Source organism: Trachypithecus francoisi, unplaced genomic scaffold (assembly GCF_009764315.1).
Source record: "Trachypithecus francoisi isolate TF-2019V2 unplaced genomic scaffold, Tfra_2.0 Lachesis_group18, whole genome shotgun sequence".
Lineage (NCBI taxonomy): Eukaryota > Metazoa > Chordata > Mammalia > Primates > Cercopithecidae > Trachypithecus > Trachypithecus francoisi.
In genome coordinates, this window is record NW_022681463.1 from 33705744 (window position 1) to 33849922 (window position 144179).

Here is a 144179-nt window from a genome sequence, read left to right on the forward strand (position 1 = left end):
AATAATGGTTATCAGGAGCTGAGGAGAAGAAGAAATAAAATGTTTAATGACTACAGAGTTTCATTTTTGCCACATAAAGAAGTTCTGCCAATGGGTTGCAAAGTTTATATTATGCATATTTTAACACAATTAAATTCATAAAACAACAGAAAATATAAAATTGTGTCATCTTTACATTTACACTCAATTTCTAAGGATACCATGAGTTTGGCTTCATATTAGTTTTTTTCTGACATGTGGCAAACTCTCTTCTGAACATCTCATTGATAAAAAGTTATACATACTATTTAACATTTTGAAAAACAATTATTCAGTTTATAGCCTCCTTTGGTTGGTTACCACTTTATATACGACAAAATGCAATCGCTTTTACACAAAAGTAGACTAATTTAAAATATCCATTTTAATGATAGAAAATATAAATACTATTTTCTCTATGTATGTATCTAAATAACCTTAAAGAACACCTAATATCTTTGTGGTGTAATTATCACAAGCCACATAGGATTGTTAGATACATATCAATAATATACACAGAAACATTTCAAGAAAACAGAAAATATTGTGACTATAAAAAAATAGAATTGTACTAATAATTATTTAACAGAAAGTTACTCAGTTTTCCAAAATTAAAACAACCTTGCATTTCTAGGAAAACAAACTGATCCACATATGTTTCTTTTAAGAATATTTCTTGATACAGTTTTCTAAAATTTAGTTCAAATATTCCCATATATGTTTGTAGTATCATTGACAGTTTGCACTCTTTTCTTAAATTATTTTCCTCACCTATTTTGTAGGGAAGTTTATGAAAATTTTAGATAACTCTTTTTAGAATGTATGATTATGTCTATAAAGCACCTACCTGTCTTATCTTTTATTAATTAAAAATTGTAAACTTCCAGTTTCATTTATTTATGGTTATTATTGAACTGTTAGAACTAATTGAAAACTTCATTAAAGTTGCAGGACACAAAGTCAAAATTCAAAATTGGTAGTGTTTCTGTACACTAAAAACAAACTATTTAAAAGTAAATCAATACAACAATCTCATTTACAAAGCTAAAAAAATACTTAGGAATACATTAAGCCAAGGAGGTAAGATCTGAAAACCATAAAACATTGATGAAATAAATCGAAGACATAAGTAAATGGACTAATATGCGGTATTCATGGATGGAAGAAATGATATTGTTAAAAATGTCCATTCTACCCAAGGCAATCTATAGATTTATTTTTTCAATTTTTTTTAGACAAATATTCTAAATAATTATTTTCTTGAATTTTACTATCATATTTTTATCTTAATTTTAATATTAGTCATTTCTTTATCACTGTCTTTTCAATTGAATAAACATTTAAACATAGTTTTTCTTGACATTCACCACAGTTACCCTAAAAACTTACACTCTGTTCCTACATTCAATTACAAAAATATGAGGAAAATAGCAAACTATAATACATAAAAGGCAGAGTAAGAATTGTAATTTGTAAACATTTAATAAGAATATATACTATAAATATACCTTTGGAAGTTTCCTTGGTTAATATGAAAATGTATAGGTAAATTTTAAAAAATATTCATGTACATTTAAATTTTAAAAGAGAAAACTTTATCCCCTTCTCAAAAATTTAGAAGCAATGATTTGAACAGCAGATGAACCCAGCTGATGGTTATTTGATGTAGACCAAATTAGGTTTCTAAAGTTGTTTATTATTTTACCAGTACATTTACACTTTATGGCTTTCTTTTAATTTATCTTCTGATGCTACTTCTTTGGACTAAATATTTTTTTCTTTATATAAATACTTTTATAGTATTACCCTATTTTACTTAAGTCTCTAGCCATTTATAATTATTCTTCCGTTAAATCCCCATCACAGCCTACCATACAAAATAGATCATTAATTTTACTCATATTTCACCTAAATAGGTATACACAGATTAACGCATCACCAAATCATAAGATTGTACTGGTAGGTAGAGTATGTTATTCTCTGTAAAACTTTTATGGCTTACTTAAGGGCATGATAATTAATAGGTGGTCAATGCACCTTTGTATTTAGATACATTTTATCCTTTTAGTACTTAGCTGTTCAGTACTTATAGTATTGTGCTTATAAGTTAACAATACCAATTTGCCATAATTGGTAATAGAGCAGAGCTCATGTCAAATGTTCTTACCATAAAAAACAAAAACTTTTTAATACCCTTCACCTACTATCTTTAGAAAACTTTTAATAGAATTTTGAATTTTCATTTTATGTTTCTTAAAGACTATATCATAAGAGTAATTTTGTTCTGTGACAAGAACCTATTCACAACCACATTATCAAAGGTACCCTAAAAGTAATGATAACAATTAAAGACAAATACTTAAACATTCCAAAATATAGTATAAAAGTCTATTATGATAGTTGTTTAAACAAAAAGAAAGAAAAATAGTGATTGATTCATAAGCAACAAATTTAATCTCAGAAATACTGTCAAATAATTCTTATTCTTGTCATTTGCTTTGAATGTGAAATATTTTTACTACTGTTGGGTTTATCTGACCTTCTAAAGTACCCTACAGCAAACATAGGCACCATTATTATGTAAAGAATGCTGTGAAAGCAATAGACAATAAATCACACATCTTTATAGTAGAATTTCACAGTTTCTCATTCTCAAAATAAACCCTCTATCTCTGCAATAAAATAAGGTCATTTTACATCAGAAAAAAATGTACTTTTCAGAATTACTAAAAAACATAACCATGTCAAACAATGCAGCTTAGGCATATGCTGATATATTTTCCGTTCTTCAGCTCATGCTCTAGTAGAATCTTTAAAAAGCACTTGTATTTTATTAATAAGTAATGTGAGATTTGCTCTTTTATATGCATGTGACTAGATTAAAATTAATACAAATATATTGTGATCATTGATAAAACATGAAGAGGAAGTCATTGAAATATTTCTTGAGATAAATGATGTTCACTCAGTTATTATTTTATGTTTTCTCCTTTTCATTTGACTGAGAAAAAATTATTAGAAAACTTAATATCTACTGTTTCTTAAGAACAGAGTAAGAGAAGTGATATCAGCAAGATGAGGAGTGGGACGTGCCCAGCCCTTGTGCACCCACAGAAACACAAACTTGGCAACCATTTATGTACAAGGATTCCTTTGTGGGAACTCAATGGTTCAGATAAATGGTTGCTGAAACCCCAGTGGATCCCAAGACAGAGGAAAGTCATTTTGAGAAGACAGGTCCGCATCCCTGATCAACATCCAGGCTGCAGAATGGGAAGCAACCCTATTCCTCTGTCTTCTCTGCTTTAGCCCTCCTCAATCAGTCCCAATCTTCCATGCATCTGGGAGGAGCCACATCCATCTGTGTTTCCTGGGGCAGCCTACAGTTGTGCCTACAGTTAACCAGACAAAATAAAATCAGTGCTGGCAGCAGTTTGGGGAAAGGCAGCTCTTGTATGCTGTTTTGTAGGAATGTAAATTGGTACAGCCCTATAGAAAACAATATGGAGTTTCCTCAAGAAATTAAAAATAGAACCATCTGTGATTCAGCAATCTCATTTCTGAGTGTATGGCAAAAGAAAATAAAATCAGTATCTTGGAGAGATATCTGTGTTTCCTTGTTCATTGCAGTATTATTCACAATAGCCAAACTATGGACACAACCTAAATGTTTATCTACAGATGAAGAAATAGAATATGAGATATATATTTATATCAAATATTATTCAGCCTTAAAAAAAAAAGGCAGCTTGGTGTGGTAGCATGCAACTGTAGTACCAGCTAATCAGGAGGTAGAGGCAGGAGGACCACATGAGCCCAGGAGTTAGAGGAGGCTACAGTGAGCTATGACTGCACTTCTGCACTCTAGCCTGGATGACACAGTGAGAGCCCAACTCTCAAAAAATAAAAGGAAATATTGCCATTTGAGGTAATATAGATGAACTTTTAGTATAGTATGTTAATTGAAATAAGCCACCAGGCACATAAATTCAAACACTTCATGGTCTCACTGATACATGAAATCTAAACAGGTTGAACTCATAGAAGTAAAGACTGGAATGCTGGTTGCCACAGGCTGTAGGGAGGGAGAAATGGGCAGATGTTGATCAAGGGCTATAAAATTTCCATTTTGTCAGGTGAATAAGTCCTAGAAATCTAATTTATAGCAATGTGACTATAGTTAGCAATACTATATTGTATATTTGAAATTTGATAAGAGGGTAGACCTTCAGTGTTCTCACCATACACAAAAAAGTTAACTATGTGAGGTGATGGATATGTAAATTAGTTTGATTGCTGCACTTATTTTATACATATTATTGTATGTGTATATCAAAACATCAAGTTAAACATCTTAAATACATGTCAATTTTATCAATTTTACCTCAGTAAAGATGGAAAACACTTTTAAAAGAACAAAATATTTGAATTTTTGTGTTTATAAAGTTTCCAAAGCACTTTGGTTTTGTTTATTTGTTGACAATGACAAATTGACAGAAATAATCTCCATATATTTGCCAGATTAATGGCCCTAGATCATCACTTGATAACCGTAGTTGTTATGAATGGGTAGATTATTTGTTTGGGACCATGCTTATGTGGTTATATCTGTATAATTGCACTAATCACAATGATTGCTACCAATTAAAACATTAAATAAGAATGTATTCAATTTTCGTACAGGTTGAAAATTAAATGATCGAATATATAGCAACAACTATGTTTATAGACCATCTTTTATTAAGAGGACTCTCAAATATACTAAAGAATATTTACAATTCTATCTATAGATGCAATTCTATCTCAGCAACTGTTGAAAATCTTCAGAATTGTCTATACTATTAATTTTTACATTCCCTCTGTTCTTGTCCCTTGAGTTCATTACAATCTTTTAACCCTAAAACACAAATAAATAATGTTTATTAAAGTGATCCACAACTTCTACATTTCCAGTTTCTCAACCTCTTCTATTTTTTTCTCCACCTTGAAAAAATGTTCTTAAGTTGGACATAGTGGCTTACACCTGCAATCCCCATGCTTAGGGAGACCAAGGCAGGAAGATTGCTTGAGGCTGGGAGTTTGAAAACAGCCTGGGCAAAAAAGTGGGATGCGGTCTCTACAAAACAAAAATAATAATAATAATAATAATAATAATAATAATAAAAGGAAAAATTAGCTGGGTGTGGTGGTACACACCTGTAGTCCCAACTACTTAGGAGGCTGAGGTGGGAGGACCACTTGAGTTCAGGTGTTTGAAGTTACAGTGATTAAAGTTTGTACCGCTGCACTCCAGCCTGAGCAACAGAATGAGACCTTGTCTGTAGAAAAAAAAAAAGAAAAGAAAGAAAACAAAAGTTCATTGCTTGTCTTTAGGGCACCATGTCTGATCTCCATGTTAATTCATGCCCATTCCATCTCACTTCCCTTTACAGGGTATTCTTACTTTTCATGACCTTCAAATATTTCTTAGAATTCAAGGATCAATATTTGTATCTCTTCCATTATTTGTCCACATTAGCTTCGTAGGTGCTCTAATTTATAGGTTTAACTATGACTCCAATATGCGCTTTTAATCCAAACTTAAACTAAGAACTGCAGTGTGGATGTCTAATAGGTACCTCAAACATAATATGTTTAAATTCATACATTTGCTTCCTCTACTAATCTATTTCTTTCTGATTACTCATTCTCATTTTAATATCTGTAAATGGGAATTGAAACATATGTTTATTAATGGTCAATATTTAATACCAGTATTATGAACTCCCCTCCCTGGTCTCTCCCTCCCTCCTTCCCTCTGAAAATTAAAAGTGGAAAGAAGATAAGAGAAAAAAAGGATTGCTGGAAAAAGTGTAACGTTAATACTATTACAAATGATCACCTCAATGGAACTATTTCAGAAAATTTATGTCAAAAAATCCTGACTGCAGCTTAAACTTGCCAATGATGATGATGATGACTACAACTAAGGACAAGTAAGTGAAGAAAAACAACATCTACTAAACACCTACTATATGCCAGACATCTATTTAAGCATTGTAATACATTAGTTTATAGAATATTTGAAGCAGTTAAATGAGAAAGCTGGACACAATGAGACAATGTGTTTTTTCAAACCAGTTAGACTGTGCTAAAATACACAGGGTGAAATAAAATTAAGAAACAAAACACTATATACAGGAACTACCAACTCAAGTATTTTGCATTGTGGCTTTACATTTTGGCCAAAGAAGAAGTAGAGATTTTTTTCCCCCAGTGAAAGATTATTCCTTGAAACAGTCTTGGTTAAGTTTTGGTCTTTTGGGTATGATGATTTGTACTCTCTTCTAAAAGCAGAAAACCTACATTGTTAAAGGATACTTTTCACTTACCATTATTATTCCAAGTAGACTAATTATAATTAATCATTCAACAAAATTCCCATATATAGAAAGTTCATGAAAAATCTTTGCTAATATAAGGTCTGAAAATTATAAAAGGATTAATAGCCCCTCCTAGAATCTTTGCAGTTGAGGAGGGCAAAAGGAGCATTAGTTTGTCTTGAAAGCACACACACAGTAAATCTGTGAATATGAATTTTACATAATAGCTTATTCAGAGACTATGCCTACACTGTTCTTATTGGATTACCAAAATAGCTACCCAATTACCTACTATATCCTTGAAAATAAAGATTGATGCTTCATGTCTATACAATATTTCAGTGCTCAGTCTGTGTGACTACGTTAAGCAGGTAGCACATGATTAATTCTTTACAACAACAGGCTTGTATAATGAATAAAGTGCATAAGCAGCTTGTAAGTACCCTGATCCTCTAGCTCCAGCAGTGCATTTAAGGGTATTACACAGTGATTTTCATGGGAGTCTACAGTAGACATTCTGTTACCCACTTAGAAATATAGAATTTTTACTGAGGAAAAAACTCTACAAATAATCCATAATTTGTGTAAATGGACAGTACACAGACACTAGAAGAGAATGCTAGAAAGGACAATGACTCAAGTTAGAGAGAGCTCCAGACAAAGCTAACAAATATATGAAGTCCCAATTTAACTAATATAAAAGTATCCAGCACTTTATGGAAGATATGTGAGGTTACTATCCTTGTAGAAAAAATAGATAACTATTACGAAAGGCCTGCTTAAAGCAAATTACCCACAAGCTTTAGAGAAACTGAAGAGGCTTGAAACAGATAGAGGGCAACACCTATGCAGTGTGTGTGAAGCAAGAACAGTGTAATATGCAGACAAAAAGATAGCAGAACTTGGAAAAAGAAGGAATCATACTAGGCATATTTTCATCGTTTTACTGAAAATTAATTATGCAAGTTCAATAGAAATAAAGATCTGGAATTGGAAAACAAATCCTAATCAATAGTATTTCCAAGAATGTACATGAATATGGTAACATTGTAAATTGTAAATTTCCTATTTGAGCATTAATTTGGAAAAATGATTATGCATTAGGATGTAAATAAAATTATCTTTGATATTGATGGTTTACATAGAGCTAGATAGATGAAGATATGATTTGGCTGTGTCCCCACCCAAATCTCATCTTGAATTGTAGCTCCCATAATTCCCACATAATGTGGGAGGGACCTGGTAGGAGATAAGTGAATTCTTGGGGAGTTTCTGTGCTTATGGTAGTGAATAAGTCTTATGAGATCTGATAGTTTTATAAGGGGGAGCCCCTTTCACTTGGCTCCCATTCTTTTTTGTCTGCCACCATGTAAGATATACCTTTCACCCTCTGCCATGACTGTGAGACCTCCCCAGCCATATGGAACTGTGAGTCCATTAAACTTCTTTTTCTTTATAAATTGCCCAGTTTCAAGTATGTCTTTATCAGCAGCATGAACATGGACTAATACAGTAAATTGGTACCAGTAGAGTGGGGTGCTGCTGTGAAGATACCCAAAAATGTAGGAGCGATTTTGGAAATGGGTAACAGGCAGAGGGTGGAACAGTTTGGAGGGCTCAAAAGAAGACAGGAATATGTAGGAAAGTTTGGAACTTCCTAGAGACTTGTTGAATGGCATTGACCAAAATGGTGATAATGATATGGACAATGAAATTCAGGCTGAGGTGGTCTCACATGGAGATGAGAAACTTGTGAACTGGACTAAAGGTGACTCTTGCTATGTTTTAGCAAAGAGATTGGCAGCATTTCACCCCGGCCCTAAAGATTTATGGAACTTTGAACCTGAGGGAGATGATTTAGGGTGTCTGGCAGAATAAATTTTAAAGCAGCAAAGCATTCAAGAAGTGATTTGGATATTGCTAAAAGCATTCAGTTTTAAAAGTGAAACAGAATATGAAAGTTCAGAAAATTTGCAGCCTGATGATGCAATAGAAAATAAAAAACCATTTTCTGAGGAAATATTCAGGCCTGCTACAGAAATTTGTACAAGTAATGAGGAGCTAAATGTTAACTGCCAAGACAATGGTGAAATTGCCTTCAGGGCATGTCAGAGACCTTTGTGGCAGTCTCTCCCAACACAGGCCCAGAGGCTTAGAAGGAAAAATGGTTTGGTGGGTTGGGCCCAGGGCCGCCATGCAGCATGCAGCCTAGGGACTTGTTGCCTTGCATCCCAGCTGCTCTAGCCATGGCTAAAAGGGGCCAAGGTACAGCTCAGGCCATGGATTTAGAGGATGCAAGCCCCAAGGCTTGACAGCTTCTACATGGTGTTGAGCCTGGAGCTAAACAAAATCAATAATTCATATTTGGAAACCTCTGCTTAGAGTTCAGAGGACTTATGGAAATGTGTGGATGTCCAGGCAGAGGTATTACAGGGGCAGAGTCCTCATGGACAGAACCTCTGCTAGGGTAGTGCAGATGGGAAATTTGGGGATGAAGCTTCCTCACAGAGTCCCCACTAGGGCACTGTCTAATGGAGCTGTGAGAAGAGGGCCACTACCCTCCAGACACTAGAATGATAGATCAACTGACAGGTGGCACTGTGGAAAAGTGCCTGGAAAAGCTGCCCACATTCAATATCAGCCTATGAAAGCAGCCTGGAGGGGTGCTGTACCCTGCAAAGCCATAGGGGGAGAGCTATCCAAGACCACATAGGAATCCATGTCTTGCACCAGTGTGACGTAGGTGTGAAACATGGAGTCAAAGGAGATCATTTTGGACCTTTAAGATTTGACTCCCCTGCTGGATTTTACAGTTGCATGGGGCCTGTAGACCCTTTGTTTTGGCCAATTTCTCCCATTTGGAATGACTATATTTACTCAATGCCTATACCCCCATTGTATCTAGGAAGTAACTAACTTACTTTTGATAGAGGCTCATAGGTGGAAGGGACTTGCCTTGTCTCAGATGAGACTTTGGACTGTGGACTTTTGAGTAAATGCTGAAATGGGTTAAGACTGGTGAATTTTGGGCATGCATGATAGGTTTTGAAATGTGAGGACATGAGTTTTGGGAGGGGTTGGGGTGGAATAATGAGGTTTGGCTGTGTCCCCACCCAAATCTCATCTCAAACTGTAGCTCCCATAATTCTCACATGTCATGGGAGGGACCCTGTGGGAGATAATTGAATTACAGGAGCAGTTTCCCCCTTACTGTTCTCATGGTAGTGCATAAGTCACAGGAGACCTGACGGTTTTATAAGGGAAAGCTTCTTTCACTTGGCTCTCATTCTCTCTTGTCTGCTGCCATGTAAGACATGCCTTTCGCCTTCCCCCATGATTGTGAGGCCTCCCTAGCCACATGGAACTGTGAGTCCATTAAACTTCTTTTTCTTTATAAATTACCCAGTCTCAGGTATGTCTTTATCAGAAGCTTGAAAATGGACTAATACAGATAAAATTGATTCTCTTTGTACCTCATAATATTAACGTTTCATATTTTTATGGAACAACTATCAAAACTAAGAAACTATAGATCTTGTTTCTTTTTTATCAGTTTTTAAGCCAATATGCTTTCTATATTTCTGGGTACTATCTAGGATTACATTTTGAATTTGCTAGTCAAGATCTTTATACTCCTTCAATAAGTGATAGTTCTTTAGTTTGTTCTTAATTTTCATGATCTTGATATTTTTGAAGAGGATTGGTGAAGTTTCTTGTAAAATACTCCTCAATTTGAGTTTCTGTTACATTTACTTTGATAGAGGTCATGGAAATTGTTTGAGGAAAATACTTCAAAGCTAATGTGCCCTTCTTAGAGACCTTAGGAGAGGACCAGACATTGATATGTCCCATCACCAGTGATACTAACTTTTATATCTTGCTTAAGGTCGTGTCTGCCCAGTACTTCAATGTAAAATCATTATTTTCTTTTTTTATATATTCAACTAATATTTTAGAGGGGACACATTGAAGCTGTGAGATTATACTATTTTTAAAACTTAATTTTAGCATTCACCTCTTTATCTTGCCAGTAGAATTTATCATTGCGCCATTCTAATGGTTGTTTATGTTTCCCTCATTCCTCCTAGTTTTATTAATCAGAATTTTTCTGTAAAGAGGTCTTTTTTTCCATGTTTATTGATTCAATTATTTTAGTATGAACTCATTGATATTATTTATTTGGAGGGGCTATAATATATACTATCCTTATTTTTATTCCTGTTCAATATTTTAGTTTTGGACATTGAACATTCTTTCAGAAAATAAATGTGGAGATGGGGATAAGACACAGCTAGGAAGTGCTGCTCCCACTGAGAGCGACCAAATCATCTAGTAAACTACCATAATTTGGAAAGATCTTCAGTAGAAATGCCAAGAGTGCATGGAGGTGACACTGAAGCTGAAGCTGATCAGGGGGAAGGTGGGAACACTGCTTGGGGTACCTGAATACTAGGGCTAGTTTCCAGCCCCCAACAGCTCCTAGGAAGAGGCTGAGTGAGGTAAATGATGGATGGCTAACTTCCTATGGACGTCCAGGATTCTAGCCACTGGGGACTCTGTGTTCTCCATGGATGTGTGAGTTCCATGGTAAGCAGACAGAGGCAGGCCTTCAGAATGTGCAAAGCCCAGGAGTTTTTGTGTGCTGGGAAGCTCCGGCAGAATGTGGTCATAGACAACAATCCTCCAGATCTCCCTATTTCCTTCCAGTAGGCTCTGGCCACAGTTGACTTCTTCTGAGTCAGAAGACGTGTGGGTCAGTTTTCTTGTGGGACTGGGGCATGTCTGTTCTGCAAGCCCTACTGCCTGCTGGTCCCTCCAAGGGTCCATCCCTAGAGTGCCAAGGCTGGGATGCAAGGCTGCGCTGTTCAAGTTGTGGATGAACAGTACAGCCTTGCATCCCAGCCTTAGCACATTGCTCCATCTGAGTACTTTCCTGGTGACCAGGGAGCACATCAGATCCCTCAGTGAAGCCAGAGCCTGACCCTAAGCTGGGGTACATCCTGGCAACCCAAGGGCTGTGACTTACAGCTTAGGAGTACTAAGGATCTATGGCTTAGGAGCTAAGATCTATGGCCAGCACTCGTGGGCAGGTTGGGGGGAGGGGTAGAAGCCCCATTCTCAGAACACTAAAAGGGGTGAGACATGTGAGTTCCTGAGTAGGAGTGGGAGCAGAGTGTGTCTCCCTCCACAGGTGTGGTCTAGAAAGGATGTGGCCTATCTCTCTGTCACAGCCCATGTCCAAGGGGGACCCAAAGCCCAGAACACCTAACAAAAAAAGTGGGCATAGGACCGGATGGAGGGGCTATCTCTCTCCCCTTCACACTGGAGAGTATGCCTGCCAACTTGACTGAGTACAAAATAGCTTTGTGGCTGGGTATTGGCCTAGCTACCAGCCATTACTCTCCAGCAGCACATTAAAAAGTTAATACACCACAATCATGCAGGCTGTGTCACTGGAGTGCAAGGCTTGGTCAACATACACAAACTGATAAATGTGATTTGCCACATAAACAGAATTAAGAGCAAAAACCATATGATCATCTCAATAGTTGCAGAAAGATTCTTCAGTAAAATGCAACATTATTTCATCATGAAAGCCCTCAAGAGACTAGGCATCAAAGGACCATACATAAAAATAATAAGAGCCATCTATCATGAACCCACAGCCAACATCGTACTGAATGGGCAAAAGCTGAAATCATTTTCCTTGTGAACTGAAGCAAGACAAGGATGCCTACTGTCACAACTCCTATTCAACACAACATTAGAAGTCCTAGTCAGAGGGATCAGGCAAGAGAAAAAAAAGAAGACATCAAAATAGGAAAAGAAGAAATCAAACTATCTCTCCTTGCCAACAAAATTATTCTATACTTAGAAAAACCTAAAGACTTCATCAAAAGGCCACTAGAATTTATAAATAATTTTTGCAAGGTTTCAGGATACAAAATTAATTAATAAAAATCAGTAGTATTTTTATACATCAGTAATTTCTAGGCTGAAAGTCATATCATAAACACAATCCCATTTACAATAACCACAAAGAAAATGAAATACCTAGGAATACAACTAAGAAAGAAGGTGAAAGATAAATACAAGGAGAAGTACAAAACACTGCTGAAATATATCATAAATAAACGAAACAAACGGGAAAACCTTCCATGATCATGGATTGAAACAATCAATATCATTAAAATGGCTGAATTGTCCAGTGCAATTTACAGATTTAACAGCCTTTCTATCAAACTGCCAATGTCATTCTTCACAGAATTTAAAAAAATACATTTCTAAAATTCATGTGGAACCAAAAAAGAGTCCAAATAGACAAAGTAAACTTAAACAAAAAGAACAAAGCTGGAGGCATCAGATACCAGACTTCAAACTGTACTAAAAAGCCACAGTAATCAACACCAGTTAGAATGGCAATCATTAAAAAGTCAGGAAACAACAGGTGCTGGAGAGGATGTGGAGAAATAGGAACACTTTTGCACTGTTGGTGGGACTGTAAACTAGTTCAACCATTGTGGAACACAGTGTGGCAATTCCTCAGGGATCTAGAACTAGAAATACCATTTGACCCAGTCATCCCATTACGGGGTATATACCCAAAGGATTATAAATCATGCTGCTATGAAGACACATGCACACATATGTTTATTGCAGCACTATTCAGAATAGCAAAGACTTGGAACCAACCCAAATGTCCATCAGTGACAGACTGCATTAAGAAAATGTGGCACATATACACCATGGAATACTACACAGCCATAAAAAGAAAGATGAGTCCATGTCCTTTGTAGGGACATGGATGCAGCTGGAAACCATCATTCTCAGCAAACTATCACAAGAACAGAAAACCAAACACCGCATGTTCTCACTCATAGGTAGGAATTGAACATTGAGAACACTTGGACACAGGAAGGTAAAGATCACACACTGGGGCCTGTCATGGGGTGGGGAGAGGGTGAGGGATAGCATTAGGGGATATACCTAATGTAAATGATGAGTTAATAGGTGCAGCACACCAACATGGTACATGTATACAAATGTAACAAACCTGCACGTTGTGCACATGTACCCTAGAACTTAAAGTATAACAAAAACAAACAAATAAATAAATAAAAAGAAAGAAAAACAGACACATAGACCAATGGAACAGAATAGAAAACAGAAATAAAGCTGCGTGCCTGTAGCTATCTGATCTTTGATAGCTTTTTTTTTTTTTTTTGTAGACTTTTCTTTATAGACTGAGAAAAGCAAGTAATAGTGAAAGGACTCCCTATTCACTAAATGAAGTTGGGATAGTTGCCTAGTCATATGCAGAAGAATAAACTGGACCCCTACCTATCACTATGATCAAAAATTAAACCAAGATGGAATAAATATTTAAGTGTAAGACCTCTAATTATATAGATCCCTGAAAAAACAGGAAATGCCATTCTCTACACCAATCATGGCAAATAATTTTTGGCTAAGTCCCCAAAAGCAATTGCAACAAAAACAGACATTCACAAGTGTGACCTTATTAAACTAAAGAGCTTCTTCACAACAAAAGAAACCATCAACCGAGTAAATAGGCATTCTAAAAAACAGGAGAAAGTATTTGCAAACTATGCATACAACAAAGGTCTAAGAAACACAATCTACAGGGAACTTAAGCAAACCAACAAGCAAAAACCAATAATCCTATTAAAAAATGGGCAGAGGACATAAACAGACAGATACGTCCCAAAAGAAGACAAATAAGTGGCAAACAAACATACGAAAAAATGTTCATCATCCCTAATCATCAGGGAAATGCAAAAATGCAAATCAAAACGACAGTAAGATAACCTCTCACACCAATCAGAATGACTACTATAAAAAAACACACAAAAAACCTCGAAAAACAACAGATGCTGGTGAGGCTGTGGAGAAAAGAGAACAATTTTACATTGTTGATGGGAAAGTAAATTAGTTCATCCAGTATAAAAAAATAGTTTAGCTATTACTCAAAGAACTTAAAACAGAGCCATCATTCAACTCAACAATCCTATTACTGGGTATATACCACATGGAAAATAGATCATTACACCAAAGACACATCCAGTCCTATGTTCATCCCCATGCTATTCACAATAGCAAAGACATGATGTCAACCTAGGTGCCCATCAATGGTGTACTGGAAGAAGAAAATGTACATATTCACCATGGAATACTTTGCAGCCACAAAAATAATGAAATCATATCCTTTGCAAAAACATGGATGGAGCTAGATGCCCTAATACTAAGTAAATTAAAACAGCACAGAAAACCATATACTGCATGTTTTCACTTCTAAGAGGGAGCAAAACATTGAGCACATATGGACATAAAACATGGAAACAACAGACACTGCACACACTACAGGGAGTAGGGATGGAGGAGGAAATGGTTTGAAAAACTATCTGCTAAGTATTACGTTAATTACCTGGGTGCAACATGCACCTATAACGAACCTGCACATGTATCCCCGGGATTTAAAATAAAAGTTGAAATTTTTAAAAAGTGTATTTATACACATATACATTTCTGAATCTATGTGTGTATATGCACACACACATAAATATATTTCTGAATCATTTTATTTGTACTAATTCTTCCAATTACAATGTACAGAGTTTATTACTAAGTATGACTACTAAGTATGTTGTGATGTCTGATTTTGGTTTTACTTTGCATTTTTTATACCAATAACTGTTGATGCTGCAATTTTTTATACTTAATGTGGTAACAATATACATAAAATTTGAGAAAATATCTGTACAGACTTTTGTCCATTTAAACATTTTTAAAATTCTCTAATAAATGTTTTACTTTGAGAAATTTTTATGTAGTTTGGATAAACATGCTTTATCAGTTGTAATTAGTAAATATGTTTCTTCTAATGTGTAGTTTGTCTTTGTATTTTTAGCAGTTTATTTTGTAGAAAAACATTTGTCAATATTGATGTACTTGGATAAATCAACTTATTTCTTCTATGGCTTGTGTTATGGTATTACATGTAAAAACTTTGATAAACAGTGGGTGACACAAATGTTTTCCCATATCTCCCTTTGAATATCCTATGGCTATACCACTTACATTTGGTTCAACACACATTCAAATTAATTTTTCAATAAAACAAGAGTTATGTTAGGAGATTCAAATTTTTAACATTTCATATGAACATTAAATGTTTCCAACAGCATGGAAATGATGGAAAGACTATTATTTTTCCATTGACTTACATTCATATCTCTGTCAACTATTAGTTGTGTGTATTTGAGTAGGTCTATTTTGAAGTTCTGTATTCTATTTTATTGATCACTGTGTCCACGCTTTTGCCAATCCATAATATTGTAGTCTTATAGTGAGTCTTGAAATTGGGTACTGGGAGTTGTCCCATTTTGTTCTTCTGTTTTGAAACAGTTTGTAATTTCTCTTTCTTTTCATATAAATTGGAGTATCAGTTTGTTAACATTTACAAAAGATCTTTCTGATATTTTTGTTGGGATTACACAGAATCCACAGGTTAAATTATCATCTTACCAATATGGATAATAAATATACACAGACCAGTTATTTATTTGTATATTCTTTCATTTTGTCATCATTATTTAGTATTATTCAGTATAAAGTCTCTCTCTCTCTCTCTATATATATATATAAACTTCATATATATATATAAACTTCTTGATTTATAAATGAGTTTCCTTTTTTGGTATACTATGAATTTATTGTTTTTCTTTTGTTTTTACTCATATTTTTAATTAAACTTGAATGCTCCCTTTGAGCAAGGCTTTCATCCAGTGAATATACCAAGCAGACTGGCCTTGGGTTGCTGTTAGGGAAACAGTTTGCCATGCCAGGAACTAATCAGGATACGTATTGATTTTGAAAATTGATCAGTATAAGCCACCATCACTTTTGTCCTGATCTCAGACAAGAGGTAGCCACAAAGTGATCATCCTTTTTGGGGGGCAGTCACATTCAATATTCCAACTGCATTACTAAATGGTGCACATTAGGAGGTGAGGAAAGTAGAAGGAGAAAATGAATATATTTGTTTTCCAACACTCAGCCATACCAGATGCCTATAGCCCATTGTTGAGTGGCTTTTGTGATAAAAGGAGCAGAGTTAAGAGGCTCCAAATATTCCAGGAAACAGAAACATGCACAGATTAATTTCAAGGGCTACAAATATGTGAATAGGGTCATCTGGCAGTAATCCAAAAAAAATATCAGCAGTGGTAAGGCACCATGGATTGCCCAAAAGGGGTCTCACAATTCTGACATAGTCAATCTGTCAGTAGCAGATGAGAACCATTCTTTGCATGATATGGTCTCCCCAACTACAAGTCAAATAGGCCAGCTTCTGGCAGATGAATAAGTATGACGTGCAGTGGCAGCTTCTGTGTCATAAGCATATTGTCCTTAACTTTCTACTCAGTCTTTAACAGTGAATATTTCGTGATGAATCCAGGCAGCAAATAGTGGCAGTTTAGTTGGTGCAAGCTGAATCAGCACCTTGATTTCAGTCTCATCAGAAAATGGGCCTTTAGGTTGGGTATCTACAAGTGTGACCTTCAGAGTTTGAACAATGACTGTGATTATGACCCCTAAGTTTGTGGACTTAAAAAGAAATTAATATATTCTGGTAGTTTCTATAGCTTTTTTTAAGTTGCAGACTCTTGATAGCAGCTCAAGAGTTATTTAGAATATAATAGGTTTAATCAAGAAGAGTACTGGCTAGTCTGTTCAGTGACTGAAATTATCATTTTCATTTTCTGTAGAACTAGTGCTGAGGTTGAATAGCTACGGTAGCCTAGTTGGGCACCACCAGGTTTATGTTTAGCTGAGACATCTGTGAATCAGGCCCAGAAATTTCAGGGATTTTTATGACTTGAGTGCCCCATTAAGCTAGGAACTTTCTATCTGGGGCAGAGTGGGAGATGAAGGGTTTTTTTAAAGCATTATCTGTCATTTTTTTAATTTAAAGCTAGTGCCCTTTGTAATGTGTTCCTAAATCTATCATTTGCATTTAACAAGCAAAGCTTTTTAGGCTTTTCCTGTCCTATTAGTCATAGAATCTGAGTTGACAAAAAATTAAATGTGAATATAAAACCTGACATTCCTAATGCCTCCATTTAAACTTGACCAGAGTCTATGAAAACCTAATAGATGCTTCTTAATAATAATAATAATAATAATAATGAACCTGAGAGCCATGTCAGGGAGGCAAGGAGGCCAAAATCTCAAAGGGCACCTCTGTAAGTTGGCTGCCTCTCTTTCTCAGCAGCTCTAATCAACAGAACCATCAGTCACAGAGATGTGTGCTCTCTCCAATATCCAATGAACCCAATAATATTGTGTGGATTTTTCTCAGTGAAGGTCAGAGAGATAGCAGTTTTTTCTTGATTGCTGTTAGCAGTGAGTTGTGACTCTGCTCACATAGTCCCAAGGAACTTTACTTTGCAAGCAGAAGCAAGCCTCTCAATTTTATCAGGATTTATCAGCCAACCCTGCTGAAGGAGTTGTGATAATACTAATCAGGACAATGGGCGCTGAGGATTCTGACTTGCCAAATACAGAACACTATAGAGTGAGAACATTGGACAGTGGGTAGAGGCATCATTCATGTTAAAATATTACCTACATACCAGCAGAAAATCAATGGGAAGTTTGATCCACTAGCCTGTCTTTACCTGCAGCTCTTCCTTCACAATGATGTTTCCCCCTGGAATTTTTGGCATAGGGATGTGCAAACTTATGCCACATCAATTCCTATTATATATTCACATATAAAACCAACAGAAGCAGTATATTTAATTAGCCTGTAGGGCCTCACCTACAAAGTCATACTATATTACCTCACCAACTGTCAACCCTGGTCACAATCCATCATTAAACCTCTGCCCACAGGATGGGGTTGGACGGTGACTTTGATGCCTATATCTAATAGGGCCATAAAATTTTGTAGCCTCCTAACCCCAGTTCCCCAGCATACCCACCCAAGTGCAATGGTCTTCAACCTTCACTGGAATTGGGAGACTTCATCTTCTCCCATAGTTATTATTTTCCTTTTTTTGCCTTTTATACTCATTTTATTTTATTTTTATTTTTTCTTTATTTCTTCTAAAAAAGTAAAAAACAAACAAACAAACAAACAAAAAAACAGGATACATGTACAGGTTTGTTACATAGGTATAGATGTGCCATGGTAATTTGCTGCACTTATTGACCCATCTTTTAAGTTCCCTCCCCTCACCCTACCCCTCGAATAGGCCCTGTGAATTCAGATTCACAGCTGAATTCTATCAGAAATACAAAAACTAGCTGGAACCATTCCTTCTGAAACTATTCCAAACAATTGAAAAGGAGGTACTCCTCCTTAACTCATTTTATGAAGCCAGCATCATCCTGATACCAAAACTGGGAAGAGACACAACAACCAAAAGAAAACTTCAGGCCAATATCCCTGATGAACAACGATGTGAAAATCCTCAGGAAAATAGTGGGAAACCGAATTCAGCAGCACATCGGAAAACTTTCCCACCACAATTAAGTTGACTTCATCCCTGGGATGCAAGACCCGTTCAACAAATGCAAATCAACAAACGTAATCCATCACATAAACAGAAACAAACACAAAAACCACACGATTTTCTCAATAGATGCAGAAAAGGCCTTTTATAAAATTCAACATTGCTTCGTGTTAAAAACTCTCAGTAAATTAGGTATTGATGGAACATATCTCAAAATAATAAGAGCAATTAATGCAAACCCACAGCCAATATTATACTGATTTTTTTTTTCTTAAAGGAAGTGTGATCAGGATACAGGGCAAGAGAGGGATCACAGGGCATGGAGAGAGACAGCAATTCTACAACACTAAGCAAAGCACATTTACTTCTATTTTCAAAAACTTCATGACAGATGCTCACAGTTCCCCAAAACAGATTTTCAATTTGATGCACCTAAAGTTCTGTGTCCACTTTGGGTATCCCTTCTCTTAGCAGCAGCAGACACATTGCCTTCTGGGTGGGCTTGCTGCCTCACTGACACTTTACCTTGCTGCCCCATGATAACATTCCATCTTCCCCCAACCCAAAGGGCAATGTACAAAAACCAAACTATGTTCAAGGAACTTATTTTAATTATCCCTATTGACACAGCCTCTAAACATTCATTAACAGATAGTCCCTAATCAGTGGGAACCCTTACTCTCCCCCATCACCCACCACATGTAAAGCATTTGCTATCAGATCCTATTGAATTTTCTTAAATGCCCTAGCTGGCCTATGGGGAGCCGTTGTGCTTTTCTTTGGAAGCCATATCTCTGTTAGCATCCCATCCTCATCCCTACAAAGTGTCAAGAACTGTGATGGGTTAAAGATTTTACCTTACTTGCACGACAACTTTTGGGCATCTCATCTTCCTAGATGATGGAAGAAGATAAGAGACTCCTGTATCAGAGGCAAAAGACATGATTACTTAGGGCACAAGGAGCATGGGTTCTCTTGCTCCCCAATTCCTATAGGAGTGATGCAGAGGTAGACCAGGCAAATGCTGCATAGTAGTTGAGGAACCTCAAACTTTAGTAACCCCAATCTATTATGAGGCATTGGGAGCTCCATCTTTGTTCTGAAAGGAGACCTTGTCTCTTTTGTACCAGACATCAAACAAACCAGACTTCTGCCTTGGAGTGCTCATATGTCTAACCTCCCTGGCTATTTGCCATGAAAACATCACTGGCAAGACCAAGAGCTTCAGTTCCCCTGCTTGTGAGACTTGAAATGTTACAGATTAAGCATTATCTTAAAACAAGAGCCTCATACAAGGACCCACCCTTGGCAAAGCAACACCTTAAGTTATTCAGCAATGGAATCAAGATCTATTTTGACCCATCGTGTGAAAAACTCTGACAGGCCATGTATGTTTCAGAGATTTCTGTGGGACTGACCCAGGCTTTACTTGGACTTCATCATGGTTCAACTTTATTTATTTATTTATTTTTGCCTAATTATGCTCCTCCTATTCTCTATTCAGACGTCAATTTTAATAAATACATAACACCATAGTCCTTACTCAATGCCTGCTTTTAAAGATTTCATCCTGTGGCTAAAAAAAATAGTTCTGTTCTTTCCTTCTTTTTTTTTTTTTTGACAGGGTCTCTCTCTGTCACCCAGGCTCGAGTGCAGTGGTGCAGTGACAACTCACTGCAGCCTTGACCTTCTTAGCTCAGGTGATCCTCCTACCTCAACCTCCAGCGTAGCTGGCACTACAGGACATATCATCATGCCCAGCTAATTTTTGTGTTTATTATTATTCTTTTTTTATAGATGGGGTTTCACTGTGTTGCTCAGGTTTGTTTCCAACTCTTGAGCTTAAGTTATCTGCCCACTTCAGCCTCTCAAAGTACAAAATGTTTCTATTCTTATCGGTACCATTTGTTTTTGCTGTAGGCATTTGAGTCTAGGTGCTTTGCTCTATTAACTCTGTTATCAACTCTGCCTTCCACTTTCCACTTTTCAGACTTCTACTCTATCATATTTCTTCTTTTCTCTCCAGGTAACTATATTTTTCACTCCTTGTTGGCATTGTTTTTTGTTATTTAATTGAAGAGACAGACAATAGCACATACAGTGAACTGCCATGTTTAACTGGGTCTTCTGGTCTAATTTTAAAGCAATTTTTTAAAGTCCTCCTCACTTTTCTATGTTGTTTCACATAAAAGAGGCTTTTTCCAAATAGGTTATAAGTAAAATAGGTATACAAAAGTTGTCATTTTCAACAATAAATATATTTCAAGGCTATTCTTCCCTCATATTTTGTGGGAGTTTTCTCCACATACACTACAAAATAACTGCATTGATTTTATACATACATATATATAATATATGTATTTTTTCCCTATTTGTCTGTTTTATTTTGTTCTCTGTTCCCTCTTTGTGCTAACGGATTTTGATTCCTGAAGAAAAAGAAGCCTGCAACCAGGGGAATTTAGCCTTTCTACACCTCCTGCTGTGACTGACTCCATAGCTTTCTGCTTTAAGTTGCTTGAGATGCACGCACAGCTAACACCACTAACCTGAAACTGCACATCTACAGAAATGCAGCAAAACTGCTTTACAAATAGCTTTTCCCTTTAAAACAAATACACCTAATTTTCTTTTTTGACTTTACATTTCAAAATGTATGTTAGTATACAAATGATACACTCCTTGAATTTTTACATTAAAAACTATAGATAACATTAAAATCAAACTGAAATATATCATTTTAAAAGAGTTGTAATTTATTAATGTTTTTTAAATTTTATATACTTGTAATTCTAAACTGCAATTCATACAGTATATTATCATATATATAATGACAAGACATGTTATAATGATTTATCAATAAAAAATTGAAAGTGATAGCATGTATGTGATTAAAATGCTTGTCCAGATATCTTAGATTCACCTGGTAATCTCTCCATAGCAATCCTTGCATGCTTATCTTTATTTTTCCCCACATGTGTGAGGAACTATCTAATCGTTCATGCTAAATTGCTTTCAGCTTTCTACTGCAAATTTATTTTTAGCAAAAAAACAAAATGCTAAATTAATATGAGCGGCATCAATTTTGTATTGTAATATGTTACCGTTAGAATTTTATTTAATTCTTAAATTGATTCTTTGCCACGGATAGAAACTATACTCTCACCTTCGATTTCTGTTCAATCATAGTTTTTTTTTGTTTTTGTTCTTTTAATCTGCTTAGGTGTACTGTTTTGTGAATGGTAAGCAGAGGTTTGTTTGTGCTGTTGTTGGAAGTACAAGAGGGATTACTAATCATATTAAAAGAAAACAAGAAATAATGTCTTACTTAAGTATTTTAGCTTGGACTATATAGCAGAGATCTCTAAGCATTTCTGAGAAATCATCAACAAAACAAAATTACTAAGAGCAAAGATACTATGACTTGTCTGACTCATTCTCATTTGGCTCCAAGATTTATAATCAGAATATACAGCCGTAAATTATTTATTGATTAACTCTAATTTTATTATCAGTAATTACAATAAACAAATTGATTATCTTCATTTAAAGAGATACAAAATAATATCTTCTAAATTTAATGCCACGAAAATTATGCCATTATTTTATTTACACCTATGATCATAGTAACTACTACAAAAGCTCATCTTACCTTTATCTATTAACTTGAGTTCTAAGTAGGTCACTCTGCCAAAGTATAGTAAAATTATCATGTTCCTCTGAGTACAATGATGGATTTTGAAAGTCAAGTAGTAAATTAGAGTCTCAGGATAATTCCAAAGAAAGAATTTTGCACAAATAGTCATGAGCATTTAGGTTCAACAAAGAACAATGTGAGAGTCTAAAAAAAGTTTAAATGTCAGAATGATGGGTAAGTTCCCTAGACACCTACACCATTCTTATTTTTAGCAAGTCTAAATGATAAATCTTGCTAAGATTAGGTTTCTGCTTCAGGCAGTTTTCTTTCCCTGAATTAGCAAGATATTCTAGATCCTTTTAAATTATATTTTAGGATTTCATTCTTAGTGTAGTTTCTTTTGTAATGTAAACTAGGACTTAATAATATGTTTATTAATTAATAATTAGGAAGATTTTCTAAGATGTATTTAATTATTATATAATTTTATTGACACTTGGTCTTCATTATGGAGCTCTGCATCTTGGGTCTTATAGTATATGTTCTTTTCCATTGCTATTCACATAATTGGAGAACAAAATAAAGGGAAACCAAGAGCAAAACTCACCCTTGGTAAATCATCTAGCTATCCATTTCTATGTGCTTACTTCCCTTCATATAATCCCATTCACTAAAAAAAAATAATTCTTACAGTATTAGAATTTCTCTCCAAAATCCGACAGCAATGTGTAGAAAAACAAATTTAATAAACTCTTGAATTAAAAAAAAAAAAACATAGTTTGAATTGGATTCAGGTGTCTGCACTGAGGAATTCAGATGATCTAAAGCCTGGGGATGAAACTGTGTAGTAACTTTTAACCTCTGCAGGCAGAAGCTTTGTGGTCGAGCTCACAGCAGAGGAATATTTACTCTTTTCTTTTCTCCTTAGCCAAGTCTTCCAGATGGTGAGTAAATCTTGTCCACAGGTCTGGAACATTCTTTTCTTTTTTTTTTTTCTTTTTAAAAAATGTCTTCTAAAAATAAATCAGAACGTGCATGTATTTACATAAGTATACATGTTCCAGGGCAGTTTGCTGCACCTATTGACCCATCCTCTATGCCTCCCCTCAGCCCCCAATCCCTACCAGGCCCTGGCGTGTGCTGTTCCCCTCTCTGTGTCCATGTTTTCTTAATGTTCAGCTCCCACTTATGAATGAGAACATGTGGTGTTCGGTTTTCTGTTCCTATATTAGTTTTCTGAGGATGATGGCTTCCAGCTTCATCCATGTCCCAGCAAAAGACAGGATCTCATTCCTTTTTATGGCTGCATAGTATTCCATGGTGTATATGTACCACATCTTCTTTATCCAGTCTACCAATGATGGGCATTGAGGTTGGTCCCATGTCTTCGTTCTTGTAAATAGTACAGAAATAAACATATGTGTGCATGTGTCTTTATAGTAGAATGATTTATATTCCTTTGTTTATATACTCACTAATGGGATTGCTGGGTCAAATTGCGTTTCTGGGTCTAGATTCTTGAAGAATCACCATACATTCTTGCACAATAGTTGAACTAATTTACATTCCCACCAACAGTGTAAAAGTGTTCCTGTTTCTCTACAACCTCACCAGCATCTATTATTCCCTGACTTTTTAATAATCACTGTTCTGACTGGTGTGGGATGGTATTTCATTGTGGTTTTCATTAACATTTCTCTGATGATCAGTGATGCTGAGCTTTTTTTCCTATGTTTTTTGGCCGCATAAATGTCTTCTTTTGGGAAGTGTCTGTTCATATCCTTTGCCCACTTTTTAATGTTTCTTTTTTTTTCTTGTAAATATGTTTAAGCTCCTTGTAAATTCTGGATACTAGACGTTTGTCAGATTGGTGGATTGCAAAAATTTTCTCCCATTCTGTAGGTTTCATGTTCACTCTGATGATAGTTTCCTTCACTGTGTAGAAGCTCTCTAGTTTAATTAGATCTCATTTGTCAATTTCGGCTTTTGTTGCAATTGCTTTTGGTGTTTTTATCATGAAGTCTTTGCCCATACCTATGTCCTGAATGGTATTTCCTAGGTTTTCTTGTAGGGTTTTTATGGTTTGGGGTTTTAAATTTAAAATTTTTAATCCATCTTGGGTTAATTTTTGGACATGCTTTTATCTTCCTAAATTTTGCATTGAAACTCCTTCATATTTTATGATGTTCCTAAACTATATAGTTCCCTCTATCTTTGTTTACAAGCAGGGTCTTTCTTCATTGTCAAATTATCTGCCTTGCCTTGCTCTTTCTTTTCTTTCTTTCTTTCTTTTCCTTCCTTCCTTCCTTCCTTCCTTCCTTCCTTCCTTCCTTCCTTCCTTCTTTCCTTCCTTTCTTCTTCTTCTTCTTCTTCTTCTTCTTCTTCTTCTTCTTCTTCTTCTTCTTCTCTTCTTCTTCTTCTTTCTGTCTTTCTGTCTTTCCTTCCTTCCTCCCGTTCCTTCCCCTTCATTTCCCTCCCTTCCTTCATTGCATTGGAGTGCAATGGCACTATTTCAGCTCACTTCAACTTCTGCCGCCTAGGTTCAAGCATTTCTCCTGTCTCAGCCTCCAGAGTAGCCTGGACTACAGGCATGCACCACTATGCCTGGCTAATCTTTTTTTATTTTTATTTTTGTATTTTTAGTAGAAAGTGGGTTTTCACCATATTGGCCAGGCTGGTCTTGAACTCCTGACCTCAGGTGACCTGCCCACCTCAGCCTCCCAAATTTCTGGAATTACAGTCATGGCTTTTCTTACCCACTGCTCTACCTCTCAGTGCTTTTCTGATCTCTGTGCTGCCATTGCCCTTCCATACTTTTTCCTTACTCGTGAATGAAAGCAATGCAATTAGCCAGAGAGAAAAATAACTCAAAAAAATGAGAAAGGTACAATTTGATGTGATGTATATTATTTAATTAAATGCATTATATTATTTCTCCACTGTATTATATGATATTGCTTGTTGCTCTGAGATATCAAATCCCTGAAGGGAGGAATTATTCCATTTATTAATCTCTGCATAATTTATTTTGACTCTATAGGTGGCACATACCTAAACAGCCTATTGTGGTAGTGAGATCAATGAATAATACTGATTATTTTATTAATAATGTTATTATTGGCATTATCTATTCTGATATTATTAACATCATATTGAAACTGATGGTATGAAGACCAGGAAAATTAAATTTCCTGGGACATTCTTGAGCAAATAAATAATAAAAAAATGAGAGACCAAAGAAGATAGGTTATGAGTCAAAGTGAGATATTACTGAAACACAAACTGTTAGTCTAAAGTTATTTAAAAATTAAAAAAGAATATTTTTATTCCCTATTATATATAATTAGTTTGACACACGAGATTGGTTAAGATGTAAATGATAAAGTATTTTAGGAAAAAAGAGACAAATCTTTATGTGACTCTTTCTAAAAGCAGACGTCGCTGGAGTACAAATAACTTATCAAGGATTGCCAGTATGATCTTGGGATACCATTTTAAACCTATTTCAGATGCTCTACATGCCGTGCTCATTGTTACCAACTGATAATCATGCAATGAAAAGAGGTAGTATTTTTCCTTACAAAACTTATAGTTATACTAACATAAAAAAAAAAGAATAAATTCAACAGACTTTAAGGAAAATCTGAGAGGAAATAATAGAAAATAAATAGTCTTAAAATATTTTTAGCAGTTATTGTAAATCTATACCATTAGAAATGCAAAGTAACTAAAATCTGAAATGTCACAATGTAACAGAAGAAAATACTGTTTTATTTGGAATGTATAACTATTTTGAAAATAAAAAAAAGAAAACACGTAGCGCTTCTATAAGTAATGTAACCTTAAACACACTTTCTTGGAGGAAGTAAGGGTTTGAAAATTTTGTTTCTGAGCTTCTTAAAACTGATAATTACACCTTTAGTGCTGGAAAAATATTAAAATACAAGATAACATGAATAAAAAGGTGTTACATAGAAAGATTCTTTAAAATCTACATTTCTCTTTTTTAAGAATAAGTGAATATTGGTTTCTTATGTCCATAAAACTGTGAAATATTTACATGATTTGGCATTCAATTGTTCAATATGAAGAACAAAAGTTCACATCTGAAGCAAACTTAAAAGGCTTTTGTAAATATTTTAAAATTTAAAATGTGAACATTCTAGTGCTAGCATATTAACATACTAATTAATTATTTAATATAGGTAACAAGTATATGGAAAACTAGATTAGTATAATAAATTAGTAATTATATTATAAAAATAGGTCATATTTTAAAACATTATTTAAAATATTATAATATTCACAAATTATATTCATATGAATACATTGCATAATATTCTGTCACTAATTGTATTGCCATTTTCTGCCAAAGTGAATTAATATTATTATTCATGTTAATATTAATATTTGTATTAGTATTAGTATTCCTTAATTTATTTTTCAGTAGCATTCATGTTGTTGATATTTTATATTTAAATATTGTTTAATTTTCTCATGATACTTTATCTTTTTACCTGATGGATAACTAAATATGTGGATATATAAATATATACAGAAAAAAAGTGACGCAAAGAATATTAGGTGACTTACCAGTGATGATTCAGAATGTGAAAGATTTTAAGCTTCAATTTAATTTCATATATACTAGAAAAGTACATTCATTATGTCCAACAGTGTACAGAAAAATATGATGTATGTTTAAATATTTAAATAAACCATTTTGCTCAAACACATCAGAAACCAGCTGAAAAGAACATATAAGCAAATGAAATGGATAATGGCCTATTTAGCATCTGAAGTGAGCAGCGAGTTTTCGTAGCAGAAGAAACCAACGAAAGTACCTTTGGCTGAAAAACTCCTTTTTGGTTACTGCCATCTAGAGGGCTTTAGCAGATAGTTGTAGTGGCTTCCGGGACATTCCAAATTCCAATTCCTTCTCTAAGTTTCTACTAATTCCTCAGCCTTGTGATTTTGGTGTGATAATTCCTAGGTCAGTTGCATTGGGTTCCACACAACCATTTACTGGAACACAGAGGTCGGATCATTTATGGTTATTTATCTCACATCAGAACAAGAAGCATAGATAGATGAAAGACAATCTGGAACACTCTGAGTTTTTGGGAATTAAAAATTGCATTTTATTCTAAATAAGATTAAGGTTACTTGCAGCCTCAATATTTATAGCTTTATATGGTAAATAAGAGAGGAGAGCATGCTACGAATAGAGTGAAAACTTCATAAGGAACATAGAAAATAATTTGAACTTTGAAGACTTTGTTGTACCTAAGTACAAAATAATTTCATAAAATAAAGTAATAAATCACAGTAATTACTCTCTCACAGTAATTTAATGGTACAAACAAGAAGTTGCATTGATTCCCTTTATGTAAAATGTACACTGTCCCCTTTAATAATTTATACACTAAATAATACCATGAGTGATAAAGTGAAAATAACAATTATTTTGAAACCAACAAAATACAATCCTCATGAAAAATTGAAAACCAATGGAGGGAGTCAGCTAGTCGTCTAAAAGACAATTAAGAGCCCTAAGGATTAGAAATATACAACAATGTGAAAATATCACCTATTGATGTGTAATAAGATTACTGAGATAAATGAAAAGATCATGAAGAACAGGAAAAAGGAGAAGCAAACTAGAAGTTCTAGAAAATAACTAGAAAAATCAGATAGCAAAAACAATGGTGAAAAATATTAACGACATTAAATTTAGATAGCTAAAAATCAGCCAAAAAGAGGTTAAGATACAGGTAGGGAAGAATGAGAAGCTCTAATCCATCTGATAATAGTTCAAAAGGGAGTGAACTGATAGAATGGGAAAGTAAGGGTTTGACCTATTGGAGCTGGCAATATATATAATCCATCAGATTTCAGAAGCTAACCAGTTCTCAGACTTATTTCTAGATGGATTTAAACCGTAAAAATGTATTGTAATAAAAATTATGCATATTTTAGAAAGACAGCCTCTCAAGAATTACAAAATCAAATCAAGACACCTTGGTAGAGATAATAGAGACATACCAAGCGTTTCTGCTAGCTTTTCTGTAGGCTCTCAACATTTTAGCAGATGAATCACTCACTTATAAAATGTGTAATACTCCAGCAGTTTACTTTATTATCGAATTTTGCATCGTTTCTTAAGAAACATAATAGAACTATAAGAAGAGATATACTAAGAACTCATAGTTATTGATGAATAATGAACTGGCAAAGTGCAAATCAATACCACCATGAAGTCAGTACAGATTATACCCTTATTGACTAAATAATACATTTTAGCTTTCAGTATTCATTGGGCTGTTCAGAGCATGTGGTAAAGCTCTTAAAACCAAAAAGTCTCACATGTATTATTCGACTTCTTAATTAAGGGAGACATACAGGAGATAATTTAGCATGAAGGAGAAAAGGGAAAAGAATTACAGGTGCAAATACTATTTGTTTATATGCTAATTTTGAAACTAGAATTACTTGGCTTCATCGATGTTTTCAGTCTCTGTAATATTTCTGTCTTTTTTCTTTTATTTGGAAATTTTAATCTATTTATTTATTTTGAGACCGGGTTATGAGACTGGCTAAGTTTTATATTTTTGGTAGACACAGGATTTCACTACGTTGCCAGGGTTGGTCTGGAACTCCTCGACTCACCCTCTCGGGCTTCCTAAAATGCTGGGATTACAGGAGTGAGCCACTGCACCCCGCCTTTGTGTTCTCTTTCAATCAAACCTGCACATCATCTGTTTGTTTACTATGGCTGTGTAGCAAATTACCTGTATGCAGTGATTGATTGCATGCTTCTTTTCTTCCCCTCTTTTGAAAGGAATAATGTGAGAGACAACAGCAGCAAAGACATTAGTGGCTAGACTGCCACATTACGGTTAAGACAGTAAGTACCAATTTCCATTTCCCAGTATTACTGTGGGTGGCAACAAGCTAGGGCCAGTAACACTGGGGGTGAAAAGAATTTACCAAGACCATTGTAGGTAAAGAAAGGCAGATTTATTAGAGAAAGTAGGAAAATACGTTACAGAAAAGCAATAGGAAGAGCAGCAAGAGAGGTGCTGACTGCAAACAGACAAAGGCTTGCTGGGGATTTCATACGACAGTGCTTGTGCTGGAGAGGGCTACGTGTAGTACTGATAAATGCCAAGGTTGCAGTGAGCTAACTTGAAATTTTCTATCAGCTGAGGGTCTGTTGCAAGTCCGGTGCAGGAATATTGTGTTATTTGTGCAGGAGGGCTATGTGCCCTGGAAGATGAAGAAAGGCAGACTTAAAACAGCTTGTCTGCTCTTTCTTTTTGCTTTCCTCTGCTCCTGCCAGCCTGACTCCTTTTCCCTTATTAGCTCCAGAAGTATCTCTTGTAGTTATGTTGAAGCCACAAGGACTTATGTGGCTAGTGAATGGTGAGTATATCACTTCAGGTGAGACTGTTAACACCAGTATGCTTAGCCTTTATCTCCTCTCCCCTTGCAATGCCTATGGTGGCCATGTGTGGAGATGGTGGAGCCATAATTGTAAAACATGTTGGAATAACAGTTACTAAATAGGATAAATATGTCCTGTATAGTTACCAGATCTAAATCAGTTTTCTTCAATGAGAAATATACTTTGGTTTAGTTGTTACTGAGATTTTAGCATTTGCCATTAAAGTAGTTAACATTAACTATCTTCACTGCAAGCTTTTACATAGTGAAATCTTTAAAAGTCCCAAATTTATCCACATTTGTAAATAATACACACAATTTTGTAAGCTCACAAAAGCGTTACCATTGTAAAACCTGCATATTCTTTCCAAAGTTTTACGTATGTCCCCAAAGTTGCTGCATTTACAACCATCCTTAAACTCAAAATATTTTCTCTTACACTTGGAAAGAATGTAAAGAAAAATAAAAAAAGATTTACTTTATCTTTTAAATGTTTTGTTAAACAATTTCTTACTTTATACACAAAAATATATAATTGATAAATTGTCTGCTTAACAAATATCTCCCAGTTGGGCACTGTCACTTCACGAGTACCCTGGTCATGACACAGAATATTATTCAACAACTTTGACCTTCTTTGTTCTTCCTCTGTCACTATCAGCCTCCAAAAGTGGTAACTGTCCTGATGTCTTAACACGGAGATTAGCTTTACTTTTTTATGCCGTATGTTGTATATATGACATGTATATATAAATATGGATATATGGCATTTACTTGTTTGTATGACATATATGCTAATCTACATATAGCATATATAGAGAGAGAGCTATATAGCATATATAAAGAGACATATATATATATATAAAGCTAATGTTTACATATGGACAAAGAGTCCTTACTTTATGTTTACACATACATATATATGTATATTATGTACGTATATTACACATACACATATATGTAGGTATGCATATATAGACATATATGCGTGTATGTGTATATATACACATATACATACGTGTATATGTGTGTGTAATCAAAAAGAGTCCATATATATGTGTATATGTTATCATAAAGTATAGGCTCTTGTGCTTTGTTTTGTTTCTCCACATATTGCAAAATGTGTTTGTATTTTTCCGTATAATTATAGTTAGTTCAATTTCTAGATTTTACTTGTTTCTTATAGATTTAGTCATAGGCTCTGGACTGAAGCTAAAGAATATGTGCAGTAAGGTGGAAAGTCCAATTAATTTGCTTTCATAATGATTCAAAATAATACTTTAGAATATTTGACATAAATTGGAATAAAACTACAAATCCCCCTTGCAGAAATTTATTTTTAAGATGTTTCTCTAAGAATTCAAAAATATATCCATATAAGATGATTCATTACAGCATTGTTTTGTAACTGCAAAAGATTGGAAGCAACTAAACTCTAATACATAGGAGATTGCTGAAAAAATGGTTATATTCACACAATGTTTTGCTACGAAACTGTTAAAAAAGAGAACAATTATATACATTACATATATATGTTTGTGTGTACATATATTATAATAAGAATTGATGCAGAATGAAAACCCAAGGAGAAAAGCATATATCTTAAAGTCTAAAGATATAAAAAATAATGATAATCTTGAACTTGACTTAGTAGGATTGTTTTTCACAGTGGTATTAGTGTAACATTTATATAAAAGCTTTCTATACATTGCAGAATGCTGTCAGGGAAGAGTGGTACAACTATGAAATACGGGAAGGCTAGAAAGAGCTTGTGGACTGCATTAGAGATGGGATTTTCAGTGTAAACTCATGATTTTAACACACACACACACATACACATCAATATACTTCTTTTTAATATACGCAAACATACATACATGTACTGTATATTTTGTGACTCAATTTGCTGAATAGGCTTTGAAACAAGACTTCCAGTAGCATCAATAGCAATGAACATAGCTAGACCCTGATTCTGATTTTAAAAACCATTCCCTAATAAAAATAATGAAGGTAGCTTAGAGAAGGACAGCTGATCTCAGGCAGAGATTACAGGCAGAGAAAGCACAAGCTGCAACTGCAACTGCAACATCCTGTTGTGCTAGAAAGTAAGGGAGTGTTCAGAGATATGGGGTCATGTCAGTTAGCACATGAGCTGTATTGAAGGGGTCCCCACTTAGACAAATCTAGGAAAACTCAAACATTAAAAAAAAGGTGGCAGTTTAGGATTACATGTCACTCCATAAAAAAGAAACCCATGAGTCCATACAGATAATAAATAAGAATAAATAATAGATATATGATAGCTAGATAGATACGTAAATGAACAGATAACAGAGAAAGGTCAGCTCCCCATTACAGAAGAATATCAACTAACTATTTTTTTTTTTTTTTTTTCTGAGACAGAGTTTTGCTCTTTTTGCCCAGGCTGTAGTCCAATGGTGCGATCTTGGCTCACTGCAACCTCCACCTCCCATGTTCAAGCAATTCTCCTGCCTCAGCCTCTGGAGTAGCTGGGATTACAGGCATGTGCCACCACGCCTGGTTAATTTTGTATTTTTAGTAAAGATAGGATTTCTCCATGTTGGTTAGGCTGGTCTCGAACTTCCGACCTCAGGTGATCCACCTGCCTCAGCCTCCCAAATTGTTGGGATTACAGGCACAAGCCCCAGCACCCAGCTCAAATAACTTTTAAAATACTTAGAAATAATAAAGTTAAAAATCACTTTTGAAACCATGATAGTAATCATGGATTTATGCAAGTGTTATTTATGGGTGTTAAAATTTGTGGATTAAACATTAATGAGGAGAATGATATTTACATAGTTCCAAAGTACATGCCTAAGTGTAGAGAGAGACAAAATGATGAAGAAAACATAAAAATGTACCAGGTAACTAATCTGGGTGAAAGTTGTAAATTTTGTGATAATTTTGCAAGTTTTCTTTAGGTTTGAAGTGATCTCATAATAAAAATTCTATGAAATCACTTTATGAACTTTGCCTGCATCGATTATACTTTGTATTAGAACCCAGGGTCTAAATATTGACTGAGGTACAGAATAGAAAGCAAAAAGATTTCTATTAAAGAGACATGAGGTGAACACAATCCAAATTAAAATAATAAATCAGGAATTGTGATGTGATTGTAAAAATAGGCAGGAGTGTGAGAAGAGTTTCCCATCTATACTCTGGGTGATGTGGTAGGATGATTTCTAATAGATGTAGGCTATATTGATCACTTGCTTCCTGAGAATAGCAGCGATTTTCACACATTTGAATGATTAATATTCACATTAAAACCACAGGTTCAATAACACACTCTGTTAATTTTGTGCTTCACAAGATTTTAAATTTACTTTACGTCATAGTTTATTTGAATTATTTTCTATTAATAGTAGTTTGTGTCATCAAATTTAATAAAATAGTTTAAGCAAAATATGTTCTTCTTATGGAATATGTACATTAGAAAAGATTTATTAAAATTATATCTATCCTAAAATAAAATTCAGAATGTCATGTAAGTAATTATTTTACTGAAGTCTATAGTTTTACAGAAGCTTATCTGACTTTTTTAAAATTATATCATGCTCAGAAGTATTAGTTTTTATTTATCTTTGTAAATCCACTATTACACATACAAAGCAAATTATTTGCTACTTTCTCTTACAATTTTCTAAATCATAATCTCCTCCATTATAATTTACTATCTATTAAAATTCACATTGAATTTAAGTACAGTACAATCAACACAATTATTTATATATAGTTATTTATATATTAGTATATTCTGGACATTTGAGAATTTAACATTTTCTTCTTTCCTTTTTATCTATTTTGAGTTGTCTAGAGGTAGATGAGATATTCTTGTATATAAGTGGTAATAATATTTTGAATTGCCTTACATGGACCATGAAGTTGATAGGTGTGTGCTAGGTAATTAGTCAAAAATCAGTTTCAGTATTAATTTTACTGTCTGATTATGAAAGGCTACCCACATGCTTTGCTATTTAGTACTCCCAAAAAATCTATGAATCGTTGCTGTTTTTATATGCTAAGGAAATTGGGATAAATAAAATGCTCCATTTGTTCAAGATCAGTGGCAGAGATGAAATCAGACAAGTTCTGCAGGTGTTATTGTGCAGTGCATTAAGTTCAAGGACTCTGGATCTAAATTTCTTCAGGGACTGAACACTACATTATCATCAAATAGATAAACTTTTATTCTATTCTCTCCCATATTTCCTCCGCATGTTGCTCTGGGCTTTCTTTTATTTTCAGATAAAATTTTACCTTTCTATTTCCTGAATCGGCTTACTGTATACAATTCCCGTTACATGAGTTTATACATTTTATATGCTCTCACTGAATATTCATTGTATATCTTATTTTGAATCTGAATTTTTATTGAGACAGACATTTCCAGACAATGATTCTTATGTCTTTGAGTCATATGGTTTTAAAAACCTATTACAGGGGTTCTAAAACCTTCTAGTCTGTCATATGTTATAACTGAAATTTTTATAACTTATTTCAAAGATTTGATCTGCTCACAGCCTTCATTACTGTTCTAACTTGAAAATTACCTCGAAAGATTTAGAAATGAGTACAATAGTTGAGCCATTAGTTTTTGGTTTGATCATCATCCTTAAACTTGCCACCGCCCTTTGTAGCTGGAATGATTTAAAAGAAGTTAACTTATAGGGTTTTGGCTAGATATAATGCAATCAGGAAATGAACATTCCTGAATATTATTATATAATAGATATTTAGAGCAGACTATAAACTGTTAAAGTGAAATCCTTCTTTTGTTGTTATACCTTCAAACCTAAGAGATTCATTCTTGCTCCATCTTTCCCTCAGTACTATTACAACTTTCCACTTTAGAAGATATATATTATCTGATATATATATCTTATTAAATATATATCAACATATATATTTATATATATAAATTGAATATATCAATATATATATTAAACAAGAAGTCCAGGAAAAATAATATTTTCTTCACCATACTTTGGGATGAGAAGCACAGTAAATTCTCTGGTTAAAATGACCAACTAGCCTGCATAAAGAATAGAATGAGGTGACATCCCAGCTTTAAGGGAAGCAAATGGCAACTTTCTTGTTTGTACATGTATGAAAGTTTGTACATGTATGAAAGTATTAGAAATGACCATTGATGGTAATTTTTGATGAATGTTATTGGCTATGACTATCTTCTTGTCAGTGTAGAACTCTTCCCTTTTATATCATTTTTGAACCTCTAACCCTATTGTGATAGTCAGCTATATATACTATTATTTGGCATCGTTCCCAAGTAAGAATCATTACCTGATTTTTCACCCAGAAGACAGAGATCTTAAATGCCAACAAAGGTTAAAATAAATTATTATCAGATAAAAATAATAAAAGTTGACATACTCTAATAATATTAATTAAATGAAGGGTAAAAATAATCAATTATTGCTTAATTTTAAAATATTTTTAACAGCAGTAGAATAAGGATCTCAGAATAATTCAACAATTCTGATTTTATCCAAATTCAGTATTATGTAAAATCTTGGCTCTTGGTTCCTTAATCTTTTCATCTTTATGTTTCTTAAACTTAAAAATTTATGAGTATCCCTAACCCATAATAATAGACTAGACCTTATTATAAGAAGAAAATAATCTATTTCTGAAATACTAAAATTATCTAGTCATTACATAAAGCTTTATTTTGTTCCAAAATGTATGCTGAGTACTTCTACTATGTCTATTAATTAAACTTATCAAGAAATCCAATGGTGTTCTAGAACTCTGCTGTATTCCTATATTTATTTACCACTTGTCTTTATTTCCCTCCTTCACCCCTTTGTTGTGGTTCAATCTATCACTCCTGAAACTCTTTGGAAAGATTTTCAACAGTTCCTATTACTATCTCTCATTTACACACTTAGTAAAATGCTAATGCAGCTCAGTTCTCCCATTTTTTTTCCCCAAGCATAAACCCAGGGTGCTTTTTACTACTGTAGAAAATCATAAAGCTGTGATGAGTTTCTTTAAAAATACATGGTTCCCAAACTCAGTTAAATACACAGTGCAGCCGGGCATGGTGGCGCATGCCTGTAATCCCAGCACTTTGGGAGGCCAAGGCGGGTAGATCACGAGGTCAGGAGCTCGAGACCAGCCTGGCCAACATGGTGAAACCCTGTCTCCACTAAAAATACAAAAATTATCTGGGTGTTGTGGTGCGTGCCTGTAATCCCAGCTGCTCAGGAGGCTGAGGCAGGAGAACTGCTTGAACCAGGACCTGGGAGGCAGAAGTTGCGGTGAGCCAAGATCACGCCATTGCACTCCAGCCTAGGCAACAAGAATTAAACTCTGTCTCAAAAAAATAAAAAATATAAATAAATAAATAAATAAACAAATAAATAAATACACAGTGCAGCCTGGGTGTCCTTATTCTACTAGACAGTCCATGAGACCCACTGTTTATTTCAAAATTTTAATTTCTGGTTCTTTCTGTCTTTGTGTAAATAAAATTTCCTGAATCTTATATTCCATATCTGTGAAACAGAGGTAATAACACTGGTCTTAATGTGAATTATAAACAGGTATTTCAAGAATGTATACACAGTAGCGGTTTTTTGTTTGTTTTTGTTTTAGGGATAGCTGAATCTATATGCAATAGAAAAAGTGAAAATATTGGAGTTGAAGATGAGAATTCTATGGGGTTAGAATTAATATACTTGAGTTATACAAGCAGAGCTGTCCATCTTCTAATTAAGAAGAAAATGGGTAGCATGGGCAGTGAAGATACAAGAGAGAAGATGAACTTTTAAGAGTTACAAGGGGCAGCTAGTCAGACATGAACAGAGCAGGAGAGGGCTCCCCAACCCAATCAGGAATGTCAGGCTACCATCAGGTGATGGTCAGGCAGTTGCTACACTGTTTCTCTAAAATAATAATTGGTCCTGCCACTGGCACCAGGGAAACGCAGTCTCCCAATAGATAGACAAAAACCTGAAACTGGTGATCAGCAGCTTCCCGATAAGATCCCCAGAGTTGGGTGAGTGGGCTCGAGCATGCACACTAAGAGGCAAAAATATCAGGGTTTAACTGGTGTATGGCCTTCCTCCAGGAACTCTCAACTGGTAAGAGAGGAACCCCTCGAGTGAGTGTGTACGCAACTCAGTAAACGCACTGCACATGCGCCCCCCACACCCACAAGCGCTGGCAGGCCACTGCACATGTGGACAGCAGCTCCAAGGGAAGAATCAAGAGAAAAGTAACACAAGACCCCAAAAGCATGTCAACGTATAAAACCCGAAGTTAAAAGGTCAAACCATTCCTTGATCTCTTAAGTCACCTATTTGGCCCTCTTCCAAGTGTACTTTACTTTCGTTCCCACTCTAAAACTTTCTTAAAACTTTCCCTCCAGCTCTAAAACTTGGTTCAGTCTGTCACTCTGCTTTATGCCCCTTGGTCAAATTCTTTCTTCTGGGAGGGCAGGAACTGAGGTTGCTGCAGACCTGCACAGATTTGCTGCCGGTAACAGAAATAGGGAGGAGCTAAGCAACATAGAGAAAGTTGGAAAGTACTTTTGTGATTGGGCTGGTTGAGAAAATATCAATAAGAGTAATATCAACTTTTGATTGTAGGTGTTGTGTGTATTTGTGGTATCATAGAGAGATTTTTAGAAAGTATAAATAAAAAAAGTGAGAATTTAACATTAGATAGTTCTATATTCCTAAATTTGAACTTAGCAGCACCATGACCTTGGAACCATATTACTTAAACTCTTTGAAGCAAGAGAGAAAATGGAAGTGAATATGCATTAAGTACATTTAAGAGCTATAAAGACTTTAGTTAATTTGATCTAATGACTGAACATCAACTAAAATAGAGCCAAGGAGAGTTACAAAAATCTATTAATTAAAGTTAATTTATAGTTCTGTTAAGAGGCACACATGCTGTGTGTTAATTTACATAAAATTTATGTTTGATTACATAAGTCATTGGGAGAAAATAATGAATTATACCTCCATTATGTTTACAATTAATGAAACTGAAATAAAGGAATAACCTAGAGCAAATCAAGTATATTTCATTTGCTCATTAATACTTTTAAGAGACAAAAATGTTGACACAAAGCATTAAACTGTAAAATATTTAAAGAGGCTTATTCTGAGCCAAATATGAGTGACCAATACCTGTGACACAGCCCCAGAGGTCCAGAGACATTTGCCCACTGTGATTGGGTTATAGCTTGATTTTGTACATTTTAGGGGGACAGAAGTTATAGGCAGACATCAATCGATGTATGTAAGATGTACATTGGTTCAATCTGGAAATGCGTGACAACTCAAAGTGGAGGCTTCCAGGTCACAGGTGGATTCAAAGATTTTTTTTTCATTGGCAATTTGTTAGAAGAGTTATGTTATTAGCCAAAGACCTGGAATCAATAGAAAATAGTGCCTGGGTTAAGATGAGGAATTGTGGAGTACAAGGTTCTTATTAAGCAAAAAAAGCCTCTAGGTAACAGAGTACAGAGAGAATAGATGGTTAACATCTCCAATCAGAACTCAAAAGATGCCATAGTTAATTTCTCCTGGATCAGGAAAAGACCTAGAAAGAGAAAAGGATTTCTACAGAGTGTAGATTTTGCTCACAAGAGAAAGTTTTGGGCCATTTCAAAATACATCAAACATATTTTGGGGTAAAATATTTCGATTTCATTCAGTGCCTCCTATCTGACATGTATTTCTATACTTGAGTCAGGTTGGAATTTGGTACCTCATGGTTTAAAAGAGTCTGCTTTGTTACTCTTAAGATCTCTGCTTTAATGTTAATGCTGGTCAGTTGTGCCTGAATTCCAAAGAGAGAAGTGAGTCATGTCAGACCCTCCTTCCCATCATGGCCAGAACTAGTTTTTCAGGTTTACTTTGGAATGCCCTTGGCCAAGATGAGGAACACGTTCAGTCTGTTGGGGAGCATAGAATTTTAATTTTGGTTTACAAAATTATTTTGAAAAATAAAATAGTATATATGTAAATGAGTAAATAAGTAACGAATTCATTAGTTTCTTTCATGAAGGTTTATTATTCTATGTTTTTTGCTGCCTGACCAACAGAAATGCAGCAGAACTGCTGGGAAAGTAAAATGACAGTATTAATGATTTCATTTGATTTGACTCTTTTTGCTTTAAGAGACTTAAACATATACAACCTAGGTTAAAAATCATAAAACATTTTCTTAATTTGCTTCAGTAATAATACATTTTATAATTCCTAACAACAGATAAATCACCTTGAAAATATAATCTTGATAATAGCAATCTTAATGAAGAACTTGAAAAACTGTTCAAAAGACCAATTCAGAGTCACACACATTTAATAGGGGAAATGTTTAAGTAACTGGTTCTAAGCTAAATAGTGAACATTTGACACTGATCTGTTGTGATTCCAAGTGATTTCTCAAAATCAAAAGAGTAACTACAACATTTGTACATCAAGTGAAATTTCCTAAATCAGTTCTTCAGAAATATTTACCAGTCCTGCCCAATGCAACTGCCTTTATACTTAATATAAACAGTCTATTTTTAAATGACTACCACTTGGCCATCCTGAAAAAACAGGCCTTGCAAAGCTATCTTAAGTGAGAAAAATTTGCATCTGCAGAAATCTTCATTAATGCAGGCATGGCCCCTCCCTTTCTATCCCTTTCCCAGGTCCAGAAGAGATTAAGAATCTGACATGTTTAAAATTCTGAAAATAGACATTTGCCATCTATTCTTCCTGAAGGAGGCTTCATCTAAATAACAAGGCCATCCTTCTGAGTCAAGCCTCTTCTCCTTCTCTCATACCCTATTTTACCAGAATCTAAGCCTCCATTTTTTTCTGTAACCTTCAAATGGTATATAAGTTTCTATAACTCATTGGGAAGCTGGGTCTTCATTCTCAAGACTCCCATGTATGAACAATAAGTAATTTGTTTGTTTTTTCTAGCAATAAATAAGTAATAGCATATTTCCAAAGTGGCCTCTTTTTCACTTTGTGTCTTTCTTCCCGCTGTCTCTCCAATTACACCATTACCTATTTTTTGGTAATCTTGGTTTTTGATTTACTTAAGCTGTCTGATACATTGGCCAATCATGAATCAATTTTGGCAGAGGCAGAAAAGTAAAATGGCTGAATATGCTGTTAGAAGAAAACTACGGCCAAATTAAATTTAAAAGAATTTAATTGAGCAAAGAATGATTCAAGAATTGGGCAGCCTCCCAAGCCAGAGTAGGCTTAGATACTCCAGCGCAGTCATGTGATACATGAAAATTTATGAACAGAAAAAGGAAAGTGGCATACAGAAAACGAAAGTGAGGTACAGAAACAACTGGATTGGTTACATGGCATTTTCCTTATTTGAGCACAGTTTCAGCACCCACCTTTGACTGGCCAAAACTCAGTAAACAGTTTGTTTACAATTCCATTTAGGTTAAATTCATAATGTACAGAGAAACCTTTAGGCTGAACTTAAAATATATAAGGAGGTAGATTTAGATTAAACCTGATTTAACAGTGCCTACATTTTCTCTGGCATATTTTAATATCATGTTCTTATTTGAAGCATATTAATGATTAATGATTCATCCTTATTTATGCTTAATAGACATTTTATGTACTCATTATATATTTACAATTATTAGTTATTCTAAAGTGAATCCACATGGCATTATCTTAAAGGGGGCATAAATTATTTTTCTTACTAGCTTTCTTTGGTCATGCACTCACGTGTACTTTAAATCTACTTGAATGTAATGAGAGGAACCCTCAGGAGGCATTTTGTGGACTTTGGTCTGAGCCCCTTTATTTCGACAGTGGGGATATTTTCATGATTATAAATTGGGGCTATAATTGTCAAGAGATTTTTTGAAGGATCTTCACTATTAGAAATAAGGGCACTTGACAACTTAAAAATGTTTTTCTACGAAATTAGTTTCCAAAGTTCTGACAAGGCATCATGACACTTAATTAATTAATCAAAACCTCATGATTGCATGACTACTTGATTGAAAGATCAATTTTTCTGATAGTTCCATTTTACCTTTTCTGATGGTTCCATTTTCCATTTCCTTTTCAGCAAATCTTGTCAAAAGTTGACAATCACCTTTAAGACAAAAACGTTGCAATTTTTTTGGCCATGATTACCAAAAAGTACTTGAAAACTGTTACTCAACTGTTTTTTTCTTGAAACGGAGTCTTGTCACCCAGACTGGAGTGCAGTGATTCCATCTCGGTCGTTGAAACCTCAGTCTCCTGGGTTCAAACAATTTTCCTGCCTCAGCCTCCCTGGTAGCTAGAATTACAGGTGTCCACCACCACACCCAGCTAATTTTTGTGCAGAGTTTCACCATGTTGGCCAGACTGGTCTCAAACTCCTGACCTCAGGCGACCCACCCACGGCCGCCCAAAGTGCTGAGATTACAGGCATGAGCCACCGTGCCTGGGCTGTATCACAACTTTTTATCACTCCAAAATAATACATTTACTATTTGCTTTGGCCAAGAGTAAATATCATCCTTTACTCCATTGAAGTCAGCATTTCAAGATATTCTGAAATTTTACTTCTTTCTTATTCATTTTACATTACAATATGTGTTCTATTTTATTTCATTCTTCAACAATTCTAGTGAATTTTTGTTTGCTTTTTGGTCAGCTAATAACAACCAGCAAAATGTGCAAATTTCACAAAGTATTTGTATTATATGTATTAAAAGTATCAAGAATATATAATAATTCAAATTGGTTGAGCAATAGAAATTTAAAATGTTCAACTAAATGAATTAATAAGCACTTTCTGTTCTTGGGATAATCTAGTGGACAATGAAATAAACAGAGGTTATTAGCCTTTGCTTAGGCCTTTTAGCTTCTATATATTTTAAGACATTCTATTTAATTTTTGTGCATTAATGTTGAAATATCTTCCAGTAGGCAATACCATTCAGCAGCTCTATATTTTAAAATAATTAATTGCACCATTCCTAAGTGCTGAAAGATTTATAAGAGAAGTGTTTTCATGACGGCATTTATGACATTTAGTTTATTTTCAATATCATAAGGATAATGAAACCCAAGGACTTAGGATTCCGTCTTATAAGTTACCAAAATACGTCACATTACAACTCTTTTCACATGTGTGTAAATTGGTGAATGCAGGCTTACTGTGAAGATGTCAGGTTAGAAAGCTCCTCCCACCACCAAAACCATTTTTATCAATTTACACTACAGATTCTCTTTGACTTATGATGGGGTTCTGTCCCACTAAACTCATCATAAGTTGAAAATATTGTAGATCAACAATAGATTTAATATGCTAACCTATTAAACATCATAACTTAGCCTAGCCTACCTTTAAGGTGCTCAGAACACTTACATTGGCATGCTATTGGGCAAAGTCATCCAACAGAAAGTTTATTTTATAATAAAGTGTTAAATATCTCATGTACTTTATTGAATGCTGCTGAAAGTGAAAAATAGAACAATTATACTGGTACTCAAAGTACAGTTTCTATTGAATGCATATTGCTTTTGCACCATCATAAATTTGAAATATCTTAAGTTGAATTATTATAAGTCAGGGATTGTCTGTATTTATAAAAGCATATAAAATTGGTTATATCTTCACAACATTCTCCATATTAGCACTATGAATTATTTTAATGTAATAATGTTAGTTAAAATCAGTATGTGTAAACTTAATGTTCAATTACTAGTAGAGAGGTTGATCAACTTTTTATATATAGTGACTTCCATAAGTTGGAAATTTATAAACTTTTATCATTCTACTTCTCATTTTTCTTTCTGACTCATTTATAAAAACTTTCAAAGATGAAAGTTTTAGTAGAACATGTAGCAGCTAAACCATGACAAATTGTGAACTATTCTATCCTAAGGCTATTGGCTATCTTTTAAAAATTCTACTATTGGTAAGTATTCATGGATTTCAATGCAGAAATATAAATGTTTTGTATTACACATGACTGTAATCATTGCTAGGGATTTTTAATATACCATTTCTAAAGCTCACTCTCAAAACTTATTTTGAATTCCAAAACATATGGTCATCGCATGATAATGCAACCTATCATTACTCATAGGTAAACATAAAGACATTAATACCATCATCCCCATTTTACATTAAGAAAATTGATGGTAAGATGTGAGCTAATGCTATTAATCAGAATTTAGATACATATTGCAGTATAGATCTGGAAGTCATTGTTACTTGAATTTGTTGTTGAGTTTGTAATTCATGAAAGAGAATCAGGCACACTTAAATGGATTTGTTTGCTCATAATGCATAAATTAATAGATTATTAAAAAATAAGTTATATCCTGCACTTAAAAAACCTATAACCAACGTTAGCCACAAAATATAAAGTATAAATGAAAATATAAAATATAAATGAAAATTAGTATTTAAATAACAATTTGCAGTAATGATAGAACAAAAATAGAGAAGCAGTATATGGTCAAATTATATTCAGATTGCAAAGTGGATTGAAGTTATGTCTTCTTTTTTTTATTTGAGAAATATTTATTTAGTGCCTATTATTTTGTGGGTACTTTTCTTGGCACTAGGACTTGGAAGTGACCTGCAAGGAAAAATCCTCTACTTTTTTAATTTCTAGGAGAAAGAGAGATGAACAATGAAGAAATAAATATGCATGCCAAACCGTGATTGGTGTTATGAAGAAAGATAAAGTAGGGTAAGAGGATAGAGGTCATAAGGCTTCTAATTTTATATGGAGTTAGAAAAGTGACCCTTCTTATGAGATTACATTAGAGCAAAGGCATGTAGAAAGTTGAGAAATAACTGTTCAGGTATTTAGTAGAAGAGTATTTCAGAGAGCTGTACTATGGTGCTTAAGTATAGGAATTCTAGGCCAGGCAGCTTATAATCAAATTTTGGTTATTTCATTAAGAACTAATTTTAGAGTTAATATGCTTCTTTTCACCTGTCAAAATTATTCACTATGCTCAAACATGTAATATTTATTTTTTGAATATGGTAATTCATATTTTCAAGCATAGAATAGTGCCCTGCTTTGCTCAAGCAACTTTTTTTCACCTTTTATAGATATATACTTTCGTGTAAGACCATTTTGATCATTCCAGTTTGTCAAACTATTATATCAAATAATAATAAGTCTTTATAATTACAACTCTTGCTATCTTGGCAAGGGTTTTAATGTTCTCTGTCTCAGTTTCTCCAAATGGGCAGTACACCTTATGAGTTGATTTGCAGTTTACCTAAAAAATTTTAAAGCTCAGTGCCTGTCACTTACTAAATACTCAGCAATTTAAGCAGTTATTACTGACAGAGAAAACAACAAAAGCAAACACTGCAAGGAATGTACATACTAATCTAGGAACATCAAGGAATCGGGCAACATAAAATTGGGATGGGGGATGAAGGGGGTAAAAAGAATGAGAGAGAGAGAGGGAGGGAAAGTGAGAGAAAGACACCAATAGGGATGGAATCAAGCACCTTACAGAGACAGAGAACATTTAGAGTTTTCCAGGCCAAAGTAAAGATTTGGATTTAGCTTTGGGTAACAAGAGAAAACACTGGAAATTTTTTCTGTTTTTTGTTGTTTTTTAGATGGAGTTTCTCTCTGTTGTCAGGCTGGAGTGTAGAGGCACGATCTAGGCTCACTGCAACTTCTGCCTCCCTGGTTCAAGCGATTCTCCTGTCTCAGCCTCCGAGTAGCTGGGACTACAGGCGCCGACCAGGCCCAGCTAATTTTTGGATTTTTAGTAGAGACAGGGTTTCACCATGTTGGCCAGGTTGGTCTTGTTCTCTTGACCTCATGAACCACCCGCCTCGGCCTCCTAAAGTGCTGGGATTACAGGCATGAGCCACCGCGTCCGGCCAACATTGGAAAGTTTCAAGCAAAAATGTGACAGGATCATTTCTGCCTTATGCATATGCGAATGGTTTTCACTGAGTTTTTCATAGATGGAGTGTAATATAGGTTCAGTGTATTTAAAACCTGTCATAAAATGTATAAATATTCAGCTTTCTTATCTCTGATAAGGGCATAGTTTTCTAAAGTGCTGTGTGATAGGCCCATTTAAATAACAAAATGACAGATGACATATAATAAACCAAAGGACCTCTATGATTGCTCCCATGTTCTTGGATCACTGCTTTGGTTATTGGTTTCTAAGACCACTACAAACATTAGTGACTTAAAGCACGAATGCATTATTATCTGACTTAGTTAGGTAGTTCTGCTGTTTTTGCCTAGGGTCTTTCATGTACTGGTAATTAGATGGCCACTGGGACTGGGATGTCAGGATGATTCCACTCATTTGCCTGGCTCTGAGGAACGAAGGGCTGGAAGTGTTGGATCATCTGGGAAGATGTGAAGGCCGCATCTCTTTGTATGGATGCTCAGGACCTCCTCCTCCTCTTCATTTGGCTTCTCCACACAGTCTATCCATTTGTAGGTATGATAAAGAAACTGAACTTCATATTTGGCAGCTCAAGGCTCCCAAAAGTGCAAAAGTAGCTTCTGCCAAACCTTCTTAAGACAGTCCTAAAGTTGGCACTCTTACTTCTGCCATTCTGTGAGTTAAAGTGAGCCTCAGGGTCAGATCTATTGCAAGTAGGGAGAGACCACAACAGGATGTGAAAAGTAGGCAATGTTTGTTAAGGGTCATCTTGAGACAAGAGCTTCTATAGTCACCACACACCTCATGGTGAAAGAGAACCTCAGGTTCTCTTTCTTTATCAAGATATATTTAGAACCTTAGTTTTTCACTAACACTGGGATTATCAAACCCTGGGGCAGGGGTTAATCCCTCATTGCTAAATGCCCGTGAGTATTTTATTTTTATACGCTTGGAGGACTCATTCTTTGTGGATTAGATATGTTCAGAAAAACAAAGGATATGTCAAAAAGCTGCTTGATAAAAATTATTATGTAAGGAACAACAAAAATTAAATTAAAAAATTAAAAAGCTAAAATACAAATACTTGCATCTCCATCTCTCCCATTCCATTCTTTCAAAATAAATGTGTCAGCAGAAGCCTGCAAGTGTTAAAGGCCATTTGCTTAAAAAACAACCCCATCAAAAAATGGACGAAGGATATGAACAGATATTTCTCAAAAGAAGACATTCATACAGCCAACAGACACATGAAAAAATGCTCATCATCACTCGCCATCAGAGAAATGCAAATCAAAACCACAATGAGATACCATCTCACACCAGTTAGAATGGCAATCATTAAAAAATCAGGAAACAACAGGTGCTGGAGAGGATGTGGAGAAATAGGAACACTTTTACACTGTTGGTGGGACTGTAAACTAGTTCAGCCATTGTGGAAAACAGTGTGGTGATTCCTCAGGGATCTAGAACTAGAAATACCATTTGACCCAGCCATCCCATTACTGGGGATATACTCAAAGGATTATAAGTCATGCTGCTATAAAGACACATGCACACATATGTTTATTGCAGCACTATTCACAATAGCAAAGACTTGGAATCAACCCAAATGTCCATCCGTGACAGACTGGATTAAGAAAATGTGGCACATATACACCATGGAATACTATGCAGCCATAAAAAAGGATGAGTTTGTGTCCTTTGTAGGGACATGGATGCAGCTGGAAACCACCATTCTCAGCAAACTATCACAAGAACAGAAAACCAAATACCGCATGTTCTCACTCATAGGTGGGAACTGAACAATGAGATCACTTGGACACAGGAAGGGGATCATCACACACAGGGTCCTATTGTGGGGGGTGGGGGTGTGTGGAGGGATAGCATTAGGAGATATACGTAATGTAAATGACAAGTTAATGGGTGCAGCACACCAACATGGCACATGTATACATATCTAACAAACCTGCACGTTGTGCACATGTACCCTAGAACTTAAAGTATAATAATAATAAAAAAATTTAACTTTACAACAACTAAAATATAGTTGGAATTGAGCAGAGGAGCATGATTATTCACCTTCATGCTGAATAGTAGATGGGGAAAACTAATTTTAGAGTTAATATGCTTCTTTTCATCTGTCAAAATTATTCACACAATATTTTAATTTTTCAATATGCTATTTCATAGTTGCAAGCATAGAATAGTGCCCTGGTTTGCTCAAGTAACTTTTTTCACCTTTTAGAGATATGCACTTCCTTGCAAGGCCATTTTGATCATCCCAGCTTGCCAAATTATTATATCAAATAATAATAACAAGTGTTTATGATCACCCACGGTGAGCTACCTGTGCCAAAGAAAGCAACATGAATGTATTTTCTTCTTGGTGGGTTCAAATAAAAGAAAACTGATATCTTCAAATTCTCATCAGAAGACTACTGCTGACTAATCTGGTGAAGGAAGGAAATCTCTGGGGGAATGCTAATTGGAAGGGTAAAGCTCTCAGTAGGTTGTACTATTTTCTTTAAATGTCAAGACAGGAACTAATAAATTTATTTTTTTCATGGACTGATGTGAGGGAATGGGAGTAAATGATCACTGATCTAGACATCCTATTTTTATCATAAAAAGTAGAGGTTATCTTGTTGACCTACTTCAGTAAAGTTATTTTTTTCTGAGTGCTGAAATACTGATAGCCTGAAAAGAGCAGGACCTAGAGTATTATGATGCATTAGTAATATTAGAAATAACTCAATTTATTTATAGTATTATTTGCAATAAAAAGAAAAGGTTAAATGTTTAGCAGAAGAGAAACAGCTATAGTATAAGTAAATAATGAAATGGTAAGAAGCAATTACAATAATAAGTGATACTAACAATATCAGAAGTTTCTACTTTATACATCATTATAAAAACCATCAAGGCTGGGCGCGGTGGCTCATGCCTGTAATCCCTGCACTTTGGGAGGACAAGGAGGGTAAATCACTAGGTCAGGAGTCTAAGACCAACCTGGCTAACATAGTGACACCCAGTCACTACTAGAAAGACAAAAATTAGCTAAGCATAGTGGTGAGCACCTGTAGTCCTAGGTACTTGAGAGGCTGAGGCAGGAGAATTGCTTGAATTCAGGAGGCAGAGGTTGCAGTGAGCCGAGATCGCATCACTGCGCTCCAGCCTGGGTGACAGAGTGAGACTGTCAAAAAAAAAGGAAAAAAAATCAAAATATAGATAAAATTATTTTAAGTTTCAAAAGGCAAAACTATATTATCTTAGCAATGTTAAATTGATGTGTGAAAAATAATATAGAAAAATAAATTGTAGGTATTAATTTTCTCTAAGGATGAAATAGAAATGTATCTCATTTTTATTTTTAAACATTTTAAATCTTTCCTAATTAAGAAATGACACAATAGAAAACAAAAGCTATTATATTAATTTTCTATTGCCACTATAACAAGTTACCACACATTTAGTGTCTTAAAAAAATCTTATTTTACTATTTTAGATATCAGAAATCCTTAATGAGTCCCCCTGGGCAGAAATTAGTGTTGGCAAGCTGTATTCTTTCCTGGAGGCTCTAACAGATAATCTGTTTCTTTGCCTTTCCTAAATTCTTGTGCTGCCCATGTGTCTTGGATTGTGGTTCTCTTGCTTCTTCAAAGCTAGTGATCCCGTCACTCTGACTTCAGCTTCCAGCATTGTATCCTCTCTAAATCTGACTCCTCTCTCTCCCTCTTTTACTTATAAGGGTGCTGAGATTGCATAGGGGCTACCTGGGCAATCCAGGCCATCTCTTAATCTCAAGGTCAGCTGGTTAGCAACCTTAATTTCACCTTGCCACATAAGGTAATATATTCACATGTAGTGGGGATTGAGACACCATTGTCTAAGGGAAGGACTATTTTGCCCACCACACCTATTAGCCAAGTATCCTAGTAAAGTTTCCCTAGGAAGGTTAATAGAACACAGTCTCATTTATTGTTTTTAATCATCCCTAAGAAATCACCTTTCGTGTAGAAAATACTTCCTTTTATTCCTTTCAAAATTTTGAATATTCCTTCCACCCCTTTAAATTTCTAACTTTCCTTTTTTTTAACCCCATTTTCCTCTGTGGTTTTCATGACTTGACTTCATGCTGTTTGTTTATTGTTCATTACCTGTCTTGCCTCACTAGAATATACATTGAGATAAGGTGAGGAAGAGAACAGCAGTGCAGCATATTGATTACTGGGTAATTTTTTCCTCTATATGCCACTGAACTATTCTCTGAGCAAAACCACCTGACTTAGGATATCAATATTTGGTGATTGACTTTCATATCAAATTTACAAGAAAAACATGTGTTGTGAATAAATGCATCAGGAGAAAGAACAGTGCACAGAGATCAGAGAACCCGGGATTTTGTTCAGCTTAGTTTACTGGCTGTAAGTAATAGCTTGTCAATGTCAAAAAACTCTGAGTCATATTCTATCTTTGTGCAATGAGGACTTATAATTCATGCCTACTTCAGATAGCACAATTATCATTAGTATATTAAGACTCCATCCTATACTGGAAAAAAGAAGTGTTGTCTTTAAATCACATGATCACTTTTATTTTATATGTGTCATCTATACTCTTTTAAAGTCTAAGATGTATTAAAAACATAAATGCGAATCATAGTTGCCATATATTTGTTTGATCATGCAATGTGATAAGTATATTTTGTTTAAAACTCCCTGTAACTGAAAGTATAAAGCAAGACAGACGACATCAATAGAAAGGCATCTCTTTTACTTCACCTGAAGCTATATATTTCAGTGCCTTTAATATACAATATTTTAAATATTTCAATAGTTTTGTTATAAATAACATTAATGTTTAATAATAAAATACTATTTCATATACTTTTAGTACAAAGAAAGCATAGGTGCTATAGAAGAAACACTAAATATTCAATCATCTTATCAAATTGTTAAGCTCAACAAGTGTATTGTACAACTACTTATTGTAACAATATGAGTCCTACATAAAAATGATATTGAATCATGGTTTCATTTCATTCAACATATTCATATTGAGCCCTTACTATGTGACAGGCACTATTTTAGGCATTGGATATAAATCTTTGAACAAAGTGAGTGAAAATCCTCCATTATAAATCTTATTTTTTGTGTCTAGACATGTAAGCAAGTGAGTAACTATGTTAAGTATTATATAGGCAAGACAAAGATAGATTTTATGGGAAAACATAGCTTACAGTGATGGTGGATGTGGAAGAAGACTTGTAATTTGAGTAGCCATACTATGCCTCTTTGAAAAATGATTCATGATTTGAAAGAGATTAGGGAGCCATGGTGATTTGGGGAAACAAGAAAAGTTTAGGAAGAGGGAACAGCCATATAAGAGCACGTACAGAAGGTGTGAGGAATAGAGACAAGTCCAGTGTAGTGAGACAGAGTATGCGGTCCAGAGAGTAATAGGATGTGCAATCCGGGTGTTAAAGGAAAAGGGTCAGATACTGTGGAGACTGACAGGCCATTGTTAAGGCCTTTGATTCTAGGTGAAATGCAGAGCCATTGCACGGAGAGCAGAGAAATGATTTTCTGATTGATGTTGTAGAATTATGGGTGTTATGATGACAATAAAATACAAGGTGGAGAAAGATTCAAAGCAAGGAGATCAATTAAGAGGTATTTAAGGCCGGGCGCGGTGGCTCAAGCCTGTAATCCCAGCACTTTGGGAGGCCGAGACGGGTGGATCACGAGGTCAGGAGATCGAGACCATCCTGGCTAACACGGTGAAACCCCGTCTCTACTAAAAATACAAAAACTAGCCGGGCGAGGTGGCGGGCGCCTGTAGTCCCAGCTAGTCGGGAGGCTGAGGCAGGAGAATGGCGTAAACCCGGGAGGTGGAGCTTGCAGTGAGCTGAGATCTGGCCACTGCACTCCAGTCCGGGCGACAGAGCGAGACTCTGCCTCAAAAAAAAAAAGAGGTATTTAAAAGAATCCAGGCCAGAAACAATGTTGGGGAGTATTAAGGAAAAAGCAACAGAAGTAGGGAGAAGTGGTTGAAATCAGGATAATTTTTGAAGAATGCAAGAAAATGTTCTGAAATAGCACATGTGAGTTGAGAGAGGAGTCAAGGGTAGCCAGTAAACATAAAATAAATTGTTTAAGTGGAAGAAGGCAATCATCATTGACTGAAAGGGGAACATGTACATCAGGAGGGCAGGTCTGGGACTGAAGATCATTAGTTTAGTTTTGCCTATTACAGTTTGAGATAGATCAAGCTTAATATACACAACATCGAGAGTTTATGAGACAAATCAGAACTGTACCAAGTTGAGGAGTCGCCTATCAAATAAATAGAACACAAAGTACTGACAGATGGAGACCTCCAGCATATCAGGTGCACATATGAAAGAAGTGTTAAAAAATCAAGATTTAAGGCACTCCAGTGCACACAAGTCAGGGAGAAGAGCAAAAAAACAACAATAAAGAAAAACAGGAAAGCCGCCACTACTGATATAGAAAGAGCACAAACTGTACTGTACTAGCAGTAAGGAGTGAGAAAGATGGGAAAATCAACTGTACTAAAGGCTGCAGACAGTAAGATTTCTGAGACTAGATGACTGAACTTACCGAAGTGGCCGTTGCTGGTGACCTTGACAAGAGCATTTTTAGTAGGATCAAATACCTGATTAAAATGGGTTTTATAGAAGAAAAAATGGAGAAGAATGAAGAAAGCAGTATAGAGGAATCTTTCAAGAAATGTACTGCAAAGAAAAAAGGAAAGATAAAAGCAATAAATGATGTTGATGGAAAAAAAAGTAAAGGTGACAGAGGTACAGCAAGTTGACATGCTCATGGGGATGACTCACTGTGTTTGTTGTAAGCCCTCTAAGCTGAGTTCTTGTGCAAAATATTGTTTTGTTTTGTTTTGTCATATATGAACAAGGTAGAATAAAAGAAAACTGTAAATCATGAGTTGTCTTATCATCACTGACAATATAGAACTCAAATACTTAATAAAGAATATTCTAAGTACCTATAATAAATACATGTTAAATTAGTTATATCACTGAGCTTGCATTTGTTATTTGTAATTAGATATTTAGTTTGAGAACAATTGAGTCTAAATTTCTATATTGACCACTTTTTAACTTTCAAAAATCATTTAATTTTATGATTTAAATTCTTCATCTGCCAGATAACAAGAATACCTGTTCTACCCAATTATTGTTTTTCTAAAGGAAAAATAATATAAAAGACAAGGACTTTAAAAAAAAAAGCAAGATTAGATACTATGTATTCAAGTGGTAGATTATCACTGTATTTGCTCAATGACTAATCCAAAGGAAAATTGTTGCCAGAAGAGTCTGTATATTGCAGTTATTTGTATGCTTAATAGAAACCAAGTAAGTATGTTTGACCTATTCTAAGAATACAGTCCTGTAATATTTTTCCTATCCTTAAACACAAACACTTGAAAAATAGCAGAGGGTACTTTTTTCAACTTTATTTTCAATAGCTTCCACAGGACTGTTGAATCAGAATTCCAGATAAACTCTGCCACCATAGGTTTCTGATGTGATGTATGGCTGGATAGTAACATACTACAGGATATAAAATCTCTTATCATGGAAAGTGAATTCATTATATATTAAGTACTTACTATATTCAAGCACTGGGAAAATTACATATTCCCTGCTTCCTGATATTATAAAATAGAGCAAAATGTAAAAGAACAAACATTGATGTTGCACAATTAGCAATAACCATGGGAGAAGCAGCACTTAAAATAGATGACTGGAAGCAGAGGCTATCTTTGGACAAAGCACCAGAAATAGGGGTAAGTCTTTGACCTTTTCATTGAACCTGGCATGCAGATCAGTGCAGACCCTCAGCCCCTACTGATGTGGTAGTACTGTTCTCTCTGTGTTCTCAGTCACATCTACTAAGGTGCTCAGGTGTCTTTTCTGCAGTGCCCAGGTGTATTACAGGCACCTCATACGGTTGGCATTCTATTATGTTGTAAGACATTTTTTAAGAAACCTGAAGATACAAGGGTCTCTGGAAGTGGTAGCCAGAGCTGAGGTTAGCCTCGTAGTACTAAATGGGACACTCTTGCTCAAGTTTTCTCATATTCTAAATGTATACTTTTTACTTTAGCTCTGACCCTAATTGTTAAGCCAGAGAGAATTTCCCTAAGGTGAAGATAGGAGAGTTGCATGAACCAGTAGATTCAAAGATACAAGTAAATTTAAGTTTGCCAAGTCACTGTCACGATCCTCTTCCTCTCTCTCTCTCTCAGACACACACAATTCAGAAGATATATAAGCCTATATGTGCCCCCAGAAGGGTTGATTTATTTCAAAGAACAGATGCATTTTATAACCAAATTATTATTTTTTCTTAATAGCTTCTACTAGAAATAAATCCCATGAGGCAAGCAATTTTATCTCTCTTTTTTTTTTTCCATTACTGTCACTCACTTTGCAAATTAGACCAGTGTTTGGTGCCTAGTTGTTTCTCAGTAGATATTTACTGACTGGATTGATGAAGAAATAGCTCAGAAGAGCTTAAAACAATGTACTCTGGGCATGTAGAAGGAATGTGGAGACAGAAAGAGTCCTATCATCTGGGATTTAAAGAGTATTTCAAGAAAGCAGCTATTAGAGCTTGGTTTGCACCATAACATGTATTTAAAACTTATGTTTACCACTTTACAATTTCTTATTCACCTTTATTCCACTCTTAACTGTTGAAAGCTTCCTTATATATGAACCGCTTAAGCATCAGGGATACCATAAGTGTTCAGACTATTATGTCCTGCACTAGAGAATGTCACCAATATTTGCATTTTCTCAAAGTGCAATGTGCTTGATAATTGCATTTGACCTCTTTACTTCCCCACTTCTACTCCCTATCAACTTACTAATCATGCTTTTTGCAGCTGGATTCTTGTTCAATACGCTGGTTGTATTAATCCAAGAGCTCCAATGGTTAAGCTACATGTCTCTGATCCCTTAATTAAAACTTAATCTGGATTCACAAATGGCCTCATACCTGACTCTTAATGGCACTTGTGTGTGGGAGAATGGAGCTAGGTTTTGGTTGGTTAAATATTATGAAATTCTAAGTGCTGAAAATTCTGTGTAATTTCTGGAATATATTTCAGAGAAGGATAATCTTCACAGAATGTATGTTCAGTGTTCTCATATTAGCTATTAATTCAGCCCAGAAAGCACAAAAATAAATGTTTGTATTAACCACCTCCCCATAAGACCCTATTATCATGTTATGCAAATATGTGCAATTTACCAGTAAAGATCTTATGTTTAAACTCACCCTAAATGCTGCATTATTAATATACCTCACAGCTTTCAGTAATATGAACAACATTACTCTATCCATTAGCCTAATTGTTGAGAGGTCCATATGAATTTACTAGAAATGGTTTACACCTTTGTGGGTTTTTACTGGATAGTTTCTAATTTACTGCTATGTCCTTACACTCAAGAAGAAAAGAAGAAAGAAAATTGTATATGTATCCAAAATATTGTAATATATTTCACTATATACATACATACACACATATTTCTGTTCACTTTTATTTATCATTGTAGAGGTTAACTTTTAATTTTTTCTCCTGCAGTCACTTTATTTTAGCTTTTTAAACTCTTTACTCAAAAGGAGACACAAAGCCACAAAGAAGTCAAAATCTATTACATATTCTTCAAATTTCAGTTAATATTCCACTCTAATATGCATTGGGTTGTCAGTTTTAATCTGCTTCTCCAGATTTGAAAAAATAAAAAAAAAAAGAAATTAGAAATGAAATATTGTAAAATTTAATTTCTGTTGATTTTCAGTTCTTTCCTTCTGATGGATCTTGATACCATTCTGAGTTATGAACAATATTATGTCACCAATGAAAAATTAACAGATATTAAAAATAAAGCACAAGTGGGCCAGGCGCGATGGCTCACGTCTGTAATCCCAGCACTTTGGGAGGCTGAGGCGGGCGGATCACAAAGTCAGGAGATCAAGACCACCTGGCTAACATGGTGAAACCCCGTCTCTACTAAAAATACAAAAAATTAGCTGGACGTGGTGGCGGGTGCCTGTAGTCCCAGCTGCTGGGGAGGCTGAGGCAGGAGAATGGCGTGAACCCGGGAGGCAAAGCTTGCAGTGAGTCGAGATCGTGCCACTGCACTCCAGCCTGGGGGACAGAGCGAGACTCAGTCTCAAAATAAATAAATAAATAAATAAATAAATAAATAAATAAAATAAAAATAAACAAAAAATTAAAAAAGAGAAATAAATAAATAAAGCACAGGTAATATTTCTACCAAATAAAAAGTGAACACATTTGACTTAAAGCATGATTCCTTTTAACTTGCTAAACGTATGATTGGTATTTAAGGCATCTTTGTTTAAAGCAGGCAAACAAGCTAGAACTATATTTGACAAGCAAGTTAGGCCTTCTCCACCTAGCCAAGAATTTGTCTCTGATAGCCCTAAAATAATTTGCCAAGGAGGAAAAAAGAAATGATGAAGAATTTATTGGCTCTTGCTATTATTTTAGATAAGAAGAATTATTTCTTACTAAGAATCAATTAGTTTGAATTAACATCTTTCTTCATTCTTTGCCCATGTTTCAGTTGCCCTTGCCCCACTGCCCATTGAGTTTCTCCTCTAGATCTAGTAGAGAAAACCATCTTATGTATAGTTAAAATTTAATCAGTAGCAAACCATTAGCTTTATATTGTTTGTTTGTTTGCTTATTTCACTAAATTTGCATATGCTTGGGGCCAGCACAGTGACTCATGCTTGTAATCCCTGCACTTTGGGAGGCTAAGGCAGGTGGATCACTTGAGGTCAACGTTTGAAACCAGCTTGGCCAACACGATGAAACCCGTCTGTACTAAAAATACAAAAAGTAGCTGGGCATGGTGGTGCACACCTGTGATCCCAGCTACTCAGGAAGCTGAGGCAGAAGAATCACTTGAAACCTGGAGGTGGAGGTTGCAGTGAGCCACAGAGATCATGCCACTGCACTCCAGCCTGGAGCCACAGCGCAAGACTCTGTCTCAAAAAATAAAATAAAACAAAATAAAATAAAATAAAATAAAAAATAAATTGCATATGTTCTATGGATACACCAATAAGTGAACCATGAACAAGAAAATGAGTTGAATTTGATAAATATGCAAAAAAAAATTTCATGTTTTTACCAAATCTGAGCCCTCCAAATTATCAAAATGGATACCTGTAACAGATATTTGATCAAAATGTGTAGGAGAGATTAAAGAGATAATATATGGGAGAGATTAAAAGAGAGAACATGTACTTAAACAGAATTTTAAAAAGTGAAAATACTGTGATGCTGTTACTGTTGATTAAGCACATATTTTTTCTGATTAAAATGGTATAATCTATTGAGTGAACAGTAATAGGATATTTTTCAATTGTGACAGGTTTCTACGTTTGTAATTTTTGCAACAATTTTATGTTAATCTGTCATCCCACTGATGGTGTTGTTTTCCTTCAAGTTATTTCTTCACCTGCTAAAGAAACCTTAACTATCACTTAAGGTTAATTAATAGAAATAATAATAAGAAGAAGAAAATTAAAGACCCCTGTGAAATAGCCAACCATATTTTCAAATTAGAACCTTAATTAAAATGTTATGGACTAGTAATTACAGACTCATTAGTTAAATCCCCCACAGCATTCCATAATTGTTTTGAAGTTATCGTTTTTATTTATGTAATTCATATCTCTTTCATGTCTGCCCTTTAATGTAAGGGAAAACGTAAGATTATCCTTCCATTGAATCATGATTCCACAAAATGTCACATAGAAACCCACTATTTCTTTTCTCCTTTATAAACAAAAATCACGTGGAGTAACAGAATCACTTATATTAATTTAAAAATATCAACTAATTATCTGGATAAGATCCTTCAACCAAATTCATGAGTATCAAGATAGTCATCATTGACAGATAAAGAGATTTATATTAGGACTAGTAAATAAGCACTTAATGTTTGACTGCAAATTGATGTGATCTCCTCTATCTCTATTACTCTCTTTCTCCCTCTCCTCCACTCTCTTTTCTTCCCCCACCTTTCAACCTTTTAATTGGAGTTAAATAGTGATGTTTGCCTTTCAATGAGTTCAACAGGGGCAAGAGTTAAATTGTTTGAGATTATTTGAATACTAGGTGATGTTTCAAATTTACCATCATCCTGTGTAGTCAGTGAACTGTATCTGTTCCAGTTTTTTTTTTTTTAACTCTTAAAACAAATGGACACTTAAACCACAATCAAGGAATTTGAAAAATAATTAATACAAACATTATCTTACAGTCACTTCAATCATATCACAAATCTCTTGGCCTGCAGGAAAACAAGCAAACAACAAAACCTAATCTTGAAATTTGTAGACTCTAAAATTGGGTTTCAACTCTTTCACTTACTGTCTGTTGGGCACTGCCTAAGATAATCTGTTTGAGACATAGTTTATTGCCTTACAATGGAAACTGGTTAACTAGTTAGCCCCCAGTACAACCAATAAGGAATAGAAAACAGACAATTAAGTTTGGTTTATGTGCACAGTGGAGGGAAGAAATTCATGGATCTTGTTTTCTGTTTTTGGTTCTTATTTATTGGAGCTGCTCTTGAGAGTAGTTGAATGTTGTGCTTCAATAAAATGTTTTGGATTAGAGAAGCAGGTTTTAGAACAAATAGACAAAGACGGTATTCAAATTATGAGTGAATATTACTGTCTCTATGGTACAAGTTCTCAGTGTTATATACATTGCATAATTTAATAATAAGCAAAAATACTTGAGCAACACTGCAGATCAATTAAGAAAGAATTTCCAGAATGGGATCTCAGGATATACATGTTAACAAAGCTTAAAATAGCCATTATATATGTGCTTCTGGATAAGAACTACTGACAAAGGAAGAAGCATATACATAATAAAAATAATACTAATAATAACAAAAAATCAATGGTAATAAAGACTGAGAATGAAGCTTTTAGAATTTCTGATATTTCATAGTGAAAAAAGTAAGATACATTGAAGATAATGAAAATACATGTACAGAAATCCAAGAGGCCAAACAGGAGCAGAAAAACCACAGGTCAAAAGGAAAGAAAGTTCCTAAAAATTACCAGTATAGAAATATTTCATCTCCTTGTTAGCTGTATTCCTAGGTTTTTAATTCTTTTTGTGACTATTGTGAATAGAACTACATTCTTAATTTGGCAATCATCCTGGATGTTATTAGTATATAGGAATACTAACAATTTTTGTATATTGCTTTTGTAGCCCCAAATGTTGTTCAAGTAGTTTATCAGATCAAGGAGCTTTTGGGAGAGACTATGGCGTTTTCTGGGTATAGAATCATATCGTCTGCAAACAGGGTTAGTGATATGGTTTGGCTCTGTGTCCCCACCGAAATATCATCTTGAATTGTACTTCCATAATTCCCATTGTTGTGGGAGAGATCTGGTGGGAGATAATTAAATCATGAGAGTGGTTCCCCCCATACTGTTCCCATGGTAATAAATAAGTCTCACAAGATCTGATGGTTTAATCAGGCATTTCCATTTTTGCATCTTCCTCATTCTCTCTTTGCCTGCTGCCATCCATGTAAGAAGTGGCTTGCTCCTCCTTGCCTTCTGCCACATTTGTGAGGCTTCCCCAGCCACATGGAGCTATAAATTGAATTAAACGTCTTTCTTTTATAAATTGCCCATTCTTGGATATGTCTTTATTAGCAGCATGAGAATGAAATAATACATTTAGTTTGACTTTCTTTCTTCTTTTTCAGATGACTTTTACTTCTTTCTGTTGCCTGATTACCCTGGCTAGGACTTCTAGTACTATGTTTAATAGGGAATGCTTATACACTGCTGATGGGAATGTAAGTTAGTTCAGTTATTGTGGAAAGCCGTGTGATTTCTCAAAGAACTTAGAATTACCAGTTGTCCTAGCAATTTCAATATTGAGTATATAACCAAAGGAACATAAATCATTTTACCATAAAGACACATCCATGAGGATGTTTATTATAGCAACATTCACGAGAGCAAAAACATAGAGTCAACCTAAATGCTCAGCAACGGTAGACTGGATGAACAAAATGTGGCACACATACACCAAGAAATACTATGTAGTCTTAAAAGAAGAATAAGATCGTGTCCTTTGCAGCAACATAAATGGAGCTGGAGGCCATTATTCTAAGTGACCAAATATCGCATGTTCTCACTTACAATTAGGAGCTAAATATTGAGAACACATGGACACAAAAAAGGAAACAATTGATAGCAGGGCCTATTTGAGGGTGAAGGGTAGGAGGAGGGAAAGGACTGAAAAACTACCTGTTGGGTACTATGCCTATTACCTGGGTGACATAATATTTTGTGCACCAAAACCCTGTGACATGTAATTTACCTATATAACAAACATGCACATGTAGCCCTGAAGCTAAAATGAAAGCTAAAAAAAATTAGTAGAATAGTCAATACTGTATTTGTTGCAAATGTCTCACATAAGGACTGAGAACTCTCGACTGAATTTGTCCACAGGAGGCCATTTATTTAATAGATACTGAGAGGTAAAGTGACTGCAGAAACCTGACTTAAATAGGTGCTAGTGAATACATGATGTATCTGTAACAGCATAGAGTGAATGTAACAGCATAGAATCAACAGCATAGACTGTTCATTTAGTAATGGAAGTGACCTTTGTTTACATATAAAAAGTAAGGAGGTTTTAATCCATCTTACTTGTGACTTACTTGGTCACAATTTCTAATGTATTATTGAATTCAGTTTACTAGTGTTTCGTTGTGAATTTTTACATAAATATTCATGATAAATATTGGCCTGTAGTTTTATTTTTTTATGTGTCTGTACGGTTTTGGCATCAGGGTAATACTGGCCTCAGAATGACTTTGTAGGTATTCCCTTCTTTATTTTTGGAACACTTTGAGTAGAATTGATATTAGTGCTTCCTTGTTTTGTAGAATTTATCAGTGAAACCATCAGATCCCAAGCTTTTCTTTACTGGAAGAATTTTTATTACAGCTTTGATCTTCTTATTTGTTGTGGTTGGTTCAGATTTTTAATTTCTTCCTGGCTCAATATTGGTATGTTGTATGTATCTAGAAATTTGTCCATTTTTTCTGGATTTTCTAGTTCATTGGCACATAGTTGCTCATAGTAGCCAGTAATGATTCTTTGATTTTCTGCATTATCATTTGTAATGCCTCTTTTCATTTCTGATATATTTATTTGGATCTTCTCTTTTTCTTAGTCTGCCTAAAATTTTGTCAATTTCATGTACCTTTTCAATAAATAACTTTTTGCGTCATTGATTTTTTATGTTGTTTTCATTTCAAATGTATTTATTTCTGCTGTAATATTTTTTCTTTCTTTTTATCTACTAACAGTGAGTTTTGTTTGCTCTTGCTTTTCTAGTTCTCTAAAATGCATCATTAAATTGTTTATTTGACATTTGCCTCTTTTTGATGTAAGCACTCATAGCTATTAACTTCCCCATGAATACTGCTTTTATTGTATCCCATAGGTTTTGGTGTGTTCTGTTTCCGTTATATTTTGTTTCAGTAAATTTTCCCATTTCCTTCTCATGTTCTACATTGACCCACTGGTCATTCAGGAGCATATTGTTTAATATCTATGTATTTGTATAATTTTCAAAATTGCTTTTGTTATTAATTTCTAGTTTAATTCCATTGTATTCAGAAAAGATGTATAATATTACTTTAATTTTTCTAAATATTTTAAGACTTGTTTTGTGACCTACTATATGATCGCTCCTTGAGAATGATCCACCTTCTGAGGAGAAGAATGTGTAGTCTACAGCTTTTGGATGAAATGTTCTGTAAATATCTACTTGACTCATTTAGTCTGTGGTGCAGATCAAGTCAGATGTTTCTTTGTTGATTTTCTGTCTGAAAGATCTGTCCAGTGATGAAAGTGGGCTGTTGATGTATCCAGATATTATTGTATTGGGCCTATTTCTGTCATTAGCTCTAATAATATTTGCATCATATATCTTGCTGCTCCACTGTTGGGTGGATATATATTTAAAATTCTTATCGCATGTTGCTAAATTGTACCCTTTATCATTATTCAGTAATCCTTTATCACTAGTAGTAACCTTCTTTTTCTCTTCTTATAGTTTTATTCTTGGAATCTCTTTTCTCTAATAGAAATATAGCAAATCCTGCTCTTTTTTATTTCCATGGGTATGGAATATCTTTTTGCATCCCTTTATTTTCAATCTATGTATGTCTTTATAGATGAAGTGAATTTTTTGTAAGCAAAAGATCAATGCAACGTAGCTTTTTATCTATTCAGCCACTCTTGTCTTTTGATTGGAGAATTTAGTTCATTTACATTAAATGTTATTGACATGTAAAGGCTCATTTCTATGATTTTGTTATTTGTTTTGTGATCTTCTCTTCTATCTTTTCTTCCTGTCTTCCTTTAGTGAAGGCGATTTTCTCTAGTGTTATAATTCAGTTTCTTGTTTTTTTTTTTGTCTCTGTTGTGTATTTTTTGGTTTGAAGTTACTATTGAGTTCACAAATCCTATCTTATGACCTATAGTTTTAACTAACAACTTAACACTGTTTGCATAAGCAAACTGTCAAACAACCAAAAAAAAAAAAAGCTCTACTCCTTCACTTTGTCCCCAAGCTTTATAATTTTTTTGTTTCTATTTATGTCTTATTGTATTGATTATGTATTGAAGAGTTGTTGTAATTATCTTTAGATGGTTCATTGTTTAGTTTTTCTATTTAGAATAAGAGTAGTTTACATACCATAGTTACAGTGTTATAATATTCTGTGTTTTTCTGTGTACTTGTTATTACCAGTGAGATTTTTTATCTTCAAGGGATTCCTTATTGCTCATTCGTATCATTTTCTTTCAGATTGAAGTACTCTCTTTACTATTTATTGTGAGACAGGTCTGGTGTTGATGAAATTCCTCAGCTTTTGTTTATCTGAGAGTCTTTATTTCTCCTTTATATTTAAAGAATATTTCACTGGATATACTTTTCCAGGGTAAAGGTTGTTTCTTTTTTCTTTAGCACTTTAAATATGTCATGTCACTCTCTCCTAGACCTATAAAGTTTCCACTGAAACATCTGCTGCCAGACATGTTGGTGCTCCATTGTATGTAATTTGTTTCTTTTCTCTTGCTATTTTTAGAATCCTTCTTTTTCTTTGATCTTTGGGAGTTTTATTAAATACCTTAAGGCAGTGCTATGGTTTGGATCTGTGCTCCCATTCAAAATCCCCCTCAAATGGTAATATCCACAATCCCCACATGTGAAGGGCAGAACCAAGTGGAGGCAATTGGATCATGGGGGTAGTTTCCTTCATGCTGTTCTCATGATAGTGAGTGACTTCTCATGAGATATGATGATTTTATAGGCATCTGACATTTTCCCTGCTTGCACTCAGTCTGTCCTGCCACCCTGTGAAGAAGGTTTCTGCTTCTTCTTTGCCTTCTGCCATGTTTGTAAGTTATCTGAGGTCTCCCTGGTAGTGCGGAGATGTGAGCGAATTAAACATCTTTCCTTTTTAAATTACCCAGTCTTGGGCATTTTTTAATAGTAGTGTGAAAAGCGACTAATATGGTAAATTGGTACTGCAGAAAGTGGGGTGCTGCTATAAAGATACTCAAAAATGTGGAAGCAGCTTTGGAACTGGGTAATAGGCAGAGGTTGGAACAGTTTGGAGACTCAGATTAAAAAATAGAAAGACGTGGGAAAGTTTGGAATTCTTAGTGACTTGTTGACTGATTTTGACCAAAATGCTGATAGAGATATGGACATTAAAGTCCAGGCTAAGGTGATCTCAGATGGAGATGAGGAACTTGTTGGGGAACTAAAATAGAGGTGACTCTTGCTATGCTTAACAAAGAGACTGGCAGCATTTTTGTCTCTGCCCCAGAGATCTGTGGAAATTTTAATTTGAGAGAGATGATTTAGGATGTCTGGCAGAAGAAATTTCTAAGCAGCAAAGCATTCACGATGTGACTTAGGTATTCTTAAGAGTATTGAGTGTTATATATTCACAAAGATATGGTCTGAAATTGGAACTTATGTTTAAAAAGAAAGCAGAGCATAAAAGTTTTGGAAATTTGCTTTCTGATGATGCAATAGAAAATAAAACCCATTTTCCAGGGAGAAATTCAAGCCAGCAACCAAAATTTGCGTAAGTAATAAGGAGTCAAATATTAATTGCCAAGACAATGGGGCATTTCAGAGACCTTTATGGCAGTCCCTTCTATCACACACCTGGAGGCCTAGTAGAGAAAAATAATTTTGTGGGCCAGGCCGAGCTCCCTGCTGTTGTGCAAACTTAGAATTTGGAATCCTGTGTCCCAACTACTTCTGCCATGGGTAAAAGGGACCAATGTACAACTCAGGTCATGGCTTCAGGGGGTGCAGGCCCCAAGGCTTGGAGGCTTACATGTGGTGTTGACCTGCAGGTGCACAGAAATTAAGAATTGAGGTTTGGGAACCTCCCCCTTTATTTCAGAGGATGTATGGAAATGCCTGGATGTCCAGGCAGAAGTTTGCTGCAGAGAGGAGCCCTCATGGAGAACCTGTGCTAGGGCAGTAAAAAAGGGAAATGTTGGGTCGTAACCCCCACACTGAGTCTCCACTGGGTTAATGCCTAGTGGACCTATGAGAAGAGGGCCACTATCCTCCAGGTCCCAGAATGGTAGATCCCTGACAGCTAGCACTGTGTACCTGGAAAAGCCACAGACACCCAACACCAGCTTATAGTGGGAGAGGGGCTATACCCTGCAAAGCCACAGAGGCAGTGCTGTCCAAGGTCATGGAAGCCCACCTCTTACATCAGCCTGACCTGGATGTAAGACATGGAATCAAAGGAGATCATTTTGGAATTTTAAGGTTTAATGACTGCTCTATTGGATTTTGGACTTGCATGGGGCCTGTAGCTTCTTGGTTTGGGCCTATTTCTCCCAATTGGAAAAGGAACATTTAGCTAATGCCAGATCCCCCAATGTATCTAGGAAGTAACTACCTTACTTTTGATTTTACAGGCTCAGTGGTGAAATTGCCATGTCTCAGATGAGACTTTGGACTTGGACTTCGGAGTTAATGCTGAAATAATTTAAGAATTCGGGGGACTGTTAGGAAAGCATGATTGGTTTTGAAATGTGAAAAGACACAATATCTGGGAGGGGCTGGGGCAGAATGATATAGTTTGACTCTGTATTCCCACCCAAATATAACCTCAAATTATAATTTTCATAATCCCCACATGTTACAGGCAGAACCAGGTGGAGGAAGTGGTGGAAATTGCTGGGGGTGATATTCCCCATGCTGTTCTTATGATATTGAGTGAGTTCTCATGAGATCTGATGGTTTTATAACATTCTGGCATTTCACTTGCTTGCACTCACTCTGTCCTGCCAACTTGTGAAGAGGTGCCTGCTTCTCCTCTGCTTCCACCATGAGTGTAAGTTTCCTGAAACCTCCCCAGTAATGTGGAACTGTGAGTCAATTAAATTTCTTTCCTTTATGAATTACCCAATCTCTTGTATTTCTTCGTATCACAGATAATCATCTTTGGATTAAATCTGCTTTGTGTTGTATAACGTTTTTGTATTAAATATTGATATATTTGTCTAGGTTTAGAAAGTTTTCTGCTTTATCCCTTTGAATAAAGTTTCTTTCTTTCTTTTTTTTCTTTTTTTTGACAGAGGTTTCGCTCTGTCACCCAGGCTGGAGTGCAGTGGTGCAATCTGTGCTCACTGCAAGTTCTGCCTCCCAGGTTCACGCCATTCTCCTGCTTCAGCCTTCCAAATAGCTGGGACTACAGGCACCCACCACCATGCATGGCTCATTTTTTGTATTTTTAGTAGAGACAAGGTTTCACCCTGTTAGCCAGGATGGTCTCCATCTCCTGACTTCGTGATCCACCTGCCTAGGACTCTCAAAGTGCTGGGATTACAGGCATGAGCCACCGTGCCTGGCCCCCTTTGAATAAACTTTATACCCCTATCTCTTTCTCTAACTCCTCCTTAAGGACAACAACTCTAAGATTTTTTCTTTTGAATCTATTTTCTAAATCCCATAGATATACTTAATTGTTCTTTATTCTTGTTCTGTTTCCTCTGACTGTGCATTTTCAAATAGCCTCTTCAAGCTCACTAATTCTTTCTTCTGCTTAATCATGCTGCCATTAAAAGACTGTTGCATTATTTAGTATGTCGATTGCATTTTTTAGCTTCAGATTTTTGCATGATTCTTTTTAACTATTTCAATCTCTTCATTAAATTTATCTGATAGAATTCTGTATTCCTCATGTTTTCCTGGATGATGTTGATGCTAGTAGATATTCTTCAGTGTCTGGGCATTGAAGAGTTGGGTATTTATTGTAGTTGTCAGTGTCTTGATTTATTTGTACAACCTTCTTAGGATGGCTTTGCAGATATTTGGAGGAACTTGGGTGTTTGATATAAGCTGTATCTGCTTTAGGGAACACCCAAAGCCCTGTAATGCTGTAATTCTTGCAGAATCATAGAGGTATTGCTTTGATAGTCTTGGACAAGATACAGGTGAATTCTCTGGATTACCAGGCAGAGACTCTTGTTCTTTTCCCTTACTTTCTTACAAACAAATGGAATCTCTCTGTTCTGAGCTACCTAAAGCTGGGAGTGGAGTGATACAAGCTTCCCTTTGGCTACCAGCAGTATAAATGTGCTTAATCAGATCTGAAGCCATCATAGCACTGTATCTCATCCAAGGCTTGTTGTCCTATTCCCAGGTTACTACCTATGGTTGCCCATTGCCCTGGGTCTCTACAATCAGCCAGTGGCAAAACCAGCCAGATGTGTGTCCTTCCCTTTAGGGGAGCAAGGTCCCTGGGCTCTGGGTAGGTCCAGAGGTGCCATCCGAGATTCAGGTACTAGAAACCTTAGAAGTCTACTTGCTGTTCTATTTTACTGCAACTGAGCTGCCACTCAGATTATAAGACAATTTTTTTTCACTCTTTCCTCCCCTTGCCAAAGGCAGACAGGTCTCATCCTGTAGCTACCGTGACCACCCCAGACCATGAGGTGTACTGACAGACTACCAGCAGTATTTCCTTAGGCCCAGGGGCTCCTCAGTCAGCTTGTGGTGAATGCTGCCTGGCTTGGCACTCACCCTTCCGTGAAGTGAACTCCCCTCTGGCCCAGGGAAGGTCCAGAAATGCCATTCAATAGTCAAGTCCTGGAGTCAGGGGCCCCAAGGACCTGCCTGGTACTCTAGTCCCTGTGGCCATGCTGATACTTGAAGCCAGAAAGTCTCAGCGGCTCACCCAAGGACCTTAATGTAGTACCTGGGTATCTCTGCTAGTTATTCAGGGCCCAGTGGCTTTTCAGTTAGCAGGAGAAGAATGCTGCCAAAATGAATCCTGTTCTTTAAGGCAGCAGTTTCCTTTCTGGACCAGAATATGTCTATAAACTTCTTCTGGGACCTAGGGCCTGGAACAGGGGCCTCACAACTCTGAGCACTGCCCTATCCTGCTGTGTCTGAAACAGTATCCAAGGTGTATGACAAACTCTTCCCTTTTCCCTTTCCCCTTCCTTTCACTCTTCTCAAGTGGAAGGACGGGTTCCCTTTTGGAGCCATGAGCTTTGCAGCCTGGGGTTATGGGAGGGATGATGCTAGCACACCCTTGGCTGCCTTAGGTGGTACCTCAGTAAACAGCATGCCCTGCAGCTCCCAAGTCCACCATCTCTGGGCCCCGTTCAGCACTAAGACTCACCGAAAGGTCGCAGCCCTATGACCTAGACTGCTTTTCAGTTTTACCAGGAGATACAGAACACTTTGGCCCTCAGTAGCAAGGTCTGCAAGAACTCAATTCTGGACCACTGGGCTCAGAATTTCCCACTGGCTGGGGCTAGTTAAAATACTTTCCCCATGGGCAGGCATCAGCCGAGTTTGGTATGGTTTTGCTTTCTGCTCTAACAGAATAGCACTGAGTTCAGATTGCTGTGTTCTCCCTCCCTCAGTGCCCGGAGATGCTCTCCACACCACACCACTGCTGCTAAGGTTAGGGAGGGGAGACATCAGTGGTTCAAGGCTGTTTTGTCTGTCTCTTCAATGTCTCTTTCACTGCTATAAAGGAAAACCCAGGTACTACAAGTGCTCACCTGATTTTTGGTTCTTATGAAGGTAATTTTTTTTTTGTATAAATAGTTGTCAAATTGGTGTCCTTGTGGGGAGATGATTGGTGAAGACTTCTATTAATTTTTAAGAAATTCGATGTTTCAGGCTGGATGTAGTGACTCATGCCTTTAATCCCAGCACTTTGAGAGGCTGAGGCAGGTGGATCATCTGAGGTTGGAAGTCTGAGACCAGCCTGACCAACATGGAGAAACCCTGTCTCTCTACAACAACAACAACAACAACAAAAAACAAAAAAACATAGCCGGGTGTGGCGGTGCATGCCTATAATCCCAGTTACGTGGGAGACTGAGGCAGGAGGATCGCTTGAACCCAGGAAGTGGAGGTTGCAGTGAGCCAAGATCACACCATTGTACTCCAGCCTGGGTAATAAGAGTGAAACTCCATCTCAAAAAAAAAAAAGAAAAAGAAAAAGAAATTTGATGTTTCAATTTATTGCTGAGGAAGTGGAATAACTTACTTTTATTTACTGCCAATTCAAATATAAATAATTACAATCCTTTGTAAAATCATTTGATGTTATCCACTTTGAAGATTCATGATTCAGCATTTCAACAATTTGGTATGTATAATACACAAATCCTTGTAATTTTTTACCAAAAACATTTGTTTGAATGCTTATAGCATGTGATAACAAATTACAACTCAAATGTACAAGACTAGAATACATGTGTCCATACTATAAATATCATGCAGCAGTGATAATGAATGTACAGAAGCTATACACATCAAGAAGAATGAATCAAAACAATGTTGAGCAAAAGATGAGTAAGCCAAGTAAAATACAACAAATATAATTCCATTTAATCAAGATAAGAAACCATAGGGCTACATGTACATATTGTATAGCTACATGGAAAATAAGGGATGGCTAACATAACCTCTCATGTGGAGGAGGGATGGTGGTATAAGTGAAAGTAGCATGTAGATAGAAAAGAAAAATCAGGTTGTATTTTATTTTATATCAGAGAATATCAAAGAAAAGTTTATGAGTTACACAAATATGTTGCAGCCACACACAGGAAAAAAATGGGGTGCTACTGAAAAAAGTCATAAATATACTTATGATATTTTATTTCTTAAGCTGCGATATGGTTTGACTATATCCCCACCCAAATATAATCTTGAATTTCCTCGTGTTGTGTGAGGGACCCGATGGGAAGTAATTGAGTCATGGAGACAGGTGTTTCCCATGTTGTTTTCATAATAGTGAACAAGTCTCATGAGATCTGTTGGTTTTAAAAACGAGGAGTTTTCCTACACAAGCCCTCCTTGTCTGTCACCATTCACGAAAGATGTAACTTGTTCCTCCTTGCCTTCTGCCATGATTGTGAGGCCTCCCCAGTCATGTGGAACTGTAAATCCAATTAAACCTCTTTCTTTTGTAAATGATCAGTCTCAGGTATATCTTTATCAGCAGCATGAAAATGGACTAATACAAGCTGAGTCATGGAAATTTGCCTAGTTTATTATTTTATAACAAACTATATATAATGTAATATATAATATTCTGCATATTATAATATAGGATACAATACAATATGTATAATAAAAATATATGTGTACCTCTATGGTATATTTGGCAAACATATATACACTTAGTAGCTGACATAGAGATCAGCTATAGTATTTTTATTCAGAAACAATTTTTTGTTTCTACCATAATTCATGAATAAAATTCCCCACTATTTTTGTTTTCTCAATGTACTCCCGTCATGTTTAAATATTCACTGTCAAACACACTTGCATGTTTTAAATATTGGTTTTATAACCAATGGCCATTTCTTCATGTTTCAAAATGTAAATATTGCATGCAAATAATTATTTTTCCTCAATACTGGCCCCCATACATGAAAAAATTAGTTTTGCATTTGTCTAAAGTGTCTTGAAATGAAAAAAATTAGGGAATGGATTGAGGACAATATTGCTGCAATTAGTTGTTTCTGTCCTGTGTTAAATCTAATATAATTCATACTCATATATAAAGTATTAAAAAATAAATTCAAATGTATATATGGTCAAAAGTAAAAGAATATTATAGTTACAAACATTAAAATCTGATATACTGACCCTCATGTGTCTATGTATATTGAATTGAAATAAAACATTTGAATCTGGAACAGAGTGTTTGAAATTTAAAAAGTAAGCATTGCCATTTTGGTGAAGGTCCACATAAGTAATACAGACATCATGAATCTGTGAGAAAAAAAATTAGAATCCCATTGAAGAAAGTAGACTTTTTTTGAATAGCAGGATGCAAGGCCCTTCCTATGTGGAGACAACAAAAGGAGATAGAAGCCTAAAGCTGCAAAATCCAAAACTAAATCCTTGTTAAAAGGTAAACTAGAATAAAGCTAAATCCACAGAGGCAGACCACAGGAGAGACCACAAGGGAGACCATGTCTCACACAATGAGTAGGTGAAAAGTTGGGGAAAACAAAATAAAACTTAGAAAATTGACAACCACAAACCACATGTGAGTTTGTGACCTAAATACAAAATAACCTCAGATCCAACAACCTTGGAAGCAAGGAGCTGTTTTAAAATGTTTATCTTGTTTCTTAGTAAGCCAGATACCTAGTAAACCAAACAAAAGCCCTCCTAGAAGACTTCTTTCTTCCAAGAATTGCCACAGGTAAAGTTTGATCACACATGACCGCCCAATAAAGCATCTCAAGGAATGTGGGGAAAACAAGAATCTGTAATGGAGAGCTGGCAGAAACAATTCTCAGATAAATAAGTATGGAGTCATCAGGTTCAGAATATAATATCACAGGTGTTCAAACTCACAAACATTTGAGAGACTCAATTGTGTGCCAAAATAAGTGCCTTAGAGAAGAATGTTTATATCACCAAAAAATATATAACTTGAAATATGTCTCAGAGTAGAGCGATGACTTATAGTAGAGCAGTTTGCTTTTGATGTACAATCCTATGTACCTTTCTTCACTCAACACCTCTCATCCCTTCCTGTGATACCCTCTCCTCAATCTGATTTTGGGAAAGGGTTGATACAAAGAAACCTTAGGAATTGTGTATATTATGTCAATAATTTTACTTCAGAATGACTCTAATACTTTACACAAAAATCTCCTTTCTTACTGGCTAATGACTGAACGTTAAGTTCAGGAAAGCGTATGATTCGTACTAACAGAATCTAAATATTTTAGTAAATATTGTGTATGATAATTGAACTAAAAGTTTTGTTTTTTCAGTATTATGAAAAGGGGTCTAAATTTTATTATTCCAACTTGCACTTATGGAACAAATAAGCTGAACAAAGTTATGGTCAAAAATGAGTATTTTGGAAATCATCTGATGTATGGCCTGAGATATCATTCCCAGGTGTAAATTCCAGAAACAGTCTTTAGGAAAATGTTTTTATATCTCAAACAGAAATGAACTCCAGCATCCAGTTGTTTGAAGAAGATGTTATAATATACTGTAATCAACACATTAAAGGGTTAGCTCCACTAGGAATAAGGAGACCCCTTTATATTTTTAAAATTAGAAAGACACAAATGTATATTTGATTTTCTTTCTCACCTAAATGCTAGTGAGAAAGTTTTAGGGTGCTCACAAGGGATTATTTTTCAAGACCTAAGTTTTAATTTATGTTTATATTTTCTATTTTAATGCATTATTATTATTAGAGATAGTTATCAGCGATTATTAAGTTTCTCTTGGGTAATTTGATTTTTTTTCTGATATTCATTAGTTTCTATCCCTATTTCTATTTTTTTCTCTATACCTTCCTTTTAATGCCATAATCTTTGCCCCTTAAAGGCCTTATATTTTTGCAGTTTCCTTGCTTTGTGTGTGTATTTGTGTATATCACCTGTGGTTGTGTGTGGTTGTCTAGGTGTGCATCTGCTTTTGTGTGTAGGCATTATGCACATATTTGTGTCTTTGTGTGGCTTGCATGTGTATATTTGTGTGCTCTATAGATTTATGTGCATATGTGTTACCTGTGAAATGTGTTTGTATGTACATACATGGACACTGGACCAGGAAGTGTGTGACTATGTATCTGGTCTCTTTATATATATATGTGCACTTTTGTGTATGTGAGTTTCTGTACAAGTGTGTGTATGTTCATGTGTATATACATGCTTGTGTGTTTATGAATATGTGCCACATGTATGCCAGTATATATTTGCCTATGCTTGTATATGTACTTCCTTTCAGTTTTATGTTCTTGCTTGATTTTATGTTTTTTTATTGAGCATATGTCTCAATTTTTAATTTGGCAACATTGCTTTTGTATAATATCTAATAATTTTTATTGCAGATATGTCCTTTCTTGTGAAGGCTAACTCTACTTTCTCAGGAGAAACGATTCTTTTTAATCGTTTTGAAGATATGAACCACACATTTTCTAGGTTCCTCTCCTGCTCTAAATGATAAATCGTGTTTGAAGGGAGTTATTTCCTCAATGCTAGAGCCGTATTCCTAAAGGGGAATCTTCACATTTATTTCAATAGATCATTTGTTTTTGCTGTTGTTGTTGTTGTTTGTTTGTTTGTTTGTTTTCCCAGTTTTACTACTTGGGCTTTCTGCTTGTTATGCGCTTTTCTCTGCTATGGAAAAAGATCACCAAAGTGTTAATTTTTTTTCCCCTCTCCTTAATGGACTCTTTGTGATACTCACAATTCATTGATGTTAGCAGAATTTTATTCCATTGCTCACTAATCCCTTCTTACTATGTTGCTATGTCACTTGAAAACAGTGTGAGTTTGTTTCCTGATTGTCTTTAGTTCAATTTTATTTAATTTTAAGTAGAAATTTAATAAAAATTTTGTCTGCCATTTTTTAAAATAAGGATTAAGGATTAGAAAGAATTGCAAAACTTTGTGGCTATTATGATCTTACAAATGACTCATATACTGGAAAATAAAAGGAATTTCACTTAAAAAAATATGGATATAAAAATTGTTTTGAGAGGGAGAGGACCAAATCTATATTTCATATAATTATGACTTAAAAATATCATCATGCTGTATTTGGGAAAATTATTCTTTGTTTAATTATGGTACAAATGATCATATAATTTTTTTAATTGAGGTATGAATGACCTTTCATGTTACTGTTACCCACCATCTCAATTCCACTTCCTGAAAACTTCTAGCTTCTTCCTGGTACACTGTGTATGTCCTTAGTATGTGTCTGTCTATATTTGTCTTCTGACTATTTTCTGTCAACAATATCACATTTTGCTTCTGTATGTGTTTCTGAAAACTGTGGTTTGTTATAGTCAATTCAGTGATTATGTTAATGGAGACTATGGATTAAACACAAGGAATATCATGAAAGTTCCTACAAGAAAATGAAAAAGCTTACTTATCAATAGTTTTGTAAACCAAAGGAGAGAATCAATCTAAGAAATGAGTAAAATGAAAAAAATTGTTTAGAAATACTAAGTGTCAATTACTTAACTGACAGGATAAGAAAAGCAAGGGTGGAGAAAAGGGTTGTCTTCAATTTTGACATGTTAAGGAGTTTGGAATACTAGTCATACATGCAACCAAACTTGTTTAGGGGACAGTTGTACAAAGGCTAAACTGATATTCAGTAGACACGATCAGATTAAATACAGTTTTCAACTGCTGTGTTTGTTAAATACTTTTTTCTTTTACCTCTCTATAGCTTTCAATAGACCTTAACAACTGTAAAAAAAGATGACTGTCCAAGGCACAATTTATAACATAAGGAATCTAGCATTTGGCCTTGTTGAGAAGCCCAAAAGTGCAAAATATTACACCAAGGTATTACAACAATGCTAAGGCTAATTGACCATTTGTACCTGGGGCAATATCTGAAGATATTTTTTATTTTCACAACAGTAGAGTGGCTCCAGTCTTCTAGTGAGTAGAAGCCAGAAATGCTGCAAAATATTTTGTAATGCACTGGGTAGCCCACACAACAAAGCGTTATGCAATCCAAAATGTTTCAAGTGCTATTGTTGAGAAATTTTTACCTATAGTGATTTAGAAATGACAAAATCAAAGAAAAAGAAGAGGGAATAGGAGAATGAAGGGAGAAGAGGGAAAAGAGTGAAAGAGAATGAGGAGTGGGGAAGGGAAACATCTCTATATTTGAAAATATTTCAATCAAATAATGATCTAATAAAGTCATTTAAAGCTATTTGGGCACAGATTTTTATTTTAAACTGCAGTAATAGTATGCCATTTATATACCTATTAAATAATGTGTTACATATATTCATATATACACACATGAATGGATAAAAATATTACTAATAGTATTCAGCAACATACTTCATTATACTGATCAATGGAAACTTCCCCATATATATTTAATGAGAATATAGACAATAATATGAATCCACTAATTTAAGATATGTTTGTTTATTCAGTTAGTAATTTTTGTCATGCCTTTTGGTAGAGATGAAGCATGCTGACAGAGATGCAATAGTTAATAGTATCAACAGTGATCAAATAATTAGATTATGTTTATATGCAAGTCTTTGAAAACTAAGAAGAAAGGTGTCTTTTTTAGACTCTCAAAATTTCAAAGCATATATTAAATATAGCAGAAATTCAGATTCAATTACATAATAATTATAGGTGGGTAAGGAAAAATCAACTCCCAGTAATCATAAATGAAGTGGAGTGCTCATTTTTGTGCATAAATATTTAGAAAAATGTCCGGACTCTGACATATTTAGTAACTTCTTAATTTCCGAGTATTCTTTCCCACGTAATTATTATGACTGATCATTTCATTTGATTAATTAAATTTTAGATGATGAGTTATTAGGTGTATTTCATACAGCATTAATTTTGTATATGTTGTCATTTTCTTGTAAATGGGAAACTGAAATGATAGCTCTCATTTTATCTTGCAGCAGCCACTTCTTGGTTAGAGTATTTCTCTAAAAAATCTACAGGGACATTTGTTCGGCCGGCGCGGTGGCTCACGCCTGTAATTCCAGCACTTTGGGAGGCCGAGGCAGGCGGATCACAAGGTCAGGAGATCAAGATCATCCTGGCTAACATGTGAAACCCAGTCTCTACTAAAAATACAAAAAAATTAGCCATGCGTGGTGGCGGGCACCTATAGTTCCAGATACTCGGGAGACTGAGGCAGGAGAATGGTGCAAACCCGGAAGGCGGAGTTTGCAGTGAGCTGAGATAGCGCCACTGCACTCCAGCCTGGGCAACAGAGCGAGACTCCATCTTGATAAATAAATAAATAAATAAATAAATAAATAAACAAATGGTTTGTTTGAGACTTTTTCTGAAATTACATAGACTATCCATAGAGAAACTATCAATTTCATATTAATTATATATTAGTACAATCTAAATTGTTACAAATAGTCAAAATAAGAAGTTGAAAACATAATTTCTTTTTTTTTTTTGAGACAGAGTCTTGCTCTGTCATTTAAGATGACTGACATGTCCTGGCTAGTTATTCTTTCAAAAATAGGGTATTAATTACAATTATGGAAGAATGATATAAATAATTTCAACTCAAAAATGAAAATAAATATAATTTGTTACATGACAAAGGAAATATTTCTTTTATAAAAGCAATCTCAGTGGTTTTTACAGCTAGTGTAAAAATAATGAAAAGTTGGCTGTATGGATGTCTTCTTTTGAGAAATGTCTGTTCATATCCTTTCCCCACTTTTTGATGGGGTTGTTTGCTTTTTTCTTGTATATTTGTTTGAGTTCTTGGTAGATTCTGGATATTAGCCCTTTGTCAGATGAGTAGGTTGCAAAAATGCTCATCATCACTGGCCATCAGAGAAATGCAAATCAAAACCACAATGAGATACCATCTCACACCAGTTAGAATGGCAATCATTAAGAAGTCAGGAAACAACAGGTGTTGGAGAGGATGTGGAGAAATAGGAACACTTTTACACTGTTGGTGGGATTGTAAACTAGTTCAACCATTATGGAAAACAGTATGGCGATTCCTCAGGATCTAGAACTAGATGTACCATATGACCCAGCCATCCCACTACTGGGTATATACCCAAAGGATTATAAATTACTCTACTACAAAGACACATGCACACGTTTGTTTATTGCGGCACTATTCACAATAGCAAAGACTTGGAATCAACCCAAATGTCCGTCTGTGACAGACTGGATTAAGAAAATGTGGCACATATACACCATGGAATACTATGCAGCCATCAAAAAGGATGAGTTTGCGTCCTTTGTAGGGACATGGATGCAGCTGGAAACCATCATTCTTAGCAAACTATCACAAGAAGAGAAAACCAAGCACCGCATGTTCTCACTCATAGGTGGGAACTGAACAATGAGATCACTTGGACTCGGGAAGGGGAACATCACACACTGGGGCCTATCATGGGGAGGGGGGAGGAGGGAGGGATTGCATTGGGGAGTTATACATGATATAAACGTCATGCACATGTACCCTAGAACTTAAGTATAATAAAAAAAAAAAAAAATAATGAAAAGTAATAATATTTGCTTTTTGTGATCCCTGAAAAATGGTCCCTGCAAAAGATAATGATCTATTCTCTAGATCTGTAAATATCACCTTATATGGAAAAGTCTTGCAGCTATGATTAAAGATCTCAAGATGAGTGAATTATCTTGATTTATCAAGTAGGGTCCAAAATGCAGTTAAATATTCCTTTTGTTTGTTTGTTTGTTTGAAACGGAGTCTCGCTCTGTCACCCAGGCTGGAGGGCAGTGATGCGATCTTGGCTCACTGCAAGCTCTGCCTCTCAGGTTCAGGCCATTCTCCTGCCTCAGCCTCCTGAGTAGCTGGGACTACAGGCGCCTGCCACCACACCTGGCTAATTTTTTTTTTTTTTTTAGTAGAGATGGAGTTTCACCATGTTAGCCAGAATGGTCTTCATCTCCTGACCTTGTGATCCACCCTTCTCGGCCTCTCAAAGTGCTGGGATTACAGGCGTGAGCCACTGCGCCCGGCCAATATTTCTTTATATGAGGAAAGCAGAGGGAGAAATGACACACTCAGAGAAGAGAAGCATATGTGAAGGATATGACTAGTGAGAGGAAGAGATTGGAGTGATGTGGCCACAAATTAATGTATGCAAGCAGCCAGAAGCTGGAAGAGGGAAGGAATAAATTCTCCCCAAAGCCTCTAGGAGTGCAGCAATGCCAAAACCTTGCTTTCACCCAGTGATACTGATTTTAGGTTTCTGACCTTTAGAACTTTTAAAAAATAAATTTTTATTGTTTGAAGCACCCGTTTGTCATAACGTTATGATATCCATAGGAAATCAATAAATGTTAGTATTTGCCAACTTCCTTATTCTGCTTAAAATTTTATAATTGTTTTCTTTTGAAACTTTCAAAGAAACCTTTATTTTATAAACTTTACTAGTTTCTAATTCTCATTAAGTAGATGTCTGAGTTTAAAATTTTCTTTTGGTGCCAGACGCGGTGGCTCCGTCTCTACTAAAAATACAAAAACAAATTAACCGGGCATGGTAGTGAGCACCTGTAGTCCCAGCTACTCAGGAGACTGAGGCAGAAGAATGACGTGAACCCAGGAGGTGGAGCTTGCACTGAGCCGAAATTGCGCCACTGCACCCAGTCTATGTGACAGAGTGAGATTCCCTCTCAAAAAAAAAAATTGTTTCTTTTGGTATAGGGCAGCAATTAGGATCAATCTTGTTTACACAGGAGTCACTAAGATTTTAAAATTTCAAATCATTTCCTTAACTTTTTATAGCATTTTATTAATAACAGTGAATCCCTAAATAATTTTTTCTATTTATTTTATTAAATTATAATAAAAACAAAAAATCATATATTTAAGAAATACAACATGATGCTTTGATATATGTTACCATTGTAAAATAATTACTACCATCAAACAAATTAATATATGCATCACCTCTATAGTTACTTCTGAGTGGCAAGAACATGTATGATTCCCTCTCTTAATGAATTTCAAGCACACAGTATAGTATTTTTAACTACAGTCACTATGCTCTATATTTAACCTCCAGAACTTATTCAATCTGTATAACTGAAACACTATCTCTTTTGAACAACATTTCCTCACTTCCACTAACCTCCAGCCCCTTGTAAAAACCTTCCTGCTCTCTGCTTGAGTTTGACTTTTTTGGATTTCACACATACATGAGATCTTGCATTATTTGTTTTTCTGTGACAGGCTTATTTCACTTAGCATAGTGCCATGTAGTTTCATTTATGTTGTAGCAAATATCAGTTTCCTTTCTTAAGACTGAACATGCACCATTTTCTTATTCATTCCTCTGCTGATGGACAGTTACATTGATTCCATATCATGGATATTGTGAATAATGCTAATATGAACATGAGAATGTAGATATCTGCTCCATATGATGATTTAATTTTCTTTGGATATTGGACACAGAGATAGAATTTCTGAATCACAGAGTCATTCTGTTTTTAAGTTTTTGAGGAACTTACTGTTTTCAGTGATGGTTGTACTAATTTACATTTCCACCAACATTGTACAAAGGTTCCCTTTTCTCCACACCCATGCCAATCTTAAAATTCACGTAGAAACACAAAAGACACAGAATAGAAGCAAAGAGAGCAAAGGTGGAGGCAACATACTACCTGAGTTCAAAATATACTACAAAGTTATAACAATCACAGCAGCATGATATTGTCATAAAGACAGACATGTAGAACAATAGAACAGAATAGGGAGTCTAGAAATAAATCCACCCACTTACCATCAATGGATCTTTGACAAAAATATCAAGAACACACAATGGTGAAAAGACCATCTCTTCAATAAATGGTTTTGGGAAAACGTGGATATCCACATGCAGAAGAACAAAATTGGTACCTTATCTCACACTATACGCAAGCATCAAATCAAAATGCTTGAACTTAAGGTTTGAAACTGTAAAATTATTGGAAGAAAATTGAAGGGAAAAGCTTCTCGATATTGGTCTGGAGAATGACTTTTTGGGTATGATGCTATAAGCACAGCCAATAAAAGCAAAATAGACAAATAAGATTGCATGAAACTAAAAATCTTCTGCAAAGCAAAAGAAAAAATAAACAGAGTGATTACATAAAATGCAGAATGGGAGAAAATTTGTAAACTGTGCATATGATAAGGGGCTAATATCCAAAATATATGAGTAACTCAATTTGATAACAAAAAATACTTTGATTAAAAAATGGGAAAACAAGCTGAATAGGCATTTCTCAAAAGAAGACATACAAATGTTCAACTGGTATATGAGAAAAATGCTCAACATCGCAAATTGTCAGGGAAATGTAAATCAAAACCACAATGAGATATCACCTTACTCCTGTTAGAATGGCTATTAGCAAAAAGATAAAAGATAACTTATGTGTTGAGGAATGTTTTGTACTTAAGTTTACGGCTAAATATATAGCCAATTTTAATAAGAATTTATTTCTGAGACATTGATAAATATTTTATTTTTCAAAACGGATATATTCTCTGAGCTTCCATTGACATTAAGAATCACATATACCCTGGCCAGACGTGGTGGCTCACGCCTGTAATCCCAGCACTTTGGGAGGCCAAGGTTGCTGGATCACGAGGTCAGGAGTTTGAGACCAGCCTGGCCAACATGGTGAAACCCTGTGTCTATTAAAAGTACAAAAAAAAAAAAAAAAAAGAGAGAGAGTCACATATACCTTTCACCAGCATGTAGACACCCCTTAATGGACTTGGTCATTTTTCCCCCCACAAAACCTGCCACCTATTCCCTTTTACCATGCTAGTACATATTCTTATCTACGACATTGATTATGCCCTTTCTATCTTCCCTGCTAAGAGTTTAGCTCAACTAATAATCTTTTTCTGCTTTTTTCAATCATGGATCATCAGCATCTCACAAGAGTTTCTAGCACCTAATGGACGGTCAACAAATACATCCGGATTAAAATTTGAATTTTCTAACCTTCATAAAGGATATTCACTTGGGTTGGTTTTAAAAATATATAGTATTCAGTCATAAACAGTTTCCCCTCAAGCATATGGATTTGTTTCTATATTGACTTCTATAAATTATTTGGTAAAATTTTGTAATTGCTCTTGATGTAAACAACCGTTTTACCACATCCCCGATTTGAATAATTTATAATACATTTTACTTAATAAAATGATTAAGTATATGGAGAGTAAGACTTTTTTTAGATATCAGAATTTGTGTGAAACATAAGTATTTGTCATCTCTGTCAAAATATTATATTGGCAAGTACTTAAAATACATTATAGTTAGGTATTAATTTTGTGAAACTTTTTAAGTGCATGTTTCAGATATACTAAATAGGTGAATAAGACTTTTTTCTCTTTATGATCAAATATTTTGTTTCTACATAATAGTCACATATTTTTAATTTCTCTCTTTAATCTGGACAAGTTTTGAAAAGATAACTTTTAAAAAACTGATTTTTTAAAACTGCATTGCTGGGTTTATTGCAATCCTTTTTTATTTTATTTATTTTTATATTATTTAAATTTTATATTTTGGTCATTCTATCTTTACTTTTCTCTACGCATAATTATATGTCATATAGATTTCATAACTATATTTTATATATTTTATATAAAACTTCTTTTCTTTCTTTTTTCTTGAGACAGAGTCTCACTCTGTCGCCCAGGCTGGAGTGCGGTGGTGATCTCGGCTCACTGCAAGCTCCGCCTCCGAGGTTCACACCATTCTCCTGCCTCAGCCTCCCGAGTAGCTGGGACTCCAGGCACCGGCCACCATGCCTGGCTAGTTTTTTTGTATTTTTAGTAGAGACGGGGTTTCACTGTCTTAGCCAGGATGGTCTCTATATCCTGACCTCATGATCCACCCACCTCAGTCTCCCAAAGTGCTGGGATTACAGGCATGAGCCACCGCACCCGGCTATAAATCTTACTTTCTTACATTACATTAAAACTAATAAAAATTATTCTTAAAACAATTTTTAAAATTATTATATTAGTCAGTTTTCACACTGCTGCTAAAGACATACCCAAAACTGGGAACAAAAAGAGTTTTAATCGGACTTACTTACAGTTCCACATAGCTGGGGAGGCCTCAGAATCATGGCAGCAGGCGAAAGACACTTTTTACATGGCATGGCAATGGCAAGAGAAAAATGAAGAAGAAGCAAAAGAGAAACCTCTGATAAACCCATCATATCTCGTTAGACTTATTCACTATAACGAGAACAGCACAGGAAAGACTGGCCCCCATGATTCCCTCCCACAACATGTGGGAATTTGGGAGATACAATTCAAGCTGAGATTCGGATGGGGACACAGCCAAACCCCACCAATTATCAATTACAGATTAGTTTTCAAAGTATGTAACTTTGACACTGTGGCTAAATTTCCTTTAATTTGTCCTGTTTTGAAATTTTAATTTGGCATTAACATTAAATATTATTTCTGATTCAGTTGATGTAATTATTATGGAAGGTAAAGTTCTTTCAGAATTAATATCTGCTTACCATGGCATGGTTGAGTTGACTTTTTCCTCTCAAATCACTCCTCTCAATGAGGAGACTTTTGTCCTAAAATGACACCTGTATTGCAAGTTGATATCCCCAAGTCAAATCCCTGATTTCCAGCACCCTTTCGCTTATACACCATTTTTCAGTAACAAGAGTAACACACTTACATTAAATATTTTGCTGTGTTCCTGATAGTGAGGTGGTGCATGTATTTGTTGAAAGATTACGGAAATTTCAGACAGAGTGCCCTGTATTCAGTAAAAAGACAATGAAAACATACTGATTTAAGTATGTGCAATAATCATGAAGCAGATTGAGATAATACCCCGTTCTAGTGAGAAAAAAGGACTTTAATTCAATTATTTATACTTCAAGAGTTGTGGCATTTTTCTCAGATTAATTGGAAATAAAAAGCTCTTTCTATGTTGTGTTTAGAAGTTTAAATCCTATAGTTTGCCTCAAGTATCTAATATAGAAGCAGTAACACGTTCCACTTTTTCCCAAAGATGGGCCATTGTCCCATTAGTCATTATTTTGAATTTCCTACCCTCTTTTCTCTCTCTCTCCTCTATACCAATCTCTCTCAATATCTATATCTATAGAGAGAGAAACAGAGAAGAAAGAGTACAATTAATAGAATATATGTGTGTAAATGATTAATCAATAAACTTTTCAATAGCTAACCAAGCTATAAGAAAAATCTGATTCTTACTTAAGGTATGCATATTTCATTGGTGGCAGTAGGGCATTTATAAATGGAACAGTGCTTCCATGCATTGAATAATGAAATATAGGTCAGGGTTACATAATTTCTTAAGGTTTCTATGAGGTCAATTTTATTCTTTGCATTGCTAGGAATCAATATTCACTTTGTTCACCGGAACAGTGCCAAAGTAGTTTTATTTCATTTATTTCCCTTTATTATGATGTTAATTAACAGTCACTAACTTCAGTTCCTGGAAGTCTAAGAAATTCAAGTTAGATGAATGTTTTGTGGTCAAATAATCCAATCCATTCATTTAACCAATGAGGTAAATAAAACACTTCCTTTCTTTAATTTCAGAACAGCTGAGAATTAAAATCAAAGACTTAGAAGACTCTATAACTGTACTCCCCCATGTATATCTTTTCTTTTTTCTTTCTTTCTTTTTTTTATTTTTATTTTTATTTTGAGACGGAGTCTCACTCTGTCGCCCAAGGTGGGTGCAGTGGAGCAATCTCGGCTCACTGCAAATTCTGCCTCCCGGGTTCACACCATTCTCCTGCCTCAGCCTCCTGAGTAGATGGGACTACAGGTGCTCACTACCATACCTGGCTAATTTTTTAATTTTTTAATTTTAGTAGGTTCTTATTCATTGTGTACCTCACAGAGTCATTTTAAATCTTTCTGTGTCTTCTGCCCTCTTCCTCCTTCTTCTTTCCTGTCCCTCCTTCTCTCTCTAGCTCTTCTATTAACTTACCAATTACCACACTTTCAAACTCACAATTATACTTAAAATATGCTAATTATCTATGTCACAATCCAATTAATTTAGTAGCAACCACCACCTTCACTTCACTAGAATACTGAAATAGCCTCTAAACTCTTTGTTGCTGGTCTTTCTTTCCTTAAAACAAACTTTAAATTCTCCAAGTAGAAATGGCCACCATGCCACATGCCTTCTCTGAATTGTTGCATTTCTTCCCTTTGAATATAGGAGAGTGTCCAAGATCTTTATTTAAAGGCCTTTAAGAACATGACCCTTTCATCCTTTTCTGCATTGTCTGTCATCTTTTACTCCTCACACATTTGGCCTGCAGCAGGTTTTCTAGCAGATATTTTAATAGATCATATTCTTTCCTAGTCAGAATATAGCTTCTAATAGAAATGAGACTCTCTATTTCCTAGATGCAGAAAATAGAGGTAAGATGGTAAATTCCTGAAGGTCACATAAATACTTATCGACAATAATGGGCCAAGTCTGATTTACTTAATGTTTGTGTAGGCTGTAAGATAAAACCTTTCAATAGTTTTTATCTACTCCAATTTTGTGTGAAGATATCCAATGTAATGGAAAGAAATCAGATTTTGGAGCATCAGACCCTAGAGATGAAATTTGGAAAATAGTATGTATTATTATATGAGTGACCTTGAATTAATTGTTTTAATTTTTATCCTTTATTTTTAAGAAGAATAAGTCCTCCTATGTATAGAGATGTTATAAGCTTTAAATGTCATATGATGAGTCATGTGTAGCAAAAACCCTATTCCCCTATTATCCAGTTTCGTTTTCCACGATTCCAGTTACTAGAAGTTAACAGCAGTTCAAACATATTAATTGAAAAAATCCAGAAATAAACAATTCATAAATTTTCAATTGTGTGCCATCCTTTGTGGTATGACCACTGAGTTTGGGGTTGGGAAGGGGCAACCCCTATTGCTGTGGCTTTAGTAGGTGGTTTAACCCTGACAATTCTATGGAGACTGGGAGGTTTGGACAGGGCAGAATTCACCACAGTGCAGCAAAGTGGCTGTGGACACACAGCTTCTCTAATCCAACAGCTCCAGTCAGGGGCTTATAGACAGAACTCTCATCTCCCTGGGACAGAGCACCTCAGGGAAAGGGAAGCTGCAACCTCAGGTTAAGTGCACTTAATCCTTTCTGCCTGCTGACTCTGAAGACAGCAGCGATCCTGAAAAGGAGTTTTTCCCAGCACAGCACACCAGCTCTGCTACAGGACTGACTGCCTCCTCAAGCAGGTCCCTGACCCTGTGCCCCCTGACTGGGAGAGATCTCCCAACAGGGGTTGATAGACATGTCATACAAGAGAGCTCTGGCTGGCATCAGGCCAGTGACCCTCTGAGATGAAGCTTCTAGAGGAAGGAGCAGAAAGCAATCTTCGCTGTTCTGCAACCTCCACTGGTGATACTCAGGTGAACGGGGTCTCGAGTGGACCCCCAACAAACTGCAGCAGACCTAAAGAAGAGGGTCCTGACTGTTAAAAGAAAAACTAACAAACAGAAAGGAACAACAGCAACATCAATATTAAGAGACCCCTCACCCCCACAAAAATCCCATCCAAAGGTCATCAGCCTCAAAGATCAAAAGTAGATAAATCCAGCAAGATGAGGAAAAACCAGTGTAAATATGTTGAAAATTCCAAGAGCCAGAATTCCTCTTTTCCACTTGATGATCGCAACACTTCTCCAGCAAGGGCACAGAATAGGGCTGAAGCTGAAATGGATGAACTGACGGAAATAAGCTGCAGAAAGTGGGTAATAACAAATTTCACTGAGCTAAAGGATTATGTTCTAGCCCAGTGCAAAAAAAAAAGCTAAGAACCATGATAAAAGATTACAGGAGCTGCTAACTAGAATAACCATTTTGGGAAAGGAGCATACATGACCCGATGGAGCTAAAAAACACAGCATGAGAACTTCGTGTTTCCAACTCAAGTCTCAATAGCCAAATAGACCAAGCAGAAGAGAAACTATCAGAGCCTGAAGACTATCTTGCTGAAATAAGGCAAGCAGACAAGATTAGAGAAAAAAGAATGAAAAGGAACAAACAAAACTTCTGTGAAATATAGGACTGTGTCAAAAGACAGAATCTATGACTACTTAGAGTACCTGGAAGAGATGAGGAGAATGGAACCAGGTTGGAAAACACACTGCAGGATATCATGTAGAAGAACTTCCCCAACCTAGCAAGACAAGCCAGTCTTTAAATTCAAGAAATCCAGAGAACCCCAATAAGATAATCCATGAAAGATCAACCCCAAGACATATAATCATCAGATTCTCAAAGGTCAAAATGAAGAGAAAAATGTTGAGTGCAGCCAGCAAGAAAGACCAGGTCACCAACAAAGGGAAGCCTACCAGGCTCATAGCGGACTTCTCAGCAGAAACCCTACAGCCAGAAGAGATTGGGGGCCAAAATTCAACATTCTTAAAGAAAGGAATTCCAACCCAGAATTTCATATCCAGCCTAACTAAGCTTCATAAATGTAGAAGAAATAAAATGCCTTTCAGACAAGCAAATGCTGAAAGAATTTTTTACCACCAGGCTGCCCTGCAAGAGCTCCTGAAGGAAGCACTGAACATAGATATGAAAAACCATTTGCAGCCACTACAAAAACACACTGAGGTAAACAAGCCAATGACATTATGAAGTAACTGAATTAACAAGTCTGCAAAATTAACCAGCCAGTATCATGATGACAGGATCAAATTCGCATAAAGCAATATTTACCTTAGATATAAATGGAATAACTGCACTAATTAAGACACAGAATGGCAAGCTGGATTCAAAGACAAGACCCGTCAGTGTCTTATTCAAGAGACACATCTCATGTGCAAGGGTGCACATAGACTTAAAATAAAGGGATGGAAGAAAATTTAGTAAGCAAATGGAAAGCAGAAAAAAGCAGGGGTTGCAATCCTAGTTTCTGACAAAATAGACTGTAATCCAACAAAGGTCAAAAAAGACAAAGGGGATTGCACAATGTTAAGGGTTTCAACCAACAAGAAGAGCTACTATCCTAAATATATATGCACTCCAATACAGGAGCACCCAGCTTCATAAGACAAGTTCTTAGAGACCTGCAAAGAGAGTAGACCCCCACACAATAATAGTGGAAGACTTTAATATCCCACTGTCAGTATCAGACATATCACTGAGACAGAAAATTAACAAGGATATTCAGGTCTTGAACTCAGCTCTAGACCAAGTGGATCTGATGAATATCTACAGAAATCTCCACTCCAAAATAACAAAATATACATTTTTTCAGTGCCACATAGCACTAACTCTAAAATTTATCACATAATTGGAAGTAAAACACTCCTTAGCAAATGCAAAATAACTTAAATCATAACAAACAGTCTCTCAGACCACATTGCAATCAAATTAGAACTCAAGATTTAAAAGCCCACTCAAAACCACACAACTACATAGAAATTGAACAACCTGCTCCTGAATGACTCCTGGGTAAATAATGAAATTAAGGCAGAAACCAAGAGGCTCTTTGAATCCAAGGAGAATAAAGAAACAATGCATCAGAATCTCTGGGGATACAGCTAAAGCAGTTATAAGAGGGAAATGTATAGCATTAAATGCCCACATCAAAAAGCTAGAAAGATCTCAAATCAATACCCTAATGTCACAACTAAAAGAACTAGAGAAACAAGAGCAGACAAACCCCAGAGCTAACAGAAGACAAGAAATATCCAAGCTCAGAATGGAGCTGAAGGAGATAGAGACACGAAAAAACTATTAAACAATCAACAAATCCAGGAGCTGTTTTTTTTTTCTTTTTTTTTATCAGTAAAATAGACCACTTGTGAGACTAATAAAGAAAAGAGAGAAGATTCAAATAAATACAATCCAAAACAATAAGAGGGATATCACCACTGACCCCACAGAAATCCGAACAACCATCAGAGAATATTATAAACACATCAATGCAAATAAACTGGAAAATCTAGAAGAAATGGATAAATTCCGGGACACATACACCCTACCAAGACTGAACTAGGAAGAAGTTGAATCCCTGAATAGACCAGTAACAAGTTCTGAAATTGAGGCAGTAATAAATAGCCTAACAACCAAAAAAAGGCCAGGTCCAGATGGATTTACAGCTGAATTCTACCAGAGGTACAAAAAGGAGCTGGTACCATTTCTTCTAAAACTATTCCAAACAATTGAAAAGGAGGGACTCCTCCCTAACTCATTTTATGATGCCAGCATCATCCTGATACCAAAACCTGGCAGAGATACAAGAAAAAAAGAAAACTTTAGTCCAATAACCCTGATAAACATCAATGCAAAAATCTTCAATAAAATACTGGCAAACCAAATCCAGCAGCACATCAAAATGCTTATCTACCATGATCAAGTTGGATTCATCCCTGGGATGAAAGGCTGGTTCAATATATACAAATCAATAAATGTAATTAATCACAAAAACAGAACTAAAGACAAAAACCACATGACTATCTCAATAGATGCAGAAAAGGCCTTCAATAAAATTCAACACCCCTTTATGTCAAAAACTATCAATAAACTAGATATTAAAGAAACTTACCTCTAAATTGTAAGAGCCACTTATGACAAACCCACAGTCAATATCATACTGAATGGGCAAAAGTGGAAGCTTTCCTCTTAAAAACTGACACAAGACAAGGATGCCCTCTCTCACCACTCTTATTCAACATAGTGTTGGACATTCTGACCAGGGCAATTAGGTGAAAACAAGAAATAAAGCGTACTCAAATAGGAAGAGTGGAAGTCAAATGTCTTTGTTTGCAGATTACATGATCCTATATCTAGAAATCCTCATCGTTTCAGCCCATAAGATTCTTAAGCTGATAAACAACTTTAGCAAAGTCTCAGGATACAAAATCAATGTGCAGAAATCACAAACATTCCTATACACCAACAACATACAAGCAGAAACCCAACACCCATTCACAATTGCCACAAAGAGAATAAAATGCCTAGGAATACAGCTAACAAGGAAAGTGAAAGACCTCTTCAAGGTGAACTACAAACCACTGCTCAAGGAAATCAGAGGACACAAGCAGATGGAAAAACTTTCCATGCTCATGGATAGGAAGAATCAATATCATGAAAATGTCCATACTGCCCAAACCAATGTGTAGATTCAATGCTATTTCCATTCAACTACCACTGACATTCTTCACAGAATTAGAAAAAACTATTTTAAAATCCATATGGAACCCAAAAAGAGCTCACATAGCCAAGATATTCTAAACAAAAAGAACAAAGCTGTAGGCATCATGCTACCTGACTTCAAACTATACTATAAGGCCATAGTAACCAAAACAGCATGGTACTGGTACAAAAAGAGGCACGTAGACCAATGGAATTGAACAGATAACTCAAAAATCAAACCACCCATCTACAACCATCTGATCTCCAATAAACCCAACAAAAACAAGCAATGGGGAAAGGATTCCCTATTTAGTAAATGATGTTGCGAGAACGGACTAGCCATTTGCAGAAAATTGAAACTGGATCTCTTCCTTACACTTTATACAAAAATTAACTCAAGATGAATTAAAGGCTTAAACATAAAACCCAAAACTATACAAACTTTAGAAAAGAATCTAGACAATACCATTCAAGACATAGGCATCGGCAAAGACTTTATGAGGAAGTCACCAAAAGTAATTGCAACAAAAGCAAAAATTGACAAATGAGACCTCATTAAACTAAAGGGCTTCTGCACAGCAAAAGAATTTATCGTCATAGTGAACAGGCAACCCACAGAATGTGAGAAAATTTTTGCAATCTATCTATCGGACTAAGGGCTAATATCCAGAATCTACAAGGAACTCAAGCAAATTTACAAGTAAAAAACTAACAACCCAATTTAAAAGTAGGCAAATGATTTGAGCAGACACTTCTCAAAAAAAAAAAAAAAAAAAGGCATACATACAGCAAACAAACATGAAAAATATCTCAATGTCACTGATCATTAGAGAAATGCAAATTAAAACCATAATGAGATAACATCTCATGCCAGTCAGAATGGCAATTATTAAAAATCCGAAAACAACAAATGCTGGTGAGGTTGTGGAGAAATAGGAACACTTTTACACTATTGGTGAGAGTGTAAATTAGTTCAACCATTGTGGAAGACAGTGTGGTAATTCCTTAAAGACTTAGAACCAGAAATGCCATTTGACCCAGCAATCCTATCACTGGGTACATACCCAAAGAAATATACATCATTCTTTTATAAAGATACATGCACGCATATGTTCATTGCATCATTATTCACAATAACAAAGACATGGAATCAAACCAAATGCCCATCAGTGATAGACTGGATAAAGCAAATGTGGTACATATACACCATGGAATACTATGCAGCCATAAAAAGGAATGAGATCATGTCCTTTGCAGAGACATGGATGGATCTCTAAGACATTAATCAGCAATCTAATACAGGAACAGAAAACCAAACATTTCATGTTCTCACTTATAAGCGGGAGCTGAACAATGAGAACACATGGATACATGGAGGGGAACAACCCTTACTGGGGCCTGTTGGGAAAGTGTGGAGGGAGAAGAGCATTAGGGAAAAGAGCTAATGCATGCTGGGCTTAATACTTGGGTGATGTGTTGACAGGTGCAGCAAACCACCATGGCACACGTTTACCTATGGAACAAACCTGCATATACTTCACATGTATCTCAGAACTTTAAAAAAAATAAAATAAAGTAATTATATTAAAAAAATTCCGTGTTATGCCAGGGACAATTGTTTATTACATTGCCTACGGAAATGGAAGTAGAATTGGTAATATTTTATAATATCAGGCACAAACAAGCTGACCATATTACCATTCTATCATCCAGTATTGGATTAATGTATATAACTTTTCTGAAACCATCTTCATTTTCAAATGCTATAAATGTTCATATGTGTAATACCTTGGAGTATATTTCATATTTTTATATATACTATTATAATTTTAAAAAACAGAGAACAAATAAAGAAAATATAATTAAAATGGCATATAAAAATACTAAAGAGGAATAGATAAAGATTTTTTTTTTTTTTTATTATACTTTAAGTTCTAGGGTACATGTGCATGACTTTTATATCATGTATAACTCCCCAATGCAATCCCTCCCTCCTCCCCCCTCCCCATGATAGGCCCCAGTGTGTGATGTTCCCCTTCCCGAGTCCAAGTGATCTCATTGTTCAGTTCCCACCTGTGAGTGAGAACATGCGGTGTTTGGTTTTCTGTTCTTGTGATAGTTTGCTAAGAATGATGGTTTCCAGCTGCATCCATGTCCCTACAAAGGATGCAAACTCATCCTTTTTGATGGCTGCATAGTATTCCATGGTGTATATGTGCCACATTTTCTTAATCCAGTCTGTCACAGATGGACATTTGGGTTGATCTGATCTTTGACAAACCTGAGAGAAACAAGAAATGGGGAAAGGATTCCCTATTTAATAAATGGTGCTGGGAAAATTGGCTAGCCATAAGTAGAAAGCTGAAACTGGATCCTTTCCTTACCCCTTATACGAAAATTAATTCAAGATGGATTAGAGACTTAAATGTTAGACCTAATACCATAAAAACCCTAGTAGATAAAGATTTTGTTCTTTGCATATGCATGGTTTTTTATTGTGTTAGATTAACGTTATTCAGAGGGATTCTTCTTTGCATTTCAGGCATTGTGGTATTAGCAGGTGAACCCTTTTCAGCTCATTAATTTGGTGCATATGTGTCTGTCTATAGGAAATAATCTTCCATCAATTCCTATTGCTTCTTAAGAGGTCAAATTTTCATCTGTCAGAGTCAAGAGATATTTAGGAAGTACTATTAGTCACTATGAAAGCACTTGGAATATAACAGTAAACATAAAATGAAACAAAACAGACAAACACAATGAAATTCTCTACTCCTGGAGCTTACTATAAAGAGTGAGCAGTGAGGAGGCATGGAAGACAATCAAAAAATAGAAAGAGGAAAATTACATATAGTATGTAGAACATAGTATGCAATTACAAAGAAAAAACACATCAAAAAGATGGAATGGGGAGTGTCGGCGAGAAGTAAAAAGCCTGATGACGGTGAAGATACTTTTCACAGGACTCCGTAAAAAACAACAACAACAACAACAACAACAACAAAATTGGCAAGAAGGAAAGAACTATTTCAAAGCTCTGGAAAGTTTAGGGAACAAGAAGAATTATGTGATTACAACAGGATGAGTAAAAGAGTAAAAAGTGAATCCAAAGAGGTAATTAGGATGAACTTATAGAGGTCTTTGTAGCCTTTACTCTGACTGAGGTGGGAAACAGAGCAGGCAAGGTCTGACAAATTTGTTAACTGGTATATCTTGAGAATAAGGACCAAGGGAGTTATTAGAAAGGTTAATAATGAGCCTAGTATGTAATATATCAGGTGGCAAATGATGGAGAATTTTGTCATAGTGGTAGTTGTGAAGGTGCAGAGAATTTGTCGAGTTCTAGATACATTTACTGAGGTTCAGTCAATAGGATTTTCTGACCCTTTGAATTGGAAGTATGGAAGAAAAAACCGTCCAAAAAGGCTGAAAGATTTTGAGCTTGTATATTAGATAGAATGGAATTATTATTTAAAACTTATGGGTAGATTGTAGGAGAAGGAGTTTTGTAGGAAAAAGTGAAAAGTTCAGTTTTGGCATATTTACTTTAACATGTTTATTAATAACAGAACTTAGAGGTGCCAGGCAAGCATTAGCATACTCTCTGTTGGTTTTTAAATTAAGAGAATTTATTTTTTGAAGCAATTTTACGTTAACAAAATACTTAACAGGAACTAGATGTATTTTCTCCTAAGTACATAATTTATCAGTGTTCATTATAGTTAATATTTCCACAATTATTTATTTCATGTGGAAGTAGTAAATAAATCACTCACAAAGATGGTTTTGTTAAACAAAAACTTATAAGCCAAGTAAATCTACTTAATATTTAATCTATAGCAAAACAAATTGCTAAGAATCAGGATTTAAGTTCAAATAAATTACATACTGTGTTAAATATTACAATTAAAGACTCACTCATAAAGTGATTCATTGGCTAAATTGTGTACATTTTGAGTAAGATATCACTTGACATTATAACTTGTGTATTACTAATTTCAAAATCTCACTTTTTTATAAGTGAGCTAAAAAGATTATGATAATCTCAAGCATTGCCTATTTTAATAAAAATTGTCAAATTAGGATAATTTGGGAGTTAATTTTTTGCAGTTTTAATAAACTCATACATTAATTCATTGTGCCAATCATAATATTTTGATAGTGTGCCCATTTTGAGATTTTTTTCAGAACTTTACACTCAGTGTTTGACATTTCTTAAAAATTGTGTGATGTAAAATGTAAATACTATCGTCAAGAAATACTCGTTTTCACCTATATTTTCTACACACTCAACTAAAAATCATTGAGAATATGAGGGTTTTTTGTAAAATTAACATAGACCTTCTATCATAGGAAACCTGGTGTAATGTAAAGTGTGAATATGATATTAATTATCAAAACATCTTTTCAATTTTGATTTTCTCACAAGCCTGTTTATAAAAATATATAAATTGGTGTGTGTGCTTTGTTTTATCTCCTTTTTACATGCAAATAGAATCATTGGCTCAGATAATCCTCTTCTTATTATATAACACTTTTATCTATTAACATTAGTAGAAACCTTCCTTTAGTAAACTCATGAAAGTCTCAGATATTTTCATACTAAATAAGGAATGATTCACCCTTCCTTTGTGTGAATGTATGTATTCACTAATTGGGCGAACTGAAAGGATTGAACAAACAGGCAAAACTAGAGTCCTTTTAATTAAGTACAGTTACTAACCATTTGTCAACCTAGTCCTGAAGTTATGTAATCAAACAGACTAAATTGTAATCCACATATTCTGCTTTGTTTCAGTTATCTTACATCCAACACACCACAAGAATGTAAAAGAATATATAGCGACAATTTTTACTTACTCTTTTTAATATTAAAAAATTGCAGCAGAAAAGGTCAATTACTCACAAGCTGGAATTGGAATTTCTTTTTTAATTGGAATGCATTCCCTCCCCAAAGAAAAGCAATATCCGATTTCTGTTATCAAATGGCAAGTATGTGTCCACCTATGTTCCAAATCCTAGATTACAACTCCAAATACTAATTTGCATAAAAATTAGAACTCTTGAAATTCCTAGTAACTTTGCTAGTGGCCTACAGTGATTAATTTTATAACAAATTTCACTTTTTTTTTGTTTTCACTATAATTTTTCCTGCACTATCTTTATGAAGTCTTAGAACCAATACTGGAAAAAGTCTACTCCTCATGTTTTGGTTGGGATTGATATAAAAGCCATTTGATTTTGCCTTGCATTTTTATCTAAGCTTATTTATGTCTCCACTGTGCATTTTCAATTCTAGCTTATTTTCTTTCCCCACATCCTCATCAATATGCATCTTGAACCTGTCTATGAAAGAGATAAAGCCAGGAGGATGTCACTGTGAAGTTCCCTCTCATTTCCTATTTCCTAATTTTGACTGTCCCTTGACAGCTACTCAGGGCACCAGATGCCATTTATCTTGAACACAACTCAAGACAACTGTTCAATTGCAAGTGGCTTATACTGAAGGTTTGAGATCCAGTAGAGAAGTGTAAAGTCAGACAGAGAAGGGAAATCAGCTGTTAAAGGGGATGTTATCATAAGCTACCACTAAGCATGACTTGATTTTTTTATCCTTGACAGAATTTTCATGAAAGAATGTAAAACTCTTATCACAGCTCATAACTATTCCAATCAAAGAGGTCTGTTTATTTCCATCAGTGTTTTGTCAAAGTCTGCTTTGAGGGGAGAGGGTTGTAATTCACTCTGGCCTCTCACATATGCAAGAGGAGAGCAAAGTGGTGTGTCTAGCACACCACACTTTCTGCTTTATAGTTTTTCTGAATTTGAAAGCAGAGTGGTGATCTGGCATAGGTGCATAATCAATTAAAAAATAGAAAGACAACAATGGTTAGGAAAAATGAGGAGCACGGGCTGTATCAAATGTATCCATCCCATGTTCTACTTAGGCCCTTTTTTTGGCCCTTTCTTTATCATTAGGTGACAAACTCTATTATCTGTCCTCAATTGTTTCCTATGAGGATAAAATGTCTTTTATTCTTCCAAAGGAAAACGAAACGTTTTACATTTAAAGGATTTCCCTCAAAGTGATGGCCATGTATAATTTTCTTAAAGGCTAAGGTGAGAGAGCTAGTCACAAAAACTACAGACCCCATTGCTGCAGCTGGTCCTAAGGCTGCAATTAATACTAAAATCTTCTTCCTCTATTGCACATTTAAATGCCACTGGCTCTCCATATCTCACCTGATAAGTTGTTTGCCTGGCAGGATAATCCAGACTATCATTCTCCAAGTGCTCTCAGTTGCACTGTTTTTATAGTTTTGAGATTATAATAGTTTGGCACACCTAATCATTATCACATAGGGAGGTAGCAGTAATGTTATAATGAATCTCGAGTTTCACATTTAATCCTCCCAGCTTTCATTGTGTAATAGCAACCATATCTCCTCCTGGCAACCAGAATCAATTACTTCAACCAATGCAGTGCTGGGCAGGTAGTCTTCATAAATTCCAGTTTGCTGAAACCATTATTGTCTATTCTGCTAGAAGAGTCCCCAACACCACCCTCAGATATGAATATCTCTAAAATAGCAAAGACTGAGATTATAATATTTAGAATAAAAATCATTAGATGCTTTAGCAAGAGGACCTATTACCAATTCCACAACTAAGTTCCAGGAACTATGTATACTAGCTCTAAGTAACACAGTGACTTTTATTTGATCCCAGATGCATGCTGTATCCTGAAAGGTAATGCCCCCACAGTACGGAGTTCCTTAGCCAAGTCTTCAGAAGTGTAATCCAATTTATATCAGGGTGGTTATTTCTGTGTTACTGGCTACATCGAAACACAAGAAAATCAGATTTCTATGATCTTATTATCACACCTCCTTTTCTGTAAAATGAAAAGTTTGGTCATAGGTAATGTGTAGAACACATTAACAGATAATCCTAATATTCAGATGGTGCTAATGGCAAAGGCATCACCTTTTAATTCTTAATTATAGCCATTAATATTTCCACTCAGCCCTTTGCCTCAGTAAATTAGATAACATCTACTTCCTAATAGGCAACACAAGATATATGGTCAGTTAATACAGCATTACTATTTCATCAGCTGTACTGAGGTCCTACTAGAATATCATATTTATATTTTTCATAGAAGATATTTCTCTACTGCAGAAGTCTTGAAGGCTTTGCCCCCAAATCCCAAGACATATGTCGCCGGTAGCTTCTAAGATGCCCATGAATGATTTATGTCTCCTGATATTCCCAATGTCTAATCCTATCCCTTTGAGTATGGGCTGGATCTTGTGACTCATTTCTAGAAAATACACTGCTTTGAGAGTTATGAGATATAACATCTGAAATTGGGTTACAAACCAAGTCTGGCTTCCATCTTGTGTGCTCTCTCTCAGTCTCTTTCTCTCACTTGTACAGAAGAAAAATTATCTACCATGCTGAGAGCTGCCCTCTGGAGAGACCCACGTGGCAAGAGAGGTTTTTGACTAACAACAAATCAGAAACTGGGGTTGTCATTCCAAAAGTTAATAAGCAACTGGCAATGGCAATGTAAATAATCCTGAGTACATCCCTTCTTCCACTTGAGCTTTTGGATGAGACCAGCTCTGGAGCCTTGTGAGAGAAAGAATAAGTACCTAGCAAAGCCATGGATAGAATCCTGACCCACAAAACACTGAGATAATAAACTTTTATTGGTTAAAGCTACTGAGGTTTGGGGTAATTTTTACACAGCGACAGATAATGAATACAAGTTTTGTACTTCAACTCTCCCATTGGGTTTTGCTGGAAATATCACAATGTCTTGTCTACCAGATACTTTCAATTGCCTCACATCCATGAGATCCTGATACTCAAAAAGCAAAGTGACTTGCACTGCAGCCTGGACTTGATATAGAGTCATTTCTTGCTCTGAACGCTACTGAAAATATAACTATCCAGATAACTCAATAGTAGGACATAGCATATTCAACATCAAGGTGTCATACATCTTAAAGGCAAGGAAACTCAACAATTATTGAGCATCTTTCAGTGGTGTGATAGGCAAGATTCAGCACCGTATTTTTTACTTTAGCAGGAATATCATTGATATGTTCCTGATGACAGGATCCTAAAACCTCACCTAATGGCAGATGTCCTAATATCCATGGGTTTATTTTCCAAATTCTGGTTCACATATTTCCTACAAAGTTTTCTTGTTTAATTGCAACTTCTGAGTTGCCAGTTAACATTATCAAATTAACATGATATCCAGTTAACATGCTGTCATAATTTAAGTTCTCTATTGTAAAAATCTACAGAATGATAATATAAATTATATCCCTGTGAAGTATATGAGCACAGAAACCTGGAGAGCTGTGTGTGTGTATATATATATATCTGTGTGTGTGTATATATATATCTGTTATATTGTTATACACACACACATATATAGTCCAACATATTTAGTTATTTTCAGAAGGAAATTTGGTTAAAACAAGGTGATTCTTCATAGCAAGAAGCATAACTCTTTCTAACCGCTATTGAATAAACTCTACTACTACTATAGCTTAGTTAAATTTCACAGATTTGCACATTAAATGTAATTTAATTTCAACTAGAAAAACAACAAGGCCGGGCGCGGTGGCTCAAGCCTGTAATCCCAGCACTTTGGGAGGCCAAGACGGGCCGATCACGAGGTCAGGAGATCGAGACCATCCTGGCTAATACGGTGAAACCCCGTCTCTACTAAAAACTACAAAAAAAAAAAAAAACTAGCCGGGCGAGGTGGCAGCGCCTGTAGTCCCAGCTACCCGGGAGGCTGAGGCAGGAGAATGGCGTGAACCCGGGAGGCGGAGCTTGCAGTGAGCTGAGATCCGGCCACAGCACTCCAGCCTGGGTGACAGGTGAGACTCCGTCTCAAAAAAAAAGAAAAGAAAAGAAAAACAACAATGTCAATTTCTTAAGCTTACAAAATGAAATTATATTTACACACACACACAAAACAAGGTAAGTGGTATTACAGATATTTTATTGTACCCTGCCAACATTACAGAAAGTTTGGCTTAGAACTGTCATCTATATTATCATTTTAACAAGTTTTAACATATACTTCTTTCAGCTAGGGTTCATCTACTCTCCATGGAAACACATGAGCAACAAATAATTTTAATTTAGCAGTTTATAAGTGTAATGTTCAACATCAAAATTCTGTAATGTTATTACCTTGGTTTTTTCTTTCATTAAGTGAAAGTTTTTGCTTTCTTATGAAAAGTATGATTAGGAAATATGCAAATGTATTTTGCATCATGGTTCGAAATAAAAGAGAATTTCAGCATTTTAAGAAGTAATTGTAATATGTTGCTTGAACCAGATATACTATTAAAAATTATAAGAAGGAAAACATATTATATTTCAAAATAAATGTGCTGTTTTTATCACACAATTGTCAAGCTCTTCCTAAAAAACACTATGAGAAAATTGAGACTTTTGTTCATATTGTCTAGATTTTACCACTGGTTTTGTTTATATTTGATAATTAACAATGAATGATATTGAGTCTTAATGCTGTAGGTTAGGAATAAAGAATTCCAGGGTTAGATCATTGTCTTTGTTTCTTTGAGTGACTAAGATTTACCTTATATAGGTAGTACGTATTTATCATCCTGATCTTACTAAAATAGGTCACATAAACATCATTAACAATACATTATATACTTCCATATAATAAAAAAGTCAGTTATTGGCCACATGCAATTATTCACGTGGACTTAAAGGACTCCAAATCTATAAGCACACTTACTCCTCTTAATATCTCTAAGAACTAAATAATGTTCTTATCCTCATGAGAAATTGAGGAAACTGAGCCACTGACAGGGAGGCTAAGGTCATATAGCTGATAAGCAGTTAATTCATGATTCAAAATCAGGTAATCTGACTTGAGCTTGTGCTCTTAACTACCATATTAAATAGCCTCTCTGGATCACTTCCTAAACTGTCTAATAAACCGAACAAGGACAATATGTTAAAGCATCTGTCACTAGATGGTTCCAGATAATATATATCTGTCTTAATATATATTCATTTGGATTCCTCAACGACAAGCTACAGAAATGCATTCAACTAACATGAGAAAGAGGTACATTAATTGAGAGAATTTTAATATAATTGGAAGAACATTATATCAAAAATGGCAAGAATGAAGCCATCAGTAGAGTCTAACAAGCAGTAATGGAGAATTTCCTTAAAGCATACACAGCCATCCATTTCCCCCATTTATGTCATTGCTCAGTATTAAATTTCAGTGAGAAATTATATGATTGATGCAGCATGGGGCAACATGAAAAAGGAGGGCAGTTAACTGTTGTCCTGGCAAGACTGTGTTTCATGAGAGAAGTTTTTATTTACCAAAGCAATTTTGTGAAGGAATGCTATTTCCAGAAATGTGAAGAATGAATTCTGGGAAGGCAAAAGTATCCATCATTCATTTCATAAGTGAGGGCTTCAGTACAATGTGAAGAGATATTTGGCTTCAGTTGTGTGTTCTATATAATGATCACCTAAAGTTATTGCTTTGTTGGGTTGACAAGGTTGTGTTTTATTTACTAGAATATTATTTTTTAACATAACAAAACAATTGAAGTTGGATTGCTAATATTTTTGTATCCCTATCATCCCCACTTTTATTATTGGTTATCAAATATGCAAAATAAAAAGAAAAAGTCATTAAAGCAAATGTTTCCATTTACAATTTTATTAAACAATATTTTTCTATTGTTTTCTAATGTGTTCATATATCACATTATATTTGTAGTAGATTGCATTCTGAAAAAGGCACAGAAGAGATAATATGTCTTAAATTAGTTAAAAGCTTTTAAATTTAAAATATATACATATAATATACAGTATGAGATATATGAATTGGAATTGTAAAACAAAAACATGTAATTATTTCAGAGAGATTAATTATGAGGCACCTGAAATATTACTTGTTTACTAATAAGTTAAAATCGTGTCATTTCATCGTATGCTTAAAAATGATGAAATTGTGGGAGCTTAAAATTTATACAAACTTCATGAATAACAAACACTACTGTTACTTCAATATTATTTTTCATTGGCATTATTTAATTTATCTTCCAAAACAGAAAATTTGTAAATATGAAAAGGGATGCTATTAATAATTTCTGGGGCCACAGATGCAAACCAGGACTATACCGGGAAAATTGAAAAAAAATCGCACCCCCTCATCTTACACTATGTTCTACTGCAGAGTGAAGGTTTCAAAGGAAACTATCACTATTAGCCTCAATAAAGAGTAAGATTTGAATATGTTACAATAAGAGATTTTAAATGGAGGACTGTGAAAATTAAAAGATCTGAAACTGAGAAGAGCATTAGTGTATTCAGAGAATAGAAACCATTAGCAAGCCTAAAATTATTCGTAGTAATAGAGTCAGTGTTGGAGAATAGAAGCTCAATACAGGAAGCTGAAACCTGGCTACCTTTGATAGTTCTTCTGTGTCTTATCACCCCTTTAGGTACCGTCACAGGTTTCTAATATTCATTTCCCACTCTATATATCAGTCCCTCAAGTAAAATGACAGAAGCTTTTTGTCATAGGATGAATACATATTCTATTTAGATATGAAATGTGTAGAATTTGTATCAATTTAATATCTATGTTATCTATTAAGTCAATATAATGGTCAAAAGTTGATGAGGGGCTAAACGGTCCCAGGTGTGTCTTTGGGACAAGATTTTAAGAAATATTGGTGAACATTTTTGAGAGTGTTCATCTCTAAGTCTTAGGCAAAGGTACACTTTGCATAACTGTCCCTCTAAATAGCTTTTCTAACAGCTTACAGGGACAAGTGATTTATTAAATCAGTAGGAGGAAAGACAACACAGAAGTAATTGAAAAATGTTGCTTAACGGAAGATAGTGTAAACCCAAATGCCCTTTTTTTTAAAAAAAAAAAGTGTCCTTTTTTGAATTGGGATTGGGGCACTATAATCACAACTACTGGGTCCTAAGATGATTAAAGTCTCCTAAGGATCCCCCAGTTACAGGAAAAGTGCAGGGTCATCTATTTGGGTAGCAGTAACTGTGCTGCCCAGAGCCAAAGGACCATGTTTAACTATGATCTTTGAGATATATTTGAAAATTTACCTTTGGGGAAAAATTACAGGGAATCTTGTTCCACATTTGAATTTAGAAAAATAAATTATCAGTGGAATCCTAAGGATTTCTGAGAGCTGTCAGACTATAAAACTATATTTTAGAATATTAATTTTGCAGCAACACAATAGATAGATTGAACAGGGAGGGAAGCAGGGAGTTAAAAGAAAAGTGAAAAATTAAGGACCATTAATACATTGAGTCATTTTAAACTGACTTTCCTGAGGATGAACAATTGTCAAATATTGGCAATTTAATATGGTTAAATGTAGTAGTATTTTACAGATAATTTAATAGTGTAATAAAGTGATGTTAGTGAGAGTAAATAATATAAGAGACATAGGTATAAGAATACTTCCAATATCTAGAATGTTATTTCAGTAAAGCGACAACATGAACACATTGCTGGCTTTGAAGAATCCTAGGTTTCAACCATACATCCATGACAATAGTTGATCCTTAGTGTTCAAGATAAGCTCAACATTGTTTTAAGTGTCTTACATGCATAAGCTCCTGGAATTTTTATAATAACCTTTAAGGTAGGAATTATTATCATACTCACTCAATAGATTAGGAAACAGAGGTAGAAAGAGTTATTTCCAGTTTGCTCAAGATAAACACAGTTAATAAGGCATTCCCTAGGATTTGAATCCTAGGTTACTGTGTAGTTCTTACTTTCAGTGTATAAATTAAGTTAATCTCCATATCTACTCCACATAGTGCACTAATTCTTACGTGTTTTTCTTAAGGACCTAGTTTAAGTAAAATTGAGAAGTATGCATAATTTGTTTTCTATAGCGAGAAATGATCAAATTTGAAAAACAATATCAATATTCTAATGTCTTTAATATGTCTTTGGTAGATCCACTAACTTCTCCATAGTTACTCTCCAAAATTATTATATTCTATTAAAGTTTGCTGTTTGATATTCTTTCTCATTTGAAGCTCAACCCGTATGATCAAACATAAATTATTCAAAGGTACTTTTTAAATGATCATAATGGCTTTTATGTTCCTTTATAGAGAACATTTGCTTTTTAACTTGACTTTGTTGGACTTAACCCAAAGAAGTAATCTATATATAAAGTTCAGCAAATATAAAAGAGGGTCACTTAGAGGTAAGTTATATTACCAAAACTATGGGATCTTGTAATAGAGATAACTGACATTTCCTTGTAAAATTCTGCCCTTTAGTACTGAATTTTCTAATTTTCTAATTTATAAGATCAACTATGCTTTTTAAAATTGGGAGTATTTGAGAAGTAGTGTCCATGTGAATGCGATTGAATAGATCACATGCCTGAGGAATCTCTGCCTTTCTTCCCTGTATCTTCTCTCATAAGCATGGGACTAACGTGTGAATAGGTATATTTTAATAAATTACTTATAATTTACTTTGTAACAGAAAATTTTATTTACAAAAATATCAGGTTTTAACTGTAATTACTAATGAAAACGGTAACATAATTAATACATTTCAACTCATAAAAAAGAGACCTTCATTGTACATCAATTCTTACTGTCCTGTAGATAACTCCGTAAGTGATCCTTGGTATTATTTTCTTTCAATTTTAAGTTTTATGGAGAAATCGTTATCTGTTTTAATACAAATTAAAGCAACTAATCATTTGGTTAAATACTAACAACTACACTAGACCGGGCATATTCCAATTAGAGTTACAAGAAATCTGATTACAGAAGGATCTTTAAAATTATCTTCAGTGTTTGCTAATTGAGGATTTCAACAATTTAGCCCAAGCAATGTCATTTTTGTGTTGTTAATAATAAACAGCATAATTTTAGGTGTAGATTTATGACATCTACAAGAACAATCAAGTAACCAACTTTAAGGAGAACTGAAGATAAGAATGTAATTTCTTTTTGAGTCTCTTTGCTAAATGACACTTCATAAAACTATTTAAACAAACTGTCTGAATAAATGCTATTTCACACAGTTAATTTAACAGCAGCTGCTAATGTGAATGTGTGACTGTAAAAAATACTCAAAGCTATAGTTCTAAGGCTGTTCCCCACTTGCTTAATTTTTGCTTTACCAAACAATTACTTATTATATTACTATTAATACATTAATAGTAGTAGTAATAGTAATAATAATAATAGAATAGACATATTCGTGTTGAATGTTATGACTTATGAAGCATTTAATTTAGAAATCATATAGAATTTTTTGTAAATAAGAGACAATGATTGACAGTACATACACAAGGCTCTTACTGGTTCCACTATGGTGCTAGTGACTAGAAAGAAGGGAAACACTTTTTTTTTTTTTTTAGAGAATGTTAACAAAGAAGATGGTGAGACACAGTTGTTTTAGTTGCTAACCATCCTCAGATTTCTACTTTGTATTAGCCTGTTGGTCAGTAATTTTCTACGATTGATAGCCATAAAATTGAAGGCATTATTCATATCTTCCTGGAGAAATGGCAATAGCCACTGCTTTTTATAGGAAGGCCCAATGTGCCAGCCTGGAAAAGGCAATCTTCTTTAGACCTTGAGGTAGGGAGTGGATTAGAAAAGAGCTGAGTCAATTGAATTCAACAAGCATTTAATGAACTCTGACTTATTTGAGACTCCTCATGTTAGGAACTGGGCCCACCCCCCAAAAAATATGACAAAGACAGGCTCTTAGTCTTCAAGCAGAGAGGTGCAAGCATGGTTTTAGAAGAAGTTAAGAAGTGTTAGTGCTAATCTTTGCACTGCTACCTAATTATTGAAAAATATTTGGAAAGGTAAGTATTTGTCTTATTTGCTAAAGGTAGCGAATTGATAATGATTTATTTTGGGTTTCTGAGAATTAAATAAAGTGAAATATAGCAGTGTTGTCGTATTGAAAAAATGTTAAAAACAAATGCAGAAATATTTTTAAAAATATAAACAGAAGGAGAGAAAACAGGAAGAGAGGATGAAGAGTTAAGAAAATCTTAATGTTGGAGGTGGAGCTTGTGATTCGTGGGTAGAATGTGATGGTAGGAGTGGAGAAAATGTATTCCAAATATAAAAATGTTTAGAGATGCAGGAATACAGAGCACATCTGAGGAAAAAGAAATTAGTCTGGAATGACCCAAGATAGCTTATACTCACAAATCTATGAGTTCATATTACTAAAACTCCTGCATATTTATCCAGAACTTTATAAATTGTTAACTAGCTACATTATGCTAAATGGCTTTATTTTTGTCATTAAATTATTTCACTTCCTATCCCCATTGTCTGGTATGCTTTAACCACATTAAACATCTACTTATTATTTAGCATATCGCTTATAAGATTTTTCATTACCATCTCAGGCATAATGAGGCAGGTACTCTCCTGTTCTACTCTAATGCTGTGTGTTAGCATGTATTACGGAAGGCGTTATAAGGACTTCAGAAAATAATGGCAAACTAGGCTGATGTAGAAGTGTACCTTTTCTACTACAAATACACACAGTTGTAGAAAATATCCTGAAACTTCAACATAAATGTCAAGCACAAAACAAAAAAATAGAAATCTCTGTGGCAAAAAATGTAAAAGAACTCTGTGCCACATAGTGAAACAAACAAACAAACAATCAAAAAATACTAAGGCTTTCTGGACCACAGGAATATTAGACACAGATATAGCTGGTTGGAATTAAACATTAGGATTTTAAAGCCCCCGTGACCTAAATTTTTTAGAGCTTATTTAATGTGGGTTAGAGAGCTACAACTAACGTACACTGTGTATAACGCTGGAGCACTGATATATTTTTCAGGGTAAATAAGCGAGTGGGGGCATAAAAGGACAATGGCCAGGACTGCAGCCACAAGGTTTGCTATTTTCCAACTGTCAAGGTAGATGAAAAAAATCTACAGAAAGCTGAAATCTCAAACTGGTGCAAAGTATAAGGTTGATTTCTGAAATAATATTTTATCTTTGCTACGAGAAAATACAACTTAGAATTTAAAATAAAATATAGCCCAATTAGTGTGTAACCCTTAATCCATAACAAAAACGTCTTCAAAATTCTTGCATACAGGCATTTTTGTACCCAAAAGCATATAGGATAAAGTTGAACAAAAATTAACAATTGCAAGTTAGAGAAGAATTATCAGCATAAGTAAATGGCAATAATTAGCACTCAAATATACTGAAAGCAAATAGAGCAATGTGAGACTTGAAAGCATATATTCATATTTAATTGACAAAATGATTACAAAGTTACAAAGATAGACAGTTTATGAAATATAAGAAAAGCATATTCAGCAAATAATACTAAATGAAAGGAATTTTAGCAATCCCATTGGGAAGCTAGTGATCTGGTGAATGCATTCATGTTCCTTTCAATTCTTCCCTTCTGAAGACAAGAAGCTGCTACAGTGAACAAGAAGCTAGGTATTCATTCACTGCAAGAGTAATGCCCAGAAGAATGGTCAATTATAAAGGGTTCCTGGGCAGCTGCCGTGGCTCACGCCTGTAATCCCAGCATTTTGGGAGGTCAAGGCGGGCAGATCACCTGTGGTCAGTAGTTGGAGACCAACCTGGCCAACATGGCGAAACCCCATCTCTACTAGAAATACAAAAATTAGCCAGGTGTGGTGGCAGGCGCTTGTAATCCCCACTATTTGGGAGGCTGAGGCAGGAGAATTGCTTGAACCTGGGAGGTGGAGGTTGCAGTAAGCCAAGATTGCCCCACTGTACTCCAGCCTGGGCCACAGAGTGAGACTTCATCTCAAAAAAATAAACAATAATAATTAAAAAATGTTCCCACGAAAGTTCATTTCTCTTCCACTCTTTTTATTATCTTCTATTAAAAACCAATGTAAAAAAAAAAAAGATTTTCTTTCTATTTCTTATTTCTAAACCTTTCATGCTGCATTTTTTCATAATTTCTTCATATGAATCTCTCAGTTTACTCACACAAACGCATTGATGTGTGTGTGTGTGTGTGTGTGTGTGTGTGTGTGTATTCCTTTGCCCATTTTGAAATTGTTGGGGTTGTTCTTGAGTTTTAGGATTTCTTTATACATTCTGAATGTTAATACCTTACTAGATACATGATTTGGAAATATTTGCTCCCAAACAATAGGTTGTGTTTACTCTATGTTGTTAGCATCTTTGGATATACAAGAGTTTTAAATTTTGATATAGTCTAATTTATTATTATTTTATTCTGTTGCCTGTGTTCATGGTGTCATATTTAAGAAATAATTGGCAAATTCAATATCACAAAACTTTTCCCACATTTTCTTCTGAGAATTTTATAGTTTTAGTTTGTATGTTTAGGGCTTTGATACATATGAGTTAGTTTTTATATATGGAGTAATTTGAGTTCAACTTCACTCTTTTGCATATGACTATCCAGTTTTCCCAATACCATTTGTTGAAAATACTGTTTTTTCCACATTGAATCATCCTGGTACCCTGTTAAAAAACATTTGAACACATATGTGAGGGCTTATTTCTGGGCTATCTTGTTCCATTGGTCTATATGCCTCTCGTTTTATGCTAATATGACAGTTTTGATATCTGTAGCTTTAAAGTAAGTCTCGAAATCAGAAAACATGATTGTTCTGATTGCTGTTTTTCAAGATTATTTTGTCTATTTGGGGTTGCTTGAGGTTCCACATCAATTTTAGAGTAATTTTTTTAATTTCTGCAAAGAAAGTGCAATTGAGACTGGGATTGAAAGCAGAATTTAAACAGGGCCTATTATGTAGAAGAAAAAAAAAGACAATATATAAATGTAGATTAGAGTGTGACAATTATTGCAGGCTCATCTAGCAGATAATAATTGGGATTATAATAGATAATGGACTGAATCTGTAATTACTTTAGGTAGTATTGATATTTTAACAATTTTGTCTTACAATCCATAAACATAAGTTGTTTTTTCATTTGTTGATGTCTTTTTTAATTCTTTCAGCAATGTTTTGGTTTTCAGTGTACATTGCCTCCTTCAGTTTTTTTCCGAAGAAGTTTGTTCTTCTTGATGCCATTGAAAATGGATGTGTTGTTTTAATTACCTTTTTAGAATTATTCATTTTTAGCATATAGAAATGCAACAGATATTTGAGTGTTATTTTGTATCCTGAAATTTTGCTAATTTTTAAAATTAATTCTGACAAGCTTTTGTGTATTTGTGAGGGGATATGAAATATTATATATATTTTTACTGTATGTAATATAAAATCATCTGTGAACAGAAATAATTTTATTTTTTCCTTTCAAATTTGGAAGCTTTTTTTAATTGCCTAGTTGTTCTGGGTAGGAATTCCAATGCTATGTTGAATAGAAGGACTTAAGATGGTCAAAATTGTTTCGTTTTCGATCTTAGAGGAAAACCTTCCAGTCTTACATTACTGAGTATGATGTTGGCTGTGAATTGTCACATATAACCTCCATCATGTCGACATAGTTTCCTTCTATTTCCAGTTTGTTGAGCGAATTTATGATTCGATTTTGTTGACTTTTATCAAATGTTTTTCTGGATCATTTGAGATGTTCATATGTTGTTATCGTTGCTTCTTCCCTTTACTCTGTTAATGTGGTGTATTCCATGTAATGAGTTTTGTTTCTTGCACAATGATGACATTTTAGGAATAAATCTGACTTGGCCAACTAATATTGTCTTAAAGTCTACAAAATTTTCTACATATTTCACACATTGAGTTCCTGCACTCAATTACTCAATGTTTCACTTTACAGTATTATATTTTTATCTTTTTCAAATCTTCTGAGCAAATTTTAACAATTGTTCATTCTTAGTGATAATATGGATATTCTTTTTTACTTCTATCCCTTTCTTTTTGTATGAAATTCTCTGACATTTGCTATATATTCACTCTCTGTGCATCCAATTTTGTAGTTTTCTTTGTACTGACTTAGATGACATTATTTAAACTTTATTTATGGTAATGTGTAAGAATTGTGTTAAAGTTAAATTCTTACATGTATTTGGACTTTTCCATACTACCACCTCAGAACTAATTTAAAATATATATATTGGGCCGGGTGCAGTGGCTCACACCTGTAATCCCAGCACTTTGGGAGGCCAAGGTGGGCAGATCACCTGAGGTCAGGAGTTTGAGACCAGCCTTGCCAATATGGTGAAACCCCTTCTCTACTAAAAATACAAAAATTGGCTGGGGGTGGTGGCACATGCCTGTAATTTCAGCTACTAGAGAGGTCAAGACAGGAGAATCACTTGAACCCAGCAGGCGGAGTTGCAGTGAGCCGAGATCGTGCCTCTGCACTCCAGCCTGGGCAAGAGAATAAGACTCCATCCCAAAAAACTAAATAAATAAACAAAATAAAATGAAACGTATTATATATCATATATAATATATATTGAAAAATATATATATAGCTTTATTTTAGGGGAAGGGGTAAGTGGTTTGTACAAGTCATCTGAACTCTTTTCCAGTGTCATTCTGCTTTTGTCCCTTTATCCCATTCCCATCCTTTATTTTTCTTTTCTTTCCCTTCTTTTCTTTCCTCCCTTCTTCCTTCTGTTTTCCTTATCTCTTCCTTCTTTTTATTTCAATCTATGAACAGTGTAGGTTTCAAAAAATAACTGTGACTTTTTCCCTCTGAGAGCCCTGTATTTTCTTTGTATTCACTTGAGCATGAATTAATTGTCAAACTCCAATCTGCAATTACATACTTTCCTTTTTTACATAATAGGCCCCGTTTAAATTCTACTCTCAACCCAGAAATGATGAGATGTCCCCAGAACAAACACCAGCTTCAGAAATTACAAATCTCTTTGTCCCCTCTTTCTCATAAATTTAGGCATCTAGTGCATTGTTTAAGTATCTCCAGTAAAACTATATATTGCAAACATATTTCAAATATTTGCTGTTATAAGAAATTCTCTAGATATCTTGTCTATCACATTTCTAGAAAAATACACTATTATATTTTTCACACTATAAAATAAATGTGTCTCTAAAAAAAAGATGACAGTTGATAAGACAATGGAAAAGTCCATTTGAACATTCCTATTAATAATGAGAAAAACAGAATAGCAAATTTACCCATCCAAAAATTACAAGGAAATAGTATTTAAAAAGAGAACAGAAAGACTATTCATCCATTTATATCAATTGGATAGCATTTAGCTATAAAGTCATAAAATATTAGAATGCTACCAAAAAGCATACAAATTTTTATTTCTCATAAAATAAAGTATTCCGGACGTAGGCAGTTTGTTGTGTTGTGATGGCTCCATGGTGTTAAGACTGCAACCCAGGAAAGAGCCAAGCTCTCAAGAAGAATTCTAAGCGGCTAACTGGGTCTAAATTTAAATTTGAATCAATTGGCCATTTGCTGACTGGAAGTGACACTCATACTTTGAGTTCCTAGAAAACCCACAGACCTGCTAAACTTTGGGGCTTTCTTAGCTGCCTTCTCTTGTTTTCCCCACCTAAACCAATCGATAGACTTTGACCTGTGTCAGTAAATCAGAACTCAGCAAGCATCAATCACTCAGAACTAAGTTAAGTTTGCATGTTTCATTTGCCTAAGCAGACCTGAGTGGGCACCTGGGCAGAATCATTTCTAAAAAAGAAAAATCCTCCCTTTGTTTTCTGGACTGTACCTTTATTTTACAGGGTGTGTCTCCCTGGTTTGCAAGCTCTTCACTGAAATAAAGTCTCTTTCCTCTAAATTACTTTCCAGAGAACTTTCGTTCACAGGACCTAGGCGCCATCTTTCTTTCTACATTAATATTTCCAATAATAGCATAAGCCAAGATGGCTGCTGGATCTCCATTTTCTACCTGCACATGTAAGGAAACAGGAAAAAAGCTGATAAACAAGGGTACAGCCCTCAAATTTCAGGGAATTTTTTTTTTTTTTTACAGAATTACATAAGGACACATCATTTTACATGTCATTGCCAGAGATTTAGCTAGATAGGCAAATCTGCTGGCAAAGCGATCTTAGAAATTTTCAGCAACATAAAGGGTTATGGTACTAAAAAGACAGGAGAGACACAGATAATCAGAGAAAACTATGAAACTCAGCCACAATTGTAGTACAATATAGATAAAATTAATAAACTCATGAATTGATATGCTTTAAACAGCATAACACCCAACTGACTCCCCGCTCTCCTTTTCTCTGTGTGTGTGTGTGTGCGTGTGTGTATATATATGTGTGTGTGTGTATATATGTATATATGTCTGTGTATGTATATATATGTAAAATTTTCATAATGTGACTGAACATATAAAAATGAAAGGATATTTTGATAAAATATTTGGTTATAATAATGACTTCAATAAATATGTTATTTGTTTTCTATTCAGAAACCACTCTTCACTCCTATTACCTCAGGAAAAGTGATGCCAGTGCTCAGCTTGGGGAGATAAATCACAATTTATTTGAGTCTGTCATGAAAAATGGTATCCCTTTTGCCAGACACTCAATTTCTTGATTTCTCTTCCAGTAGAAGAAATCAAATATCCTAATTCTAGTCTAGAATAAAAAACAGGAAGGGTACTGTCAACTTCTATTAAATATTTTCTTGGTTTAACAAAAAGAAGTCAATTTCCATTCTCATTTGGAAGAAGGGATTAGATATTTTAGTGATTTGACATCGCATTTTGAGATAAGAATAAACCTACACTATTTTCTTTTTTTTCTTTTTCAAGTAAATGCATAAGTTCTGTGCTCTTGAAGTACAGAGCCATGTTCTATGAAGTTTGTTGCAAAAAAGATGAAAAAGGCGGATTGTTGCAAATTGTTCAACAGGAGCTAAGAGCTAAGAAGACAAAAGGTACTGTAATGCCCTGTCAGGGGTGGGGGTGGGGGGCACAGAAAAATAAAAATATAGTGAAGTGTAAAATAAAAGTTATCTTTTATTATAGAATTAGATATTTTTATCTTATTTTGAAACAAATTCATGTAAATCAGGCATGATTTATACAAGAAGCAAGTTTATAGCAATTTAATTCACAGACATTTCCCAACTGGAAAATAATTTTCAAAGGTTAAGTAACCTTTAACCATATATAGAAACATTAGAATACAAAACATTAGAATACAAAAATTAGCTGGGCATGGTGGCAAGCACCTGAAATCCCAGCTATTTGGGAGGCTGAGGCAGGAGGATCACTTGAACCTGGGAGGTGGAGGTTGCAGTGAGCCAAGATCATGCCAGTGCACTCCAGCCTGGGCAACAGTGTGAGACTCTGTCTCAAAAAAAAAAAAAAAAAAAAAATCCATAAGAATATAAAGAAACCATATAAAAAGAAACTGTTTTCCTAGTAAAAAAATGTTACTACTTCATTACTAGCAACGAAATTGGTGTCTTGAGAACTGAACTTAACATAGATATTGTAAACTGTAGAGGCATATACATACACAAACAAAATGCTAAGCCTCTCAACCCATTTTTCTCCATCCCTTTTCTCTGTGTAATATGTCGTGTTCATCCTCCTTTTAGTTTCTTTTTAGATATGGCACTTTCTCTTCTCAATTTAATCATGCATCTGTATATAGCTTTTTATGAATTTCTTCATTTACTTAATTTAGCTTTTGGTATTTTTCAATCTTTCATCCCTTGATATTTTACTTCAGAATTTTAAAATTTGCCTAAACATGGTTATATGTTCTATGTCTATTGCAGAAAAAAGTAATATTTTGCAAGTCTCAAAGGTAAAGGAAAAACAAAACATAAAATGAGCTACTTTTAGTTTCCTTGGATCCTACTTGTGATTAACCTGGATAAACTAGTAAAAAAAAAGTCCTTAAAAATTAATTAATTAATATATGCAGTTAAACTATGGAACGTATAATGTAATTATATGTTTGATAGAAGAACCAATATTTATGTACTGCCTTAGAAATTCCAAGAAGATGGCCACAGGCACTTTACTTATACTTTATCTTAACAAACAGAAAAATTTGAACTTCTCCCCCACATCCAAAGCTCCCTATATATTTTTTTCTGTTATTATTTTCAAAAGAAGTATCATCTAAAGGATAGAGTTTAACCTATTAATTTTATTTACTCTTTAATATTGCTTATTTTTCACTCTCACCCAACCAATTACCTTCAGAATTTTTAGAATAAGGATTTTTCTATTCAATACTATGTCTTCAGCAGTCAGAAACATATTGGCACATAGGTAGAGATCAACCAATAGTGGCTAAATAACTGTAAAATAAAATTATCTCAAACTTGTCTTTGTGAATGAAGGAAACATATTCAGAATATAGAGTTTTACCAAAGCTATAGAAATATGAAATCACAGAGACAGTAGCTGAACTCATGTCTCTTGTTTTTAAATCCAAAGTCTTTCCAATAAGTTGAATTGCCCATCTGTTAATTTTTTCATTTAAATGATTAAAATGTATTTCTCAAGATGGTGAAAGGCATCTCTAGTTAATGAAAGTAGTTGAAAATAAAAAGCAAACAATTTCAAGTATTTTAACTTGTTTCCTCTAGAAGAGATTTCATAGTTACTAAGAACTTGAGTCATCTTTAGAAATAATTCTAAATTAAATTATAGAACATTAAAATACTGATAAAAAGAAACACTTGAAATTTGCTGAAGTGACAGATGGAACATAATTTCCAGAAATGAGTTGTCAGTTCCCTAAAAGTGCAAAGTCTTTCTGTTTTATAAGTGCTAAATTGCGATTGAGGCTCTCAGAATGTAAAACTCGAATAAGGAACAAATTTAAGACAAAGAGGTATAGATTTAGTAGAGAGCTTAAATGAGTCAAATGTATTTTAAACATTTTATAAACAATGAAAAGAAAGAATTATGCATATAGCTCAATCTGCTGTGCCAAATTTAAACTATGTGACTAAATTATATGTAAAATGAGCATAGTTTGAAAGAAAATAGCAAATGCCATTCAGACAGTTACCAGTATGTAACTGCAAAGAGAGTATCCAATTCACATTCTAGAAAAATATTACTCTTGTAAACTAAGTATCCCCCCCACAGCCTGTTAAATTGCACATTACCAAACTTCTTTTATAGTTTTGGAAAGTGACAGAAATCAGACAATTAAAAAGCAAAACTAATTTTAAACAGCAGCCTCCTTATTAAATTTTCTACATGTAAATTTTACTTACATTACGATTGCAATTACTATCAGCTTTAAGAAATATAGCTTAGTAAATCAGAAACTATTTCTATGTTTAGATAGTATACTGCCTATAAGAATATTTGGTTGATATTACTGTCAGCCTCTTGGTTGAACAGAAATTTATTTGTCAGATTTCCAAATCTTGATTTAATGAAGCATATTAAAATATTGTGATCAAATTGAATTTATAAAGTCAAGTTTTGATGATTATTTGCAATAATATTATGGCATTTTTAAGTGAACATACATTAAACTACATTGATAATACATTAATAAACTGCATTAAAACTAGTGTTGCTTTTGTTGTTTTAATCACCACTAGAAAAAATTTTGCTATTGTCATTTTTGCCTGACTGAGAAATGATACTAATATTTTAGTTACGAAGTAAGTGGTAGAAGATTTGACCCACCTCAATTTTGTGTGTTTTTCCTGTAGTTAAAGGACTTGAAAAGCAAAGAGTTACTGAGAAATAAACAAATGAAGTAATACTTCCTATCTTTGATGAGCATCAGTCTTTGAAGTATACTTTGTGCAGGCCTCAGTGTGGGGTTGTAGGTGTGTGAATTGTCAAAGGCAGAAATAGTGATAATATTTTTCGCATATTGAGATTATATGCAAAGGGAAATGCAAATATAAAGCCAGAGTCCTCTTTATGCAGTTCATGCCCGAATAGAGTTTTATGCATTTGATTTCCATCTATTCTCTGTACCTATTTATTCAATTAACATTTGCATTTCCCTTTGCATATAATCTCAATGTGCCAAAAATTACATTGGCATATTGAGCCAATGTAATTATGTTAGTTAAATTATATACATATTTTTTTCAAAACCATGCCTGTTTTTGTTTTAGATAAAACTTAAAAATAACAACCCTTATGATTTTTTCAAAGTGAATTGCTTTTGAGTTAGTATATACATATCTTGTTCTATGTTACTTTTATTTTCAGAAATTATAATAACAGTGTACATTTATTGAATTGTTACTGTGTCCTGGACATTTTTTCAAGCATTTGACATAGACAAAAGCATTTAAAGCACATGATAAACATATTAAGCAGAAGTTATTTCATGTACTGTGTTTTCTCATAGAGATAGTTAATACCTTACTCTAGATCACACTGATAGGTATTATCTAGCAAAGTCAGAAATTAAAATAAGAAATTTTAAAGCCACAAAGTTAAACAGCCCCTACACCAAAATACCTTGAAATATTAAGATAAATATTCCCACAGTCAAAGGTTTTGATCATACTTATTTAATTAATACTTTATATAAGAACCAACTTAAATGAAATATACATTTCTTTGGAAACTGTCAAACATTTTCTAGTGCTCTTCTTTGAGACCAGCAATTTGATACTGCTATCATACTTTTAAATATTATTATTATTTCTAAGACATGTAGGAATGATTTTCTATTCTGTGCAGTAATTTAATCCCCAAATAATGCCAGACTACATTCTCATTGTACAAATTTACACATTGAATATAAGGCCAAAGTCTTCTGGCTCTATAAAGCTTTATGCATTTGATTTCAACCTATTTCTCTATATTTATTTATTCGATTTTTATAGGCCTCCATGAAAATACATAATGGGGTTTTATGCATATGTTTATTCGTATGTGAGATCCTATTTCAATATATGTCTGGAATTCAGTTCACCCTATTTGTTGTTTTGCACTAACCAATTTATCTTTCCATTCTAGGCCATATATTCCGGTATATTTTTAAATTGCTGTGTTGCAATTTACTTTTTGAGTCACCCAATTCTGCTTTTTTGCTCTTTGTTTTTGTTCTTTTTTCTATATCACAAACAAAGCTGCAATGTTTTCTTGCACATGCATTCTTTGCTTAATTCACTTATTTTAGTTATATACTAAGAATTGGCTTTCCAATATCATGGTGTTTTATATGAATAAGGTGAAATTATGCTTCAAATGTTGATGTGATAACTTTTGTTCATGATGGTTGATATAATCACTTTTAAATATTTTCCAAACTTTTCTATGTATCATTAGTTGTAATTATTTGAATGACATACTTCGCTTTGCTTTTGCTTACTTGCATTGCTTATTTATAAAGCATGAGCTTCCTTTTTAAACGTTTTGTAACCAAGTTGCTCTTCTATATATTATCTATTCATATATTTTGCCTGGCTTCCTTTGCAGACTTCTACTTTTTGTTTTATAGATATGGTCAACATATTCTTTTTTTTGTTTTCTTTCTTTTCTTTTCTTTCTTTCTCTCTCTCTCTCTCTCTCTTTCTTTTTTTTTGAACTCCTGGGCTCAAGTGATCCTCCTGGCTTAGCATCCAGAGTAACTGGGACTACAGGTGCACATCCCCACTCTCATCTCACTTTTTTATCTTTTTGCAGAGATGGGGCCTTGCTAAGTTGCTCAGGGTGTTCTCAAACTCCGAGCATCAAGTGATCCTCCTGCCTCAACCCTCCAAATGGTTGAATTTACAAGCATGATCCACCATGCTGAGCAATGTATTCTTACATATGTGTGTTTGTGTGTATGTGTGTATGTGTGTGTGTGTGAGCATGTGTGTATGATATATTTCCTTTTAGGTTGTCAGTAATATTTATTCTATTTGTATAACATCTTTTGAAGTATAGAAGTATTGAATATTTGGTTTGGTAGTTTTCTTTAGATTGATATTTTTAATGACAGTAAGGATAATATGCCTTATCAGTTTCTAGTGCTTGTACTAGCCTCCTAAACAAATTAAGCATACAAAATTTTTATGAATAAGATAATAACTGCATTAGCTTACATTTTTATAATTTCATGAATTTGTTTAGCATTTATATTTTTAACTTACTTGGATTTTATTTTTGCAATTAGTGTGAAACAGAAATATATTCCCCAATTGGATACCCAATCTTCTCATGTAGTTTTATGAATAAAGAATCATACAATTTTATAGCTTTGTAATATCACTGCCATCACATACAGTTTCATTTGTCAAAGAGAAATTGCAGGAGAGAGTTAAGCAGGCAAGGAAGACTTCAAGGCTATTGCAATTGCAGTCAAGTCTATCCTAATTGGGAGAGAGAACCCAGTTCTTGTGGAAAAAAAAATGCAGGAGAATTTTTAAGCACTGAAGTGACTTAGTGAAAAAAACAACTGGAGGACGTTAAAGTGTGGGTTGCCAGCGAAATTAGGCCAATGTGCTTGTTAATTCGTGTTTATTGAAGTTAGGCCCCTACCTTCCTACAGACAGAGGAAGATACAGGCTCTACTTTTCTTAAAGATTACGTTTTAGAGGGATAACTCCAAGGTCCAAGGCATTCCTGGGTTGTAAAACTGGCAAGAGTTTAGGAGATAATTTACATTTCAGTGTACCCGATAACTCATTACAATTATAAATTTTCTAAAATAAGTGCTCTAAGAAATGGAGGGATAGGGGCTTAGAGTCGGGAAAATATCTTAGTCAAGCCAAAGGGAGTATTAAGGCCTTCTAGTTTACATTAGAATTATAATTTTTCTGGACCATATTATGTCATATTAATAAATGTTTATAACTGAAGCATTTCTCATTTAATTGCTATTGCTTGATAATGCTTTAATAGCCAGACACTAAATACACATATGTGCTGCCCTTGTTTTGTTTTGTTTTGTTTTGTTTTTTGAGACAGAGTCTCACTCTGTCACCCAGCCTGGAGTGCAGTAGTGCGATCTCGGCTCATTGCAAGCTCCGCCTCCCAGGTTCATGCCATTCCCCTGCCTCAGCCTCCTAAGTAGCTGGGACTACAGGTGCCCGCCACCCCCTCTGGCTAATTTTTTGTATTTTCAGTGGAGACCGTGTTAGCACAGATGGTCTCAATCTCCTGACCTCCTGATCCGCCCACCTCGGCCTCTCAAAGTGCTTGGATTACAGGCGTGAGCCACCGTGCCCGGCCTACCCTTTTTTTAAGTAAACATTTTTTCTTTGGCAACATTCTTGTCTATAAGAGTTTTAACTCCAGCTTGTCAATTTCTATGAAAAATTATTTTGAGATAATCATTGAGTATAAAATAGATGGCCTCTTACCTACAAAAATGTCATTCTTCTCTTCTTCCTTGAAACAAAACCACAGTCTTTTCCAGGGCAATAAGATGCTCACCTAGAAAAAATAAAGCAAAACATTCATTAGCATTAGGTAAAATGGTGGCCACTGAATATCCGTAAACGATATTTGCTGAGAATATCTGGGATAATTTTGCTTTCCTGACATAAACTCTATTGTTTTCTCACCATTATTTCATTATATTTTCCCTTGCTAGGAAGGCAGGAGAAAAGCTGAAGCTGAAATAAACAAAGCAGCCCATGTGGAACCATTCAAAAATTCACACCACTGCATCTACACATACATTGCTCCCAGCTATTAACCTACAAATATGGATGCTCCCATCAAAATCAAGTCATTCTATATGTACACTAGATCCTAACTCCTTTCAGCTATGGAAGAACATCAATTAACACTCTTTTCTCTCTGCAACATCATGGATTTTGTTTTTACTAAAGATAGACACGTATTTGTCTTTATATAGATATAGAGATATAGATATCTATATATATAGTGAGAGATTCTCCAAGATTATTTTAGAGCTTTAAGATTTAATTACTACTTTGTTGGATTTCAGACTTGCATGTAGTCCCTTTGTTTTAGTCAAATTCTTCTATTTGTAACAGGTGTATTTACCCAATGCCTGTACCCCCATTGTATCTAGGAAGTAACTAACTTGGCTTTTGATTATACAGGCTCACTGGTGGAAGGAACTTACCTTTTCTCAGAGAGAGAGAAAGGGAAGTTTCTAAATATCTACCCAGCTACAGCTATATTTACTTGCTCCGCCTTGGACAAAATACTTCAAAGAATAAAATAGTTATGTAATCTCACTGGCTCAAATCCCATTTTCACTCCTGACTGAATCAACACAATCTAGCTTTCACCAAGCTGTCAAAACTACAGCTCTTGAAACTACCAATGAGTCAATGTTGTTAAAACCAATGGTCTATTTTTGATCTTCATTTTCTGCTTGATCTCACAGAAACATTTGGCATAAGCTCTAAGTTTATCCTTTTTTTAATGTAAGAAAAAACACATTACATTAAATTTACCATCTTAACTATTTTTAAGTGTTGTGAACCCCCAAAACTTGAGACAGGTCTCAGTTAATTTAGAAAGTTCATTTTGCCAAGGTTGAGGATGCACCCGTGACACAGCCTCAGGATGTCCTGATGATATGTGCCCAAGTTGCTCAGGGCACAGCTTGGTTTTATGCATTTTAGGGAGACATGAGACATCAACCAATATATGTAAGAAGTACATTAGTTCTGTGTAGAAAGGGGGAAACAGCTCAAAGCAAGGCCCACCCTACTCCCACCAACTGGGGGCTTCCTGGTCACAGGTAGGTGAGAGACAGATGGTTGTGTCCTTTTGAGTTTCTGATAAATCTTTCCAGAAGAAGTAATCAGAATATGCATCTATCCCTGTAAGCAGAGAGATGACTTTGAATGGAATGGGGGGCAGATTTGTCGTGAGCACTTCCCAGCTTGAAGGGACCTAAGATATTTTCCTCTCAGTTTACAGTTCAGTAGTAAGTACATTCACATTTTGTGCAGAAGAGTTGTATAATATTTTTCATTTTGCAACACTGAAACTTTGTACTCACTGCACATTAATTCCTCCCCCTTTATCCAGACCTCAGTAATCATCTTTCTATTTGTGCTTCTATAATTTTTATGACTTTACATGCTTTATGTGACTGGAATCATACAGTACCTTTCCTTGTGTGACTGGTTTATTTCTCTTAGCTTAATGACCTTGAGGTTCATCCATATTATAGTATGAGAGAAGATTTTCTTCTCTTTAAATACTGAATAATATTCATATATATATATAGTTACATTTTTAAACCCATTCATTCGTCAGTGGAAATTTGAGTTTCTTTTGCTTATTGGATATTGTGAATAAGGCGATAGTAGACAAAATTATGCAAACATCACTTTGGAATCTGCTTTGAATTACTTTCATATATAACCCAGTAGTAGCGTTGCTGGGTATATTCTACTAGTGGGGCTATATCCAAATGGTAATTCTATTTTTTATTTTTAGAGTCACCTCAATACTGTTTTCTACAATGGCAGTACATTTTACATTCCCACCAACTGTACATAAGAGTTCCAACTTCTACACATTCTTGCCAACCTTTATTATTTTCTATTTTTTATAAGGCCCATCTTGACGTGTGTAAGATCATATCTCATTGTGGTTTGTAGCTTTTGAATTGCTTTTCTAATGATTAGTAATGTTGAGCATCTTTTCATGGGCTTATCGGCCATTTATATATGTTTCTTTGAGCAATGTACGTTTAAGTTTATATGGTTTGGCTCTGTGTCCCCATCCAAATCTCATCTTGTAGCTCCCATAATTCCACATGTTGTGGGAGGAACCCGGTGGGAGATGATCGAATAATGGGGCGGGTCTTTCCCATGCCATTTTCCATGAAAGTGAATGGGTCTCACAAGATCCATTTTAAAAATGGGAGTTTCTCGGCCGGGCGCGGTGGCTCACACCTGTAATCCCAGCACTTGGGAGGGCTGAGGCGGGCGGATCACCAGGTCGGGAGATAGAGACCATCCTGGCTAACACAGTGAAACCACGTCTCTACTAAAAACACAAAAATAGGCGGGTGTGGTGGCAGGCACCTGTAGTCCCAGCTACTCGGGAGGCTGAGGCAGGAGAATGGCATGAACCTGAGAGGCAGAGCTTGCAGTGAGCAGAGATTGTGCACTCCAGCCTGGGCAACAGAGCGAGACTCAATCTCAAAAAAAAAAGAGGTGGAGTTTCTCTGCACAGCTCTCTTTTCTTGCCTGCTATCATCCACATAAGATGTAACTTGCTTCTCCTTGCCTTCCACTATGATTATGAGACCTCCCCAGCCATGTGGAACTGTGAGTGAATAAATCTCTTTTTCTTGTAAATTGCCCAGTCTCAGGTATTCAGCATCGTGAAAACAGACTAATACAGAAACTCCTTTGATAATTTTTAAGTGGGTTGTTGTTTTTAAGTTGTAGAAATTCCTTATATAGATTCCTTATATATTATTACCAAATATATGATTTGCATTTTTTTCCTTCCATTGCATTGGTTGCCCTTTCTTTGTGATAACTACCCTCAATTCATTCTCACTTTTTTCCAAGTCAGCTTATTCTCTTACGTTTTCACTTGATTCAATAGGCACTACTTTTAAGATTCTTTTGCTGGTTTCTCTGCTCCTGTGCTAACTTATACTGTTGAACTCCTTCAGAGCTCAGTATTTGGTCCCCTTTTCTATCTGCATATATTCCTTTAAGGATAAATTTCAGTATCATTACATTAACTCACATCTGTGTATGATCATGATCCCAAATTACATCTCCAGAATAGACATGTCCAGGCTTGTACATGCACTTTCCTACATAACTACTGATAATGAGCTACTGATCTACCCTATTTCTATCAGCATCTTATCAATCTCAGTTGATAACAACTCTGTTCCTCAAATTGATACTCAAAAACTTGTAGTTATTGAGATTTCTCACTTTCATTTATAACCCCATATCTTGTGTTCAATAAAATTCTGTTTATCTTCAAAATATGTTCCTGCTAAGATTAATGCAAGAGAAAGATAAAAGAAGCCAAGATATTGATGACTTCATTGAGTAGCTTCACCAAGCCATGAAGGTTCTGACCAGAAACATTGAATGAGTAACAAAGACCCTGATGTTAATATGTTTCTATGTACACATATATATTATATGCCATTGATATGGTTTGGCTGTGTCCCAACCAAACTCTCATCTTGAATTGTAGTTTCCATAATCCTTATGTGTCACAGGAGGGACCAAGTGGGAGGTAACTGAATTATGGGAGTGGTTACCCTCTTGCTCTTCTTGTGATAGTAAGTTCTCATGAGATGTGATGGTTTTATAAGGGGCTTCATCCTTCACTTGGTTCACATTCCTCTCCTTCCTAACACCATGTGAAAAAGGACATGTTTGCTTCCCCTTCTGCCATAATTGTAAGTCTCCTGAGGCCTCCCTAGTCATGCTGAACTGTGAGTCAATTAAATCTCTTTCCTTTATAAACTCTCCAGTCTCAGGAATATCTTTATTAGCAGTGTGACAATGGACTAATACAGGCATTAAATCCAGTTTTAACTGGTACAGATAATTGTCATCTGTCCAACATTCAGTGCAAATTTTCATGAACTTCTTATGTCATGTTGACCTTTAGTAACATTTATGCTTTTCTCTATGTTCTAGTACACACCTTATAAAAATTATCCCTTGAAATCTTATAAACATTCTGTGAATACATATTTTGTTCACTGTATTTTTTCTTTTAGATTTTTAAAGTAGTTAATAGTATACTAGTCAGATACTAATGGTTTTGCTTTTATCTTTCAGCATAATATTAAATAGAAACTTCTGTAATAGTAGTGTGTATATATATATATATATGTGTGTATGTATTTTGTATAAATGTAGGGGGGCCAAGTGCAGTTTTGTGACATGAATATGTGAATAGTGTACATTGTATCCCTTAAGTAATTTCTCATCCCTCACTCTGCTCCCACCCTCTCACACTTCCAAGTCTCCAATGTATAGTGTTTCACACTCTATGTCCATGTGTACATATTACTTAGCTCTCACTTATAAGTAAGAAGATGCAGTATTTGACGGTTTCTGAGTTATTTCACTTAAGATAATTGACCTCCTGTTCCATCCGTGTTACTGTAAAAGACATGATTTTATTCTTGTTTATGGGTTAGTACTATTCTATTATATACATATATACCAATTATTCTTTATCCAACCATCCACTGATGAGCACTTTGGTTTAGTCCATATACTATTGGTACTATAAATAGTGCTGCTATAAATATACTACCTTTTGATAGTATACAGGTATCTTTTTAATACTATACAGGTATCTTTTTGACATAATAATTTATTTTCCTTTGGATAGTTACCCAATAATAGCATATCTGGTTCAAATGGTAGAACTATTTTTAATTCTTTGAGAAATCTTCATACTGTTTTCTGGAGAGGTTGTACTAATTCCATACTCCAAGATATACCATCTGTTAGGCTACAAAACAAGTCTCAATAAATTTTAAAAACTCAAAATCAAACCAAGTATTTTATCAGACAATAGCAAAATAAAACTAGACGTGAATTTCAAGAGGAACTCTTGAAGCTATACAAATACATATGGTTTAAACAAGATACTCCTGTACTGTCTTTTAGTCAACAACAAAATTAAGACAGAAATTAAAAAAACAATTAATGAAGATGAACACGTAACATACCAGAACCTCTGAGATACAGCAAATTCAGTATTTATATTATTTAACTTCAAAGATATTAAGTCTAATATTAATTACAATGCGTTGTGTATCAATACTTCATCAAATTAAGGCTTGTTTTACTAGCTAGTTGTATAATATTTTGTTTTCTTTAATTAATTTGCAATATTTAAATTAGTTTTTTATACTTTAAGAGAATTACAACTTATTTTTCTTTATCCTGTTCATAGCATAAATACAAATTACTACCTTTCTTTTTTAGAGTTACTTACTCTCAATTATACTTTGAAAATAGTAATCTCAGAGGTAACCTGAGTATGCTCATAGTACTTTGGATTGAAGTTCTTTATCCAAATGTAGTGACAAAAGAATCTAGCATACATGCATTCTCCTCTCTTACTAATCATGTATTCTGCCATTGCCTTAAGGATTGAACAGTGGAAGAAAACTCAAAATAATACTGTAGAAGATGGCTTGGAAGTAGAACCTTATCCCATCCCAATTCACTAAGTGAAACACTGGTGTCTATGGACATATCTCTTAATGGAAAACTACTGAACACTTTACAAAATTAGGAATAAATTAGGATTTCTGTCTAAATGTCTTACTAGTATTAAATATTCATGTGATTGAAACCACATGTTCTTTGGTTGCTGATTGTAGATTAGTGCTAATGATAGAATAAATAACAATTTAGACAGTTATTTTTTTCTCATGCCCCATTTATAGAGTTATCATGGACATTATTTCATTATCTGCCTCACCTTTGCTACTTCACACTGGATCCATCCTTCCAACACTTTTTATGCCATTTAACAGATCAAATCCATGCTGTCTTTTACAACTCCCAGAATATAGAAATATAAGCTTGTGTTTATGTGTGTATGTGTGTGTGTCACATGACTAAAAGAAAGCGGTTTCTGTTTTCACCACAAGTTCTTAGGATAATTTTGGTAAGTTTACTTTTAACAAATTGAAGAATTAAGACTTGCTCTCAGCAATGAAATAAATTAATCTTTAGTGTTTATACTAGACCATATTAAAAAGTTTTGCATATTTTCTCTTTTTTTTGACTGTAATGAACACATGAATTTAACTTTGTTTCAATGAGAAATGCAAGCAGTTTCTAATGTAATCTTCCTAAACTGTTCTCACTGATGCATAATACCTCTTGTAGGGCTAGTGGTTTTAAACATTTCAAAGGCATGGAAATCTCAAATATAAATAGGTCTCTTAGTAATTTAAAATTCTTCACTTTCCTAGTATCTTTTTCTTAAACTAACACTTCCTGTATTGATGATTACTTTAATGCAGCAGACCATTTGTCAGAAATTGAAACCACTCTGATGGGAAATAAAATGTTAGGACATATAAATTCCAATTAAATGCACTGCTGAACTCTGTTTCTTCAGCTGAGAAACTGGAAATAAAAACTTCAGGCTGTGACAGTGACTTAAAAGATGCATTGATTGATAAGGCATGGTCCTTAATGTTTAAACATTTAACTGGATGAAAAGAAATATAGAAATATAAGTAAAGCTATATAAGTAAGAAATATAAATAAAAGAAATCAGAATAATAATCTGTGCTTATAAAATGAAACATACTTAGAGGTAAATGTTATGTGAATTTTTTTTTCAGGAAACATATTGAATATTTAGCATGTTTAAGTTATTAGAAGATAATGCAGCAACCTAGTTTTGTTATAAGCCTTATGATTAGTACCTTGCATTACTAAAGTTCTTTTACCATCAATGGAAAATGAGGTGGCTGAACCTAGTTTGTTCTTTCATTCCTGAAGACTTTGAATTAATTAACTCAAGGCCAAAATTGTTAAGACCACTGAAGAAAGATGAGACTCGCTGGGTGAGACTTAGTGAGTAAACTGTGAAATGATACCAAAAAGAAAAAAACTTTTGATATATGATCTTTTAATTAATAATGTTATTAATTTAAAACTCAATCAAAATCTTAAAATAAAATTTAGCTTGAATATAAATTACTAATATTTAAAGAAAAAGGAAAATTTATTTTTAGAGGAAACTTTGTCAAATTTCATAAACTAACTTTTAAAAGTTGTTTGAGTTACCTTTAAAAAAATTTTTTAAGGCATTATTTTGAATATCTCATGTTGAAAAATTCTAATGGATATAAATCCTAAAATTCAATCACATGCAATTTGAGGTGATCTGCATAAAAAAGTACGCCTGTAATCCCAGCACTTTGGGAGGCCACAGTGGGTGCATCACAAGGTCAGGAGTTCGAGACCAGCAGCCTGGCCAACATAGTGACACTTCAACTCTACTAAAAATACAAAAAATTAGCCAGGCGTGATGGCAGGTCCCTGTAGTCCCAGCTACTTGGGAGGCTGAGGCAGGAGAATTGCTTGAACCCGGGAGGCGGAGATTGCGGGGAGCTGACATTACACCACTGCACTCCAGCCTGGACAACAAGAGTGAAACTCTGTCTCAAAAAAAAAAAAAAAAAAAAAGTATGCTCTTCACATCTCATGCTAAAAGTGAAAATTGTCTGACCAAAGCTTCTTGGCTAATAGTGCATCAGAATAAGAGCAAATGTTCAGCCACATCAATCAGCCCCCTCACTCCCCTCTTCATTTTTTCCCTAAATTAACCCAACTTGTACTTCTGAAAAAATTCACGTCTAGGAATAATGAATTTGATATTAAATAGTCTTTCTTATATTACATTTCGCTATGTGAGACCATTTTAATGAGGTCTACCCCAGTAATATATATGAGTGAATTGCCTGTGGGTCTGTGTATGTGTGTGTGAGTGTGTATGCATTTAATTTTTTTACCTTATTCTTTTATTATTTGACTTAAGGGGCAGTAGGTTGGAGGTTCATTTATGTTAGATTGTAGTAAACCCATATTTAATATATCACCAATTCAATATAGTTATAACAAGTTAACACTATACAGCTGAACTCAACACATTTACTTATCACCAACATTTTGCTAGATGATTGGTGTCCAAACAGTTTTTTCTTGGTGACTGGCTGAATTGACAAGTTGTTTAAGTTTGGCTTCTCTCAACTACAACATTTATATTTTTACTTATTTCATAGATAGAGGGAGATATAAAGTATGACTAAAATTTTTCAAAACTACAAAATTATTTTTGCTATATACTAAAATGATTTCTACAAAATTTTTGTGTTCTATAAAGAGCTAGCTTTTAGGAGTGTTGTACTAAGGAAATTTTGACCATAATTGTCTAGGTGTTTGGTGCCAATTATGCAATAATTTTCACCAAACCATTTAAATTTTATCACAGTTCTGTTATGTATTAAAAACTATGATTTTAGCTTTCAGATTTACACTGCATGAGTTTCAGAGTTTTGGTCATGTGCTCTCTTTTTGAATATACATTCAGGCCAGGCATGGTGGCTCATGCCTGTAATCCCAGCACTTTGGGAGGCTAAATTGGGAGCATTTCTTGATCCCAGGAGACCAGCCTGGGTAAAAAAGTGAGACCTTGTCTTGACAAAAATTCAAAAGTTTAGCCAGGCATAGTGGCACATGCTTGTAGTTACAGCTATCCAAGAGGCTGAAGCAGGAGGATCCCTTGAGCCTCAGAAACTGAGACAGCAGTGAACCCTGTAGTAAAATCATGTAGGAATATAAAAAAAGTGTTTACATTTTCCAAAATGGAATTCCCAAAAAGTTTTCCACAAATATTTTGGATTAAAACAGCAATTTACCCAGTGAAATGTGATTAGAACATAGATGTTTACAAAATTTTCAGCACCCACTTTCAATGGGACTGGAATTCTTAAAAATGACAGGCTTCAACTAAATAGATAATTGTTCAACTTCTGTTTTAGCCATACATATTTTCAGGAGAATATTTTTACATGTATATTACTGGGGGAACCAGCCCCCAATATTTCAATGTAGGTTATTTTCTATTTTCCCTAAGTGTCAGCCGTTCTGAGAAATAAAGAGAACGAGTATAAAAGAGAGAAATTTTACAGCTGGGCCTCCATGGGTGACATTACATGTCAGCATGTTCAGTGATGCCCCTTGAACCGCAAAACCAGCAAGTTTTTATTAGGGATTTCAAAAGGGGAGGGGGGTACGAACAGGAAGTAAATCACAAAGATCACATGATTCAAGGGGCAATAAAAGATTAAAAGGGCAGAAGGACAGAGTGAGATCACAAGGCCAGGGTGAAATTAGAATTACTGATGAGGTTCCATGTCCCACTGGGCACACATTGTCTTGATGAACATCTTAACAGGAAACAGGGTTTGAGAACAGACAACTGGTGTGACTAGAATTCGCCAGGCTGAATTTCCTAATACTAGCAAGCCTGAGGGCACTGCAGGAGACCAGGGCGTATTTCATCCCTTATCTTCAACCACATAAGACAGCCACTCCCAGAGCCGCCATTTCAGAGATCTCCCTCTGGGAATGCATTCCCTTCCCAGGGTTATTCCTTGCCGGGAAAAGAATTCAGTGATATTTCTCCTATTCGCTTTCTGCAAGAAGAGAAATATGACTCCATTCTGCCCAGCCCCACAGGCAGTCAGACCTTATGGTTATCTCCCTTGTTCCCTGAAAATCGCGTTGCCCTGTTTTTTTTCAAGGTGTCCAGATTTCATACTGTTCAAACACACATGTTTTACAAACAATTTGTACAGATAACACAATCATCACAGGGTCCTGAGGCGACATACATCCTCAGCTTATGAAGACGATGGGATTAAGAGATTAAAGATAGGCATAGGAAATTATAAGAGTATTGATTGGGGAAGTGATAAATGTCCATGAAATCTTCCCAATTTATGTTCAGAGATTGCAGTAAAGACAGGTGTAAGAAATTATAAAAGTATTAATTTGGAGAACTAATAGATGTCCATGAAATCTTCACAATTTATGTTCTTCTGCCATGGTTTCAGCTGGTCCCTCCGTTTGGGGTCCCTGACTTCCCAAAACAGTACATGGTTCTTTATTTATAGAAATTCATATTTGTCCATAAAAGGAGCATGATGTTTATTATTTTACATTATTCTACAATATAGCATTAGTTAACTCTTAGTATCATTATTTATTGATGTAAAATAAGTCATGATTGGAAGTCCCATTTTGTTAGTGTGAAAACTAACAAACTCGCGTCTGTGAAAAGAGATCACCAAACAGACTTTGTGTGAGCAACAAGCCTGTTTATTTCACCTGGGTGCAGGTGGGCTGAGTCCGAGAAAAGAGTCAGTGAAGGGAGATAGGGGTGGGGCCATTTTATGGGATTTGGGTAGGTAAAGGAAAATTATAGTCAAAGGGGGTTGTTCTCTGGTGGGCAGGGTTGGGGGTCACAAGGTGCTCAGAAGGGGAGCTTTTGAGCCAGGATGAGCCAGGAGAAGGAATTTCACAAGGTAATGTCATCAGTTAAGGCAGGGACAGGCCATTTTCACTTCTTTTGTGATGGAATGTCATCAGTTAAGGCAGGAACTGGCCATCTGGATGTGTATGGGCAGGTCACAGGGCATATGATGGCTTAGCTTGGGCTCAGAGACCTGACATTCCTGTCTTCTTATATTAATTAGGAAAATAAAACGAAATAGTGGTAAAGTGTTGGGGCAGTAAAAATTTTGGGGGGTGGTATGGAGAGATAATGGGCGATGTTTCCCAGGGCTGCTTTGAGTGGGATTAGGGGAGGTGTAGGAACCTAGAGTGGGAGAGATTAAGCTGAAGGAAGATTTTGTGATAAGGGGTGATATTGTGGGGTTGTTAGAAGAAACATTTATCATATAGAATTATTGGTGATGGCCTGGATATGGTTTTGTATGAATTGAAAAAATTAACAGAATAAGAGAAAGAGAAAAACAGGTATTAAAGGACAAAGAATTGGGAGCACCCAGGACATCCAATTACAGAGTACCCAAGGAGGTTCAGCATAGCCCTGCCAGCAAAGATTATTTATTTACTTTAAGAGTGAGTTAAGACTGGTGGTTTGGGGATAGCACCAGGAGATATCAGCTGTGATGGCTTGGAGAAACAGCGTAAACTGGCAGTGTAAACAAGAGCAGGGCATTTATGAGTAGTTGAGAACAGTGAATAAGAGTATGAGTAGACAGAAGATAGTACGGATGACAAGTTTTTTGGGGCATAGTCCAAGTTGGTCTGGTGTCTGGAATGAGACTGGGGCCTAATAAAAAGGAGCGTCCAGACAGGAGCTCAAATGGGCTGTACCCTGTAGCATTCCGAGGACAGGCCCCAATTCTGAGAAGGAAAAGTGGTAAAAGTATTGTCCAGTCCTTTTTAAGTTGATGGCTGAGCTTGGTGAGGTGTGTTTTTAAAAGACCATTAGTTCACTGAATAACAAGAGCCTAAGAAACTGCTTGGGTGATTTGACTAATAAAGGCCAGTCCGTTATTGGACTGTATAGAGGTGGGAAGGCCAAACCAAGGAATTATGTCTGACAGAAGGGAAGAAATGACTGTGGTGGCCTTCTCAGACCCTGTGGGAAAGGCCTCTACCCATCCAGTGAAACTGTCTACCCAGACCAAGAGGTATTTTAGTTACCTGATTCAGGGTATGTGAGTAAAGTCAATTTGCCAGTCCTGGACAGGGGCAAATCCCCAAACTTGATGTGTAGGGAAGGGAGGGGTCCTGAATATTCCCTGAGGAGTACTAGAATAGCAGATGGAACACTGCACTTGTGTCCATGAGAAGAGACCACCAAACAGGCTTTGTGTGAGCAACAAGCCTGTTTATTTCACCTGGGCACTGGGCTGAGTCTGAAAAGAGAGTCAGCGAAGGGAGATAGGGGTGGGGCCGTTTTATAGGATTTGGGTAGGTAAAGGAAAATTACAGTCAAAAGGAATTGTTCTCTGGCAAGCAGGGTCGGGGGTCACAAGGTGCTTAGTTGGGGAGCTTCTGAGCCAGGATGAGCCGGGAAAAGGAATTTCACAAGGTAATATCATCAGTTAAGGCAGGAACAGGCCATTTTCACTTCTTTTGTGGTGGAATGTCATCAGTTAAGGCAGGAACTGGCCATCTGGATGTGTACGTGCAGGTCACAGGGGATATGATGGCTTAGTTTGGGCTCAGAGGCCTGACAAAAACTGTTAGGCAAAATCTAGGCTTTAATGACAATTCTAATTTCGTTTAATAGTAAGTGACATCTTTAGGTCACATAAACCCGCTAAGCTTGATTGTTGAATGAGATTAAAGTATTTCATTTTTATTTCACTTGGGTTTTTGAGCATCAAATAATGCTAATACAAATGAAAATTGTTTTCCTTACTGGAAACTAAACATACATGTTAAGTTTAGTTTAATTGGTGATGGAGTTCAGTACACACTACCCCAAAATATGGCACATAGGCATGTGAGAAAGCTGCAGAAGCCAGGTGACTCTCACCTTCCGCTCATCCTTTCTCTCCTGAAGTAGATAATAAAATGTGAGAAGGTCATTCTCTTACTTTCTCTCACCCTTCTCTTTTGAAACAGATCCTAACAATGATATAGGAATTAAGAAGGAATTACTTAGGCAAATAGCAAGGGCATGGGAGTCCTTGGTAAAGCTTTTCTTTTTAATGAAAAGCAGTCCCAAATCATGTTTTTTCTAACAAAGAGCAGTCTGTAAAATCAAGCTGCAGACATAGATACTGGCAGTCATGCCAATCGTGTTCAATCAATCACGTTCAACCAATCATGTTCAAGATGGCAGCTCCATCGTCCCTTCTCTTTGTCAGCTACGTGTACAGTAAGAAGCAAACAAGATGTCACTAATCAACTGGAAAGCCCATTGCATAATAAGATCAGGGTGGGCAACCAAGCTTCCCCACACACTATGTAGATGTCATACCTGATTGAACCAATCTGTGAGCCCTACATAAATCAGACACTACTTTCTGCAACCTGCCTATCAAATCTGCTGCAGTCTGCCGCCTCCCTCCTTTTTGGACATTTGTCTCTTGCAAGGAGCTGCTTTCCTCTCTCCTTTATTCTATTAAACTTTCCACTCCTTAACCCACCCACATGTGTCCATGTACTGAATTCTTTCTTGACACATGAAAACGAACCCCAGGTTATATACCCCAGACAGCGTAGCAGTTTCACCACCCTCCTTCAAACAGTGCACTCACCATACCCGGAGGAAAGCCACATCCAGATCCCTGCAGACACAGGTACACAGAAAATTCTGAACAAACAGGACTTGCTAATTTCCATTAGTGTGTTATCATAACATCATGCCTCCTTTGTCCAATCATACTTCACACATGACTGACCACTCTTCATCAAACCTAGGCATAAAATTACACAAATTTTCCTGTTTCTGTGAGTCTTTATTTCCTCATGAAAGCTCCTGTGTTGGCTAGGCGCGGTGGCTCAAGCCTGTAATCCCAGCACTTTGGGAGGCCGAGACGGGCGGATCAAGGGGTCAGGAGATCGAGACCATCCTGGCTAACATGGTGAAACCCCGTCTCTACTAAAAAACACAAAAAACTAGCCGGGCGAGGTGGCGGGCGCCTGTAGTCCCAGCTGCTTGGGAGGCTGAGGCAGGAGAATGGCATAAACCCGGGAGGCGAAGCTTGCAGTGAGCTGAGATCCGGCCACTGCACTTCCAGCCCCGGGCGACAGAGCGAGACTCCATCTCAAAAAAAAAAAAAAAAAAAAAAAAAGGAAAGCTCCTGTGTCATACAAAGCTTGTATTAAGTACTTTTGTATGCTATTCTTTTCTTAATCTGTCATCTAAGAGCCTCAACCGTGAACGTTGCAATGGGTGAGGAAAAACTTCTTCTTCTACAATCAATATAAATTTTCTTAATATTTCTTAATATTTCAACTAGCAACACATACACATACAAATATTTTCATGAATTATAATTACGTCTAAAACTTTGTTGGCAAGGTCCATCCTAGTTATAAGCATCAAACAGAGAAATACATTGGGGTTTACTCCAAAAAAAAGTTCCCTTTGAAAGTGGCAGTGACTCATTTTCTCTCATGATGGAGGTCCCCTGGTGTCTGTGCCTGTATGTTGGAGTGACGTCCAGGAAAAACAAGGCAAGACTCTTCTTATGCATAGATGTGCTTAACTTGCACCATTTTATCTTTTTGTCCAATTGTTTTTCTTATGTATTTATTTTTTCATTCACACCCAGTCTTTAATTTTAGTGCATACTTCTAGTTCTAAAGTTGTTGATTTCAGAGAGGTTTCCCACTGCCTCCACATAACATGAACACAACCCTGACACCACAGTGGATTCAGTTCTGGCATTGAACCTGGCCATCTATTTACTTGAATTAATTATTCCTAGGAATTTATTGATGTTTGTTCTGTAGTCAAATCCATGCTAAGGTTATCTCAAATATCAGAAATATTTTTATAATTTCAAACTTAAGGAGAGAAATTAGCTAAAATTATTTTTTTTTGAACTTTTATTTTATAAGATGCACATTTATCAGCCTCTTTTGGGCAAATTATAAATCTACCTCCTGAAGGGTGAAGGGGTGAGGTAAAATTTACAGTGCAAACACATCCCTGTAATATGCATTTTGTAAGAGAATTTAAATGTATTTTCAGCCACATATGTTTTTCTCTTTGAATTTATTAAGAATTTTAAAACAACAGAATTATGGACTTTGTTTATATCCTTTCTTTCCCCCAAAGGCATATAAATACATCAGAAAATAACCAATAATATTAAAAAAATAGATTAGATATATGGTGCACATAAGAAAAATAAGATAAACCCAGAGGTACTGTTAATATGCAAATCCTACAGTTATAAAACATTCTACATATTTGCTAAAATGGACAACAAGTTTGAGTCTAAAATTTCTAACTGTCAAAGCAAAGATTCTTGCAGTGATATAGAATATCCTAAGGGACTAATAACAAACAGTTCCTCAAGAAAAAGCACAGCTCTCCTGATCCTAAGACTGAAATAAATTTCTCCTGTGAGCTCCATAATTGAAGGCTCTTAGATGTGGTAGAGATATTAGTGTTTGGCTAGTTCAAGAACCTATTGAATGCCTGTATTCATTCTACTCTATCCTTTCTAAAAGACCATATCTCTACTTGAACGAGTCCATTGGCAGAAAGCTCAGCACTAATACGGCATTTTATTATTTAGAAGACAATTTCTAGTTTTTTTAAAACAATGTATTCCATTTATTTAGCCTCCTTTTATGTACAATCCTCTGGTCATAATTCTAATTCTCTGGAGCAAGGTAAAACAAGAGTACTCTTTATTCCACTTTTAAATAATTTAAGAATTGCTGTCAATGCTTCCTTATTCATGCATTCATTTATTTAAAAATTTACACTGTGTTGCTAAAATTTACTAGGCACTATGCTATAAGTTCAGTGGATATAACTGTGAACAATGAAAAACATAGCTCTCTAAGTCCTACAAGGTTGACAAAAAAAAAAAAAAAAAAAAAAAAAAGACAGTTAAGTGATGTCATTTACTTCTTCGGTTAACTCCCTGTGAGGACACTATCAGTTTCACCCATTGGCCAAAGGTCACAGCTTCTGTGAGATAGTTTTGTTTCCAGTATCTTATTTTTTTAAATTTTATTTTTCCATAAGTGATTGGGGTACAAGTGGTATTTGGCTACATGAGTAAGTTCTTTAGTGGTGATTTGTGACAACTTGGTGTACCCATCACCCAGGCAGTATACACTGCAACATATTTCCTGTCTTTTATCCCTCCCCACCTCCCATCTTACCCCCAAATCCCCAAAGTCCATTGTATCATGTTTATGCCTTTGCATTCCCATAGCTTAGCTCCCACATATCAGTGAGAACATACATGTTTGGTTTTCTATTGCTGAATTACCTCACTTGCAATAATAGTCTCTAATCTCATCCAGGTCATTGCAAATGCTGTTAATTCATTCCTTTTTATGGCTGAGTAGTATTCCATCATACATATATATATGTACACACACACACACACACACACACACATATATCAGACTTTCTTTATCCACTCATTGATTAATGGGCATTTAAGTTGGTTGCACAACTTTGCTATTATGTATTGTGCTGCTATAAACATGTGCGTGCAAGTATCTTTTTTGAATAATCACTTACTTTCCTCTGGGTAGATACCCAGTAGTGGGATGATCTTCGACCAAGCAAACAAAAACATGAAGTGGGGAAAGGGCACCCTTTTCTTCAAATGGTGTTGGGATAATTGGCCAACCACACGTAGGAGAATGAAACTGGATCCTCATCTCTCACCTTATACAAAAATCAACTCAAGATGGATTAAGGACATAAACCTAAAACTGAATCTAGAAAAATTCTAGAAGATAACATTGGAAAAACCCTTCTAGACATTGGCTTAGGCAATGATTTCATAATCCAAAATCCAAAATCAATTGCAATAAAAACAAAGATGAATAGCTGGGACCTAATTAAACTAAAGAGCTTTTGCACAGCGAAAGGAACAGTCAGCAGAGTAAACAGACAACCCATAGAATGGGAGAAAATCTTTATAATCTATACATCTGACAAAGGACTAATATCCAGAATCTACAACGAACTCAAACAAATCAGTGAAAAAAAATCCCATAAAAAGTGGGCTAAGGCTATGAATAGACAATTATGAACAGAAGATATACAAATGGCAAACAAACATATGAAAAAATGCTCAACCGTCACTAATCATCAGGGAAATGAAAATCAAACCAACAATGCAATACCACCTTACTCCTGTGAGAATGGCCATAATCAAATAATCAAAAGATAGTAGCTGCTGGCGTGGATGGGACAATCAGGGAACACTTCTACACTGCTGGTGGGAATGTAAACTAGTACGGCCTCTATGGAAACAGTGTGGAGATTAAAGAACTACCATTTTTTTCCAGTGTCTTATAATCAGTTTCTCTTTCTGTTTGCCACTCGGTTTGCCTAGGGTCTCCAACTCTTTCTAGTTCAATGGTACTGAACATTCCCTGTGGTTTTCTTATACCTTGGGCATTTTTAAAAAATTGATATTATATTTTACTGTATTTGTTTCCTCTTAGAACTGTGACAAGAATAATTTACCACACAGAAGTAATGTCAATCATATAATAAATGTATCTAATAAATGTCAAATAAAGAATTTTTTGGAACAAAATCCTAAAAGTTGATAATACCAAGTTCACCTTATTCTATGTCTTTTTGTCCTTCCCCTCCTCCTCCTCCTTCCCCTCCTTTTCCTTCTTCATTTCTCTCTCTCTGTCTCTCTCTCTCTCTCTCTGTGTGTGTGTGTGTGTGTGTGTGTGTATGTGTATATATATATATATATATAATCTTGTTCCCCTACGTAGAGAACCTTCGTAATTCTTGGAAACCAGATATTTGTGATTCATGAATTAATATAACTTTCATTAGGCAATTTTCTATGTGCTTCTAGACTCAATAAATGTCACTTCTTATTGACATTAATAAATTATAGTGACAACTAAAATAGCTCAAAATTATATTAATATAGTATAGTATATAGTATATTTATGTAGTCATAAAAACAATAACCTTTAAATCCTATTATGTATTTTTCCAGGAATACTTTAATTTGTCAAGGATATGATTAAAATGTGATGTCTAATGTTGTACAATAAATACATACTAAAAATACACCAATAGTTGATTCATTGTCTTTATTTTATTGTAAATATATTTCATAATTAGTTGCCAATCATTCTTATTTTGATATACTAGCATAAATATGGCCAAACATGGTAAAAAAAAAAAAAAAAAAAAAGGACATTTGCACTCAGACCAATGATAATGCCTTCTGATTGATTTCAACTTTCTTTTGTTCACTTTTAATAGGATAAATTACTGAAGGAGATACTTCAGTTTTTCCCTGTTATTAGTTCTTTCATAGTGGAATATCTATGTCAGATGAAGACATATGTGATGAAATCATAAGACACATTAATGGAGATACTCCCATGTTTTATAAGAGCCAATGTTGTGTGCTATATACTCAGACTAGAATTTAGAACATATTTTATGCTCTATAAATATTTTAGAACTGATTCACTAATGAATGATGCATTTGTAAAATGATATCCATGCAGTGTGGAGGTTATTAAAAATATGGACTGCTCACTGGAAACAAATGGGGACTTAATCGTCTACCCTACCACCATAATAGTTTGGAAATGAACAACACATGGAGGGAGATTAATATTGTCTAAATGTTCAAGAAAGCAGTGAGAGTGAAAAGCAAAACAAAAAATAAAAAATCAAGAATTAATATCTTATCTGAAAGAGAAAAGTAAAAGAGAATACCAATGTCATTTTCACTAATCAAGTCAATAGGAAGTCAAGAATTATGGATGAAAATTAAAAAATTAAAACATATTACCCATTTCCAAAACCTTTAATTAGGATTATCCTCTATTTTACCACAGAAAACCCCTAAACTGACAACATTTTATTTTGATTGGTTGACAACAGAAGCAGCAGCCATCTTGGCACTCTGCTTGATGATGGTTTCATTGCCATGTATGGAGAAGGTGATTGCAGATCACGTTATATTTAGCCAAGAAAAGAAGGCTGAAATTTTGGAGCCTAGCAGATGCAAGAATCATTGAGAGATAGAATCACAGTCTTAAGGGCCTCTTGAACCTTGATCAGATGTGCTTGAAGTCCACAACTTCTGTGCACTTTATGGAAATTACTTTTCACACATGTGACCCAGTAGTGTCCTTGCTTTTTTTTTTTTAACCCAGAGGAGCCTGGGTTTTGTGTTATTTACAGTTGAAAGCATCATAATTTATATTTGTGATCTCCCTATTATAAGCCTCTTAAAATTTTTTGACAAAAGGCAAAACTGTTTTTTCCAGGTATTAAATTTATATAATAATTTCTTAGCCCCGTTGAGGTTAATTGTACCCAAATACTACAGCTGCTATAAAATGGAATAGTGTGTGTCAAATGGGAAGCATCAACAAAATTTGTGTTTTGGTATCTATACCTATAATTCATGCCACACATGCACTTGTTGCATTCTCAACTACATAAAACCTACTCATCTTTTCCCAAAAGAAAACATCCCAACATTTCTACCTCTTACTAAATCATATCAACTCTTTTTGTCAGTTCCAGATGCATTACTTTATGGAACAGCTATGACTAAGTAATGTACACAAAAACATAAAAAAGACCAGGCGCGGTGGTTCACGTCTGTAATCCCAGCACTTTGGGAAGCTGAGGCGGGCGGATCACAAGGTCAGGAGATCGAGACCATCCTGGCTAATACGGTGAAATCCCGTCTCTACTAAAAATTACAAAAAACTAGCTGGGCATGGTGGTGAGCGCCTGTAGTCCCAACTACTCAGGAGGCTGAGGCAGGAGAATGGTGTGAACCTGGGAGGTGAAGCTTGAAGTGAGCTGAGATCGCACCACCGCCCTCCAGCCTGGGCGACAGAGTGAGACTCTGTCTCAAAAATAAAATAAAATAAAATAAAATAAAATAAAATAAAATAAAATAAAATAAAATAACAATGGTAGATAGAAAGAGAGGTGACAGAAATAAGAATTATTATTTGCAGAAAGATCAGAAAACTTGTATCACACCTTACTTCAGGAATAGTAAACAACTTTTCAATTAGAATAAGCAGTTTTGGGCCAGGCGCGGTGGCTTACGCCTGTAATGCCAGCACTTTGGGAGGCCAAGGTGGGCGAATCACGAGGTTAGGAGATTGAGACCATCCTGGCTAACACGGTGAAACCCTGTCTCTACTAAAAATATATAAAAAAAATAGCCAGACGTGGGGTGAGTGCCTGTAGTCCCAGCTACTCGGGAGGCTGAGGCAGGAGAATGGCGTGAACCCGGAAGGTGGAGTTTGCAGTGAGCAGAGATCGCGCCACCGCACTCCAGCCTGGGCGACAGAGCGAGACTCAGTCTCAAAGAAAAAAAAAAAAAAAAAAAAGAAAAAGAAAAAGAAAAAAAAAAGAGAATAAACAGTTTTGAATTAGAATAGTTAGAACAGGCAGTTACGTGAGCTGCTTGGCTAGCCAAACCAGAGGTACGCAGGTATACCCTCTTACAAGGTTTTTATATGTGCAGTGTCCTCTGAATACCTTTTGTCTATTTGAAGCAACTGCTCTGTACTTTATTGTCACGTTCATAATGTCACTTTTGGGGTTTGTATAACCTCATCAGCCAAATCCATATTGATGATAATGTATGTGTCTTGGTACATTTGTCTTTTAAAAAACTGTTAGTAGGTTTCTGCTAGTATGGCCAACATCTAACAACAGAACCCCTGCCTAGCCATAGTTTTTAGATTAGAAGCAGGCATAGATGTATCCTGTTGCCTACGGAATTGGTCTTGGTGCCTTAGTGATTTGTCTATCGCACAGAGAAATGGCTTCATATTTTAGTCAAATTCAATCCGTCTTGTGGTATGGAGGCAAAGTTATATTTATTCTTTTTCTTCAGAAATGTAAGCATGTTATTTTTAGCTGTAGAGAGCCTTGGCATGTGAGAATCCTCCTAAGTCTCCTGTTAAGCTTCTCACCTCCATGTGTGATCTAGCACCAACTTCATATTTTATAATGCTTTTTTGTACATCTGGATGAGCCAGATATGTCCAACTTCCATACACCATTGAAAAAGTGTTTTAATTATTATTAGAACAGAGAGTTTGCTTTTATTCAGATACTTTTGAAAATTATTCTTGCTCTAAAACCCACTCACATCAATCAGTATGTAGAACTGTGTGAAAGAAGGAGGAGTTATTTTGGGAGCAGAGGGAATTTCTATAATACCTTGAAATTACACTAGTTAAAAACCTGTAATGCCATGTTATAAGCTTAACCATGTTAAATAGAAAATGACATTTGAAATGGTGACAATATGTCTTCCAACTTTGGAAAGCTCTTTTATGAACAGTTATTTTATTATATGGATTTGGCTTTGGAATAAGAGGTTCATGAATGTAGAGGATAAGAGTTCATTTGCAAAGACTAATTTCTGTATGTAGTTAGATAGAAGTGAGTTTCTAACTCACAGGAGTGGCAACTTCACTGAAATATTAAATCCAGAGGGGACAATGACTCTATTTTTTTTTTTTTTTAAACGGATTCTTGCTCCTTCACCCAGTCTGGAGTGCAGTGGCGCGATCTCTGCTCACTGCAAGCTCTGCCTCCCGGGTTCTCGCCATTCTCCTGCCTCAGCCTCCGGAATAGCTGGGACTACAGGCGCCCGCCACAACGCCCGGCTATTTTTTTTTTATATTTTTAGTAGAGAAGGGATTTCACCCTGTTAGCCAGAATGGTCTCAATCTCCTGACCTCGTGATCTACCTGCCTCGGCCTCCCAAAGTGCTGAGCTTACAGGCTTGAGCCACTATGCCCTACCGACTCTATTGTTTACAAAGTCAGCCAGTATGTTCAGACTAATATCATCTTGTGGTGTACTTGTTATAAAACTAAATAACTTAGCTCATTAAACTACTAAATGAATTAAAAGGCACAATCATAGTGGAGGATTATTCCTACACATATTATCTGGTTATTCTATTATTTTTTGTCTTGCTTTAGGACATCCCTTTCAATAATGAAATCTCAAATTTTCGAACACTACAAATTATCATCCTGGTTGTCTACCTTTAAAAGTTATGAAATATACAGTCATTACTACAAAAGTAATTATTCATTTTGCTCACCTAAAATACATACTCATATATGAATGTTTTTCTACTATTATGATAAATATTTTTTCAAAAAGAGGCATTCTAGTTTGAATAAAATGTTATTAAATAAAATATAAGATAAGGATTAATGAATTTCAATTTTTTTGGAAGCAGCAAGATAGAGAGGAAAATAAATTTGTATTCACCACTCATTAAATGTTAAATCACTGGTTAATTATTATATCTTGCTGAGTTTCATTTTCTTCCTTTATAAAATGGAAAATTTCCTGTTTTTGTAAGACTGTACTAGAATACTAAGTGCATTTTATGTTGCCTCTCACAAATATGTCTTTAATGAATATGTTTTTCAACTGTTCTCCAGTTAAGTCAGAATCATTTGCAGAAATATTCAAAATAGTATTGCATAAATAAAAATGCATATCTTTATGTGTGTTTAGAAATAATCACTTTATCTCTTGCTAGAGTCTTTTAAAACCATATATTTCACTAATTAATATCGCGGTGTTCAACCTTCTGTAACCATATGAATTTTTATTATAATTTAACTGTAAGTATTTGCATCTTACTAATGCAGTAAACAAATTGAAATCAACCAGCTTTTTAAAAATTGCTCATTTTACAATCTTTTATCATTATAACACTCCTTATGAAAAATATATTACTCATTAAAATAATTGCCAGTTATAAAATGAATGTGCTCTTTATTGCCTAACTTGTCACAAGGTTTTGATGCATTTTATTATCTATAAACATTTAAATTTCTAGTGACCCCTTTCTTGCAATGATTCATTGTTTATGCATCATAAAGTTGTTCTGTTATCTATCATTATAAAACAGATAGGCATACTTTTTCAAGAGTTAACTGAAAGTCAACTTGTAATGATCAATAATATTCATATTAGCCATTGTCAAAGAAAAGCAATATTAAATTCAAGAGCAATGTGATTTAGTTGAAAGAGCCTAGATATATAAATTACCTATCACGGATTGTGTTTCTGGTTTTTCAGCCAGAAGCAGAAATGAAACGGATGTTAAATTTATCAAAATCCCTTTTGAAAATATGGAAATACAGGCCTAGTGGATAAAGTGATAGCTCAGGATCCTAACAGAAATTATGAAAGCAGAATTTAAGTTTATTTGTTTTTCTGGCTATACAATACTTTAAAAATTGTCTTTATAAAGTGCATAATAAAACAAAAAACAAAAATTAAATGAACTTCCTTCAAGCTCATGCATCCATCTAGGTATACTCCAAACTTCCTAAGCAAAGGATATTGAGCAAGTTCAATCCTCACTCTTGTTATAGTCTTCACTTTTCAATTCGCCACAAAATATAGATTTACAATCATACTTTTGCAAGATGACTGATCTTTTCAATTCAAATTATTAATCCATATGTAACATTTCAAACATTTTTTATCTGTTACTAAACTTGGCTCTTTGTGACTTATATAAATCCTTACATTTTATTTTTTCTGCTATTCTTTTTCTTTTCTAAACCCTCTACACAGATTCTTATTTTTCTTTATATTCTCAAAATGAGATTCCTACTACAAATAACAAATTGGGAAAATGCTGTCAGGCAGACAACTAATAGTGTTTCTCTACATGAAATTATTTCTGGATATTATTAGACATTTCTGCAGCATTTATTCATTTACCTCATTAAAATTCTCCCATTTTAGAGTAAGTGGTACCATATATTCTTTCTTCCCACTTCCCGTGATGATCTTCATAATTTTTTAATCGACTTTAATTTTCTATTCATATCTAACATATTTTTCCTTGAAACATTTAATTTTATTTTTTCTTTTCACTCCTCATTTGTTATGAAACTAATTCCAATAGTTTCAGTTTTGTGTGCTACATGTTTTATATTTACATTCTATATTCAGCCTATTCTTTTTCATTTTTTGGTTCCCTTAGACTCGGGCAAAAAGCATCTGCTGACATGGGCCCCAAGCTGAAAAGGGCCAGTATATCATACACACGTACATGAACATATATACACACAGAGAGAGAGTAACACACACACACACACACACACACACACACACACACACACAGAAAGAGAGAGAGAGAGAGAAAGAGAAAGAAATAAATTCTTGCTCTATTTCCTAGGAACAAAGGCTACCATAAGAATGCTGTGAAGAGACATTGGTTGTATCTGTGCCAATGATGTTGAGAGACACCGCTTCAGAATTCGGGGCTAGTTTAATTAACAGAAGTGAAAAGACACATCTTTTATCTTTTCAAATCTTTCCTCTTAGAGCAAACAAATTAATAATTCTTGCATAACAAAGTATTATTTTCCAGTAGAGTCAAGCATTAATTTTCTTGATTGTCTCCATGCTCTACTTCTTGGTTCCAGAGATGCTCAATGAATGTAACATTTACAAACATTGAATATGGTAACTGGGAAAGACTTTGGAATTTTAAATAATTTATAAATACATATGTGTATATATGTGAGTGTGTATATATACATATGCATATGTATAGTTATAGCATATGTGAGTTATTTGACAATTACATGATATTAAATACAAGAATTGTGAATAGTTTTATATTCAATAAATTATGTAATACAATACATTAACATTTTAAAAACAAATTATTACAATTTTAGTGTTGTTTAAATAAAAGTCTTTCAAATTGTATTAATGACTCTAAGGGAGATGGTAATGAAAAATTAGTGTTTTGATATCAGCCAAATTTTGGCAAAAAGCCCAGAAAATTTTTTTTTCATTGTCAGTGCATAGTTTAAATTTATCACTATGAGACATAAGATCAACAAATGAATAGCCATTACATGTTTATATCAATTAAAAAATTATGTAGGATATTTCTGGACCTGCTTGTAGTCAGAATATCTTTATGATCCCATCATATCTCAAAAATATTCTCAAAAACTCAGAGAGGTTGCCTTTTAAATACTCTTGACTCAATAGTATTTACTTTAGACGAGACACTAAATAAACTAACGGAAGTAAGAAAAAAAAACTATCCCTTATATGAAGAGAGAATTATAAGAATTGTAAATAAAATTGTCTTAGATTTACACTGCTCAATTAATGACTGTGATGTAGTTTCAGAATATGTATATAACACATACATCATTTACATATTATTTATACTATATATTTAATGATACAGAATATTATATTTATATATGCTAATATATTGCAATAGCTTAAAATGACGATTCTAATGTGGATATTTTCATTTAAAATAATTTTTAAAATATTTTTAAGCTCATAGAAATTATGGTTTTTCTTGAATCAAAAGAGTTAACATATGAAATGTACACTAAGATTTTATTCCAATAACGTTTTTAAGAATTTAGAAAACGGCCGGACGTGGTGGCTCATGCCTGTAATCCCAGCACTTTGGGAGGCCGAGGCGGGCAGATCATGAGATCAGGAGTTCGAGACCAGTCTCACCAACATGGTGAAACCCTGTCTCTACTAAAAATACAAAAATTAGTCAGGCGTGGTGGCACATACTTATAATCCCAGCTACTCAGGAGGCTGAGGCAGGAGAATCACTTGAACCCGGGAGGTGGAGGTTGCAGTGAGCTGAGATCACACCACTGCACTTCAGCCTGGATGACAGCTCAAGACTCCATCTCAAATAATAGTAATAATAATAATAATAATAATGAAAAAATAAGCAACAATGATGATGAAGGAGAAAATAAATGTAAACCAGTCTACAGTCTAGTTAGAAACTATATCCTGAGCACTATAGATTAAGGTGAAATCTCAGTGGGAAAATATTTGAATAAATTGAGAAGTTTTTCAACAAATGAGTAATATAGTGCTTCTATTTTTGTTAGAATAATGATTAAAATATTATAGAAGATAAACCTGAGGGATACTATATAGATCTAAATAATCCAGTTGTCTTCACAATTTTGCCAGCTTTGGTCATATACCAAAAGTTTATAACTTATTCTTTCTATTTTCTTTATTTTTTTTGTGTGTACACAGCAGGTGTATATATTTATGGTGTACATGAGATACTTTGATACAGGCAGGCAATATATAAGAATCTTGGTAAATGTTTTGAGGCATTCTGAACAAAGAATAAATTATATTCCGCCGTGATAAACAAGGTATCCACCCCCTTTAGCACTTATCCTTTGTGTTATAGACAATTCAATTATACTCTTTCAGTTATTTGAAAGTGAACAATTAAATTACTATTGATTATAGTTACTCTGTTGGACTTTCTATTTTTCCAGTGCAAATATATGGTTGTCAAAGTTAGGAGAATAAAACAAATGTTATTTAGTTGTTGGTTAGTTTAATATGCAAAATTTAAACATTTAGCATGTTATAGTTTAAACACTATTTGAACTCTTGCCCTAGGTAAAAGTATAGATACACATGCACATTTCATAAGGATGCCACTTTTATAATACATCTAAATGTGAGTTGATGTTTATTCCTTCCAGAATTTTCTTCCTGTGTATCTTGGCCCAGTGAATGGGGCCATTATTCATCTAGCTGAGTGAGTCTGAAAGATTGAATTCATGTGACTGGTGCACCATACATCATCCTCTCTTACTGATTCAAAGACATTGTTTCCACAGTTTTTCCTTCTCACTCCCTTGCATCTTAATTTTTTTTATTAACTACTTTATCATTTCCATATGCACAAAAAATTGTATTCTTACTCATATTTTACCAGAGAAAAGGCATTCTCTTAACTGCAGTTCCTTTTTAAACGTCCCACTCCATTACTTTTCTCCCCATTACAATAAATTATTTTGAAAGAATTGTCCATATTTCCAGAGACAAACTCTTCTCTTCCCAAAACTTTTAACCTTAATGTTATTTACTCGCTCTTTGTTTTTGTGCCTGTATTGCTTATTATCTTCAAATACATTCTTGTTTTCTATCTATTGTATGTATTGAGTTATCTGTATTTCCCTAAAATATTACTTTCATTATGTCAGTGATTTTTTTTCTCTCTCTTGTTTGTTCATGGTCACCAAGTGTCTATAAAGTTGTTAAGCATAAAATAGGAGCTCAATTAGATATTTGTTGAAGGAATTAATAAAGGAATTCTTGGTTTTCACCTTTCCCTCAGCATCCTGATGTGCTTAATATTCACTATCTGTGTCACATCTTTTTATTCTATCCACTTCTTTTTTCTCTCACTGACAGCACTTTCCTCTAAGCCACTGTTATTTTTTGGCATAGTTTATTTGAGGAGTTCCCTGATTGCTTTTCCTATCTTAAGTTCATCTTTCTCTCATCCTATCTTTACAATGAGTGACCTCTTAAAAACACGTTTTATTCACTAATCTCTGTATGTAAATATAGAACACTTAACTGCTGTCTATAAAATAAAATTTCCTGCTGTGTTGTACAGGGAACTTTTTGACATGGGCACTGCTACCCTTTTTAGTCTTAGATGCCACGTGCTCCACATGTCATTATGAGTCTCACCAATTCCTGCTGTTCAACACTTACTCAGTTCCCTTTTCAGTTTGAAACTAAAGAGGTATGCTTGAAGTCATCCATCCTGTCTTTGCCACCCATTCTCTCACTTCAGAAAAGAACACATCCAGGTCTACTCATTAAAGAATATGATAAATTAATAAAATAAATATTTGTGATGAGAATACAGTTGTCTTAGTAGCTTTCTTCACATTTTCCCTTTTTTTTATTTTTCATCTCACTGCAACCTCCACCTCCTGGGTTCAAGCAATACTCCTGCCTCAGCCTCCTGAGTAGCTGGAACTACAGGCATGTGCCACGACACCCAGCTAAATTTTTGTATTTTTAGTAGAGACAGGGTTTCACGATATTAGCCAGGATGTTCTGGATCTGACCCCAAGATCCACCGGCCTTGGCCTCACAAAGTGTTGGGATTACAGGTGTAAGCCACTGCGCCCAGCCACACATTTTCCCATTTTCTTAAAGAAACCCGTAGTGGTTTCATTCATCTCTTAAGCAGTTGAGTTGATAAAAATCCAGTCAATATTTCAAAGGAGATATATTCAATTACTTACAACCACCAACTGGAAGAGTAACCATTACTTTTGAAGCACGGTTAGGCAGGTGTCTCTATGGTAGCCAAATAAACAAGACTTCTATGTAACATATGCTGGTTCTGGATGCTCTACTGCCTAGCTCTTGTTCTAATGTTCCATGATACAACACCTCAGCTGGTCATTTTCCTCCAAGAGCCACTTGATTGACTTTGCATTGCCCTGTAGCCAGTCCTGTTCAAAGGCCTCCAAGCTCTTGGATTGTTCAGAACCCAGTCTCAGACCATGCAGACAGAGCCAACAAAACCATAAATATTTCTTTAATAAACAAATGATTATTGATACATAAATTTTGTGCTTAAGTGTTACATAAATGATTTGGTTTATATAGACAACATAATGTTTTCCACTCTATTCTTATTATATTAATGTCATTTTGCTGTATATTTACCTTTATGTTTCCTCTTTTCTGTTAAATTTAATTCCCTTTGCACTTGTCTACATCGAATGCACTAGACATCTCTCAGCTAGTCCTGCCTAAATCTGTTCATCATTTTACTTCTTTCTTTTTAATAATTTCAACTTTTATTTTAGATTGAG